The sequence below is a fragment of the Eucalyptus grandis genome, chromosome 10 (assembly GCF_016545825.1).
Source record: "Eucalyptus grandis isolate ANBG69807.140 chromosome 10, ASM1654582v1, whole genome shotgun sequence".
Taxonomy (NCBI): domain Eukaryota; kingdom Viridiplantae; phylum Streptophyta; class Magnoliopsida; order Myrtales; family Myrtaceae; genus Eucalyptus; species Eucalyptus grandis.
Window position 1 is genome coordinate 31,628,618 of NC_052621.1, and position 141,659 is coordinate 31,770,276.

General features: G+C 39.9%; 14 protein-coding genes and 1 pseudogene across 23 annotated transcripts in view; 9 read left to right on the forward strand and 6 right to left on the reverse strand.

Annotated features, from left to right (window-relative positions):
- The first annotated feature begins 616 nt into the window (after positions 1-616).
- Positions 617-2,350, forward strand: LOC104422816 (putative F-box protein At5g60060). The gene has a single exon (XM_018864345.2). It carries the CDS (start codon positions 681-683, stop codon positions 1,839-1,841), a length of 1,161 nt encoding a protein of 386 aa, XP_018719890.2. The 5' UTR covers positions 617-680; the 3' UTR covers positions 1,842-2,350.
- A 6,222-nt stretch (positions 2,351-8,572) lies between these two features.
- Positions 8,573-9,739, forward strand: LOC104423997 (putative F-box protein At5g60060). The gene has a single exon (XM_010036405.2). The coding sequence runs from the start codon at positions 8,573-8,575 to the stop codon at positions 9,737-9,739; it is 1,167 nt and encodes a 388-aa protein (XP_010034707.2).
- Positions 9,740-11,589: 1,850 nt separating this feature from the next.
- LOC104422817 (putative F-box protein At5g60060) lies at positions 11,590-13,856 on the forward strand. Of its 2 annotated transcripts, none has more exons than XM_010035248.3 (2): positions 11,590-12,736; positions 13,377-13,856. In XM_010035248.3, the coding sequence occupies exon 1, from the start codon at positions 11,614-11,616 to the stop codon at positions 12,727-12,729; it is 1,116 nt and encodes a 371-aa protein (XP_010033550.2). In that variant the 5' UTR covers positions 11,590-11,613; the 3' UTR covers positions 12,730-12,736; positions 13,377-13,856. The 2 variants fall into 2 exon arrangements, with proteins under 2 accessions (XP_010033550.2, XP_010033549.2); XM_010035247.3 differs by having other exon boundaries at positions 13,452-13,856.
- Positions 13,857-16,009: 2,153 nt separating this feature from the next.
- LOC120288826 (putative F-box protein At5g60060) lies at positions 16,010-17,191 on the forward strand. Its single transcript, XM_039302993.1, has one exon. It carries the CDS (start codon positions 16,010-16,012, stop codon positions 17,189-17,191), a length of 1,182 nt encoding a protein of 393 aa, XP_039158927.1.
- A 2,881-nt stretch (positions 17,192-20,072) lies between these two features.
- On the forward strand, positions 20,073-23,216 carry LOC104422818 (UPF0548 protein At2g17695). 2 transcript variants are annotated; one of them, XM_010035249.3, is made up of 5 exons: positions 20,073-20,429; positions 20,889-20,957; positions 21,104-21,280; positions 21,358-21,568; positions 22,827-23,216. In XM_010035249.3, exons 2-5 carry the CDS (start codon positions 20,899-20,901, stop codon positions 23,007-23,009), a joined length of 630 nt encoding a protein of 209 aa, XP_010033551.1. In that variant the 5' UTR covers positions 20,073-20,429; positions 20,889-20,898; the 3' UTR covers positions 23,010-23,216. The 2 variants fall into 2 exon arrangements, with proteins under 2 accessions (XP_010033551.1, XP_010033553.1); XM_010035251.3 differs by having other exon boundaries at positions 20,073-20,405.
- Positions 23,217-25,138: 1,922 nt separating this feature from the next.
- Positions 25,139-29,136, forward strand: LOC104422819 (putative F-box protein At5g60060). The gene is made up of 2 exons (XM_010035254.3): positions 25,139-27,312; positions 28,742-29,136. The coding sequence occupies exons 1-2, from the start codon at positions 26,233-26,235 to the stop codon at positions 28,985-28,987; spliced, it is 1,326 nt and encodes a 441-aa protein (XP_010033556.2). The 5' UTR covers positions 25,139-26,232; the 3' UTR covers positions 28,988-29,136.
- Positions 29,137-33,461: 4,325 nt separating this feature from the next.
- On the forward strand, positions 33,462-35,498 carry LOC104422820 (putative F-box/kelch-repeat protein At5g24040). Of its 5 annotated transcripts, none has more exons than XM_010035255.3 (2): positions 33,462-34,705; positions 34,774-35,498. In XM_010035255.3, the coding sequence occupies exon 1, from the start codon at positions 33,546-33,548 to the stop codon at positions 34,680-34,682; it is 1,137 nt and encodes a 378-aa protein (XP_010033557.2). In that variant the 5' UTR covers positions 33,462-33,545; the 3' UTR covers positions 34,683-34,705; positions 34,774-35,498. The 5 variants fall into 5 exon arrangements, with proteins under 5 accessions (XP_010033557.2, XP_039159883.1, XP_010033558.2 ...); XM_039303949.1 differs by having other exon boundaries at positions 34,798-35,498; XM_010035256.3 differs by having other exon boundaries at positions 33,462-34,693.
- A 12,802-nt stretch (positions 35,499-48,300) lies between these two features.
- Positions 48,301-50,661, forward strand: LOC104422821 (putative pentatricopeptide repeat-containing protein At5g52630). The gene has a single exon (XM_010035258.3). The coding sequence runs from the start codon at positions 48,466-48,468 to the stop codon at positions 50,320-50,322; it is 1,857 nt and encodes a 618-aa protein (XP_010033560.2). The 5' UTR covers positions 48,301-48,465; the 3' UTR covers positions 50,323-50,661.
- A 729-nt stretch (positions 50,662-51,390) lies between these two features.
- LOC104422824 (protein S-acyltransferase 10) lies at positions 51,391-57,968 on the forward strand. Of its 2 annotated transcripts, XM_010035260.3 has the most exons (11): positions 51,394-51,754; positions 52,052-52,166; positions 52,683-52,757; positions 52,873-52,936; positions 53,034-53,176; positions 53,778-53,811; positions 54,783-54,892; positions 55,552-55,638; positions 55,860-55,943; positions 56,932-56,997; positions 57,517-57,968. In XM_010035260.3, exons 1-11 carry the CDS (start codon positions 51,679-51,681, stop codon positions 57,692-57,694), a joined length of 1,032 nt encoding a protein of 343 aa, XP_010033562.1. In that variant the 5' UTR covers positions 51,394-51,678; the 3' UTR covers positions 57,695-57,968. The 2 variants fall into 2 exon arrangements, with proteins under 2 accessions (XP_018719782.1, XP_010033562.1); XM_018864237.2 differs by lacking the exons at positions 56,932-56,997; positions 57,517-57,968 and adding an exon at positions 56,245-56,925 and having other exon boundaries at positions 51,391-51,754.
- Positions 57,969-58,988: 1,020 nt separating this feature from the next.
- On the reverse strand, positions 58,989-60,259 carry LOC104422823 (basic endochitinase). The gene is given in 4 exon segments (XM_039303288.1): positions 58,989-59,474; positions 59,625-59,778; positions 59,926-60,072; positions 60,075-60,259. Coding segments are annotated over 4 exon segments (798 nt in total). The 5' UTR covers positions 60,202-60,259; the 3' UTR covers positions 58,989-59,104.
- Positions 60,260-66,226: 5,967 nt separating this feature from the next.
- Positions 66,227-76,772, reverse strand: LOC104429014 (basic endochitinase). 3 transcript variants are annotated; one of them, XM_039303287.1, is made up of 3 exons: positions 76,433-76,772; positions 66,912-67,065; positions 66,227-66,761 (listed from the first exon to the last, which is right to left on the reverse strand). In XM_039303287.1, exons 1-3 carry the CDS (start codon positions 76,707-76,709, stop codon positions 66,392-66,394), a joined length of 801 nt encoding a protein of 266 aa, XP_039159221.1. In that variant the 5' UTR covers positions 76,710-76,772; the 3' UTR covers positions 66,227-66,391. The 3 variants fall into 3 exon arrangements, with proteins under 3 accessions (XP_039159221.1, XP_039159219.1, XP_039159220.1); XM_039303285.1 differs by lacking the exon at positions 76,433-76,772 and adding an exon at positions 67,213-67,557; XM_039303286.1 differs by lacking the exons at positions 66,227-66,761; positions 66,912-67,065 and adding exons at positions 75,496-75,981; positions 76,132-76,285 and having other exon boundaries at positions 76,433-76,766.
- Positions 76,773-90,697: 13,925 nt separating this feature from the next.
- On the reverse strand, positions 90,698-99,352 carry LOC104423705 (transcription factor MYB114-like). The gene is made up of 4 exons (XM_039302994.1): positions 99,229-99,352; positions 98,600-98,729; positions 95,697-95,869; positions 90,698-90,753 (listed from the first exon to the last, which is right to left on the reverse strand). The coding sequence occupies exons 1-4, from the start codon at positions 99,350-99,352 to the stop codon at positions 90,698-90,700; spliced, it is 483 nt and encodes a 160-aa protein (XP_039158928.1).
- A 4,058-nt stretch (positions 99,353-103,410) lies between these two features.
- On the reverse strand, positions 103,411-104,631 carry LOC104429012 (annotated as a pseudogene).
- A 14,863-nt stretch (positions 104,632-119,494) lies between these two features.
- On the reverse strand, positions 119,495-120,895 carry LOC104429010 (endochitinase). Its single transcript, XM_039303435.1, has 3 exons — positions 120,575-120,895; positions 120,299-120,452; positions 119,495-120,096 (listed from the first exon to the last, which is right to left on the reverse strand). Exons 1-3 carry the CDS (start codon positions 120,852-120,854, stop codon positions 119,727-119,729), a joined length of 804 nt encoding a protein of 267 aa, XP_039159369.1. The 5' UTR covers positions 120,855-120,895; the 3' UTR covers positions 119,495-119,726.
- Positions 120,896-140,357: 19,462 nt separating this feature from the next.
- Positions 140,358-141,659, reverse strand: part of LOC104429009 (basic endochitinase) — a 1,435-nt gene continuing 133 nt past the window's right edge. The window contains exons 1-3 of the mRNA XM_010041913.3: positions 141,461-141,659; positions 141,161-141,314; positions 140,358-140,893 (exon numbers count right to left, since the gene is read on the reverse strand). The exon at positions 141,461-141,659 is cut by the window's right edge and continues 133 nt beyond it. Of these exons, the coding sequence (XP_010040215.1) occupies positions 140,524-140,893; positions 141,161-141,314; positions 141,461-141,659 (723 nt within the window). The 3' untranslated portion in view covers positions 140,358-140,523. The remainder of the gene's footprint in view (positions 140,894-141,160; positions 141,315-141,460) is intronic.

The following is a 141,659-nucleotide window of genomic DNA, read 5'->3' on the forward strand; positions in this document are numbered from 1 at the left end:
CAGAGAAAAATGATATACTTTAGTGCCAAAAGTCCGAAAAGGTATACTTGGGTACCACAATCGAAGAAGAATGAAACACTTAAGTGGTAACAATGAGAAATTTTTGCCAAAGTGCCAATATGGCATTTTTCGTTGAGATTTTTTTGCCGATGTGGCGATGCTTTTAAAAAAATTATCTACGTAAATATCAAGAATATGCTAAACAACATTGGTTTTTTTTGCAGTTAAGTGATCATTTTTAACCACGAACAACATTTAAGTGATTACTTATATCATAACTTGATACTTAAATGATCATTTTTTAATCAGGACTAGCACTAAAGTAAACATGGAAGACAACATTGTTTTAGACAATAAATGTTGAGCAAACTACGTAATCCATTTATATTATTAAAAATATGTCCTATCGTATTTCTAGTTATTCTCAAGTGTTCCAATTTTCAAATAAAATGGTAGTTAAGTATATATTTTATAATTTTTGTATTAAAATGTCCATCTTGACAAGTTTTGACACTTTATTGTACCTTTACCATTGGTGTGCAATCCCACTCCAGGCCACGGCCGGCCAGCGCTACTGTGGAATAATTTTAGATGAAAATCACCCTGAATTTTCACCACTCGACTAGTATCTCATTTAATCTTCTTCGTCTTCTTGCGAGCAGGACCGACCGGGGACTCGCATGGATCCGACCGAAAGACGTCCATCGTCCGACCTCCCACCGGATATTCTCTCCATGATCGGCGGGAGGCTCGACAACCCCATGGACATCCTCCGATTCCGCAGCGTCTGCTCTCCATTCCGCTCCTCGATCCCTCCGCTCCGCCGCAACACCTCGCGAGTCGCTTTCCAGGTCCCTTGCCCGACGAGCGAAGCCGTCTTCCCCCGCCCGAGCGCCGCCGTCTTCCTCTGCTGGAGCACGGTCTACGCCCTCGAGACGCCGGAGGGAGCCGCCTCCGGTCCCGCGCGGTGGCTGCTGAAGCTTGAGGAGCTGGAACTCGGGCGCGTGCGGATCCTCAGCCTCTTCTCGCAGGGGCGGATGGCGTTCTTGCCCCGCGAGTTCCCGAAGGTACTCGATTTTCTCCAATTCCGAATGGTCGAAATCTGTAGAGAATACACGCTCGATTATGATAGTCGAACCAGAGGCCTCGTTCATGTTGAAGGTATACGGAAAGTATTGATGCATCCGGATTGTGTGGGGTCTGATTTAGATCGGTGTTCAGTTTATTTCATTGATGAATATGGGCAGTTAGCTTATTGGAGGTACGGAGATGAGAATTGGAGTCATTTAGATCATCCAGAGGACTTTGTATTCGATGACATCGCAGTCTATAATGGCAAAGTCTGCGCCGTCGATTATTTCGGGTTGGTTTGGGAGATCAATGAATCGTTCGGGCTTCAACCTTTTCCGACGTCAATCTATGGCAGCAACAGCAACCACCACCCCGATGACGACGGGAAGTATTTGGTGGTGTCAAGTGGCGATCTTTATGTAGTGGACACATACTATAGGGATGGTGCAAATGAGAGTCACCCATTTTATACTGTGAATACGAGCATGGATTATTTTAGAGTCTTTAGATGGGATCGACAACGGAGGAGATGGGAGGAGGTGAGAAGCTTGGGCAATTCAGCTTTTTTTCTTTGCAAGCGCCGCTCGTTCGCCCTCCCACCGTGCGAGCTTGGTGGGTGCCACGGGAATTGCATCTACTACGCGGAGGAAGCCGATTCCATTTTCTCAATGATAGACGTGAAGGTGTTCAGTTTGGCAGATCGTAGCATCAAGTGCCTGGACTTCTCTGACTCCATACTGGGCATGATGAACACCTCCCGACTCAAGTAAACCGAAGTCGATAACGCCTTGCAGACCCAAATTGTACATCCGCAAGTAGGTTAGATCGTGAACTTCTGTGATGTCTTTCTGTGGATCAGGATCTGATTTTGCATCTACTACATGGAGAACACCGATTCCCCTTACTTGAGAGACGAAGTTAATGTGTTTAGCTTGGATGACTGTAGCATCAAGTGGCTGGTCTTTTCTGACTTCTTAATGAGCACACGGGGCACCTCTGATTTGACTTGACCGAAACCAACACCTTCCAGGTCTGAAGAGTACATCGATTAGACCAGGTTAGTCCTGAATATAAGATCTGAAATAGGTGAAGGTGTAATTTATCTGTACTTGAGCATGTCTCTGCCCGGGCATATCGGGGTTTAGATTTTCCTTTCCCTAGTTATGCAATGGCACACTTGCGTGCTTGAATGTATCTAATCTCCTTCATACTTGTATTCTAGAATGGAATATCAATACAAAATAATGTGTGGTGCCTTTAGGAATGATATTCTGATTTAGCTCCCGACCTTCATTTTTCTTGATGATGGTGGTGAAATTCAGGCATTCTCATATGGAGTCGTCGCGCGACTCTCCGTTTGGATTTTGGTGTCAACTTGCTTAGATTTGAAGAAGCAAGGAATAACACTTTGAGGAAGCAAATTCCATTAGTATGTACATCCGAGCACATGTCACGTCTTAATCGATTCGCTATGTGAAGAACTGCCAATGGCTAGCTGTGCTGAGCGATAGCAAAGAGTGAGTTTGTGGTCCTGAGAAACGGGTTGGCATTAAGGCGCACGCTGTCAAATAGTACTAGGACTTTGGGAAAAAAGGGGAAATAAGAAAGATTGGAGATGTTGGGGGAATGTGCAGGGGGACATTTGCCTGCTTTGCTTGTTGAGCTTGCACTTTATTACAAGCATGCTGTCGTGAGATGTTCTAATATATGGCTGCTTGGCTTACTTCATCGGCTGTGGAATACATATGCACGGTCAAATCACTGGCTTTCTCGCAGCAGCGAATCACCGACTTGCCCTGCGATTTCCTCAAGGTAGTCGACTCTCTTGAATTCAGGATTGTTGAAATCTGTAGAGAAGGTAGGCTTGAGTACAGTACATTGGGCATCGTTCCTGGTATAAAGAAAGAAGTGGCGTCCCCAGATAGTGCATGGACTGGTCTAGATGAACTTGAGGTGTGTTCCATTGTAAAGGAAGGGCGATAGGGTTACTGGAAGTATGGGGATGAGAACTGGACCCACTTGGATGATCGACATGGTTGTTGTTATGATGATATTGAAGTATATGAAGGCAAAGTCTGTGTACTTGGTTGGTTCGGGACAGTTCCACGGATTATTCGTCATTTAGGACTAAAAAGTTCTCATCGTCAATCTGCAGTGATGATCCGTGTGTAGTGGATAGATACTTTAGACAGATCCCCTTTCCTTGAGAGACGAAGTTAATGTGTTTAGCTTGGAGGATCGTAGCATTGAGTGGGTAAGTCTTCTTTCGCTTCCTAATGAGCACAGGGGGCACCTCCGACTTGACTAGACCGAAATCGGGGCCTTCCAGCTCCAAAGAGCACGTCGAAAGATCCGAAATAGGTGTAGGTGCGCAAGCATTTCTCTGCTCCGGCTAAGACGAGTCATTTCGAAGTGTTTCGATTGGATCATCGTCGTGCGAGATGGGAGGAGGTGAGGAGCTTGGGCGATTTGGCTTTCTTTCTCTGCAATCGCTGCTCGTTTGCGGTTCCGGCGCGCGAGCTCGACGGGCATGGCGGGGGGAAATTGCATCTACCGCGCGGAGATTTATTGCGCCAACTTGGAGGTGTTCAACTTGGCGGATCGTAGCCTCAAGTGGCCGGACTATTCCGACTTCCTTGTTGGTTTATTAGGATGTTGCAAGTATGGGGATGAGACTGACAGCTTGTCATGCCCCTTTTAAATGCACTTATATCGGTAGTCTTCGGTTCTCATTCTAGATATAAAGATGATTAAATTTTTATTTCCAGAAAAAAAGAAGAGTGTTATTAAGATTACTCTGCAATGAAGTCGAAAAGTGCAATTTATATATAGGGAAATGATATCAAACAGTCCTTGAATTTTGTCCTAAATGCGATGTCATATTTAAAAGTTTAATTTGTTTAAGATGGTCGTCGAACTATTTCTTAATGTTTAGTGTAGTCAATTTATTGATCAAACAAATGAAAATGTTACCATAAGTTCTCAAGTTATTACGAAATGTACAATCTAATTTATAATTTCTCAACTTTTAGTAACAAGGTCAAATGAGTTGGTGTTATTCTCAAGTTTTTAAAATCATATTATTCACCAAAATTTAGCTTGTGATCTCCATTTCTCCTGATATAGAAAACTTAAAGTGAGATGATAAAAAAAAGGTAACATCAATTTTCTTTTGTTGACTTGGGATATAGATTGAAAACAGAAAAAAATTTGGTTAGATCTCGTTCATGATGTTTTACACTGATAAATTTTTCAAGCTTTGGCATTTCGTATTTTCTTCATTAAATTAAGTTAAGTTTATGTGTTTTATTTAATATCATATTTTTGGATGATTAACCATAGAGCTTCAAAGCACACTGATTTAACAAAATTAAATGAGAAAACACCAAAGATTGATTTTTTAAATATATTTAAAAATTTATGAACAATATTTACATTAAACTAAGTATGAATATCAATAGATATATTAGTATTTTTTCCATGTATCTTAATGAAGACGGTTAGAATTAATGTGAGAGGTGAGTAATTTTAGGGGAACCTACTACTTGTTGGGATTGTTTATCAATTGTTTGAATTTGGAACCTATCTATAAACCCTAATACCGATTTTGTGAGAGTGTTGCTCGAGACGTCGATTATTTGAATTAAGGTCAGTTCAGTCCAATTTCAAAATATACCCTGCAGTGGTCGCTCTTACTTAAAATAGTAGGAATATCAAGACGATATAACTTTAAATAAAGTTCTACTTTTATTATTGCTCTCCCTAGAATTTCACACCAGTGGTGTCAGAACATATCACTAGTCAGAACATATCACTACCTAGAAAGTATTAGGTAGCATGGCTCCATAAAGTCAGTAATTCTTGACACAACACGATATGAATTGAACTAGGCTTGAGTTCGAAAGAAATAAGAAGATTCGTTTGTCTCTTATGAATTACCTACTTAATTTGCTAAGACACCATTTGACATGTTTAAGTAATCGAATTAGCATGTCATTTTTTTTAACACAATATGATTAAATTACCATTGTGACCTAAATTTCGGATGCATCACCTAAAATCAGGCTAATGAACTGCTAAGTTTTAAACTTAACCCGTGCCCTCCCAAGCGCATACTAATTCGCGACTTAGTTTCTGTTTTTTAATATGCAAATGAATTTTATTTAAGAATTGTCTCTAATCAGTTTATGGTAGGTCGATTAGACACCTAAATAAAATGATATGAGAATTATTTAACTCCTACAAACCAGAGACTTTGGGTACGGGGATTTGGTTATACTAGATTTCTCTAATACCCTTTCGATATCATTTTTTTTTTCAAAAATGTTTTGCAAAAAGGCGGTTTGGATTAAATTTAACCTAAATTACTATCATGCAATATGTGATCACGGATGCTTAATCATATCAAACAAATTGCATCAAAAGAATTAAATGCACATGCAAACATTTTTTTGGGTTTTCTTTTATCTCGAAATTAAAACATGCATTTTAACTACATGACCTAATTTTACTAACAAACTATTTCTAATTAAATGAACCTAATATGCAAACTAATTGACATGCACCTAATATTTTTTTATTTTTTTATTGGGATTTGGAATTAATAGAAACCCTAGTTAAACCATTTAGAATGAATAATTTTCTAACTTATTTTAGAGATTAACTTTACTTAAACCCTATCCTATTTTAGAAATCTATTATTTTTAGAAAAGGATGAGATTGCTAAAATGTGCAAACATTATTTAAGAGTCTATCTATAAAAAAAAAATAAATTAATCCTAATCTATTCCAAAAATTATCTAAAAGTGAAATAAAAAAAAAAAATGCCATCTTAATTTACTAAACCACTACATTCTGATGCAAATTTTGATTTTTTTTATATTATTTTTCAAGATAAGCAATTATCAAATAAATATTAAATCTAAACTAATTAAAATATTCATCAAATAAATGATTAAAATAATAAAAAAATAATCAGTGGTCTCACGGATTAAATTAACGATTATTTTAATCCTAAAGATTGCAACATATAAAAAATTTCTAAATAATTAAAAATTTGATATGAAATCTTATGGATCAAATTAATAATTATAATTATTTAACAATTAAAATTCTATCAAAATGCCCGAAAATCAATATAATTTAAAAAATGATTTGACGTTTTACCGATCAAATTAACAATTAAATTAAAAATTACAATAATTTTAGGCAAAACCCATACGGTTAATGTCTACAAAATTCATGAAAAAAGTTATTGACATACAATGTTTTAATTTAAATAACTAAACTTAAAAAATAAATAAACTAAAATAGCATAAAATAAATGAAAAATAAAAATAACAAAAACCACCTAAAGGGGGACTTGGAAAGGGCAGCGGCGGCAGTGGGTGGCGCCAGGCAGAAAGTGACCGGCGTCGGAGCTCCGGCGAGGGCTGGCGGGCGGCGACGGTGAGGGGCGTCACAGGCGGTGGTGCCGCAGCAGCGAGCACAGAGCTGTTGTGGAATCGTCGCACGGAGGAGGGATCGTCGGACACCAGGCGGTCGCGAACGTCGAGCAGGTCTCGAGTTGCAGGACGGCGGGCTGCCGGCCGTCGGGGGTGAAGTATGGCGACGGCAGTGACACTCAGGCGGAGGGGGCAGCGATGCTCGTGGGTTGCAGCAGCGTCGCGCGCTGGGTCGCGGGTCGCTGAGGCGCAGCGGCGTCGGCTGAGTGGAGATGAGCAGGCTGAGGCACCGGCGTCGGGACGTCTGGCGGATTTGCAGTGGGCTACTGGTGCTCGGGCGGTCAGAGGCAGGCAGGGGCGGCGTTCGAACGGCGCTGCAAGTGGAGGCGAGCAGGTCGCTGCTCACGGCGTCGAGCGGAGCGGAGGTGGCGCGGGTCGTCGAGCGCTGCCGGTGGAGGCGGAGCAGGGGCGTCGGCGTCGGGGCTTCTGGCGTCCGGCGCTGCTGGTGCGGGCACGGAGACGCGGAGGTCGCTGGGTGCGCAAGCGGAGGCTGTCTGGGTGGTGGCGAGTGGCGACGGCGTCAGCTTGCTGCGGAGGTGCAGCGGCGTCAGACGCTGGGTCGCGGGCTGCTGGGAGGCGACGGCGTTGGGCGGAGGGAAAGCAGCAGTCGGCGGTGACGGGGGCTGCTGTGGTGCGGCGACGGAGGAGGACGGGCGGTTGCAGAGGTGTCTCGCGGTGCTCGCGGACGAGCGGCAGGGGTGGTGTCGGCGAGCGAGATCGGCGCGGCGAGCTTCGCGGGGGAGACGCGACGGGTGCGGGAGGAAGAAGATGCACAGTGATTCTATTTTGTTTTTTCTTTTCTTTTCTTTTTCTCCTCACCTGTCTCTCACGTCTCTTCTCTCTCACTGTTTCTTTCTTTTTTATTTTCTTGTTAGAGAAAGAAAAGAGAAATGACTTTCTCTTTTGACCAAGTGGACGAAAGCTTCTGAATTTTTTCGAGCTCACCCTCTCTTTTGTGACGAAAATTATGGCTTTCTTTTATAGTGATTCCAGACAGCCATTTTCTATGTAATTTTTGAATTTCTATCTTCTGTTGCATTAATTCATGGTTGCAAATCGGAGTGTGATTTCGCAATCTGTTCGATTTTGCTTTGATTCATTCCATTTTATAAAAAAATTTCTTTTCACTCACCTCGATCTCCTAATTGCTTCCACATTTATTAAAATCTGAATATTCATTAGAATTTCTAATTTATTTGCATAATCAATCGATTGATTTTCCTTATATTTTCTTCTTCTTGTTCTAATGCGATTTTTATTTTATTTATTTAAAGTCGCCAAAATTTAGGTGTCAACAATTACAATAATTCCAACGAAAGAAGTTTATTCACTCGAGAGTGAAATATATGATGGCGTCATGCCAATCCTGTGGCTTAAAGCACTATAAATGTTTTCGATTAGAACCGTACATACACCAGTTAGTCCATCACCCAAATTGACGGATTGGTGTGGCAAAGTGGCTGATTTTATGATTAACATACCTATTTATAATTGAAAACGGACAGTGTTTAAAACATGTTGATGGTAATATTTTTTTTTCTCCAATATTCATGGAATAAACATGGATGGAAAGATATTTAAAATAAAGTAATGGAGGATGACAAATTGTCGTTTTGATCACTTTAAAAAATTGAATTCAAATTATTGTCGGATAAGATAATTTGATATAAATTGAATATGGAAAACACTTTAGATATTTATGATATGTGATAACTCGCTCGGCATGAAAGACGAATAAATTAGATTTTCCAAGATTCACAATCAAAATAGAACGGAAAATTCTCAAAGAAATTCGAATGAAATTGCATTATCAAAATTGAAAAAAAAATAAAATTCTCCTTTGATCTGTTTTTTCTTTTGGGTCGAAGAAGATAACTGAACTCCATTGCATGAGGTAGCTATTTGCCCTGACCAGGTTCAACTCTTATTAGGGTTTGATCTCTGCAGACATACGCTGCGCTCCCTTCTAAAACCTGCCTTCCTCGGCAGCAGTGACGATGTCTTCTCCTTCTCCTCCTCCTTCCCGCAACATCTGCCATTGCTTGTGCAGAAAACGCGGGAGAGCTCCCATGGAGGAGGGAACCAGGAAACGCCCATGGTCCGATCTCCCGCCGGAGATCCTCTCCATGATCGGCAATCGGCTCTGCACCCGCATGGACGTCCTCCGGTTCCGCAGCATCTGCTCCTCGTTCCGCTCCTCGATCCCCGCGCCTCGCCCGTGGTTCCCCTTCCGAATCCCTCGCGTGCAGAGGTCCACCCTCTTCCTCAAAAAGACCACTGTCTACGCCCTCGAGACGCCGGGCGGAGCCGCCACGGGCCCCGGTCGCGCGCGGTGGGTCCTGAAGCTCGAGGAGACGGAGCTCGGGCACATGCGGATGCTCAGCGTCTTCTCGCGGTGGCGCATCCGGCCCTCGCCCCGCAAGTTCCCAATGACGTTCGATTTTCTCCAGTACCGAATCGTGGAACTCTGTAGAGGATACTTCCTCGATCGTGGAATTGGAGGCCTCGGTCAACGGTATTGGGGATGGTGGTCTGATCAAAATATATTTGGGCTGAATGCAGTGATGCATCCGGATTGCTGTGTATGGTCTGATCTAGATCAGTGCTCGGTTTATTTCATTGATGAAGAAGGGCGATTAGCTTATTGGAAGTACGGGGATGAGAACGGGAGCCTTGTAGATGATCCAAAGGGCGGCTTTTATGAAGACATTGCAGTCTATGAAGGCGAAGTCTGCGTTGTGGATAAGTTGGGGTCGGTTTCGCAGCTCGATTCATCCTTCAGACTTCGAAGTATCTCGGCCGGCCCTTGTGGCTTCAGCGGCGGCGACTATTGGAAGCACTTGGTGGTGTCGAGTGGTGATCTTTATGTGGTGGACAGACACGAGAGAAGCTTCAGGACGCCGGAATTCAGAGCCTATAGATTGGATCGACAATGTGGGAGATGGGAGGAGGTGAGCAGCTTGGGCAATTCGGCTTTCTTCATCTGCGACGACTGCTCGTTCGCGGTTGCGGCGCCGGAGTTCGCCGGGTGCAAGGGGGACTGCATCTACTACAAGGATAGGCGCTCGTGTTGGACCCCTTCCCCGATTGAAAACTTCCTTGTGTTCGGCTTGGCGGAACGTACCACTCAAGTCGGCGGGCGACTTCCTGGGGGTCGCTTCTGAGTTTTGTAGTTCCTACTACCTAGGGCGATATTGGAATTGTTTTTCTTAATGGTTGGAACTTGGAAGTATGGGGATGAAACTACTTGGGACAGCTTGCCATGATTAAAACTTTTATTTTTAGGGAAAGAAAGGAGAAAGGATGTTATTAAGATTATACCCTCAAATGACTCCGAGAAATGCGCTTTTGTATCTAGTGAAATTTTTGTCTTACATGCAATATCATATTTGGAAGTTTAATTCATTTAACGTTGTCATCGAACTATTTCTTAATGTTTGGCGTGATCATTTTATTTGATCAAACAAGTAAAAAAGTCGCCACAAGTTCTCAAACTATTGCGAAATGTGCGATCTGGTTCTTAATGCCTCAACTTTCAATAATAAAGTCAAATAACTCATTCGGTATTATTCACAAATTCTCATCGTCACATTATTGCCTAAAGTTTAGCTTATCATGTCCATTTCTCCTAGCATAGAAATCATAAAATAAAATATGATTATATGGAACCATAATAACATATGAAGAGATGATAAAAAGATAGCACCTTTATTTATTTATTTGGGAAATAGATTGAAAACAGATTAGATTTGGTAAAATCTTGTTTATAATTTTTTACACTCATAAAATTTTCAAGCTTTGGTGGTTTGTATTTTCTTCATTAAATTTAGTTAAGTCCGTGCTTTAGTTTTGTAAAAACATCATACCTTTGGATCATTAACTATAGAGCTTCAAAACATACAGGTTTAACTAAATTAAATGAGAAAACACCAAACACCGAAGCTTAAATTTTAAAAAATAAGTAAGATTATCTATAGATATATTAATATTGTCTTTAAGTATTTTTATAAAATACTTAGACTTAAAATTAGAAGTGGAACCTACCCTATTGGGACTGAATCTTGATTTCTTGAACTTGGAATCTGCTCTCTAAAACCAACCATTTTGGTCTGGTTCGATTCTAGAGTCTATCTAGAACCAATCAATTTCTTTTTTATTTTTGATTTCATTTGGTATTCCTTGAGAATGCTGCTCGCGATTCTAATTCTTCGAATTATACGACGTAAATGCCTCCAAAAAACCTCTTGTATATGCTAGAATTGGAAAAATGTAGCTCGAGCATCCTCGATCCTTTTTGTAAGGCCGAGCAACCGATCTACAAGAGGCTTGTGAGGTTCGAATGGTTGATTTGTGTCAAGGAAATGCGAAGAAGTGGACGAAACAAAACAAAGAGTGTGAGAGAGAAACTAGAGGTGGTAGCGATAATAACAAAACTACAAAAAACAATGTAAAACTAAGAGGAGAGAGTGAGGGTCTTTCGGTCCAATTCTACACCCGAAATCAACTCAAATATTTACAATGGAAAACGAAAAGTGTTTGAAACATGTTGATGGTAATGTCTTTTTTTCTCCAATATTAATATTTACTTTAAGATATGAACTGAAATTATTGTTGGATAATATAATTTAGTATAAATTAAATTTAGAAAACATCTCACTTCGGCATGAACAAGAAAAGATTAAATTTTTCAATATTCATGAAAAAAAAAACGAATGGAAAAATTTGAAAGATATTCGAATGAAATTTCGTTATTAAAATTGAAAAAAAAAAAATCCCCCTTCATTTTTTTTTTTTTTTTTGGGCTCGGTTACTTGAAGTAGTTTCTTCGTTAAACACGGCCCTCGGAAATAATCCTTGATAACTCAGCCCGCAACTTGATTTGCTCCTCTCAAATAATGGGCCAGACCCAGATATTCGAAATGGGCCAACTCTAATTTGCGGGCCCGCGAAGCACAAACCCTCCTTCGCAAGTCTTCCACAGTACGATTTCTTCTTCTTCTCCGCGATCGCCGGTGCAGAAAACGCCAAGAGAGCTCCCATGGGTCCAACCGAAAGGCGCCCATGCGCCGACCTTCCTACGGAGATTCTCTCCATGATCGGCGATCGTCTCGACACCCGCATGGACGTCCTCCGGTTCCGCAGCGTCTGCTCTTCCTTCCGCTCCTCGATCCCCGCGCCGGGCCGCCCCGAGGACTCGCGATTCCCTCTCCGAATCCAGCCCGACCTCTTCCTCCGCGCGTGCACGGTCTACGCCCTCGAGACCCCGGACGGTGCCGGCGGCTCCGGCCGCGCGCGGTGGCTGCTGATGCTCGAGGAGTTGGAGCTCGGGCGCATGCGGATCCTCAGCCTCTACTCGCAGCGGAGGATCGCGCACATGCTCCACAAGTTCCCGAAGGTACTCGATTCTCGCCAATCTCGAATGGTTGAAATCTGTAGACAATACGCGCTCGATTATCGCGGTACAACCAGAGGCCGCCTCTTTCAAGGTGTACAGAAAGTAGTGATGCATCCGGATGGCGTAGGTCCTGATTCGGATCAATGTTCGGTTTATTTCATCGACGAACGCGGGCGATTAGGTTTTTGGAAACACGGGGATGAGAGTTGGAGCTATTTAGTTGTTGATGGCCGACGGCGCTGTCGTTATAGCGACGTCGTAGTGTATGATGGCAAAGTCTGGGTCGTCGATTCCGTCGGGCAGATTTTGCAGCTTCATAAATCTTTCAGACTTCGAAGTTTCTCACTGCCGATCTACGACATTGGCGGTCGCCGTCGCCGCCGTCGCCGCTTCCAGTGCTTTTCGAGGCATTTGGTGGTATCAGGCGGTGATCTTTACATAGTGTGCAGATACACTAGCGATGGTCCATGTAGCCGTGGCTCGCCGGAAAAGACAAGTCATTATGAAGTCTTTAGATTGGATCAGCGACGTGCGAGATGGGAGGAGGCGAGGAGCTTGGGCGATTCCGCTTTCTTTCTCTGCAACCGCCGCTGCTCGTTCGCCGTCTCGGCAAGCGAGCTCGACGGGCATGGCGACGGGAATTGCATCTACCGCGCGGAAAAAAATTGCAACAGCTTTGAGGTGTTCGACTTGGCGAACCGTAGCCTCAAGTGGCCGGACTATTCTGACTTCCGTGTTGGTTTATTGCTTGGCGATTAGGATCTTGGTAAGTATGGCGAGAGACGGACAGATGTAAATATGATTTAAATTTTTATTTCCAGAAAAAAATAATGTTATTGAGATTACTCTAGAATGAAGGCGAAAAAATACAATTTATATCTAGGGGAATGATACTCATAGCCCCTAAATTTGGTCTTGTATGGGATGTGAGATTTAAAAGGTCTAATTCGTTTAATGTGGTCATTGAACTATTTCTTAATGTTCAGCGTAGTAATTTTATTAATCAAACAAAGGAAAAAGTCACAGTAAGTTCATGAGTTATTGCGAAATGTGCAATCTAGTTTCTAATCTCTCAATTTTAGTCATAAAGTCCAATAAATTAGTATTATTCGCAAGTTTTAAAGTCATATTATTGCCCAAAATTTGGCTCATCATCTCCATTTCTCCTGTAGAAAACATAAAGTGAAATATACTTATATGGAAAAAAAATGGTAAAAAGGTAGCACCATATTTTTTTGTTGTTGATTTGGGATATGGATTGAAAACAGATAAAATTTGGTTATGATGTTTTACACCGATAAATTTTTCAAGCTTTGGCGTTTTGTATTTTCTTCATTAAATTTAGTTAAGTATGTGTTTTATTTAAGACTTAGAAGTTTCTCACTTCCGATCTACGATATTGGCGGTTGCTGCCGCCACCACTTCCGTGGCGTTTCGAGGCATTTGGTGGTATTGGGCGATGATCTTTACATAGTGTGCAGACACATTAGCCACGATCGATGTAGGAGTGGCTCGCCGGCGAAGACGAGTCATTTTGAAGTCTTTAGATTGGATCAGCGGCGTGCGAGATGGAAGGAGGTGAGGAGCTTGGGTGATTCAGCTTTCTTTCTCTGCAACTGCTGCTCATTCGCAGTCCCGGCGCGCGAGCTCGACGGGCATGGCGAGGGGAATTGCATCTACCGCGCGGAGATTTATTGCGCCAACTTTGAGGTGTTCAACTTGGCGGATCGTAGCCTCAAGTGGCCGGACTATTCCGACTTCCTTGTTGGTTTATTACGTTGATGAAGAAGCGCGATTAGGATATTGGAAGGGCTATTAGGATATTGCAAGTATGGAAATGAGACTGACAGCCTGTCATTCCCCTTTTAAATGCACTTATGTTGGTAGTCTTCGGTTCTCATTCTAGATATAAACATGATTAGATTTTTATTTCCGGAAAAAGAAGAACAAGAAGAATGTTATTAAGATTACTCTAGAAAGAAATCGAAAAATGCAATTTATATCAAGGAGAATGGGGATAATTCCAAAAATAAAGCACTAACTTTAGGTTTAGAGACAAATCTGATCAAAATTGTTTTTTGTCTAGTAAAAAAGCACCCACATTAGGCCGACTGGCAATTATGTTCCCAATTTTTTTTGTCTTGTGAAAAATCATAAACTTTCACCCTTATCTCAAATCTCACCATGAACTCTCTATTTCAAGTTAACCTTGTTTCAAGAAAAGAGGTTCTAGCTGGGAGCTTGGCAAATTTCGTCCATTATGTCTCTTGATGGACGATGGTCCACAGCTTCATGTTACTACAAACAATAGAATCTAGCCAAAGAAATTCAATTTGGAGATTTTTTGACTTGCTATTGAAATGTAGGTGATGATGAATAGTTTCACCGTTATTCTCCAAGTTATGGCTCAAACAAGAAGACAATGAATAGTATTTTAAATCCAACCAGCAAAATGCACATGAATTTATTACTAAGGACAATCAATGGATCTAAATTAAGAGGGCAGATTTCGGATTTAAATGAAAGTTGTTGATCTTTTCCAAGACAAAAAAAAGTTGGGGTTAGAATTATACTTGACCTAGAGTTTTTTTTTTGGTAACTAAGGACTCCACCACAAGCCTCCCGGGGGGAGACTAGCAAAGGACCCAAGTCATCCCACCACCATGTCCCCTCACTTAAGACGCTAGTACTTAGAGATTCGAACTTGTGACCTCACATTAGTGATAAGGAGCAAGTTCTGAACCATCACAGTATCTTATCGGTGGGTTACTTGACCTAGAGTTGGTGTTTTTTTACAAGATAAAAATAAAATAAAATTTGGTCATGTTTGTTGCTCGACCTAAAGTTGGTGTTTTTTTAAGAGACAACAAATAGTTTGGGCTAGATTTAAGTTGATGCTTTATTTTTGGAATTAGCCCTAGGAGAATGATACTCATAGTTTGTCCTATACGCAATGTCATATTTAAAAGTTCAGTTCATTTAATGTGATCATTAAATTATTTCTTGATGTTTTTTTTTTTAATCGAAATTATTTCTTGATGTTCAGTGTAGTCATTTTATTGATCAAATAAACGAAAAAGTCACCACAAGTTCTCAAGTTACTGTGAAATGTGTAATCTAGGTTCTGATCTCTCAACTTTCAGTAAAAAAGTCAAATAAGTTAGTTGGTATTATTCTTGAGTTTTTAAAATCATATTAGCTTGTGATCTCCATTTCTCCTTATGTAGAAAACATAAAGTGAAACATACTTACATCATTACATGGAACTATAACAATATGTAGAAAGATGATAAAAAGGTAGCATAGGATATAGATTGAAAACAGATAAAATTTGGTTAGATCTTGTCGATGATGTTTTACATTGATAAAATTTTCAAGCTTTGCTGTTTTGTATTTTCTTCATTAAATTTAGTTAAGTCTATGTGTTTTATTTTTATAAAAAGTTCTATGATGCTAAATACATAGGGGCAACGGCGAAGGCCGTGTCGATCCTCAAGGAGGATTGTAAACTCTACAAGGATGGGTTCTTACTCAACCATGCTAAAAACCTATTGTATATGCTGGAATTAGAAAAATGTAGCTCGAGCATCCTTGATTCTTTTTGTAAGGCCGAACGACCAATCTAGAAAAGGCTCGTGAGATTTGAATGGTTGATTCATGTTGAGGAAATGCAAAGAAGTGGACGAAGCAAAACAAAGAGTGAGAGAGAGAAATTAGAAGGTAAAACTGAAAGAAGAGAATGCAGATCTTCCGATCCGATTCTGCAACCGAAATCGAATCAAATATTTACAATGGAAAATGGAAGGTGTTTAAAACATGTTGATAATAGTGTTTTTTTTTCTCCAATATTAACATAACAAATATGGATGAAAAATAAAATAAAATAAAGTAGTGGAGGATGATAAATTGTTGTTTTGATTGCTTAAAGATATGAACTGAAATTATTGTTGGATAGGTTAACTTGATGTAAATTGAATTTTGAAAAACATCCCAGATATTTATGGCATGTGACAAAGACTTACTTCGGCAAAACATCCCGATGATTTCTTCTTCTGCTTCTTCTTCTTCTTATGGCGACATCCGCGATCATCCGTGCAGAAAACGCAAGAGAGCTCCCATGGATCCAACCGAAAGGCGCTCATGCCCCGACCTTCCTACGGATATTCTCTACGAGATCGGCAATCGCCTCGACACCCGCATGAACGTCCTCCGCTTCCGTAGCGTCTGCTCTTCCTTCCGCTCCGCCATCCCCGCGCCCCCCCGCCGCGAGGCCTCGCGATTCCCTCTCCGAATCCAGCCCGACCTCTTCCTCCGCGCGAGCACGGTCTACGCCCTCGAGACGCCGGACGGGGCCGCCGGCTCCGGCCGCCCGCAGTGGCTGCTGATGCTCGAGGAGTCGGCGGAGCCCGGTTGTATGATGATCCTCAGCCTCTACTCACAGCGGAGGATTGCGCACATGCTCCACAAGTTCCCGAAGGTACTCGATTCTCGCCAATCCCGAATGGTTGAAATCTGTAGACAATACACGCTCCATTATAGCTATAGAACCGAAGGCCGCCTCTTTCAAGGTGTACAGAAAGCAGTGATGCATCCGGATGCCGTAGGTTCTGATTCAGATCAATGTTCGGTTTATTTCATTGATGAAGGTGGGGAATTAGGTTGTTGGAAATACGGGGATGAGAATTGGAGCTATTTAGAGGTTGATGGCAGCGACATCGACCAGTATGATGACATCGTAGCGTATGATGGCAAAGTCTGGGTCGTTGATTCCGTCGGACAGATTTTGCAGCTTCAGACATCTTTCAGACTTCGAAGTTTCTCACTGCCGATCTACGACATTGGCGGTTGCCGCCGTCGCCTCTTCGACTGCTTTTCGAGGCGTTTGGTGGTATCGGGCGGTGATCTTTACATAGTGTGCAGATACACTAGCGATGGTCCATGTAGCCGTGGCTCGCCGGAAAAGACAAGTCATTATGAAGTCTTTAGATTGGATCAGCGACGTGCGAGATGGGAGGAGGTGAGGAGCTTGGGCGATTCGGCTTTCTTTCTCTGCAACTGCTGCTCGTTCGCAGTCCCGGCGCGCGAGCTCGACGGGCATGGCGAGGGGAATTGCATCTACCGCGCGGAGATTCGTTGCATCAACTTTGAGGTGTTCAACTTGGCGAATCGTAGCCTCAAGTGGGCGGACTATTCTGACTTCCGGATTGGTTTATTGCGTTGATGAAGAAGGGCGATTAGGATATTGGTAGTATGGAGATAGACGGGCAGCTTGTCATGCCCCTTTTAAATGCTTACTTACGTTTGTAGTCTTTGGAATGCGGTTCTTTTTTTTTTGGTCTATGCTTACTCTACACTCACTTTCAGACTTTTGCCCTGCAAGACAGGCCGTAGAAGTCGAAACCGTCCCACATTTGAATCCTCACCTCCCCCTTCCATGTTGGAAGGGTGGCCTCCTAGTGGTTGGAATGCGGTTCTCGTTCCATAATCTAGATATAAGTATGATTAAGTTTTTATTTCCAGATTTTTTTTTTTTTTTTTAAAGATTACTCTAGAATGAACGCGAAAAATACAATTTATATCTAGGGAAATGATACTCAGAGTCCCTAAATTTTGTCTTGTATGCAATGTCAGATTTAAAAGGTCTAATTCGTTTAATGTGATCGTTGAATTATTTCTGTAGTAATTTTATTAATCAAACAAATGAAAAGGTCACCATAAGTTCTCGAATTATTGCGAAATGTGCAATCTAGTTTCTAATCTCTCAACTTTCGGTAATAAAGTCCAATAAATTAGTATTATTCGCAAGTTTGAAAATCATATTATTGCCCAAAATTTGGCTCATCATCTCCATTTCTCCTGGTGTAGAAAACATAAAGTGAAATATACTTACATGGAAAAAAAGATGATAAAAAGGTAGCACCATATTTTGTTGTTGTTGATTTGGGATATAGATTGAAAACAAATAAAATTTGTTAGATCTTATCCATGATGTTTTACACCGATAAATTTTTTAAGCTTTGGCGTTTCGTATTTTCTTCATTAAATTTAGTTAAGTTTATTTTTTTTATTTAATATCATATTTTTGGATGATTAACCGTAGAGTTTCAAAGCACACAAATTTAACAAAATTAACTGAGAAAACACCAAAGATTATTTTTTTTTTATATTTAAAAATTTAGGAACAATATTTTGGATTAAATTAAGTATGAATATCAATAGATATATTAATATTGTTACCATGTATGTGAATGAAAACGGTTAGACTTAAAATTAGGGGCGAGTGATTTTAGGGAAACCTACTTTGTTAGGATCATTGATTAGTTTTTTGAACTTGAAACTTATCTATAAACTCTAATAATGATTTTGGAACTGACCCCGTCAGTCTAGTCTAGTTTCAAAGTCTATACGAAAAATGACCAATTTCTTTTTTATATTCCATTTCATCTGGTATTCCTTGATAGTGTTGCTCGAGACATCGATTCTTCGAATTAAGTTTAGTCCAGTCCAATTCCAAGATATACCTTGGATCAGTGCTTGATCTTACTTAAAATAGCATGAATATCAATACAATATAACCTTAAATAAAGTTCTACTTTTATTATCGTTTTTCCTGGAATTACACATCAGTGGTGTCAAAACATATCACTCCCTAGAAATTATTAGGTAGGATGGCTCCATAATGTCAGTAACTCTTGACATAACATGATACGAAAGTGAACAGGGCTTCAGTTCGAAAGAAAGAAGAAGATTCGATTCTCTTATAGGTTACCTACTTAAACTGTTGATAGACCATTTGACATGTTTAAATAATCGAATTAGCATGTATTTTTTTTTAACATGATATGACTAAACTACGATAGTTCCAACAAAAGACGTTTATTCTCTCGAGAGTGAATTATATGACGACATTATGCTATTCCTGTGGCTTAAAACTTCATGGATGATTTTGGTAAGAATTGTATATACACCCGTCAGTCCATCACCCAAATTGGTGAATTGTGGCATGGCAAATTGGCTGACTTTTTCCTTCTTTAATTTGTTCAATTAGTAATTTTTTTAATACTAACCGCCCCAAAAAATCGATTTTTTAAACTTAACTCCTCACCATAAGACTAACACACGAAACCTCTGAATTGCAGTGACAAAATTGGGCCGTTGGGCTTTTTCCTGTATTGGGTCTGAACCTGAGCTGATTTCAGTGATGCCAATAAGAAGATTCTGCTCCTCTTCAGTTTTCCCAGTTTCAATTCGTTCGGTTGCTCCTAGAGGTGTTAGAATGGATATACAATCCATTTATGAACTCATATTTATTTAAATGGATCATTAATCATTAAGTTTTATTTTTTAAAGCATTCATAATAAATTTTAAAAATAAAGAGATTGAGATATATAAATCTTAAATGGAGGATGCGTTTGGGAACCACTTCCAAAGCCCCCTGGGGTCCAAAGTCCATTGGGCAAAAAAACGGGTGTTTGGCAAAACACTTTGGAAGGGACTTAATAGCAAAGCAAGTATTAAGGCTGAAAGCCCAGGGCGGTGAGAACCGCCCGCTTTCAGCCTTTTCGCATGCCCACGCGGCACTTTTTTTTTTTTTTTTCCAAAATTATCCTCAAGAATTTTTTGTTTTTCCGGTGCGTGCCCTTGGATGAAACACTATTCATCTTCTCCGGGCCAACGACTGCTACAGGGACGCCGCGACCTAGGCGATCTTTGTCGGAGAGTCGGGCAACCTCCGCGAGTCGCGGTGTTGTCGGCGACCGTCGCCTGTTGCACCGACCTCTGCACGAAGCTCACCGGGGCCGCGCGACCCATCTCGTCGCACGACGCACGCGACCTCGCCGCCCTAGATCTGGGGTCGCTGAAGGTCGCGACGGCGTCGCGCGATCTCGTTGCCCAAGAACCGGGTCGCCGGAGGTCGCCGGAGGTCGCCAGCGGTCGTCGGACCGCAGCCCTTGCCAGTCATTTTTTTTTTTTAATTTTTCTTTTGATAATTTTTTTTATCACAAAAAATTTTCAAAACACTTTATTCTTTGCATTTTCCTAAAACTTTTAACAAAATGGTTCCCAATAGCACCCTAAAAATGAACCCAGCCGAGAGGGACACAGACGCGATTACCCTCTCTCTTCGTTTCCACACCTTCGACCTCTAGAGAGAGAAACTAGAGAGAGAGCGCTTCATCAGCTGGTTCCATCTCACTGATCGGGAGACCCCTCCCGGTTTCTCTTCGTTTTCTCGCTTAACCTCCATCTTCTTCTCCTTCTTCTCCTTCCGCCGTCAGCCGCCGCCGCCGTCTTCGCCGTCCGCGGAAAGTAGAGGGAGTGGCGGGGTAGAGAGAGAATTTTCCGGAAAGGGGGGCGATCGAATTCGCTCGTGGAAAGCGATTGCGCTTTGATTCAGCGTTCAGACGCCAATCTTCTGAACTTTGCTCCAAACGTGAGTGCAATCACCCATTAGAAGGTAGTGGTTTCTCGTACTGTCCTTTTGCTTTTATTGAGCTGAAAATTCATTTTTTTCTTTTTTTAACGTCCTCCAATTTGGTGAATCGAGTGTTGTTTCAATGCTTGTTTAAATGAACGAACCGATGGACATGCGGGACATGACTTTACGATACTATTGAACTTTCGGCAATGGAGATTAGTGGCTTATGTATGGAGATTCAACCCATGGCGTGATTAGCAATCCTCGGTATTTTGTTAGCCGAAGTTGTGGAAATTTATGGTTTGTGAGAGACATGTCACATGTCCTTAAATTGAGATTTTTCTGGCATCCCTTTTAGTTTTTCGAATTGAATTGGCCGACGCACCTGATGGGGTAAGGCTTGGCTGCCTGTTCGTTTCATTGTCAGTTCGAACTGAGTCAGCATGATTCTGATAGGTGTTTGAAAGGAATTGTTCCTGTACTCTAAAACGTGTGTAGGTATTTGGGAATGGTTTTCTTGTTCTGGTCTCGACCTTCTGCAGAACAACAGAAGCAATGCATTAACAAGTAAGATTAACTCTGGTTCTGGTTTTTTTCTGTCTATCGTGCTTTTAAAAGATCTCGCACCTATGTTTTTTTCGCAGAAGTGGAAACTAAATTTACTTGTGTCGATTCACTCAGTTATGATAATGTGTTATGTATGGATCACCCAGGTCCGGTCCCTTCAACTATGATGCTAAATACAGAGGGGCGACGGCGAAGGCTGTGTCAATCCTCAAGGAGGATTGTGAACTCCACAAGGATGGGTTCTTACTCAACCATGCCCGTGTTTTAGTTGGATCCGGTCGTGATACCTATGAAAAAGGCAAGAATGCTCTTCAGAGTTGGAGGTCTGTTCATGTGTTCAGTGTAGGCAAAGTCTTGTGCAGGTTTACATTCCTGTCCTTAGACTTGATTGCATTTGTAGGCATTTCGGGTTGAACTGGACATTTGTTGATTCCAAGACTCGAGTTCAGAATGGGGTGAAATTTTGTGTTTGTGTGAAGGAGTTTCTGCCTTGGCTCGTGATGCCTCTTGAAGTGGTCTTTGTAAATGAAAGCCAGAAGTCTAAGAAGGGTGGGGCTTTGGGTGGGGCTTCCTTTCGTTTCGGCGGTGGTACACTTAAAGGTCACCTGCTGGTTGGTAACTTCCTTTGACCTCAAGTGCAACATGGGTACTTATATGAATAAGTGTGGCTCAAATGTTAATAAACGATATCTTGTGGCTTCCTGGTTATAATGATTTTTTGTAATGATACTTATGATGAATACTAGCTTTTACACTTCTCATACCTTCTTCTTTCATGGCCTATGAGAATTTTCTGAACTCTTGCATATGCTTAGATGCATATGTCAATTTTAGCTTGAAATAGCGTCGAATGTCTTTTGGGCGACCTACACTATGTTATTCGTCAAGCTATTTTGCATCTTATGGATAACCCTTGAGTTGATTTTGTATGATTTGCGGAATTCCATATGACTATCCTTGGTCACTCTTCCTATCATCTACAAGCATGTCTTGAGTTTTCATTTTGGTATTTTGTTCTTCTGTGCAGTATGTTTTGCTGCTGTTACCTTAATTTGCAAGTTGTAGTGGGGATTCAGTACCATGAGCTTTTCTTCTCTGAAGTTTTCGATATACTATTTGCTTGGGGAGACATGACAGTGGACTATATCCCTAGTATGTATCCTAATTAAGCAGTTAACTTCTCTGCTGCCTTCTTATCCTTACAAGCTGAAAGCTTGTTATCTAATTGTCAAAATGAATCATAAGGAATCTAATTAGTTGCTCTACTGTTGAATATGCGAATCGGGTGCATGCATAGTGTCCTCCCTCACCCCCTTCTAAGCGAACTGTTTGAGTATATTTAATTTTTCCAATATTGTCTCATACAGATGCTGTCATTTCTTCAGTCTGGTTGGCAGCTACTTTCTGGCCACAGATTTTAGTTCTTACCATCTGAAAGTTGTAGCAAATACAGTAATGCTAGCATTTATTAGACCTCTACGAATACAAAGTTGCGTGGATATTAAGCTCATCTCTTCACAGCTCTTAGGCTGATGACAACAATGGGCTTATCAATTGGGTCATTGTGATTTCATAATGCTGCGCCCTTTGATTATTGATGAGCCATCTTGGCCGTCTGACAAGACTAGAGATCGACAACCTTCAAATCTTCCATTTGTCACGTTTATTTATTTATTACCTTTAAATCTTGATAAGAACCTTCTGTCACATATTACTAGGCAGTGTTTGCAAAGTCTGTTTCAATTATCTGACATGGCAAACCAACTTAGTTTCTCCTGTCTAAAATGTATTTTTGGACATATGACCAAGTTTTATTCGTAGAACATCAAGTCTTCTTAAATAATAATGTGGCATTCCATTTTGCTCTAGGCTGGGGAAGAGAGCTTTTCGATTGAGCTGGACGAGAACAATCAAGTGTGGTATGAAATACTCTCTTTCTCAAAGCCTGCTCACTTTCTGTCTTTCATTGGTTACCCATATGTACAGCTCAGGCAGAAGTATTTTGCTCATCAATCTAGTAATGCTGTCCGGAAACATTTAGGAGCTCCTTAGCTACCTGTACTAAATGCTGCAAGCTGTGTACAAGTGTAACATGATTATGTCCTCATGACAACTTCTTGCTAAATCTGCAATATGTTATGATGATATCGATTTTTGATACCAGTGTACGTCTTCTTCTGTCCAAACACAGTATGTAAGCTGATTGAATGACATGAGCTGGAATGCCAACTATTTGATGGCTTAAATTCGCTTTTACCACTGCAAGTTTCTATACATGAGATTCAGATATTGTGTAACATCTATCACACTTGAAGAGGGACACCAATCTAGACTCTAAAGTAATTGTAGCTTCCAGAAGTCTGCACTTTTATGCACAAGCTAAGTTTATTATGTTGAAATATAGCATACTGTGTTAACATTGTCATCAACTTAATTTTGAATTAAGAATAGTTGGGATATAAGTTAAATTTTGAATCAAGAATAGTTGGGATATAAGTTATGATGAGCAAAATGATATGCATTAAAGGCGCTTTAGTTGGTCAACTTATCACTCAGTTTGAATTTGACCACTCAACTCTAATGCTGGACAGCATTCTAGACAATTGACTATTGCCAGTAGCGTTGCATTGAGTAGTTTTGTTTTGTTTTTTTTTTTTTTTTGGGGTGGTTACACAGGCTCTTATTAATGCTTGCTTGCTGTCTATTTCATTTCAAAAACAATCCACGGTCAATCTGTAGGCTGATTTTTCTACTCATCATGGTCCACTAGCCGAAAGTTCGCAAAAACCCTCATCAATCTCAACCCTATCGTTGGATCGACAGTCAATTCTTATCGTGCTTTAGGGTGAGCATGGTTACAGAGTAAAACCAGGAACTTGAGAATTGGATTGATAAAAACTTGTAGGTTCTAAATTCTAAGATATGTAGGGTAGGTTTTAGGTTTCAAAAAATGAGAAACCTATTTTGACGGGTAGGTTTCAGGTTCTTAGTTAAAGAAACGTGGAACTTGTAACCTAGAATATTGAATAAGTTTAATGTTTTTCTTGATCCATATCTTCATACAATCCTCCGATATGCCATATCGTTCGATGATAAGTGTACAATTTGGAAGTACTAATCCGAGTTTCTATTTTATGATTAAGATTTTTACTTTATCAATGTTCATATCTTTCGTGTGTACAAATATAAGTTATAGTTAGTAAATTGTAATCGCTCAAATAATAATATAAGTAGAACTTGGATAGACCCGAAACTGATGTAAGAACTTATGACATGGTAGATTTCAGGTTCTAGCGTATGCATAATAAATTTCAAGTTCTAAAAAATAAAGAATCTATTTCAACAGATAAGTTCTAGATTTTAAGTGGAACATGTATGAAATTTGAAATTGCTCACCCCTACCTTGCTTTCACTTTATTGCTCGACTTCCTTACCCTTTTGCTTCCCTATCAACGACAATGCTTCATCTTCGGTGTCTTTTAAATTGGTATGTCAGGAGTAACTTGATCGAAAACTTTGCCTTGATGATAATGAAACTGCTAGAATTTGGAAGAATCTGATTTTGGATTGACTGTTCCCAAAGGCAGCGCTTGAGAAAGTTTGAGAGATCATTCAAGCAACTTTTTCTTCCAAATGAGAGTACACAGACTTAAGACCTATCCTTGCTTATCCAAGCTTCTCAACTAGATTTCATTTATCATGCCTCGACTTATCCACAGTCCATGCAAGGTGCTACTGAACATGGATGTGATAGGCCACGAAGCAATCTAGCTTAACTATATAGACAGCTTATGTCGCCCAGAAAAAGTATCGTTGCAATCAAACTAAGCTGGTGTTGGATGGTGCTGTGGCTAGATGCTTAGACCTCTCGCCTCATCAGGTGCTTGATCTCGCCAAACTTTTGGAGTCAGCCCCATAAATCATTTAGTTACTTTATGTGTTAGGGATTGAAAGATGGTGGAGAATTGGTTGGCACTAAGCATTTCGACGAAGGTCCGAAGTGGGAGGTTGCATTTTTCGATAATGCCAGGTATGCCATACTCCGATCCATTAGTTAATTCTCACGTGTCTAAGTGGGGTTCACTTTTGACATTTTTCAAATGCTTTTATTATCACGATTGAGCCAACGTGGGAACAGTGAGTGATTGACCAATGTTATTATTAAGATGATGATGTGATTCTAAAGATTATGGCTGATGATGGAGGATCCAATCCTTGGAGCGTTGGTGAAGAAGGGAGAAAACTGCTAAATGGTAACAATCCTCTCCAGTGTATATATTAATTAGGGAAGCGATATGGTTGAACCGCCGGGAGCCCGTCGATCCCTCCTCTGCTCCCTCCGCCGTGGTCAAGCCCGCGGCTTTTACTCCCGCTGCCTCCTTATGGAGCCCAAGGTCCTTTGCCTCCTTTCCCCTCTCCCAAAATTCCTCTGCATTCCCAATGCTTGCGATGACTCCTCCCACCTCCACATTGTCCTCGACCTTTGCGACTCCCCCAACCTCCACCATGCCCTCGCTTTCGCTGGCCCCATTCGGGAGCTCAACGTCGCCTGCTCTTCCTATTCGATTCTAGATTCTATTCGGGACCAGCCTATTTCCTTTTTTTATTTTTGATTTCATTTGGTATTCATTGAGAATGTTGCTTGCGAATCCGATTCTTTGAATTACACAATGTAAATGCCTCAAAAAAAGGAAAAAAGAAAAAAAAAAACGTCTTGTATATGCTGGAATCGGAAAAATGTAGCTCGAGCATCCTTAATCCTTTTCATAAGGCCGAGCGACCAATCTACAAGAGACTTGTGAGATTCGAATTGTTGATTCGTGTTGAGGAAATTCGAAAGAGTGGATGAAGCAAGGTAATAGCAAAAATACAAAATGCAAGGTAAAACTAAAACGAGATAATGAAGATTTTTCAGTCCGATTCTATACTCGAAATTGAATCAAATATTTACAATGAAAAATGGAAGGTGTTTAAAATATGGTGATGATAGTGTCTTTTCTTCACCAATATTAACATAACAAATATGGATGAAAAAAAATATAAAATAAAGTAATAGAGAATGATAAATTGTCGTTTTGATTACTTTAAGATGTGAACTGAAATTATTGTTGGACAAGTTATTTTTGATATAAATTAAATTTAGAAAAACATCCCAGATATTTATGGCATACGATAAAGACGTACTTCGGTAAAACAGCCCAATTTCTTCTTTTCTTCTTCTTCTTCTTCTGGCGACATCCGCGATCATCCGTGCAGAAAACGCAAGAGAGCTCCCATGGATCCAACCGAAAGGGGCTCATGCCCCGACCTTCCTACGGATGTTCTCTACGAGATCGGCAATCGTCTCGACACCCGCATGGACGTCCTCCGCTTCCGTAGCGTCTGCTCTTCCTTCCGCTCCGCCATCCCCGCGCCCCCCCGCCGCGAGGCCTCGCGATTCCCTCTCCGAATCCAGCCCGACCTCTTCCTCCGCGCGAGCACGGTCTACGCCCTCGAGACCCCGGACGGGGCCGCCGGCTCCGGCCGCCCGCGGTGGCTGCTGATGCTCGAGGAGTCGGCGAAGCCCGGGCGTATGCGGATCCGCAGCCTCTACTCGCAGCGGAAGATCGCGCACATGCTCCACAAGTTCCCGAAGGTACTCGATTCTCGCCAATCCCGAATGGTTGAAATCTGCAGACAATTCACGCTCGAGGGTACAACCGGAGGCCTCTTTCAAGGCGTACAGAAAGCAGTGATGCATCCGGATGGCGCAGGTTCTGATTCAGATCAATGTTCGGTTTATTTCATTGATAGAGGTGGGCAATTAGGTTGTTGGAAATACGGGGGCGAGAATTGGAGCTATTTAGTTGTTGATGGCCGACGGCGCCGTCGTTTTGTTGATGGCCGACGACGCCGTCGTTATGTTGATGGCCGACGGCGCCGTCGTTATAGCGACATCGTGGTTTATGATGGCAAAGTCTGGGTCGTCGATTCTGACGGGCAGATTTTGCGGCTTCATACGTCTTTCAGACTTCGAAGTTTCTCACTGCCGATCTACGACGTTGGTGGTCGCCGCTTCGACTGCTTTTCCTGCTTCTCGAGGCATTTGGTGGTGTCAGGCGGGGATCTTTACATAGTGTGCAGATACATTAGCGATGGTCCGTGTAGCGGTGGCTCGCCGGAAAAGACAAGTCATTATGAAGTCTTTAGATTGGATCAGCGACGTGCGAGATGGAAGGAGGTGAGGAGCTTGGGCGATTCGGCTTTCTTTCTCTGCAACCGCCGCTGCTCGTTCGCCGTCTCGGCGCAGGAGCTCGACGGGCATGGCGAGGGGAATTGCATCTACCGCGCGGAGATTAATTGCGTCAACTTTGAGGTGTTCAACTTGGCGAATCGTAGCCTCAAGTGGGCGGACTATTCTGACTTCCGGATTGGTTTATTGCGTTGATGAAGAAGGGCGATTAGGATATTGGTAGTATGGGGATGGACAGCTTGTCATGCCCCTTTTAAATGCACTTACGTTTGTAGTCTTTGGAATGCGGTTCTCATTCCAGAATCTAGATATAAATATGATTAAATTTTTATTTCCAGAAAAAAAAATGTTATTAAGATTACTCAAAAAATACAATTTATATATAAGGGAATGATATCACAGTCCCTAAATTTTGTCTTGTATGCAATGTCGGATTTAAAAAGTCTAATTCATTTAATGTGGTCGTTGAACTATTCCTTGATGTTCAGTATAGTAATTTGGGCAACCGACACTATGTTATTCATCAAGCTATTTTGCATCTCATGGATAACTCTTGAGTTAATTTTGCATGATTTGTGGAATTCCATATGACTATCCTTGGTCATTGTTCCTGTCATCTATAAGCATGTCTTGAGTTTTCATTTTGGTTCTTTGTTCTTCTGTGCAGTATGTTTAGCTGCTGTTACCTTAGTTTGCAAGTTGTAGTGGGGATTCAGTACCACGAGCTTTTCTTCTCTGAAGTTTTCGATATACATTTTGCTTAGGGAGACATGACAGTGGACTATATCTCTAGTATGTATCCTAATTAAGCAGTTAACTTCTCTGCTGCCTTCTTATCCTTACAAGCTGAAAGATCGTTATCTAATTGTCAAAGATAAAGCATAAGGAATCATAAGCCATGGCAGCAGACTAATTATTATCCATATCTTTTCTAATCAGTTGCTCTACTATTGAATATGTGCATTGGGTGCATGCATAGTCTCCTCCCTCACCTCCTTCTAAGCAAACTGTTTTAAGTATATTTAATTTTTCCAATATTGTCTCGTACAGAAGTTGTCATTGCTTCAGTCTAGTTGGCAGCTCCTCTCTGGCTACAGATTTGAGTTCTTATCGTCTAAAAGTTGTGGCAAATACAATAATGCTAGCATTTATTAGACCTCTACGAACACAAAGTTGCGTGGATATTAAGCTCATCTCGTCACAGCTCTTAGGCTGATGACAACAATGGGCTTATCAATCGGGTCTTTGTGATTTCATAATGCTGCGCCCTTTGATTATTGATGAGCCATCTTGGCCTTTTGACAAGCCTAGAGATTGACAACCTTCAAATCTTCCATTTGTCATGTTTTTTCATTACCTTTAAATCTTGATAAGAACCTTTTGTCATATATTACTCGGCAGTGTTTGCAGAGTCTGTTTGAATTATTTGACACGGCAAACTAGGTGTACCTCTCAGTTTCTCCTATCAAAAAAGTATTTTCGGGCATATGACCAAGTTTTATTCGTAGAACATCAAGACTTCTTAAATACGTGACATTCCATTTTGTTGTAGGTTGGGGAAGAGAGCTTTTCGATTGAGCTGGATGAGAACAATCAAGTGTGGTATGAAATACTCTCTTTCTCAAAGCCTGCCCACTTTCTGTCTTTCATTTCATTGGTTACCCATATGTACAACTCAAGCAAAAGTACTTTGCTCATCAATTTAGTAATGCTGTCTGGAAACATTAAGGAGCTTCTTAGCTACTTGTACTTAATGCTGCAAACTGTATACAAGTGTAGCATGATTATGTCCTCATGACAACTTTTTGCTAAATCTGCAATATGTTATGATGATATTGATTTTTGATACTAGTGTACGTCTTCTTCTGTGCAAACATAGTATGTAAGATGATTAAATGACGTGAGTTGGAATGCCAACTATTTGATGGCTTAAATTTGCCTTTACAACTACAAGTTTCTATACATGAGGTTCAGATATTGTGTAACATCTATCATACTTGAAGAGGGACACCAATCTAGACTCTAAAGTAATTGTAGCTTCACTTTTATGCATAAACTAAGTCTATTATGTTGAAATACAACATACTGTGTTAACATTGTCATCAAATAAATTTTGAATCAAGTATAGTTGGGATATAAGTTATGATGAGCAAAATGGTATGCATTAAAGGCATTTTAGTTCAACTTATCACTCCGTTTGACTTTGACCACTCAACTCTAATGCTGACTTTTGTTTCCACTACATCTGAACTCTAATGTTGGATGGCATTCCGAGACGATCGACTATTGTCAGTAGCGCTGCATCGAGTAGTTTTGTTTTGTTTTTTTTTTTTTTGGGGGCGAGGGGTTGGTTCCATAGGCTCTTATTAATGCTTGCTTGTTGTCTATTTCATTTCAAAAACAATCCACCGTCAACCCGCAGGTTAATTTTTCTATTCATCATGGTCCACTAGCCGAAAGTTCACAAACAATCTCATCAATCTCAGCCCTATCATTGGATTTGCAGTTGATTCTTCTCATCGTGCTTTAGGGTGAGCATGGTTCTAGAATAAAACCAAGAACTTGATAATTGGATTGGTAAAAACTTGTAGGTTCCAAGTTCTAAGATATGTGGGGTAGGTTTCAGGTTTCAAAAAATTAAAAACCTGTTGATGGGTAGGTTTCATGTTCTTAGTTGGAGAAACGTGGAACATGTCACCTGTAACTTGAAATATGGAATAAGTTTTAATGTTTTTCTTGATCCATGTCTTCGTACAATCCTTTGATATGCCATGTCGTTCGATGATAAGTGTACAATTTGGAAGCACTAATTCAACTTTTTATTTCATGACTAAGATTTTTCTTTTATTAATATTCATATTTTTTGTGTGTATAAATATAAGTTATAGTTAGTGAATTGTAATCGCTCAAATAATAATATAAGTGGAATTGTGATAGGCCTTGGAACTGATTCTACAACTTATGGCAGGGTAGATTTTAGATTCTAGGGTATGTAGAGAGATTTCGAGTTCTGAGAAAGGATTTGAATTGATGTCCTTTCATTGATTTCTCCTAAATTGCATTGATTTCTCCTAAAATTTCATTTCAATTGGAATTTGGTTATTTTCAACGAGGATCCTCGCTAAGCATCCATGGTTGAATGGTTAAAGCGCCCAACTCATAATTGGCGAATTCGTAGGTTCAATTCCTACTGGATGCACGCCAATGGGACCCTACAATAAGTCTATTGGAATTGGCTCTCGACCATATTTCGATTGTTAATACGATATAGAAGGACCGCTACTACAAATAGTACTACACCCTTGATCATGAAATATCGATTGCTTGTTGAACCCTGTGAATTGCGTGAAAGTAGGATACTCCAAATTCGGGGGTCCAAGAGTTTTATAAAACGTTCTTGGTGGAAAAAAATGTGAATGAAAGATTCCACGGAAACCTATTTCAACGCGTAGGTTTCAGGTTTTAGGTGGAACTTGTACGGAATCTGAAATTGCTCACCCCTACCTTGCTTTCACTTTATTGCTAAACTTCCTTACCCTTTTGCTTCCCTATCAACAACAATGCTTCACCTTTGGTGCCTTTTAAATTGGTATACCAAGAATAATTTGACTGAAAACTCTGCCTTGATGACAATCAAACTGCTAGAAATTGGAAGAATCTGATTTTGGATTGACAGTTCTCAGAGGCAATGCTAGAAAAAGTTTGAGAGATCATTCTAGCAACTTTTTCTTCCAAATGAGAGTACACAGACTTAAGACCTATCCTTGCTTATCCAAGCTTCTTAACAAGATTTCATTTATCATGCCTCGATTCATCCACAATCCACATAAGGTGCTACTGAACATGGATGTGCTGAGCCGTGAAGCAATCTAGCTTAACTATGTAGACAACTTATGCCGCTCGGAAAAAGTATCGTTGCGATCGAACTAAACTGGTGTTGGATGGTGTTGTGGCTAGATGCTTAGACCCCTTGCCTCATCAAGGTGCCCGATCTTGCCTAACTTTTGGAGTCAGCCCCTATGAATCATTTAGTTACTTTATGTGTTTGGGATTGAAAGTGGTGGACAATTGGCTAGCACTGGGCCCAAACTTTTGGAGTCAGCCCCACCATGAATCATTCAGTTACTTTATGTGTTTGGGATTGAAAGATAGTGAACAATTGGTTGGCACTGGGCATTTCGACGAAGGTTCGAAGTGGGAGGTTGCATTTTCCAATAATATAAGATATGCCATACTACAATCCATTAGTTAATTCTCACGTGTCCAAGTGGGGTTCACTTTTCACATTTTTCAAATGCTTTTATTATCATGATTGAGCCAACATGGGAACAACGATATCGGAGCAAGTGATTGACTAATGTTATTATTAAGATCATAATGTGATTCTAAAGATTATCGATGATGATGAGGATCCAATCCTTGGTTTGTTGGTTGAACCGCTGGGAGCCCCTTGATCCATCCTCTGCTCCCTCCACCGTGGTCAAGTCCACAGCTTTGACTCCCGCGGCCTCCTTATGGAGCCCAAGGTCCCTTGCTTCCTTCACCCCTCTCCCAAAATTCCTCCGCATTCCCGATGCCTATGATGACTCCTCCCACCTCCAAATTATCCTCGACCTTTGCGACTCCCCCAACCTCCACCGCACCCTCGTGTTTGCTAGCCCCCTCGGAGATCTCAACATCGCCCACTCTTCCTATTTGATTATAGAGTTTGGGCTCGTTTGGTTCGGTTACCCTCGTGTTTGGCCCCTTTTGGGCCCACTCTTCCTATTCGATTATAGAGCTCGTTTGGCCATCGGAGATCTCAACATCGCCCAATTCGATTCTAGAGTTTGGGCTCGTTTGGTTCGATTCTGGGGAAATGCCATTGAGAGAATACAAATAGGTGAAGGGTTTTTCGAAATGCTAGACTGTTTGGTAAACTATAACTGAAAAGTGTTTTAGGGAAATGCAAGACTCGTTGGTAAATATATATTTGAAAAGCCCTTTAGTGTGACTAAATTAAGTTTTATAGTATGAGTATTTTTAAAATTGCAAAAAAAAAAAACAATGACTATATAACATTTTTACATTATCATGTTGAAAGTAATGTAAAAGATATATATTAGTAAATTTATTTAAAAATTATATTAAAAGAATTTGATTATAGATTATATGCAAAGTTTAACTTTTGGCCTAGGTTTTTTAGATTTGTTTTTAACTTTGAATAATTTTTTTATTTATTGTAATATTAATCATATTTGTTAATTAATGATCAACATTGATAAAAAGTTGGGCTATTGATTGTCAAAAAATAAAAATGACAAAAAAAGGTGAACCCAACATTTGCAAATGGATTTTATTATTTTTAAAAAATAAAAATAAAATCCGATGAAACTCCGTCGCCGATCAACGGTGGTTGGGGTGTGGGGAAGATGATCGCTTTAAAAAAAAAGAAAAATAAGTCAACGGAGGAATAGTAGAGGTAGACTTGCATTTTCGAAATGCTGAAAGCTCCACTTGCTTTGGGCTTTTAGCATTTTAAAGTCTAGTATTTGGCTAATGACACCTCCAAATGCTGAATCAAACACCTAAATTTTTTCTAAGGGGCTTTCGGGCTAAAAGCCCTTTTGGGAATAGCCCTTTTGGGAATGCTGAACCAAATGGGGTGTCTATCTTGGACTAGCCAATTTCCTTTTTTATTTTCGATTTTATTTGGTATTTCTTGAGAATGTTGCTTGTGACATCAATTCTTCGAATTACACAACGTAAATGCCTCAAAAAAAAATCTTGTATATGCTAGAATTGGAAAAATGTAGCTTGAGCATCCTTGATCCTTTTTGTAAGGCCAAGCGACCAATCTACAAGAGGCTTGTGAGATTTGAATGGTTGATTCGTGTTGAGGAAATGTGAAGAAGTGGACGAAGCAAAACAAAGAGTGAGAGAGAGAAATTAGAGGTGGTGGCTGTAGCGGTAACAACAAAAATACAAAATGCAAGGTAAAATTGAAAGGAGAGAATGAAGATCTTTCGGTCTGATTTTGCATCCGAAATCGAATCAAATATTTATAATGAAAAATGGAAGGTGTTTAAAACATGTTGATGATAGTGTCTTTTTTTCTTCAATATTAACATAATAAATATGGATGAAAAAAATATATAAAATAAAGTAATGGAGGATTGTAAATTGTCGTTTTGATTACTTTGAGATATGGACTGAAATTATTGTTGAATAAGTTATTTTGATATAAATTAAATTTAGAAAAACATCCCAGATATTTATGGCATATGATAAAGACGTACTTCGGCAAAACATCCCGATTTCTCCTTCTCTTCTTATTCCGGCGACGTCGGCGATCACCCGTGCAGAAAACGCAACCCATGGATCCAACCGAAAGGCGCTCATACTCCGACCTTCCTCCGGATGTGCTCTCCGTGATCGGCAATCGTCTCGACACCCGCATGGAAGTCCTCGGGTTCCGTAGCGTCTGCTCTTCCTTCCGCTCCGCGATCCCCGCGCCCCCCCGCCGCGAGGCCTCGCGATTCCCTCTCCAAATCGAGCCCGGCCTCTTCCTCCGGGAGAGCACGGTCTACGCCCTCGAGACGCCAAACGGAGCCGCCGGCTCCGGCCGCACGCGGTGGCTACTGATGCTCGAGGAGTCGTCGGAGCCCGGGCGTATGCGGATCCGCAGCCTCTACTCGCAGCGGAGGATTATGCACATGCTCCCCAACTTCCCGAAGGTACTCGATTCTCGCCAATCCCGAATGGTTGAAATCTGTAGACAATACACGCTCGATGGTACAACCAGAGACCCCTCTGAAGGTGTACAGAAAGCAGTGATGCATCCGGATGGCGTAGGTTCCGATTTAGATCAATGTTCGGTTTATTTCATTGAAGGTGGGGAATTAGGTTGTTGGAAATACAGGGATGAGAATTGGAGCAATTTAGAGGTTGATGGTAGCGACATCGACGAGTATGATGACATCGTAGTGTATGATGGCAAAGTCTGGGTCGTTGATTCCGTCGGGCAAATCGGGCAGATTTTGCAGCTTCATACATCTTTCAGACTTCAAAGTTTCTCACTGCCGATCTACGACATTGGTCGCCGCTTCGACTGCTTTTACTGCTTTTCCTGCTTTTCGAGGCATTTGGTGGTATCAGGCGGTGATCTTTACATAGTGTGCAGATACACTAGCGATGGTACATGTAGCCGTGGCTCGCCGGAAAAGACAAGTCATTATGAAGTCTTTAGATTGGATCAGCGACATGCGAGATGGGACGAGGTGAGGAGCTTGGGCGATTCCGCTTTCTTTCTCTGCAACTGCCGCTGCTCGTTTGCCGTCCCGGCAAGTGAGCTCGATGGGCATGGAGAGGGGAATTGCATCTACCGCGCAGAAAGAAATTGCAACAACTTTGAGGTGTTCAACTTGGTGAATCGTAGCCTCGAGTGGCCGGCCTATTCTGACTTCCGTGTTGGTTTATTGCTACGTGCTACGGGGATGAGATTTGGCATGTAAAAGGCCGCAAGGCTAGTATTGAGGTTGAAAACTGATGAGCAATGCACCTGGACTTTTAGCAGAAGTTTCTAACATTATTTATATGATGCAGATGCTTTCTCCTCTCTTCCAACAGTTAGGTTGTACCTGCGGCAGGACTGCAGGAGCAACAACGAAGCCCACCTTGTAAGGACCGGCAGATCGGAAGAGAGGAATAAGGGCAGGACTTACCCGAACAGCAGTGACGCCGATGGTGGACCCGACGCATTTCCCAGCCCAGATCTGGCACAGAGACTCGATTTAACCGGAGGGAAGAATAGAAGATTCTTCGGTGCTTTGCAACACTGTTGTTGCCTGCGTCTAACAGAGATTCATTTGGCAGGATAAGGGATGGGTTTGCTAAAAACATTGAGGTGAGTTCAGCGGAAAACATTGAGTTGAGTTCAACAAAACAGGCGGAGGCTGTAACTTTGGTTGAAACTCTAGACTTCATCTCTTCTAAGCTTTCCCTGAGTAGTATGAAAAAAGAATTCCTACTTCAGTCTGATTATTGTACGCTGGTGGAGAGTGTTCTCTCCTTAGCTTCTTTAAGTTGGGCAGTGCAACCTCTAGTGGACAAGGTTAAGCATAAAATGGCGAATATTTCGGGATTACTTTAGCCCACTGTAATCGCGCCACCAACAAAGTGGCCGATTAGTTAGCCAAAGCCCATCGTATGGGTTGTTTCCCTAGGAACTAGATTGTTAATCCCCTCTTTGCTCTTTTGGATTTACTTTGTACTGATGTTCATGTTGTATTCGTTCGGAATCTCAGTTAGTAATGAAATGCAGCTTATTAGTCCCCCAAAAAAAAAAGCAGCCAAGATAAGAACCCCATTGACGTGTTAGAGCATCATACTTGTGCTAACTTAAACCACAGGACAATTGATTATCCTTGTTTTTATCGTCCTGTTCTATATATATACTAACTACTAAGGCTTCTAGTGCGCTCAATTTAGTATTTATTTACACTATGGAACACGGATTGAAACAACTCATGTTACAAAAAAAACAAAAAATACCCTTCATAACCCATAAACCCCTTAATGCCATGAACTCCTTAATGCATTGACCTAAAAGAGAAATTATTATATGGTCTATAGACGATATAGATGAACATTACAAGATCAATTGTCCTGATGAACTTGGTCTACATGGTTTATATGTCATGCAATGTTTTTTTCTCAGATTTAAGAATGTGTTAATTTCCATTGCCATTACCAACCAGAACCTCTTAAACAGAAACGACCATCTTGATATCCTTTGCTTTTCGGGTGAAAGTTACCAAGAAAACAACACAAGAAGAAAAACTGAAGCTCTAAAAACATACTGCTGCAGTGATTCTGGACACGGACATAAACAACAAATGAAGTTTTATTTGCAAAAAAAGGTACCTAGATCATATACCGGTGATCTCTGTAGATGTCAAAACCAGTAACTACAAGCATTCAATTAAGAAATTCTACATACCGAGAAAAATTGAAGGTACTATTAGCCAAAAGGAACTCAAATGCTTAGAACTCACTCCCTAGAGAAGGTCATTTACAAGTGACGTGCTGAAAATTGGCTTGTCTTTGCTAGCTTCATACATTGCGGCACCATTGCTACTGCTCTTCCTCCGAGGCTTCGCCTCTCTGAGCATGGTTATGACATCCCTCATGGAGGGCCTATATCTCAGTAGCTTTGCTGTATAGAGGAGCACTATTATGAGCACCAAAAAGCATTTCTTCCTAAACATGCTTGCAACATTGGGGGTCTAGAGCTTCTTCCAGAGCTCCGTTGTCCCTAATTTTCCTCCGTATCCACTTGACAATGTCGACAGATTCTCCGAACTTGGGGTATAGAGGCCTTTTGCTTGCGATGAGCTCCAATAGTACGACACCAAAGCTGTATATGTCTATCTTTTTGTCGACCTTCATGGTGTATCCGTACTCTGTCGACGAACATAAAAAAAAAAATTGCAGCATTCTTAGCTAAGGAAAGGTGATGAGCATATGTGGTACTTTCGTCACTTTTTAGCATTGACTAGTAGCTATTTTGCAAGGGTAATAAGGTTATTAACTGGGACACTAGAAAGATCTGATAGTTGATCAATTTGATGAAAGATTATGAGAGTATTAATCAACTTACCAGGCACAATGGGCCCGTTTGGTTCAGCTTTCTGAAATGCCATTGGGAGAATGCAAATATCTTTGAGATAAATGGGTTTTCCGAAATGCTAGATTGTTTGGTAAACTAACATTGAAAAGTGTTTTAGGGAAATGCAAAACTATTTGGTAAACTTGTATTTGAAAAGCTATTTAATGTGACCAAATTAAATGTTTTAGTTTTAGTATTTTTAAAATTGCAAAAAAGAAATAATGAGTATATAATATTTTACATTTTCATGTTGAAAGTAATATAAAAGATACATATTAGTAAATTTATTCAAAAATTATATTAAAAGAATTTGATTATAAATTAAATGCAAAACTTAACTTTTAGCTTAAGGTTCTTTTAGGTTTGTTTTTAACTTTGAATATTTTTTTTAATTATTGCAGTATTAATCATCTTCGTTAATTAATGATTATTCTAGTATATTGATAAAAAGTTGAGCTATTGATTGTCAAAAGATAAAAATGATATAAAAAAGGAAAGTAAACTTATTCGGTGGATGGTAAAGCGACCGATTGTAGATGCTAATTTTTTGGAGTAAGCACTGCATATAAAAAAGGAGGTCCTAATTAAGAGAAATAAAACCAAGTCTCTCTCATACAAATTTGACTAGAAAGAGCCATTTCATGATAGTAAACATGGTCATATATGTCCGGAAAAAAGAAATACGTTATACTTAGTATTACAAATCTCAACGACTTTGTAAACTTATCGCTATTTCATCACGTAAAAAAGCCATGTCCGGAGATGCATACGAATTTGAAGTACCCACCCCTTCATTTGCATCATCATGGTCAACTGAATATCCATAATCATGATCCAATTATGCTTGTTCAAAATCCGTATCAGTTACGTTATTTCTCCGTATATAATTGTGCAAAGTCATTGCCACTACCACAATTTGCACTTGCTTCTCATACGGATAACTTGGCATATGAGTTAAAATCCTCAACTTCTGTTTTAATACACCAAAGGCTCGCTCAATTGTCGAGCGTAGTGAGGAATGGGCACGGTTGAACACTTCTTGATATCCCGTAGGTGAAGGACCTTCTTGAAACTCTGGCAAATGATATCTAACTTCTTTATATGGCCCAAAATAACCAGTAGGATTTGGATATCCAGCATCTACTAAGTAATATTTACCTACATATATATATTGTAAATTTAATCAACATATGCCAATTAGATATATGGATGTATCTAAACCATTGACTAACATACCTGGAGGAGGATGGGGAAAATTTGCGTCACGTTTTCCAATAGCTTCATAAAAGATACGGGTATCATGAGCTTATCCCTCCCAACCGGCCCAAACATAGACAAATTCCATATTAAAATTACATATGGCTAACACGTTTTGAGTTGTTGTTCATTTTCGACTAATAAAACGAATTTGATCATACTTAGGTACAACCGCTGAAATATGTGTGCCGTCAATAGCTCCAATGCAATCATTAAAATATGGATAAAATCGTCGATTTTTCTCGATCTTCTCTGGAACTTTTCTATATTGTGGATCAGTTGGTTGGATCAAATCTTTTCCCATATCGCATACTTTATCTAAAACTAAGTTAAAGTGCCTACTTATGGTTTCTCCGGAGTGTTGAAAACGCTATTGTGCTAATCTATTACCTATACCATGTCTTAGAATATGAAGAAACATACCAACCATTTCTCTAACATCAGTATTCTTAGATCCTTGAAGGCCATAACGTGTTACTAAATCATGCGTTAAATTGTCAAATACAATCTTATGCATTCTAAACATATTGTAGCACCTTATCGGATTAGCATCTTCGCCAATCAACTCTTTTAACCATACATAACATGTATATGTTGAGGTCATGCAATGTTGTTTGCAAAGATTGGTCACTTGATAAAGAATTGCAGCTTGAGTGACTGAGATAAGATCCCATAATTCATTTTCCTCTTGCTCATGATTTTCCCTTGAATGTGAATCATCCATAACTGCTTCAAGTAACCAAATATAAAAAGAAACAATGTATTAACCATCGCATAAATCCTCCATAATTGTTTTAAGTAACAAAATATAAAGAGAAACAACATATTAACCATCACATATATGCAAACTATCACATTAAGAGATTACCAAATGAAAACAATTCTAACATCAAACGTAAATTGAAATTAGGTTCACAAAGGCTGCAAATAAAGATCCATAGATGGAAATAAAGTGGAATGACTAAGCTTTAAACATGAAAATAATAAGATGCTAACATCCTCCTATCTACGAAGACTTGATTCTTTTCTCATCTCATATTTGAGATACTTTACTTTCTTTGTATCATTTTTAAGCTTATGAAAACTTGCCTATTGTCTATCTTTTCCTTTAAATGAGAAATTGAAAAAAAGTACAAGTCTTCGTCTTCCACAATCTCAGGTATGGAATCCAATATCTCTATAAGGTCCTCATAAGGACCGACTAAACTGGTTGCGTTGGATGCAGCACTGGTAGTGCTCCTACTCTCAACAACTGTAAGCAGCCTGTTAATTTGTGTTCCTAGCTCCTCTCTTGTGCTCAATTTTTTTTTATCTTTCTTCCCTCGAGCTTGCATCTTTGAAGTCTGTGTGGCTCTCTTACGAGTTTGAGTTCCAGTTGGTTCATCCACACGATCCTTCAAGTTTTCATCAGTAGACCCTACAACATCATCGATACCAGGTTGTGTGGTCTCCACATCATTATCAATAGATAAACCTTGTCCATGATTCCATGTGATTCCTCCAGTAGCAATTGTATCTCTGAACATCATATCTAACTTTACTTCAAGATCATGATATATGCCTTTCATCCTAAAAGCCTTAAACTTTGGATTAGCCTGTTATAATGAAGTATTTACATAAGTTGTAGACTTTAGAGGTGAGCTTAATATGAAAGAAAAAAAAGAAGAAGTGAGGAAAACCTGAATTTTACGCTCCCACCATTCGTCACTCACATCAATGGTTTTCTTCCTTAAATCCCATCCTAATCCAGTTTCCTTATAAAGCAATGACCTCCATCTTTTCCATTATTCCTTGAAGTTATCCTATTTACTCTTCATTTTTTGTTTATCATATTTTTTGCCCGTTAGCTCCTCAAACTTACTAATTATGACTGTCCATCCATCTCTTTTGTTGTTTGCAGGACGATTGCCTTTTTCAATTTGTTCGATGCACAAATTACAAAAAATTTCTACATCTTCCGAGCTCCAAAATGCCTTTTCCTTTGATGAACTCATCTTCTAGTAAAGTGACATGAACAAATTTAAGAGACACAAACAAACAAGATCAACCACTTAGGCCCTCTCTTATTAAAAAACTAAAAGATATTCACTTAAAGAAAAGAAAACTAACATTGAGAAAAATAAGGACACGCAAAAACATTATACTTGCATAAAAAATCCTTAATGGTTCGTCGGTTAAACTCTTTTACATACTCACATTAAAGTACTAGATTACAACAACACTTTGTTAAGCACTCCCAAAGTTTCCATTTCAAGAGGTTCTCTTATTTCTCACCTAAGTAAGTCCTTTGCTAAACCCTAAACTTCTTTCACCAAGTACAGCATGACCTATTGAACACCGCAAATAACCAGCACATACTGAAAATGGATTCCAGGCGTAAGCCAATTAAACTATAGCTAATACATTATGAATAGGACATTATCCTTGATATAGACCAGCAAAAGCATTGCATAACGTGTTGCAAATCATAAAGAATGCACGTGAATAACATGTTGCATATCAGATTGACAGAAAGAGAGATGGACAAAGTCAACAGACGCAATATATTAGTTGTATCATATATTTATGACAGCAAAAACAATAGGCAATCCAAACTCTCTTAACTTTACATCATCAACATGATATATGTACACCTCAGACCAATAAAGAATGCACACTCACATTAAAGTACTAGATTATAACATCATTTTGTTAAGCACTCCCAAAGTTTCCATTTCAAGAGGTTCTCTTATTTCTCACCTAAGAAAGTCCTTCGCTAAACCCTAAACTTCTTTCACCAAGTACGGCATGACCTATTGAACACCACACAGTAGCAGATCTCAAAGCTCTCGGTCACACTAGACCGTAGCAACAAGTGGTTAGTACTTTCACCTTCTTGCTTGCCCATAAAACGCCAATTAATATACACCTTACCCCCTTCTAAGATTTTCACCAGTTCAAACTGCTCCTAAGAAGCTTCACATGCAAAAATGGCAACCTAGGGGCGTTAGAGTTTAGCTTCCAAATAGGCATGGAAATGAATTATCGCAACTATGCAGAATGATGACCAGGAAAAAGAACAGTGAAAACTTGCAATTTTGGGACCAAGTGAAAGCTTTGCCTACGGTAAAAATTGGTACCCATGCGATAACAATGCATCAATCAAAGCAAGCAAGATCGTAGACTAACTTGTTGCGGGGTGTGTCGGGGGTCGGAATGTGAACGAGATCGGAGCACAGGGAAGCCAAGTGATCGCACCACGTCCGAGCTTCGACCCACCCGGACTCGGCGCCACACAGCAACTCGTCCTCGCCTTCTTCGGTCAGGCGTTCCTGAGAGAAACGAGTTCACACATAACAGAACGAAAGAGCCCGGAATTCAGCTAGCAAACTCCACCAAGCACACACCCATTGCACACTGAATCCTGTGTGAAATTCAAGAACCGAAAAACCGCAACACTCCTAGATCAATAGAATTCCAAACGAACTGACAACGCCGGTCCGACCCCAATCACGCGGTTCCGGCACAAACCCAAGAAAAACATAATCATACCCACGAATCGAAATTGAACAAACACCCGAACAGACGAACAAGAACAGGGGGAGAAAAAGAGAGGGATCGGGTGTGCGAGAGAGAGAGAGAGAGAGAGAGAGAGAGAGAGAGAGAGGGAACAAACTGAGAAGACCGATAATAGCGTTTACCATCCAACGACAAAAAGGAATAAAGAGGGAGGAAGAGAGAGAGAGAGGGGCATACCAGGTAGAAGATAGAGGAGAGAAAAAGAATCGGCGAGAGCGGATGCGATGCTGCAAGAATTGGCGAGAACGGATGCTGCGAGAATCGACGAAAAGAAAAGAGCTTCGCGTGATGGACTGTAGAACAGAGGAGAGGAAAGAGCGTTGAGTCGAGAAGGTAGGGTTTTGTTTTGGGGTAGGGTAAAATTGGAGTTTTAACAAAATTTTGAGGGTAAAATGAACAATAAGCAAAAATTTATTAAGCCTCCCATCAGCATGCCGAGAATGCTGAAATGCCCAAGTAGCCTTTGAAAGCCGAACCAAACACCCTTAAATTTTTCCCAAGGGGCTTTGGGGGCTCAAAGCCCCTTGGGAAAGCTGAACCAAACACCCCCAATGTGTCCATAGGACCCTGCCACTATCGATACTGTTTCGTTCTTCCAGAGCATCATTCTTGCCAAGCCAAAATCAGCAATTCTGGCTTCTAGGTTCGCATCGAGCAAAATGTTGGTTGACTCGACATCTCGATAAAATGATCGGGGGATGGCAATCATGGTGGAGATAAGCAAGCCCTTGGACGACACCAAGCGGTATAAACAATCCTAATACCAGCTTCTCAATCTCTTGCTTCAGACAAGGAGTGACCAATTTAGGCTCAGAAGCCTCTAATCTCTTAGGAGGACTATATGGAAACAATCTCAAAAGATATCGCCATTTCACTTTCTTCTTATCTTCACTAACTATCTTAATAACACAGCAAGTCAGCAACAAGTAATATCTAATACAAATGTATCTATGAATTAAACATTAACTTGGCATCGATTCTACTAAGTAGAATAAAATAAAATAAAAACAAACCTTTGGATGTACGGGAGTTGCCAATGGGATGCCTATCGGTGGGGCTTGGGAAGGCGACGGTCGAAGGCTACGGCCTTGGCGGCGTTCAGGAGCAGGGGGCGCTTCGCGGAAGAAAGAGAGAGAGCGGGCAGAGCGACCTTCGCTCGCAGAGAGGGAGGCCAAAACACGAGCAAGGGTTCGTTGGTGTCGGGGTTGGCCAGTAAGGGCGCTTCGTAGAGGAAAGAGGGAGAGAGTGGAGTGGAGGTCATGAGAGGGAGGCGAAGGGGCGTCGGTGTCGACGTTGGCGTCGAGCGCGTAGGCGGAGGCGGAGGCATCAGCATCGGAGTCGGGGGCGATGGACTCCGACGCCAACGGAGGCAACCGGCGGAGGGGTGTTGGTGTTGGGTTTGTTGGAAGAGAGACGTGACTTCGAGGACGAAGAGAGAGAGAGAGAGAGAGAGAGAGAGAGAGAGAGAGAGAGAGAGAGGACTAGAGTCGCGAGAGGGAGGAGGAGGGGCGTCGGTGTCAGAGTCGGGTTTAGGGGAGGAGGCGGCGTCGGCGTCGGAGTTGAGGGTGACGGAGGCACCCGGCGGAGATGGAGGTGGAGGGCTGTCGGCGTCGCGTTTCACTGGAAGAGAGGCACGACTTCGCGGAGGGGGGAGAGAGAGAGAGCAAAGCGGACATTGCGAGAGGGAGGCGGAGGAGCGTTGGTGGCGTCGGCATCAGGTGGGGGGCAATTGAAGCAACCAGCGGAGCCGGAGGGGCTCAATCTTTATGTTTTCCTCTTAACCCTCCAAAATTTTTCTCCCCGCAACGGAGAACGGTGAGAGAGACAGAGAGGAGAGAGAGGAGAGAGACGATTTGCATAGGAGATCCGAGGAGAGAGCATTAGAGCAGAGCGTGTGTAGAGAGGTGGCCCTGAGGTGGGCCAGGGCCAAGTCCTCCTGCGTGTTGGTTTGAAGAGGAAGTGGAGAAGTGGGCCGACGTGAACCTGACACGGACATGTGTTACGATCTAAATAGTTCATAGTAAAAATTATGTGGCACTTTTAGGGTATGTAATATTTTCTCTCTTTTAAATGCACTTACATTTGTAGTCTTTGGAATGCAGTTCTCATTCCATAATCTAGATATAAATATGATTAAATTATTTCCAAAGAAAAAAATGTTACTATACTCTAGAATGAATGTGAAAAATACAATTTATATCTAGGGAAATGATAGTCATAGTCCCTAAATTTGTCTTGTATGCAATGTCAAATTTAAAAAGTCTAATTCATTTAATGTGGTTGTTGAACTATTCCTTGATGTTTAGTATAGTAATTTGGGCAACCGACACTATGTTATTCATCAAGCTATTTTGCATCTCATGAATAACTCTTGAGTTGATTTTGTATGATTTGTGGAATTCCATATGACTATCCTTGGTCACTCTTCCTGTCATTTACAAGCATATCTTGAGTTTTCATTTTGGTTCTTTGTTCTTTTGTGTAGTATGTTTTGCTGCTGTTACCTTAATTTGCAAGTTATGGTGGGGATTCAATACCATGAACTTTCTTCTTTAAAGTTTTCGATATACCATTTGCTTAGGGAGACATGACAGTGGACTATATCTCTAGTATGTATCCTAATTAAGCAGTTAACTTCTCTGCTGCCTTCTTATCGTTACAAGCTGAAAGCTCGTTATCTAATTGTCAAAGATAAAGCATAAGGAATCATAAGCCATGGCAACAGACTAATTATTATCCATATATTTTCTAATCAGTTGTTGTACTATTGAATATGTGAATCCGGTGCATGCATAGTCTCCTCCCTCACCCCTTTCTAATCCAACTGTTTAAGTATATTTAATTTTTCCAATATTGTCTCGTACAGAAGTTGTCATTGCTTCAGTCTATGGCAGCTCCTCTCCGGCCACGGATTTTAGTTCTTATTGTCTGAAAGTTGGGGCAAATACAATAATGCTAGCATTTATTAGACCTCTACGAACACAAAGTTGCGTGGATGTTAAGCTCATCTCGTCAGAGCTCTTAGGCTGATGACAACAATGGGCTTATCAATTGGGTCTTCGTGATTTCATAATGCTGCGCCCTTTGATTATTGATGAACCGTCTTGGCCTTTTGACAAGACTAGAGATTGACAACCTTCGAATCTTCCATTTGTCATGTTTTTTCATTACCTTTAAATCTTGATAAGAACCTTCTGTCACATATTACTCGACAGTGTTTGCAAAGTCTGTTTCAATCATCTGACATGGCAAACTAGGTGTATCTCTTAGTTTCTCCTACTCGAAAATGTGTTTTTGGGCATATGACCAAGTTTTATTCATAGAACATCACGGCTTCTTAAATAATAATGTGGCATTCCATTTTGCTGCAGGTTGGGAAAGAGAGCTTTTCGATTGAGTTTGACGAGAGCAATTAGGTATGGTATGAAATACTTTCTCTCAAAGCCTGCCCACTTTTTGTCTTTCATTAGTTACCCATATGTACAACTCAGGCAGAAATGCTTTGCTCATCAGTCTAGTAATGTTGTCTGGAAACATTCAGGAGCTTCTTAGCTACCTGTACTTAATGCTGCAAGTTATGTACAAGTATAACATGCTTATGTCCTCATGACAACTTTTTGTCAAATCTGCAATACGTTCTTATGATATCGATTTTTGATACCAGTGTACATCGTCTTCTGTGCAAACACAATATGTAAGCTGATTGAACAACATGAGCTGAAATGCCAACTATATGAATTTGATGGCTTAAATTTGCCTCTACAACTGCAAGTTTATATACATGAGATTCCACTTGAAGATGGACACCAATCTAGACTTTGAAGTAATTATAGCTTCTAAAAATCTGCACTTTTATACATAAGCTAAGTCTATTATGTTGAAATACAGCATACCATGTTAACATTGTTATCAACTAAATTTTGAATCAAGTATAGTTGGGATATAAGTTATGATGAGCAAAATGGTATGCATTAAAAGATACTTTAGTTAGTTAACTTATCACTCAGTTTGACTTTGACCACTCAACTCTAATGCTGACTTTTGTTTCCACTACATAGGAACTCTAATGCTCGATAGCATTTTAGAGAAGATCGACTATTGCAAGTAGCGGTCCATTGAGTTTTTTTTTAGGGGGTGGCTATGTTCCACAGGCTCTTATTTATGCTTGCTTGCTGTCTATTTCATTTCGAAAACAATCCACCATCAACCAGGCTGATTTTTCTACTCATCATGGTCCACTGGCCAAAAGTTCGCAAACAACCTCATCAATCTCAACCCTATCATTGGATTTGCAGTCGATTCTTATCTTGCTTTAGGGGTGAGCATGGTTTTGGGGTAGATAATTGGACCGGTTGAAACTTGTAAGTTCTAGGTTTCAAGATATGTAGGGTGGATTCTAAATTCCAAAAAATGAGAAATCGACGGGTAGGTTCCAAGTTCTTAGTTAAAGAAATCTAGAACCTGAGAACTGGACCGGTGGAAACCAATAAATTCTAGGTTCCAAAATATATAAGATAAGTTTCGGATTTCAAAAAATGAGAAACTTGTTTCAACGGGTAGGTTTTATGTTCTTAGTTGGAAAATCTAAAACTTGGAACCTGTAACCTAAAACCTAAAACAAGTTTTAATGTTTTTATTGATCCATGTCTTCGTGCAATCCTCCAATACTCCATGCCATTCGATGATGACTGTATAATTTGGAAACACTAGTTCGAGTTTCTATTTTATGATTAAAATTTTTACTTTATTAATGTTCATATTTTTTTCGTGGTGTAAATATAAATTGTGATTATAAATTGTAATGTTCAAATAATAATAAAAGTGAAATCTGGATAAACCCTGAAATCGATCTTAGAACCTATGATAGTGTAAGTTTAACGTATAAAATATACATGATAGGTTCCAAGTTCTAAAAAATAAGGAACATATTTTAACAGGTATGTTTCAAGTTTCAGATGGAAACTATAGATTGGAATCTATAGAGAACTGGAATCGCTTACTTCTACCTTGCTTTTACTTTATTGCTCGACTTCTTTACTTTGCTTCCCAATGACAATGCTTCACCTTTGGTGCCTTTTAAATTTGTATACCGGGAGTAACTTGACTGAAAACTCTGCCCTAATGACAATCAAAGTGCTAGAAACCAGAAGAATCTGATTTTGGATTGGGGGTTTCCAGAGGCAATGCCGGAGAAAGTCTGAAAGATCATTCCAACAACTTTTTCTTCCAAATGAGACTACATAGACTTAAGACCTATCCTTGCTTATTCGAGCTTCTCAACTAGATTTCATTTATCATGCCTCGATTCATCCATGGTCCACGCAAGGTGCTGCTGAACATGGATGTGATAAGCCACGAAAACTGGTGTTGGATTGGTGCTGTGGCTAGATGCCTAGATCACTCGCCTCATTAGGGTGCCTGCTCTCGCCAATTTTTGGAATTAGCCCCATATGCTGAAAACACCAGATAGGGCATCCTTCAGCCCATTAACCAATTGTCACATGTCCAGGTGGGACCTAATTTTCCGATCACGACGATTCCGGAGCTAATGATTGTAATAATGCTATTTATTATGGCGATGATATGATTCTGAAGATTATCAATGTTGACGGAGGATCATATCCTTTCGAGTGTTGGTGAAGAAGGGAGGAAACTGCTAAACGGTGCATGTAAACTAAACGGGGAAGCGAGACGGTTGAGCCACTGGGAGCCCCTCCGCCGTCCCGCCCATCTACAAGTCTACCGTCTCCAACGACTTCGACTCCCGTTGCCTCCTCATGGAGCCCAAGGTGCTCTAGCTCCTCACCCCCTCACCTGAATTTCCTCTACATTCACAATGCCTACATGACTCCTCCCACGTCCACATGTCCTCGACCTTTGCAACTCTCCTACCTCCACCGCGCCCTTCCGGTCACCGCCCTCTCCTGGCAGCTCAATGCGCCCCCCTGAGAGCTCAATGTCGCCTGCTCTTCCGAACAGTGTGAGTGGCCCCGCAGAGAACCTACTTGGGAGATTATACACAACAACAGATTTCAAGAAGGAAAGAAAAGAAAGTGAAAACATGGCATTTGAAAGTCGCGAAAAATAACAATTTTTAGAAGATCACAAAAAAAAAAAAGAGCGAAAATTGAGCTTCACTTGAACACGTGGCGATTAACTAATGAACTAGAATATTAGCTAAGAGGCACTACTAGAGCATGCAAATTTAAATGCTCGCCTTTTTATTATTCGTAGCTAAATACTCTGATAGGTTTAAGTTAATGAACTAGCTTGTCATTTTTTTTCAACATGATACGGATTGAACATTTTTTAACATATTTAATATTTTTTTTGATGGCTCAAAAATCCTATACAGCTAGCAGTCAACGAGTAAACCTGGGGATAAGCGGGATGACCAATCACCCCTGACGTCCCACTTAAGACTCAAAGCGATCGAGATTCGAACTCCTCCCCTTCGTGAGGGGTAGAGAGCCCAAATCACCGGGATTCGAACTCCTCTCTTCGTAAGGGGGAGAGAGCTTAAATCATCGTGATCATCAAGGCGATGATTATTTAATATTAAGCTTCAAATGACCTTTTCATTTCTAAAAGCTTTAGGGTATAAATATCCCCCGAGTTAACTCTTCAACACTTAACAACCCCTCAACTCCACTAGCAGCCTCTCGTGGTCTCCAAGGTCCAATTCCCAATTCACGGTCTCCCTGATTCAACTCCTTCCCACGAGACTATAAGCATCAATGGCATGACCGTCACAGCGAACGGACTGGTTGTCTCCATCCTCTGAACGTCGCCCATCCGTTGCTCGAAACTTAATGCTTCGCCCACTCCCCATAACTCCTCTCCAAGATCCCACCGAGCAATACCCGCATCCGAGCCCTTCGCTGCCCCCTGTACCGAAGCACTCACCCAATCTCTTCAACCATCACTCCAGCTTCGAGCTCAACTACAGAAACGTCTGCAACCTCCTCCTCTCCATAACCCGCTCGAGATCGCTCCCGAAAGGCCTCCAACTCCACGCCCATATCGTCAAATCGGGCATCCAGACCATCCCTCTCGTGTCGCACCACCTCATCAACTTCTACTCCAAGTCTCAGCTACCCTTCTGTTCCCGCCAAGTTTTCGATGAGGCTCCGAGGAAATCGGCCACGACTTGGAGCTCGATCATTTCGGCGTTTGCCCAGAACGAGTTTCCGTGGCAGGCCGTCGAGTACTTTCGTGGAATGGTTAGTGGGTGCGTTTTGCCTGACGATCACATATTCCCGAGTGCCACCAAGGCTTGTGCGATTCTGGGTCGGTGTGACGTCGGGAGGTCCGTCCATTCTTTGGCGGTCAAGACCGGGTTTGATGTCGACGTGTTTGTGGGGAGCTCCCTGGTCGATATGTACGCGAAGTGTGGTGAAGTGAGGGATGCGCGGCAGATGTTTGATGAAATGCCTGAGCGGAATGTGGTGTCTTGGAGCGGGATGATTTATGGGTATGCTCAGATGGGAGAGGATGAAGAAGCGTTGGTTTTGTTTAAGCAAGCTCTGCTGGGGGATTTGGACGTTAATGATTTTACTTTCTCGAGTGTTCTTCGTGTTTGCAGTAATTCTACTCTGCTTGAATTGGGGAAGCAGATTCATGGCCTATGTTTCAAGACCAACTATGATTTGTCGAGCTTCGTTGGCAGTTCTCTAATCTCATTATATTCTAAATGTGGGGTCATCAAAGAAGCTTATCAAGTTTTTGGCGAGATACCTGTGAAGAACCTTGGCATGTGGAATGCGATGACGATTGCCTGCGCTCAGCATTCGCACACGCAGAAGGCATTCCAGCTGTTTAAACAGATGGAGAGTTGTGGGATGAAGCCAAATTTCATTTCTTTTCTGAGCATCCTCTATGCTTGCAGTCACGCGGGGCTTGTTAGAGAAGGTGAATACTATTTTGAGCTAATGAAGAAGTATGGCATTGAACCGGGGCATCAACATTATAGTTCAATGGTGGATTTGCTTGGCCGAGCTGGAAAACTGGACGATGCTCTATCTCTAGTCAACAAGATGCCCATTCCGCCTACGCAATCTGTGTGGGGTGCTTTCTTGACCGGTTGCCGTATTCATAATAAAACCGAACTTGCAGCCTTGGCGGCTGATAGGGTCTTGGAACTTGGCTCCGTGAGCTCAGGCCTGCAAGTGTTGTTGTCCAATGCTTATGCAGCTGCTGGAAGATATGAAGAAGCAGCCAAAGCTAGAAAAATGCTCAGAGACCAAGGGGTGAAGAAGGAAACGGGTTTAAGTTGGGTTGAAGAAGGCAACAGAGTCCACACATTCACTTCTGGGGACCAATCTCATGCAAAAGCCAAAGAGATCTATCAGAAACTGGACGAGTTGGGGGAGGAAATGGAGAGGGCCGGTTATGTTGCGGACACGAGCTTCGTGTTGCAAGAGGTGGACCGAGAAGAGAAGAATCGGACTATCCGGTACCACAGCGAGAGGCTCGCCATCACCTTCTGTCTGATCACATTCCCACCGGAGAGGCCGATAAGGGTCATGAAAAACTTGAGAGTGTGCGGGGATTGCCACTCGGCGATCAAGCTCATGTCGAAGTGCACCGGAAGAGCGATCATAGTGAGGGACAATAACCGGTTCCATCGTTTCGAGGACGGCAAATGCTCGTGTGGGGACTACTGGTGATTTAGACAGCAACGAATTAAGTTATAAAAGAAAAGAAAGTAAAGAGCATACTTTTTATTTTTTATTTATTTTTGGGGTAGCGATCATCTCTGGATACAAATTTTCCATTGGATTCAACTGTTTTCTTCCAGTTTTGTTTTGATTTTTCGGGCGACATTGGCCGGTGGGATGGTGGGTTTGGTTGGGATTGGTTAGTTGAGCGGGTTGACTTTCGATTCGGACCAGGTGGGAAGCTTCGGTAAAGGGTTAGATGCTGTCGGACCGGTCGGTATGATAGCGGGGTTTGTTGTCACTTGTCCATCTCCCACTGTCCAGTCATTGGCTCATTGCGGTTTCGTCCTTCTTTGTGTTTCCTCTCGAATGCTTTGCGAGCACTCATTTTTCTGGTCCGTGCGAAGGAACGAAAGATCTTTGGGCCCATTCAATTCGAGTAAACTAAATGCATGCTGCTTTCAACAGAAGAAAAGTCAGACTAGCACAAGAAACTCTACTTTTTGTGCGTGGCTAAATCAGAACCATGAAGCTGTTCAAAAAATCAGAACCATGAAGTCAAAGCCTAAAAATGATAAGAAGAATAAGAAGAATCTGAACTATGAATGCTTTCAAATTACTAATGAATATCATATCGCACACCGTACTTTGACATTCTTAATATTCTTTTAAAGAATTAAATAGAATTCTAATAAGTCAGATAGATATGTAGAGTCACTTTAATAAGATCATATTCGTTAAACCTTTCTTTTTCCTTTTTTAATATCTTTTTATGCAACGTATTAATACGACGGACGATGAAGCTCGAGGTTCTATTATGGTGAAACTTGGAATTCGAAAGCTTGTCCAAAAGGAAAATGACGGAAAATACTTCAAAGCTTTTCTTTTTTAAATTTCTGGGGCAACTTATTAAAATCAATTACTAGGTTCTATATAGTGGCCGGAAAGTGTAACCTCCTGGTGAATCTCAGTAAATAGTAGATACCTCGTGCTCAATATGTGCCATCTAATCATTCGTTTTCAGTTAAAACGACTAAACGAGTGTATATAAATATATCCAAAAAGAGAGAAAAAGCCAAAAAAAGGAGTCTCTCCTTTCCCTGGGAAGATCGCGCCCCGTCTTCTTCAATCCGCCCTACCAACTTGTCCGAACCTCTCTCTCTCTCTCTCTCTCTCTCTCTAGCGTTCTCGAGTCCGGCGTCATTCGGTCGGAACTCCGTCCGTTCGCCGCCTCTGTGCGGCGATCTCCTCCTGGCGGTTCCGGCGAGAAGCCTGCTTGCGTGGGGAATCCGGTCGGCGAGCTCGATCGCGTCGCGCGGGGCCCCCCGGCTTCTGGATGAAATCCGAGGACCCCCGCCGATCCCGATGGTGGATTTGTGCTGCCCCCTCCGAGGCGCGTGCGAGCGGTGCTATATCTGGTTCCCCTGCCTCGCCGATCCCGGTATCCGCTCTCTCTCTCTCTCTCTCTCTCTCTCTTTCGTGACGAAGGAAATCTGGTCGTGTGTTCACACGAGGTTCTTGCAATGCGTGCATTTGCTTTGGCGAGCTTGAACGCATCGTGAGCTTTCGTTTTTTCACAGTTTTTTTTGGGTTGTATGCGGAAGTTGTTGTTTTTAATTTTCTCGCGAAACCGCGGGGATGCGAATGCGTTTATGCTCGGTGGTGCTGCGCCTTCTCGTTTCAATCTTAGTATCCCTCTTTGCTGAAACTGACTCTGGCAAGATGGAAATCGTTTCAGCTCGGAGGTCGTCGTTGCTGTTGAAGGTGGCGCTGGTGGTGCTGCATCTTGTCTACGCGGGCGTCGTCTTTCTGTTTGATAGGGATTTGATAGAGAAAGCACGGAAGGAGCCCTGGTACGTCGATGTCGCTCTTGGGTTAGCTCGAAACTAGCTTTTGTTCGTACAGTGTCGTGGTGGAAGTAGTAGAACGTGCTGGGTTAATTTGGTCGCCGTTAAAGATCATGGAGGTTTTATCCCCCGCATCAGCTGGGTTCTTTTGGATTTTCAAGTGATGACTTTTTTTGCCATTGTCTGTATACTGCCCTCTTCGGATACAACTTACGAATAAACCCTTTCGAGTGTGGTCTCAGGCGAGATTGCATCTTTAGCTTCAATGAGATAACTGAGAGAGGAGACTGAAGCTTATCACTAGCGTTTAGCACCAATGCCAAATATTTGGTGAAAAATGAAATTAAAAGGACAGTCTTCATTTCTTGAGAGTCAATATGTTCTTCACCATGATGGGCTATGTAGAGCATGTATTTCAGTTAACTTATCATCTCTGATAGTGGGGTTAGTTGATTTCATATGGTTTGTGTAGTACTTTTTTGACCTTTTCCTTTGACCTTATCTGACTCTCTTGTTATCCAGGTATATTGCTTTATATCTACTTCTCTTTGTGGCAACTTTGATTCAGTACTTCGTGACAGCTTGCTCTTCTCCTGGGTAATCAATAAATGCACTCAGTAGTGACTTAAATTGGCCATTTTGAACAAATAGTGACTGTCCACTTTTCTTCTGATAGATATGCCTGATTCTTTCAATATTTTTATGCTTCTAGATATGTTCTTGATGTGATGAGAGCTGTCAATGAAGCAAATGCCATGTTCACAAGTCGCTTCAAGGTGAGTAGTAATCCATTGTTCCATTCCTCGATGATCACCATTGTGGCTTCATTGTTTAATTTTTTTTAATCTTTGTATTTCCATGCAAATGTTTAAGCAAAGACAAACTGCTTCTAGCAAAAATGGGGGCTTTGTAGTTTCATCGGATGGTGATCAGTTGGGGAGAAATTTGTTAGGAAGTAATTCCACATCTTGGTCAAAGATGGTGATGGACTTGTATCCCCTCGGGATGTCTACAAGGTAGTGTATCATCAATTGCAGCTTCTTTGATTCTTCCAATAAAAGTGTAATCATCCACAAGATACTTGTTTCTGTGTTTCAAATTGGTATCCTTTCTGTTACCTATTGGTTATTTCAGTCATTGTATGCATGTGGTAGTCTCTTAGTTTTTAATTTTTGTCTCTGGGATTGAGTTCAATCCACTTTTATACTTTATGTATTAGCATTGGTAGCTGTGGCATTAAAGATCAAGAGAAGAAATAATTGAGTTGTAGGTGGTGCTTATTATGCCTATTCCCTCCAAGTTATAACAAGTTGTATCTTTGTCTAACTTGATTTCAGATATAAGTGGACTCTATCCTTTCATTGGTTGTTTGACTTACAACAGTTGCATGCAAAGTAATTGATGTTTCCTGTTTGTCCAGTCATGAGATAGTGGACAAAAGTTTCTTTAGAAGATAACAAGGGAAAATATTCCTGCCACATTAGTGGAGAGAGTTATCAAATGATGTATTCAGTATTGTGTTGCGTTTCATGGGTGTATGTGCAGAGAAAACATAAGCTTCGATGCTGGTATTTTTTGGCAAGAACTAGCTTAACTCAATGTTTCTTTGTCTTGCAGAACTTTAACTTGTTCCTACTGTAATGTTGAGCAGGTAAGTGATTTGTCAAAAGCTTATCTTTTCAGATGCATGAGATTTAAAGTATGTCTGAGTATGTTAATGAAATATGGGGCTTTTCTGTACTCTGGATGGTTTTTGTCAGCATACACCTTCTGGAGAGGATATAGATATTTTACTGATGTTGAGTTCATTGGACTTCCAATATCTATGAGCATCATATGCATGCAAGGTCTGCTTTAAAGTAATAGCACATATGAACAGCTGTACTTGTATGTTGTCATGCTGCATGCTAGTCATCCTAATAATGCCATAATTTGTTAGATGGGATATTTATGCAGATGAACTGTAAATCTTTGCTAATTCACCTTTTTTGCAAGGCTGATCCCCTGAATTTTCTAATTGGATGTATATGTTGAAACCTAAGATACTAGGTGGAATAAGAATAACAATGCTTTTGCCTAACAAACTTTGAGAAAGCTTTCTTTTCAACTTTTCCTTTCCATATACTTCTTTGAGATGAGAACCACCTTATGGGAAAATCCCGACCATACTTACCTCAAAGTTTCACTGAATATGTTCCTTTAGAATCTCAAATACTTCATTTAGGGCGTGTTGGTGTGGCTACTATTATTTTGGTTTAACCGTGGCTTATGACTTTCGGTCGTGCACTTCTTACATTTTGTACTTGATGTAATTAAGTTGTTGTTCTATATGATTTCTGGTTGAAAGCCAAGACCTCTTCTATATGATTTCTGGTTGAAAGCCAAGACCTCTACCTAAAACCTTTTAGTTTTGGTTTCCTTTTTCTTTTTCTTTTTTTCTTTTTTGGGGGTGGAGAGAGGAGGAGAGAAAAGGGAGGGGGGTTTGTTTTGCTGATGCAGAAATTTTGATGGGAGGAAACTAAGTGGTGGAGCTGAAATGATTGTTGTCTCCTTTTGTGGCCATTATGGGTTGATGAAGTAATACTAGTTCCAATTTGTTGTTGTCAATTAATGTTTTTGCAGCCACCACGAGCAAAGCATTGTCATGATTGTGATAGGTGTGTTCTTCAGTTTGATCACCATTGTGTCTGGCTAGGAACCTGCATTGGGCAGGGAAATCATTGTCGATTTTGGTACGTTGAAATTCCATCTACCTTACATGTGACCTGCACTGTATGTGTTCCTGATTTATAAGATATGTACTTTAACGTAGCATACCCATATAAAGTTGGATGGTCATTAGGAAAATAATGGATTCTCCGCTTTCAATGCAAAGATCACATGTTAATGTTTGATCCTAAATTAATTAATTGTTTGCCATTATGTTTATATGACTGGTAGTCTCTTCTAGCTATTTGCTCAAGTATTCTGTGTGTTTTATCATGAAGAAAATGCATTTTCAAAACTTCCGTTTCCAGTTCTATGTCTGAATGTTTTTTCCCGTGGCCCTGAATTAGTCTCTTTACAAATCACCGAAGTATGAACTAAGAAAAGAGCAGATACTGGGTTGGAGGACATGTCTCCAGCTAGCTTTAACGTCTCAAAAGATATTTTATTTAGGAATAAATGGTTTCCAAAATCTTTATTAGGGAATGAAAATGACTATTCTAGTCACTTTTTTTTTATATTGCCACTTTTTGTCTGATTTGTCCCTTGTACTTATGCTATCAAGGGAGCCAATCTATTAGGTTGACCATGCGTCCCCCTACAATCGCATGTAGCAGTATTTCTTGATATAATTGCCCGTTAATTAATGGCCCTTCTACTATACTGTTAAATTTTTTTATATCAGGTGGTATATTTGCGAAGAGACTGCATTATGCATTTGGACTGTGATCTTGTACATTACATACTTGACAGCTGACATATCAAGGGCTTGGTAAGTTATATCAGATCCTTCATTCTTTCAAGGAAGTTGCAGTAGATATTAGCTAGGTGAAAATATATTTTGATCCCATCAAATAATGCTTGGCTCAAAAAGAAGAGATGGTTAGTTTGTTTAAATAATTCCAAAGGCTTCTTATAACGCAAGTTTTGATTGCAATTTCATCCTTTTCTATTTGGAACTTAGCTAGTTTCAAACTTTGATCTTATTGTCAGGTGGAAGGATGCAGTCATGATCTTGCTGTTGATTTTTCTGTCAATTTCCTTGATTTTCTTGTTCCTCCTGTTGCTCTTCCATAGGTATGACATGTCATATATCTCTACGTTGTCAGAATTTTTTTCAAATGTGCATTTCCCTGAATGAGCTGTCTACTTTTTCATGCATTCAATCATATGAGGTCATACGCGCTACATTCCTATTGTCACTGCTCTACCAAGTTGTTTGGGTCATCGGGTGCCTTCGTGTGTGCTTATTGGGGCTCAACTTTGACCATATTCAATAATTCAGTTAACCTTCTTTGAGTGTGTGTCCAGCTTTTGGAGCATCATTTGACACTTATCAGTCTGTTTGGCTATTTCTCTGTTTGAATTGGAATTTTAGATCTGTCTCTCTGGTGTCAAGTGCTACATCTAAGTTCCAATGTGAAAGGTCAGTAGGGCTGCCTTCTTCCTGCTGTCTTGACTAGCAGGCCACTTAACTCCCATATGAGATTGCTCTTCCCAATGGCTGTGGGATTGAACACCTGGTCTTTTGAACTCTACTTACTCTACGAAAGAACATGAATATACAGTGACGAAAACTTCCTAGAGGTGGACATCCTAGAGGTAGGGATTTTCAGTTTTTATCTTACTTAGTGAGCCTGGGTAGATCAAGGCTCCAGTAGACTGCAGTTTGGTTGGCTTTGTTCTGGGCTGAAGTGCTAATCTTCAGTATGGAGAAATAAGGGAGGGAGGGAGAATTGTCAAGGGAGGGAGAAAGGGACCCTCGGCTAATTTTAGAAATTAGTCGATATAGTTGAACTGTAATAAAAATTGTCACAAAGCGATTGCTTTAAATTTCTTTCGATATGACTTGCTGGGGGGAGAGAGGGTCCCTCGGCTAATTTGAGAAATTAGCGAATATAGCTGGACTGTAAGGAAAATTGTCACAAAGTGATTGCTTTAAAATTCTTTCAATATGATTTGCTGGGTTATGTGTTTTTGAAAGGTTTTGGTCTTAATGTTTATGCTCTTTTGTTTGTTTAAGCATTGATTAGAGATTGCCACTCTTATTTCATTTTCACTGCAGCTACCTTGTTCTGACGAATCAGACCACCTATGAGCTTGTAAGGCGCAGACGTATACCATATCTTAGGTTGGTACACTAAAATGTGTTGCTGTTGTATCTGTCATCTGCAATGTACATAGATTTACATTTTAAAAAAGAATCAGAAGCACTAAAGCAACTATTTGCACACAAGTGAGGATTTTCTGCCTTTTTTTTTGGGGGGGGGGTAACATCTACTGAATGCTGCTGCAGCTTTGTTCTTTAACACATAGTCATTCTGAAGATACTTTGTATCATAGGCATGATGCACCTTCACCAAGAGTGTTCAATTGGACATTTTTTATAGGCCTACAGCAATACCAACTTCTGTTTGAAAAGACGCAAAACGTACTTGGAATCATATAATATAAGCATGATCCTTTCTTTTGACTAACTATCCATGAGAATGGGCTTGGTTAAACATGCAAGTGCAAAATACTGAATGCTACATTTGACCCTAGCTTAGCTAGATAGGTAGAGGAGGTTTTCTTCATGTCAATGTTCTAGCTATTTCTTCTTGGCCATCAATATACCAGCTTCTTTATGCAATTCTCATGCAATCTGCAGGGGTATTCCCGAAAGAGTTTATCCTTTCAGTAAAGGCGCTTGCCGAAATTTGTACCACTTTTGTTGTGCCAGAGGCAGTATATATGATCTAGAACGGCTGCCCACAGCACAGGAACTGGAAGAGAAGTCAAAGCCATTTACCTGTTTGGATGCTCTTACCTGTCGCTGCTGCTGCTGAGATTAGAGATCTTGTGACTGTTTTCTCAAATTTTTGCCCTTAAGGTATATAAAGAGTTTGGCTTGGAGGTATATTGGTGTTAATTTTATTTATCATGAGATGCGACGGCATAGGAACGGCAGTTTTATTTGTTTCTTGAGTTTTTCTTGTCAAGATCCAACTCTGTCAGATTGTATGCCTTGTTATTCTGGTGGAAGTGTTAAGAATTATTCATCAATCTTGCACTAATTTTGAAGCTTACTTCCAAACTTATATTCATGATTGTTTGTGATTTTGGTTGACTGTTGTAATTCTCATCCAAACCAAATGTTAGAATGAGCAATTTTTTGGCTTGCCCTAATTTCCTTTGGTATACTGCTTGGATGAATGTTGAAACCAGAATCCTTTACCATGTATGTGATCGCCTTATTCCAATTAATGAAATTTATGTATAGTAGGAGTTTCTTGTACCAATATATGAGCTGAAACTTCGTAGCAAGTGCTAGATAAACAGAGCATGGAAGGCAGACCTTTGTCTCTCCTCTTATTGTTATTGTTGAGAAGGCAGGAGGGATATCAGTTTGTTGTTTGTCGAAGAACTGGTGTAAAAAATTTCCTGATCAATTTTGTTGAGCTTCTCAAGAATGTGATTGCCACGGAATCACTGCTGACTGGTTCAGGTGGAGATTCTGTGTCGCTGCTAAATTACCGTTTGTGCTGTACTTGAAATTGTACGAAAGTGTTTGTACTTTGCCCTCGTCTTTTGGTCTGTCATAGGATTCGCTCCAGGGTCCCGCCTACATCGTTATGGACAGACCCGTTTAGCTTGCTACTTGCTTTGCATGGACTTCCCTTGGTGTTGACCAAAAAGTCATTCTTCAGATCTTTATCAATTAATTCTTTTCAATTTAAATCTAGTACTCACCCAGAAAAACGAGCAGGAGAATGCTCGTGACAGAAGTAGCCTTTACGGGACACTCCCCTCCCACATGATCTAAAGTTTGTGTTCCTAGGATTTCATGCGATGTTTGTGAATGCTCGTAGGGGTGGATTGTCGCTCCCTAAATCGCCTCCGAGAGAGCTACTACATTTATTAGCCGGCAAGCATGCTTGCCGATGCACTAGCGTTTGCTGTTTATTAGACGTTTCGGCTGAAATAATTCACCAACATCGCATTTTCCAATTCCTATCCTTACCAGGTGTGAAATTTGACTTTAACGCCCTATATGTCTCTAGTTTCCTGATGAGTTCAGGGTGCACACAGATTGTAAATCTAGCTGCACATGTTGTACAGCTTCTGCAAGCTTCATCGAGATAATAGAATGGTCAATATCCTTTATTTAGTCTTTTCTTGTGTGGATAAAAACCTAGCAGTACATCTCAGCTTATTGATCACCAGTACGTGAGCAATGATTTGATTTAGTAATAGAACTAGGCAAATGGCTGTTGGGTGTAGCAGTCCAGATTGTTGCCATATCCCACTGTCAGCAAGTCACAGTACCTCTTGTAGAACCCAATCCGGTCCTCCACCTGCGCGTTCGAGCCCTTCCCACACTCGATCCCGCCGTTGATAATGTTGGTGATGACCCCATACCCAGGGACCCGGCCAGCTGCGGTGTCTGCAGCGGACGGCTGCCACTGGCCGGTGACGACATCGTGGCACGAGGGCTTTGGTGACTGCGGCGTCATCCAGAACCAGAGGGCTGTCTTGAATGAGATGACGGGGTCAGTCGCAACCGCGTCCGGGTTGTTCAGGAGGTCAGAGTTGATGGCTTGCCCCGCCGGCCCGTAGTTGTAGTTGCTGGGAAAATCGCAAACAACCAATACATCAAAATTTGAGAAAACCAATCTGTCTTAAACCCGAAGCTACACCGACCATATTAGTGCCGTGACAATGAATTTAGAGACTACCATACATAATTAAATGAAAGGTTGATTTTATGTAACTTACTAAGAGATTTGGATGGGCCCACGTCCATAGTATTTCTTGCCAGGAGCACAAGGCCATTGCTGGTTGGCAACGCAGTAGTCTCCAGGATTGCCTTGCTCTTGCAAGAAGCAATATCCCCATGCATATGGACCGTCCGGCGCACTTGCCCATCCGCCTACAAAATAATTTGGTCGATCATTGCGAATCCATGCATTGTTCAATGGAAAACCATCTGTTTTTGCCAATGAACTAGGCTTCGATAACGCACGGCAAACTACCTAGTAATGACTAGAAACTGAAGTGATCAGTTGAGGACAAAAACCTGTAGTTTCGTGTGATGTCTGAGCCAAGAACGCTGCGATCTCTCGCTTCCTCGTGTCAGTGTCGCCTGTCGTCCCAAACCCGCCGAACGACTGCGCAGCCGTGATGAAGGCGTCATAGGTGTAGAACCCATTGCCGGGGCAACTCCGTCGTTGCGATGCTTCAGCATCTCGTTAAACAGGTCCTGACTGATCAAGCTGCCAATGTCCCCACTCTGAGCGGCGGCTCCGAGCACCGAGGCCAGGAGGAGCAACGGTATTAAGGACCCGAACCTCATTTTCTGCGAAATTGTGTGTTTGTGCTAAGGTAGTTCGTTTGTGGTTGGAGTTGGAGGTCCGTGTTGGTGGCTATTTATAGGAACTGAGAAGAGAGAGAGGGAGTTTAGGATTTGACAATTCAACTGACTGAAGCTAGTGACGGTCTTCCTCATACATCCAATGTTGACATTTTGTGCACAGACGCGGAGGCTTGTCCATGCCGTGCGCCATCGACCTTCTTTTACACCGCCTGTCACGGCAACGCGAAGACTCATTCAATCTTCTTCGAGAATGTCACGTAGTGATATTTCTTATTTATGTATATAAGCGATATTTTAGAAGAATTAAACGGTTTACTTACAATTTCCAAATGACTTATCGGAGCAAACCAACAGTGCTAGAGCGGACTCGAATTTAAAGGATTTTAGATAGATTTATTTGTGAAGAATCTATATTTCTACTGTAACTTTAGCATATACTCCATCGATCCATTTCACATGCAAAATAATGGTGAAAATGAATAAAAATTCAGATTTATGTAGTTCAATAGAGGGCAAGTGGGTCTAATATTTTGGTTAAGTTGAGTCATTTCATTGCTTTGGTTTTGGTAAGACTTTTTTTTGGGGGGGAAGGGGGGATAAGGTTCGAATTGGGAGGTCAATCCTTCCAGTGAACTGACCATACCCCAAATCGACACGGCTGAACAAGTACAGCATACCAAAGCGCGTGAGATTTCAATAATTTATTTGCGGATTGGACATCAATCGTAAACATCCGAGGCGAATGGATCCATTTACTGTTTCAAAACAAAATGATGCAGATCAAGTCGTATGCCTAATGGAATTTAACCTTACGATGACTCGACGACATGAATTCGTTCAGTCAAAGAAAACCGTCTTCGTTCAATTCAATTCAATTCAAGACCTCGCAGAAATACCAATCGCGTGGGACACTTCTCAGTCTTTATAGCCTTGATTGGAGGAGGAAACTGTCGATCGAGTAATTGAGCACTTCTGAATTTTAACCCTAGGCCATGATTTCATAGTAGATACCCTATGGATCGGCGGTCTTATTCGTGTAATTCTTTTGAACCGACCCGAATTGTTTAGTCTAGTTTAATCACAGCCGAGTCTCTTGAGCATTATTCTGTCGTCGGCTGTCAAAAGCTTCTACAAAACGAATTCATTAAAGGGTGTTGAAGCTCCCATCAAACTAATTCATCCTGTTTTCAATGCCCAAATCTCAGATGTATCGCCTCGTCTTTTCATGTACAATCTTAGTCAATGATCCGAAAATGTTATATACCGAGGCTACCATATGTCGATGCCACTAATTAAAATGAGCTGATTATTGGTTCTTAAAAGAGATCATCACCTTATCTTAAAAGTGGAAAATTCAAGATTACGTCGTGCTATAGACCGTAGGTCCGTATGAGGAAAGTAATCCATGGTATGGTTCGGATTAGGTTGGATTTACTAATTTTTTTGGTCAAATATGTACTGAAAATTGAATTTTTGTTGTCGGCCAAATATAACGGTCATAGATGATGCTATTTCGGCCTACTAAATTAAGCTTGACGAATGTAATAGGCCTGCACCAAGCAACCGATGAACCTATCTTTGGGCCCGTGCCAGAATTCAAATCACTTTTTGTAATAACCTCATCTTTTGTCCCACATCGCCTAGGGAGGGAGATATTGGTTAGTTTATAAGGCTTTGGTTCCTCTAACCTGTCTAACGCGTTTTAAAGCCGTGAGGGAAAAGACCGTGATTGATGGCGCACAGTGGGGCCCGGGATGTTACAAGTGGTATCAGAGCCGATTCCCGACCGCGTGTGGGACCACAGCTTTACGCCTGTGGGGCCATAGCGGCCCCCGCGTGTGGGACCACAGCTTTACGCCTGTGGGGCCATAGCGGCCCGGGATGTTACAAGTGGTATAAGAGCCGACTCCCGGCCGCGTGTGGGACCACAGCTTGAATGCTATTCTGACCCCTGTGGGGCCATAGCGGCCTAGAGAGGGAGATCTTGGTCAGCTTATAAGGCTTGTGGCCTAGAGAATGCTGTTCTGACCCCTGTGGGGCCATAGCGGCCTAGAGAGGGAGATCTTGGTCAGCTTATAAGGCTTGGGTCCGGGATGTTACACTTTTCATTTTCTAAGTGCAATATCACGTGGCTGGATGATGCTATTTCGGCCTAATAAATTAAGCTTATCTGGATGGTAGTCTCTTCTAGCTATTTGCTCAAGTACTCTGTGTGTTTTATCATGGAGAAAATGCATTTTCAAAACTTTTGTTTCCAGTTCTATGTCTGGATGTTCTTTCCTGTGGCCCCGAATTTGTCTCTTTATAAATCACGCAAGTATGAACTAGGAAAAGAGCAGATACTGGGTTAGAAGACATGTCTCCAGCAAACTTTAACGTCTCAAAAGATATTTTATTTAGGAATAAATGGTTTCCAAAATGTTTATTAGGAAATGAAAATGACTATTCTAGTCACTTTTTTTATATATTGCTACTTTTTGTCTGATTTGTCCCTCAATACTTATGCTATCAAGAGATACAATCTATTAGGTTGACCATCCATTCCCCTACAATCGCTTGTAGCAGTATTTCTTAATATAATTGCCTATTAATTAATGGCACTTCTACTATGCTGTTAAAATTTCTTATATCAGGTGGTATATCTGTGAAGAGACTGCATTATGCATTTGGACTGGGATCTTGTACATTACATACTTGACAGCTGACGTATCAAGGGCTTGGTGAGTAATATCAGATCCTTCATTCATTCAAGGAAGTTGCAGTAGTTTTAGCTAGGTGAAGATATTTTTGATTCCATCAAATAATGCTTTTCTCAATAAGAAGAGATGGTTAGTTTGTTTAAAGAAATCAAAAGGCTTCTTGTAACGCAATTTTGATTGCAATTTCATCCTTTCTCCATTTGGAACTCAGCTAATTTCTAACTTTGATGTTATTGTCAGGTGGCCAGTCATGAGATTGCTGTTGATTTTTCTGTCATTTTCATTGATTTTCTTGTTCCTCCTGTTGCTCTTCCATAGGTATGACAGGTCATTTATCTCAACCCAGAAGTTTTTCCAATGCGCATATCCCAGAATGGATGTCTACTTTTCCATGCATTCAATCAGATAAGGTCATACATGCTACATTCCTTATGTCACTGCTCTACTTGGTTGTTTGGGTCATCATGTGCCATCTTGTGTGCTTACTGGGTTTTAAGGTGGCTGCCTTCCGTGTGTGCTTATTGGGTCTTAACTTCGACCATATTCCATAATTCAGTTAACCTTCGTTGAGTGTGTGTCCAACTTTTGGAATGTCATTAGACACTCATCGATCTGTTTGGCCATCTCTCCGTTTGAATTGGAATTTTAGAGCTGTCTCTCTGGTGTCGAGTGCTACATCTGAGTTCCAGTGTGAAAGGCAAAAAGGGCTGGCTTATTCCTGCTGTCTTGACTAGCAGGCCAGTTATCTCCCATATCTTCCCAACAGCAGTGGGACTGAACACCTGCTCTTCTGAACTCTTTTTACTCTACAAACGAACACGAATATATAGTGATAAAAAATTCCTAGAAGTGGACATTCGAGAGGTAGGGATTTTCAGTTTTTATCTCGTAGCTTACTCAGTGAGCCTTGGTAGACGCAGGCTCCAGTAGACCACAGTTTGGTTGGCTTTGTTCTGGGCTGAAGTGCTAGTCTTCAGTATGGGGAATTAAGAGAGGAAGCGAGGAAGAAAATAGCCGGACTGTAAGCAAAATTGTCAAGGGAGGGAGGGAGGGACCCTCGGCTAATTTGAGAAATTAGTGAATATAGCTGGACTGAAAGGAAAATTATCACAAAGTGATTATTTTAAATTTCTTTCAATATGACTTGCTGGAGGGAGGGAGGGAACCTTGGCTAATTTGAGAAATTAATCAATATAGTTGGACTCTAGGTAAAATTGTCACATAGTGATTGCTTTAAATTTTTTTTTCGATATGACTTGCTGGGTTATGTAATTTTAAAAGGTTTTGATCTTAATTTTTATGCTCTTTTATTTGTTAAAGCATTGATTAGAGATTGCCACTCTTATTTCAATTTCTCTGCAGCTACCTTGTTCTGACGAATCAGACCATCTATGAGCTTGTAAGGCGCAGACGTACACCATATCTTAGTTTGGTGCACTAATATGTATTGCTATTGTATCTGTCATCTGCAATGTACATAGATTTACCTTTTAAGAAAGAATCAGAAGCACTAGAACAACTATTCGGACACAAGTGAGGATTTTCTGTGGTTTGTTTTGGAGAGCCCCGGGGGCGGGGGAGGAGAGGTAACATCTACTGTATGCTTTGCTCTTTAATGCTTAGTCATTCTGAAGATAATCTGTATCATGGGCATGACGCACCTTCACCAAGAATGTTCAATCGGAGATTTTTTATAGGCCTACAACAATACCAAGTTTTGTTTGAAAAGATGCAAAACACACGCGGAATCATACAATATAGCATGATCCTTTCTTTTGACTCACTATCATGAGAATGGGCTTGGTTAAACATGCAAGTGCAAAATACTGAATGCTACATTTTATCCAAGCTTAGCTAGATAGGTAGAGGAGATTTTCTTCATGTCAATGTTCTAGCCATTCCTTCTTTGGCCATCAATATACCAGCTTCTTTATGCAATTCTCATGCAATCTGCAGGGGTATTTCCGAAAGAGTTTATCCTTTCAGTATTGCCGAAATTTGTACCACTTTTGTTGTGCCAGAGGCAGTATATATGATCTTGAACGGCTGCCCACAGCACAGGAACTGGAAGAGAAGTCAAAGCCATTTGCCTGTTCGGATGCTTTACCTGCCGCTGCTGCTGAGATTAGAGATCTCATCACTGTTTTCTCAAATTTTTGCCCGTAAGGTATATAAAGAGTTTGGCTTGGAGATATATTGGCGTTAATTTTATTTATCATGAGACGCAACGGCAGTTTTATTTGTTTCTTGAGTTTTTCTTGTCAAGATCGAACTCTGTCAGATTGTATGACTTAAATTCTGATGGAAGTATCAAGAATTATTCATCAATCTTGCACTGATTTTGACGTTTACTTCCAAACTTATACTCACGATTGATTGATTTTGGTTGACTGTCATAATCTCATCCAAACCAAATGTCAGAATGAGCAATTTTTTGGCTTGCCTAATTTCCTTTGGTATACTCCTTGGATGAATGTTGAAACCAGAATCCTTTACCATATATGTGATCGCCTTATATCAATTAATGAAATTTATGCACAGTAGGAGTTTCTTGTGCCGATATATGAGCAGAAGAAGACTGAACTTTGGAGCAAGTGCTAGATAAACAGAGCATGGAAGGCAGGCCTTTATATTTGCTCTTACTGTCATTGTTGAGAAGGCAGGAGGGATATCAGTTCGTTGTTTGCCGAAGAATGGGCGTAAAGAATTTCCTGATCAATTTTGTTGAGCTTCTCAAGAATGTGATCGCCATGGAATCGCTGTTTACTGGTTCAGGTCGAGATTCTGTGTGGCTGCTAAATTGCCGTTTGCGCTCTACTTGAAATCCTACGAAAGCGTTTGTGCTTTGCCCTCGTCTTTTGGTCCGCCACACGATTGGCTTCAAGGTCCCGCCAAAATCGTTATGGACTTCCCTCAGTGTTGACCAAAAAGTCGTTCTGGAGATCTTTATCAATTATTTGCCTCCATTTAAATCGAGTACTCACCCACAAAAACGAGGAGGGGAGTCCTCGTGATAGAAGTAGCCTTTACGTGAACTAAAGTTTGTATTCCTACAACTTCATGCGATGTTCGTGAATGCTCATGGAGGTGGATTGTCGCTCTGCTAAAGCGCCATCCGGGAGAGCTACTACATTCATTAGCCGGCAAGCATGCTTGCCGATGCAATATCATTTGCTGTTTATTAGATGATATGGCCAAAATAATTCGCCAACATCGCATTTTCCATTGCCATCCTCACTGGGTGAAATTCGACTTTAAAGCCTTATATATCTCTACTTTCCTGATAAGTTCAGGGTGCACACAGATTGTAAATCTAGCTGCACATGTTGCACAGCTTCTGCAAACTTCATTGAGATAATAGGATGGTCAATATCCTTTATTTAGTCCTTTCTTGTGTGGATAAAAATCCAGCAGTACATCTCAGCTTATTGATCACCAGTACGTGACAATGATTTGATTTAGTAATAGAACTAGGCAAATGGCTTTTGGCTGTAGCAGTCCAGATTGTTGCCATATCCCACTTTCAACAAGTCACAGTACCTCTTGTAGAACCCGATCCGGTCCTCCACCTTCGGGTTCGAGCCATTCCCGCACTCCTTCCCGCCGTTGATGATGTTGGTGATGACCCCATACCCAGGGACCCGGCCAGCTGCGGTGTCTGCAGCGGACGGCTGCCACTGGCCAGTGACGACATTGTGGCATGAGGGCTTTGGGGACTGCGGCGTCATCCAGAACCAGAGGGCGGTCTTGAACGAGATGACGGGGTTGGTCGCAACCGCATCCGGGTTGTTCAGGAGGTCGTAGTTGATGGCTTGCCCCGCCGGCCCATAGTTGTAGTTGCTGGGAAAATCGCAAACAACCAATACATCAAAATTTGAGAAGACCAATCTGTCTTAAATCCGAAGCTACGCCGGCCATAGTAGTGCCGTGACAATGAATTTAGAGACTACCATACATAATGAAATGAAAGGTTGATTTTATGTAACTTACTGAGAGATTTGGATGGGCCCACGTCCATAGTATTTCTTGCCAGGAGCACAAGGCCATTGCTGGTTGGCAACGCAGTAGTCTCCAGGATTGCCTTGCTCTTGCAAGAAGCAATATCCCCATGCATATGGACCGTCCGGTGCACTTGCCCATCCGCCTACAAAATAATTTGGTCGATCATTGCTAATCCATGCATTGTTCAGTGGAAAACCATCTGTTTTTGCCGATGAACTAGGCTTCGATAACGCACGGCAAACTACAAAGTAATGACTAGAAACTGAAGTGATCAGTTGAGGACAAAAACCTGTGGTTTCGTGTGATGTCTGAGCCAAGAACACTGCGATCTCTCGCTTCCTCGTGTCAGTGTCGCCCGTCGTCCCAAACCCGCCAAACGACTTCGCGGCCGTGATAAAGGCGTCGTAGGTGTAGAACCCATTGCCAGGGCAATTTCCGTGGTTGCGATGCTTCAGCATCTCGTTGAACAGGTCCCGACTGATCAAGCTGCCAATGTCGCCACTCTGCTGAGCGGCGGCTCCGAGCACCGAGGCCAGGAGGAGCAGCGGTATTAACGACGCGAACCTCATTTTCTGCGGAATTGCGTGTTTGTGTTAAGGTAGTTCGTTCGTGGTCGGAGTTAAAGGCTCGTTTTGATGGGTATTTATAGGAATTGAGAGAGAGAGAGAGAGAGAGAGAGAGAGAGAGAGTTCAGGATTTGACAATTCAACTGACTGAAGCTAATGACGGTCCTCCTCAAAACATCCAATGTTGACATTTTGGCCACAACGCGGAGGCTTCCATCGACCTTATTATTTTTTTTTTTGGTAAAAATTCCATCAACCTTATTTTTACATCGCTTGCTAAGTAATACCGACACGCGATATGGACACGTAACACGACACGCTAACACGTTATTTTTCAAAAATAGATAAATCCAATATGTTAGGACACGTTATTTATTTTTAGTTAATTTAATTAGCATTCACAAATAAATAAATAATAATAAAAGAGCTTATAATGAATTTACAGCAATAATATTAATAAATCTATTTATAGGAAATTTGAAAGATATATCTAGAGTTAATGTGTACCTATATTTAAAAACATGTTTCTAACTTTAATAAAAATTATTAATAAAACTAACGACTAACAAAGATTATAATCAATTTATTCATATAAATCTATTATATTTTATAACGATTAATTTTTTTATTTATTTAATATTCAGTATTTTAATTTTTTAAAATCACTTTTTTTCTAACAAACCCCCCCCACCAAAAAAAAAAAAAAAAAAAACCGCCGCCCAAACCCCTCTAAAACCTCCCATTCAAAACTCCCTCCCCCAGACACAAAAACCGCCATCCCTCCAAAACCCCTCACAGAAACCACCATCCCTCCAAAACCCCTCCCCCAGACACAAAAACTACCATCCCCCAAAACCCCTCACAGAAACCGCCATCCCTCCAAAACCCCTTTCCCAAACACAAAAACCCTTCACAGAGACCACCATCCCCCAACCCCCTTCCGCCCTTGGTTTCTCCTTCGTTTCTTTCCCCCATCACCCATCCAGTCTGTCATTTCCCTAAAAATTAAAATCATCCTCTCAGCCATCCCTCTGCACCAGAATCTCCATTTAATTTTTTTTTTTGAAAGGTAATAGTTATATTTAGAAAAATCAAAAAAGATCACAGTATCAACCCACACTCCAAACAACATATCATAATAAGTGGAAAGATGCCGAGATATAGAAGCCACAGTCGTGGCAACCCAAAAGCATGGCATGAACAACCAGCAAACAGATACAAAATGCCCTAAAGTAGAGAGAAGAACATCCTCAGCAAGTAGCAGAATCCGCTGCACCGAAGGCCTTAAACAAGACGCACTAATTGAAAGGAAGGTAGCTAACGATCCCCAAAAAAGATGATGACCGGGTCAAAGCCCCAACTTCGCTACAACCTTCTATTCCTGAAGTTATCTTCAACATTCCTAAAAGTAATTGTTTTATGTCTGACTACTTTAAGGAGATGGTTCTTCATAACCAGGACAGAAAGAGACTATTCTTTGAAGAGAATGTTATTCTCCAAAGGAGAATCGAGCTATGCACTTATAAAATTCATTTCCCATAAGCATGGTGGTGGCCCATCGGAGATTACCCTCCCACGACTTGTTACGCCAAGGCAAATTGTATCTGGCTGCCCAAAAGAAGGCAACCGTGGCTGTGGGCAAAAAACAAATGCTCAATAGAATCTGGCACACCATTGCAAAAGGCACAAAAACAAATGGTCCATTTTAATTTTTGCTTTCATCTGTTCTTCTTGTTAAAAGTTAAAACTCTCATCCGCGGCCTCCTCTTCCTCCTCCTTGTCCGATTCTCTTCATCTTGATCTTTGCTCTCTCTCGGTTACCTTGTCGCAATCGCTTGCCGCTGCGCCTGCGACCCTCCCTCCTTTATAGCCGCAGCCGTAGCCTTCGGTCCTCCATCGCGCATCGCAGTTGCGGCCCTCCTCCTTGCATTCGTGGCCACGCTGTCGCCTCCGCAACCTTGCCTCTGCTCCCTCGCTCTTGCATCCACCTTCCATCGCCTTCTTTAACAATTTTCTCTACCTTCGCACTTGCAAACCTGCCCTTGAAACCACCGTGCTTCTCACAATTTCCGGACACGTGAGTCGAAGCGTGTCGGAAAGAGTTGAGCGCATGTCGAATTTTTCGACACGCATTGATCGCGTGTCGGACGCGTGTCGGACACGTGTCGGGTATCTGACATGACGCGGAAGCTCCTAGAATGTGTCCGTGCATCATAGACCGCTTGTGACGGCAAAAATTCATTCCATCTTCTTTGAGAATGTCACGTGGCAATACTCCTTATATATATATAAGCGATATTTTAGAAGAATTTAACAGTTTACTTTCCTTATATATATAAGCGATATTTTAGAAGAATTTAACAGTTTACTTACAATTTCCAAATGACTTATTAGAGCAAACCATCGATGCTAGAGCCGACTTAAATTTAAAGGATTTTAAAGAGATTTATCTATGAAGAATCTATATCTATACCGTAACTTCGGCATATACTCCATCAGTCCGTTCCACGTACGAAATAATGTTGGAAATGAATTAAAATTCAGGTTTATGTAATTCAATAGAAAGGGCAAGCAGATCTAACATTTTAGTTCAGTCGAGTTATTTCATTGCTTTGGCTTTGGTAAGCCCCTATTTCTTTTTGGGTAAGGTTCGAATTTGGGAGGTCGATCCTCCCAATGAATTGACCGTACCCCAAATCGAAATGGGTGAAAGAGCAAAGCATACTAGATCGCTTAAGATTTCAATAATTTAATTATGGATTGAACATCAATCGTAAACATTCGAGGCAAATGGATCCATTTACTATTCTAAAACAAGATGATGAAGATCAAGTCGTATGCCTCATGGAATTTAACCCCACAACGACTCGACGGCATGAATTCTTTCTGTCAAAGAAAAGCCGCCCCTGTTCAATTCAATCAAAGATATTAAATTAATGGAGTTTGGGACACCTGGAGTGTCATAACTTGGCACGGGAGACACTTAAGTGCCATAACTTCGAAAATGTATACTTAAGTGTCAGTTTCGAAGTTAAATGGAACATTTAGGTGCCATTTCGATAAAAATCCGGCCAAATAGTTGACATGGCAATTTTCCAGCAAGTTTGGTCCAAAACGGTGTCGTTTTACATGCTAACGTGGCGAGAAAATGCAAAAACGACACCGTTTTCAGAAATCGATGTGTAAATAATAATATAAAAATTAATTAAATTAAATTTAAACTTAATTTTATTTAAAATATTCTAAAAATTAAAAAAAAAAAAAAAAAGGGGGAGGCCGAAGGGGGCGGGCCGAGGGCGAGCCCTTGTCGCCGCCATCGTTGCTGGGAAGGGTCGAGAACGAAGGGGGAGGGTCGATCGAGGTCACCGACCCCCGGCCGACCGGTGATGAGGGTTGCGAGCCCTCGCCCAAATCTGGGGTGAGGGTCGCGGCTCTTGCCCAGATCCGGGTGAGGGTCGCGGCTCTCGCCCATATCCGACGAGGGCTGTGGGCCCTTGCCGCCTCCCCACCGCCGCCGAGAAGAGCCAGAACGGAGGGGGAGGGTCGGCACCCTCCGTCGTTGGCCCTTCCTAGAGACGGCGGGAGGCGACGGAGGTGAGGGCTCGCCCCTCGCCCGCCCCCTTCGGCCTCCCTTTTCTTTTTTTAAATTTTTAGTTTTCTAATTTTTAGAACATTTTAAATAAAATTAAGTTTAAATTTAATTTAATTAATTTTTATATTATTATTTGCACATCAGACACCAAACGGCGTTGCTTTGCATTTTCTTGCCACGTCAGCATGCAGAACGACGCTGTTTTGGACCAAACTCGCCGGAAAATTGCCACAGTAGCCAACTGGTTGGATTTTCGTCGGAGTGGCACCTAAGTATTCCATTTAACTTCGAAACTGACACTTAAGTATACCTCTTTGAAGTTATGGCACCTAAGTGTCCTTCTGTGCCAAGTTATGGCACTTTGGTTGTTTTTCTGCCTAAATTAATATTTCGAGTTTGAATTTAGATAGCGATTTGTTAAATCAAATTTTTTGATAAAATTTTCCCAAGTAGATTTCAACAATTAGATGATGAAGCCCTTCTTTTCTTGAACTTTTTATAGCTGCATAAAGGAGGAAATAAAATAGAATAAAAGTTTCCTCTTTTATTTGGGGGAGCCGAATTCCTCTGCAAGTTATCGTGGTGGGGCCCAAAGTCATATAGTTGACTTTGGGCACATAATATTCATCCCCATGGGGTTTTCTTTGGCTGATAGAAATAAAGTAGGAAGTTCTCAGCACGTAGAGCCAAAAAGGCTGGTGGGCCCAAGGTCAAACTTTTGACCTTGGGCACATATAAATAAAAAGCAGAATCTCTCCACGAGGTGTGCTACGTGCTATTGAAACCCTACGAGGAGCCATTGAAGCCCCACGAGAAAATAAGAGCCACATAACGTCAAGCCGAAGAGGAGCCACCCACGCATTCAAGAAAATGAGTTCTTGTTTTCGGCGTTTTGTTTTGAGCTTGAACGCGTGGTGATTTTTGTGCGGTAAGTTTACGTCCAAGTGAATTGTTTATTTATAAATACTTTGGATTTTGGGTTAAATCTAGATGTGGGAAACACTCGAGCATATGAGCAATTGTAAACTCTGATTTTCCGATTATAGTAGATTATTTGTTGCTGGCTCTCCCCATTGATGTAGGTGCTGATACTCGAACTGAACCACGTAAATTTCTAGTGTATTTATTATTTATCATTTATTTCTCTGGTGATTTCGCGTTAACGTAAATTGCAAGATCCTGTCGTTTTCGCATATTATATTCTAACAAATCGTATCAGAGCTTAGGATCAGATTTCTTGATTGTGATTTGGAGTTTTTGCTTGTCTGATTATTATTTGGAAATTATTTTATTGCAATTATGTCTGAGAGAAAATCTGAAATTGAGAAGTTCAACGGGAGTAACAACTTTGTGTTATGGAGCATCAAGATGCATGCATTATTGACAACCAAGGTTTGGCCAATGCACTAGATAGTGAAGATGAGTTGCCAATTATAATGAAAGCCTCAAGGAGGGTAGAGCTAATGAAAAGAGCAAAGAGTAAAATCCTGTTAAATTTGTCAGATGAGGTTTTAATAAAGGTTGTTGAGGAGAAGGATGCCGCGCATTATGGACAAAACTTCAAATACTCTATATGAAGAAAGTTTTGAACAATCGTTTGTACATGTTGAAGAGGATGTTTCAATTTAGATATACTGAAGGTACGTCTATCAGAACCCACCTAGATGAATTTAATAAACTCATGACAAATCTGAAGAACGTCGGTAAAATACTTGATGATGAAAAACAAGGCATGATGTTGTTAGCCTCTATGCCAGAGTAATAGGAGCATTTTACTGATTCACAGTTGCAGGGGCGTACTACAATTACTTCAAAAGATGTGAAGTTCGTCTTATTCTCTAAGGAGTGGCGGAGAAAGTTGTGAGATGATGGTCTGGCATAAGGAGTAGTGCAAGCACTAACGATTCGGGGTAGAGAACAACATCAAGGGCCTAGTAGCAGCAGATGTAAAAGCAGATCGAAATCACACAATAGATAATCCAAGGGACACGTGAAATGCTTTGAGTGTCATGATGAGGAGCACATCGAGAGAGATTGTCCAAAGCGGAGGAATAAAGTTGATAGACAAAATGCCACAAGAAGTGTGGCAAACGTTGCTGAAGGGAGCAATAGTGATACAGAAACTGTTTTATGTGTGACTACTACTTCATCAGGAGACGAATGAGTACTATATTCGAGGTGTTCTTATCATATGACGCCTCATAAGAACTGGTTTACTACTTACCAGACTACAGATGGTGGCAGGGTTCTTTTGGAGAATAACGCAGTCTATAAGGTTGTAAGGATAGGGATAATTCGAATTCGGATGCACGATAGGGTGGTGCGGATATTAATAGATGTGAGGCATGTACCAAATGGCTCAAGAAGAATCTTATTTCTCTAGGGACACTTGACGACATCGGGTGTAGGTACACCGCTGAAGGTGGAGTACTGAAAATTTCTCGAGGTGTTATGATAGTGGTGAAGGGAAAGAAAGTGAATACTCTCTATCATCTACTGTGAGAGACCGTGATCGGAACCGTTGTAGTTTTATCAGGTGAGTCAGACTTTAACTTGACTCAATTATGACATATGCGTTTGAGGCAACATGAGTGAGGCATGTATGACAATGCTGAGTGAAATGGGATTGTTGAAGGATCAATAGGTAGGGAAGCTAGACTTATGTGAGCACTGCATCTTTGGAAAGTAGCATTGGGGTAAGTTTACAACAGTTGTTCATTCGACCAAACGACTAGTTGAATATATTCATTTAGACGTTTGGGACTCGTCTTCAGTTTCTTCAAAATGAGGTGCCCGATGTATGCTTACATTTATTGACGATTATTCGAGGAAGGTATGGGTATATTTTCTGAAGCACAAATATGATGTGTTTGATCAGTTCAATAAATTTAAGTCATTGATTGAGAAGCAGTCAGATAAACAAATCAAATGCCTGAGAACCGATAATAAAATGGAGTTCTGTGGTAAATATTTTATCGAGTTTTGCGAGAAAAAAGGTATTGTGAGACACTACATAGTACCTGGGACATTACAGTAGAATGGCGTGGCAGAACGGAAGAACGAAACTTTGCTTGAGTGAGCTCGATGCATGCTTTCGCATGCAGGACTTGGCAATGAATTTTGGGCTGAAGTAGTGAACATGGCATGTTACCTAGTTAATCGGTCTCCATCATGTGGAAGACTCCTAAGGAAGTATGATCGGGGAAACCTGTTGATTACTCCAGATTACGTATATTCGGATGTTCTGTATATGCTTAGCGAGTGATGATAAACTTGAGCTGAGGGTGAAGAAGTGCATATTTCTAGATTATGTATATGGGGTGAAAGGCTACCGGCTATGGTGTACCGATCCCAAATCACCCGGTTTTCTAATTAACAGAGACATAATCTTCGATGAGACTGCAATATTTCAACAGAAGAGTTCTGAGACAACCAATAAGATGATAGATCATTGTGTCATTAGTGAGGTGAAGCTTCAAGTGAAGACTCCGAAGACCTCGAAGATAACAGAAATTGAGACTACATATGAATCCGCAATTTCTGAAGTTGGTGATAGTGAACAATCAGGAAAACCGCAACACACTATAGGCGCAGATAGATAAAGAAGTATTTTAATTTTTTGAAATCACTTTTTTTCTAATTGAAATCCGCAGCACTCCGGATATCAATTTGTTGTTTGTCGAAGAACCAGTGTAAAAAATTTCCCGATCAATTTTGTTGAGCTTCTCAAGAATGTGATTGCCACGGAACGCTGCTGACTGGTTCAGGTGGAGATTCTGTGTAGCTGCTAAATTACCGTTTGCGCTGTACTTGAAATTGTTTGAAATTGTACGAAAGTGTTTTTACTTTGCCCTCGTCTTTTGGTCTGTCACAGGATTCGCTCCAGGGTCCCGCCTACATCGTTATGGACAGACCCGTTTAGCTTGCGTACTTGCTTTGCATGGACTTCCCTCGGTGTTGACCAAAAAGTCATTCTTCAGATCTTTATCAATTAATTCTTTTCAATTTAAATCTAGTACTCACCCAGAAAAACGAGCAGGAGAATGCTCGTGACAGAAGTAGCCTTTACGGGACACTCCCCTCCCACATGATCTAAAGTTTGTGTTCCTAGGATTTCATGCGATGTTTGTGAATGCTCGTAGGGGTGGATTGTCGCTCCCCTAAATCGCCTCCGAGAGAGCTACTACATTTATTAGCCGGCAAGCATGCTTGCCGATGCACTAGCGTTTGCTGTTTATTAGACGTTTCGGCTGAAATAATTCACCAACATCGCATTTTCCAATTCCTATCCTTTCCAGGTGTGAAATTTGACTTTAACGCCCTATATGTCTCTAGTTTCCTGATGAGTTCAGGGTGCACACAGATTGTAAATCTAGCTGCACATGTTGTACAGCTTCTGCAAGCTTCATCGAGATAATAGAATGGTCAATATCCTTTATTTAGTCTTTTCTTGTGTGGATAAAAACCTAGCAGTACATCTCAGCTTATTGATCACCAGTACGTGAGCAATGATTTGATTTAGTAATAGAACTAGGCAAATGGCTGTTGGGTGTAGCAGTCCAGATTGTTGCCATATCCCACTGTCAGCAAGTCACAGTACCTCTTGTAGAACCCAATCCGGTCCTCCACCTGCGCGTTCGAGCCCTTCCCACACTCGATCCCGCCGTTGATAATGTTGGTGATGACCCCATACCCAGGGACCCGGCCAGCTGCGGTGTCTGCAGCGGACGGCTGCCACTGGCCGGTGACGACATCGTGGCACGAGGGCTTTGGTGACTGCGGCGTCATCCAGAACCAGAGGGCTGTCTTGAATGAGATGACGGGGTCAGTCGCAACCGCGTCCGGGTTGTTCAGGAGGTCAGAGTTGATGGCTTGCCCCGCCGGCCCGTAGTTGTAGTTGCTGGGAAAATCGCAAACAACCAATACATCAAAATTTGAGAAAACCAATCTGTCTTAAACCCGAAGCTACACCGACCATATTAGTGCCGTGACAATGAATTTAGAGACTACCATACATAATTAAATGAAAGGTTGATTTTATGTAACTTACTAAGAGATTTGGATGGGCCCACGTCCATAGTATTTCTTGCCAGGAGCACAAGGCCATTGCTGGTTGGCAACGCAGTAGTCTCCAGGATTGCCTTGCTCTTGCAAGAAGCAATATCCCCATGCATATGGACCGTCCGGCGCACTTGCCCATCCGCCTACAAAATAATTTGGTCGATCATTGCGAATCCATGCATTGTTCAATGGAAAACCATCTGTTTTTGCCAATGAACTAGGCTTCGATAACGCACGGCAAACTACCTAGTAATGACTAGAAACTGAAGTGATCAGTTGAGGACAAAAACCTGTAGTTTCGTGTGATGTCTGAGCCAAGAACGCTGCGATCTCTCGCTTCCTCGTGTCAGTGTCGCCTGTCGTCCCAAACCCGCCGAACGACTGCGCAGCCGTGATGAAGGCGTCATAGGTGTAGAACCCATTGCCGGGGCAACTCCCGTCGTTGCGATGCTTCAGCATCTCGTTAAACAGGTCCTGACTGATCAAGCTGCCAATGTCCCCACTCTGAGCGGCGGCTCCGAGCACCGAGGCCAGGAGGAGCAACGGTATTAAGGACCCGAACCTCATTTTCTGCGAAATTGTGTGTTTGTGCTAAGGTAGTTCGTTTGTGGTTGGAGTTGGAGGTCCGTGTTGGTGGCTATTTATAGGAACTGAGAAGAGAGAGAGGGAGTTTAGGATTTGACAATTCAACTGACTGAAGCTAGTGACGGTCTTCCTCAAACATCCAATGTTGACATTTTGTGCACAGACGCGGAGGCTTGTCCATGCCGTGCGCCATCGACCTTCTTTTTACACCGCCTGTCACGGCAACGCGAAGACTCATTCAATCTTCTTCGAGAATGTCACGTAGTGATATTTCTTATTTATGTATATAAGCGATATTTTAGAAGAATTAAACGGTTTACTTACAATTTCCAAATGACTTATCGGAGCAAACCAACAATGCTAGAGCGGACTCGAATTTAAAGGATTTTAGATAGATTTATTTGTGAAGAATCTATATTTCTACTGTAACTTTAGCATATACTCCATCGGTCCATTTCACATGCAAAATAATGGTGAAAATGAATAAAAATTCAGATTTATGTAGTTCAATAGAGGGCAAGTGGGTCTAATATTTTGGTTAAGTCGAGTCAATTCATTGCTTTGGTTTTGGTAAGCTTTTTTTTTTTTTTTTTGGGGGGGATAAGGTTCGAATTGGGAGGTCAATCCTTCCAGTGAACTGACCATACCCCAAATCGACACGGCTGAACAAGTACAGCATACCAAAGCGCGTGAGATTTCAATAATTTATTTGCGGATTGGACATCAATCGTAAACATCCGAGGCGAATGGATCCATTTACTGTTTCAAAACAAAATGATGCAGATCAAGTCGTATGCCTAATGGAATTTAACCTTACGATGACTCGACGACATGAATTCGTTCAGTCAAAGAAAAACCGTCTTCGTTCAATTCAATTCAATTCAAGACCTCGCAGAAATACCAATCGCGTGGGACACTTCTCAGTCTTTATAGCCTTGATTGGAGGAGGAAACTGTCGATCGAGTAATTGAGTACTTCTGAATTTTAGCTAGATAGGTAGAGGAGATTTTCTTCATGTCAATGTTCTAGCCATTCCTTCTTTGGCCATCAATATACCAGCTTCTTTATGCAATTCTCATGCAATCTGCAGGGGTATTTCCGAAAGAGTTTATCCTTTCAGTAAAGGTGCTTGCCGAAATTTGTACCACTTTTGTTGTGCCAGAGGCAGTATATATGATCTAGAACGGCTGCCCACGACACAGGAACTGGAAGAGAAGTCAAAGCCATTTACCTGTTGGGAAACTTTTACCTGTCGCTGCTGCAGAGATTAGAGATCTCATCACTGTTTTCTCAAATTTTAGCCCCTAAGGTATATAAAGAGTTTGGCTTGGAGATATAATGGCGTTAATTTTATTTATCATGAGACGCAACGGCATAGGAATGGCAGTTTTATTTGTTTCTTGAATTTTTCTTGTCAAGATCGAACTCGGTCAGATTGTATGACTTGTTATTCTGGTGGAAGTATCAAGAATTATTCATCAATCTTGCACTGATTTTGACGCTTACTTCCAAACTTATACTCATAATTGATTGTGATTTTGGTTGACTGTCATAATTCTCAACCAAAATCACAATGAGCAATTTTTTGGCTTGCCCTAATTTCCTTTGGTATACTGCTTGGATGAATGTTGAAACCAGAATCCTTTACCGTATACGTGATCGCCTTATATCAATTAATGAAATTGATGCACAGTAGGAGTTTCTTGTGCCAATATATGAGCTGAAGAAGACTGAACTTTGGAGCAAGTGCTAGATAAACAGAGCATGGAAGGCAGGCCTTTATCTTTGCTCTTACTGTCAATGTTGAGAAGGCAGGAGGGATATCAGTTCGTTGTTTGCCGAAGAATGGGCGTAAAGAATTTCCTGATCAATTTTGTTGAGCTTCTCGAGAATGTGATCGCCAAGGAATCGCTGTTTACTGGTTCAGGTGGAGATTTTGTGTGGCTAAATTGCCGTTTGCGCTCTACTTGAAATCCTACGAAAGCGTTTGTACTTTGCCCTCGTCTTTTGGTCCGCCACACGATTGGCTTCAAGGTCCCGCCTACATCGTTATGGACTTCCCTCAGTGTTGACCAAAAAGTCGTTCTGGAGATCTTTATCAATTATTTGCCTCCATTTAAATCTACTACTCACCCACAAAAACGAGGAGGGGAATCCTCGTGATAGAAGTAGCTTTACGTGAACTAAAGTTTGTATTCCTACAATTTCATGCGATGTTCGTGGATGCTCATGGAGGTGGATTGTCACTCCGCTAAAGCGCATCCAGGAGAGCTACTACATTCATTAGCCGGCAAGCATGCTTGCCGATGCAATAGCATTTGCTGTTTATTGGACGGTCTGGCCAAAATAATTCGCCAACATCGCATTTTCCATTGCCATCCTCACTAGGTGAAATTCGACTTTAAAGCCTTATATATCTCTAGTTTCATGATAAGTTCGGGGTGCACACAGACTGTAAATCTAGCTCATGTTGCACAGCTTCTGCAAACTTCATTGAGATAATAGGATGTCAATATCCTTTATTTAGTCCTTATATATTTCTTATTTATGTATATTTTAGAAGAATTACACGGTTTACTTACAATTTCCAAATGACTTATCGGAACAAACCAACGATGCTAGAGCGGACTCGAATTTAAAGTATTTTAGATAGATTTATTTGTGAAGAATCTATATTTCTATTGTAACTTTAGCATACACTCCATCGGTCCTTCCACGTGCAAAATAATGGTGGAAATGAATAAAAATTCAGATTTATGTAGTTCAATAGAGGGCAAGTGGGTCTAACATGTTGTGTTAATGTTATACAATTTGTTACGTGTCAGCTGTTAATTTTCAAATCATGCTTGTGTTTAGGTAGACACGCATGCGAGTTGACCTTTAGTAATATAGCCTTATGTTGGGAAAATTACGAAAACGTTTTAAAACTATTGCAATTGTACAAATTCAGTTGTAAATTTATTTTTGTAGCCTCAATAAGTCTTAAATCTCTTGCATTTATACCAATTTAATTTATCGAGCTAATTTTGGCCAATTATCCTATGTATTTTTAAATAATATTTTAATTTTTTTGAATTTTTTATTTTATTTCTCTGTCTCTGTCTCTGTCTCTCTCTCCCTCCCTTCTACCTCCAGTTGCTTGCCAACTTGGCGATTAGTTAGAGGCAGGGCTAGGTCCCTTACCAGCCTTCAATTAGCCTTGTTAGTGGCTAGACAAGGTTCGACCCTCGCTAGCCCAACGAACAACTTGGGCAAGGCCACCCTCGCAGCCTCTAGAAAGGGGTAGAGCCTCACCAAAAGCGGGCGAGGCTCACCCGAGGGTGGCGAGGTCAACCTCATCAATGCTCACCTTTGGCTGGTTGTCGGACTAGCGACTGACTAGAGGAAGAAGGGAGAGAAAGAAAGAAAAAAGAAGGGAAAAAATGAATACAAAAATAAGTAAAAAATTCAAAAAATATTAAAATATTATTAAAAATTATCTACGTCAAGGTCGGTGATGTCATATAGGATGATTGGCATTCATGTCAACGTTGGTCAGTTAAAATTAGGTAGATAAATTGAATTGACACAAATACAAAAGATTTATGACTCATTTTGAAAGAAAAAATGTTTATGATTGAATTAACACAATTGTAATAGATTTATTATTGTTTTTTTGGTAATTTTCTAGCCTTTTGTCAACTGAACACCAACACAACTTGCGAATGCGAATTGTTGGTTACTAACAAAACCTTGACTCATTACCCACCGACATAATAGAACCACTTTGAGATTGCCCATCAAATGAAGCACTACAAAAAATTTTCAAGAGTTTCGAAGGAAACTTGGAGCTTGTATTGGTAATGAGTTGAGAATTATAATTAGAATAAATTTCTTCTTTTTTTTTTTTTTTTTTTTTCCAATTCTTGTAGGGGGCATTTGGATCTTTTTCTCAATATCACAATATTGTTCGCTTTGTAAAAAATGAATGATTTGGAATATATTTTTCTGAATATAATCATTTATATCATTTATATCAATGAAAATATAAAAATATATTATCACTGTTCATGAAAATATTTAGACATAAATCGTTATCGATAATGATAATATTTATTTCAACCGGGACAAGTGATTATTTTTAAGAAAATATTTTCCAAATGACTCATTCTTTGTGAAACAAATAAATGTGGACATGTAAATTTGAATGTAAATCTTGGTAATTTTTTTGAAAAAATTGATTTTTTGCGTGTTCTTTTTCTTTTTATGAAGATTTAACATTTTAAATCAAAGAAATTTTGCGGACCTACTCGCCTATTGTCAAGTTTGTTAAGTGGAGACAACTACAAGATCTTATTTTGCGTTTTCATCCTTTACATTCACTTTTCAATTATCCATCATGAGTCATCCATTAGAACCTTTAATTACTTGAGCTCTGCGACGTGCAAAGGGAGTTTTCCATAGTAACAAATCTCACATTTATCTGAGAAGCAGTTGCGTATGTATGTCATTGAAGAAAATTAAGCAGCGATGGTAAATGCTTCATCAAGGTACTTTATAATTGTGAGAAAATAGGTTTTCCTTGTTGGACAATGACATTATTGGCTTATAATTGTTAAAATACCACTTGTCTACAGTATTATATTATGTATATGTGATCTCCCTATACCTATCAATTTCAGTTTTTAGCTTAGGCATTCTAATATAGTATGAGAGTCACCGGCTCTTTATATATACATGATCTCTCTCTCCTTAATTTTCGAATTTCCAAGTCAAAATGCGCTGGCCTATTAATCACTTTGTCGTTGAGATGGACTCACGGTCTCTAAACGTTGATAGCTATCCTAATTCACTTAATCTTCATGCAAGTAACAACAAGTGTTAGGAAGCAACGACCTTCCACGGCGAAGTGAGATGGGAAATCTACCTACCAAAGCAATCAACCTCGACCACGATAAAACCGTTACAACAATAAGAGAGCATTTATTTGAGAACCTTTTCTACATAGAAAATTCACAGTACGACGAATCTATTAATCCACTTCAATCAAGAATTACAAGAGGTTCAACCACATCAAGAACATACAAAGACACGAGCTCCCCCTTCTACAAGCTAAAACGCCACCAATTCCAAACTAATCTCTCTAAGAGCAAACCCAGCTAGGAAGCTTGGGACAATCTTGAAGAACTACTAATGTAGACCCCTTACTTTTTACTAAGGGTGGGACCAAAGATGACCGAGAATGTTACTTCCTTAAAAGTTTAATTTTTGGTACAATTGAGTTATAGTTTTGCCAAAAAAAAGTAAAGAAAAAAAAAGAAAAAAAAATCCAATTTCCCCAAATTAGATTGTCATATGTTAAGATAATTACCTTTTTCAACCATCGACATCAGATCAATGGGTGTCTAGCATATATGATAGGATCCAATCAATAAATTCCACCTTAAAAATCAAGTCATAAACTTTCCAACGCCACAAGAATCATGTTGATTACACTTTATGACGAAGATAATATCATAACTTTTCATCACGGCCGTCCGTTCCACTTAATCCTCAAGAATATGAATTCTCAACATTTTTCGGTGATCAAGTTGCGTTTTTCGAAAATTTTGGTTCACAAGCTCTCCATGGGACACGAAAACTGAGTCAAAAGTTATGTCCAATCAAAGTTTTGTTAACATTTTGAAAAAAAAAAAAAAGAAACAAAGAAAAAAGAAGGAGAAATGGTCAATATTAAATTTTTAAAAAGAGAGAAAAAGGATCCGGTGCTATGCAGCAGTGGGCCCGCACTGGACAACGGGTGGGCTTATGCGATGCATTGAAGGCCCGGCCCAGTGCCCCCTTCTTCCTTGCCTGGGGGCGCCTCTCGCTTGGCCCAGGGCCGTTTCGCAATTGAACAGGCTTTTTTGGCCATTGTGCAACTTAAGTTTAGATCATGTACGAAGTTCTCCTTCATTGCGTTATAAGCTCTCTAATTCTAGTTGCTACCTCTTTCGATCTTTTTCTTGGGGAGAGAAAATTCTGGAGAAATACAAGGTGAAATTCCGGCCTATCCCAGACGTGTAGATATTTGAGAAAAATCGGACAAACATCACGTGAGGATTTTCTAAATTTTCACTGTGCTAAAATTAGTCTTTGAAAAGTATATAAAGAAATTCTTTATTACCATCGTTCTGCTAAAATAAATCTACAAAATTATATATATTTCTAGATCATTGTCGTGCTTGTTTAAATACAGGCACTAGATAGCAACCGTTGGATCACACTACTAGACCATTGTCTAGGTGGGCCTAAGGCTGGAGAGCCGAGGGGCCCATGATAATAAACCGAGGCCCCGCACGTCATAAATTTCCCAAAATAAATTATTTCTAAAATATTATTCTTATTTTCTCTAATAATATTTTCAACAGACAAAGATAGTTATGTCTAAGTTGGCCAAACATTAAGCGTTTATAATCAAATAGAATGCCGTTTAGTCAATTGCACTTTACATACACATCACAACGAATAATAATAATAGACTTACACATCATTTGAATCTTTTTAAAACACAAAGCATACACGATACATGGAGTCATAAACATGTCTTGGGGAAAAAAATAATTATAAAGACTTTACATCCAATATTTTAGGAGATAACTTCGACGGTTGCATTTAAAGATATAATTGAAAAATATGGGGATTGTGGGGGACGCTAATCCCTCTCCAGATCCATGTTTCTCTAGTTATATTCCTAGGCAAGACTAAGATTTGCCAGGATTCGTGAATCAACTAAGACTTCGTGTCTTTTGGACTAATATAAATGAAATTTCCCTTTGTGTCCTACTTTTTCGGTAATTAAACGGGCTTAAAGCCAATCAAAGCTACATATCTAAACTCATCCATGGAGTTAAAGCACTAATTCGGTCACCTAAGATCAAAGGAAGAAAATCATGAGGAGGACAGGCTTTGATATGATAATTTGATACGCTTCTAAAAGAGAAATACCCAAATTAAAGGAAAGTTTTTTTTTTCTTTCCTCACTCTAGGGAATGCCCTGTTTTTTTAAGTCCCAAAGTTCAGACGTAATAGTTTAAGTACATATTAAGGTCCAGAAAAGCAAATCAATATGATCATTTGAGACTAGCTAGTCCACACATGCATTAGCTTCCTTGTATGGACCATGGATAATGATTTCCCCACACAGATGAACCGTCTTGAAGATCTGCACAAGCAAACTCTCTTGAATTTCTCAACTTGCTGCTACCATAAAAGATTTTGAGAAATTACAGACTGCAAATCAACTTCTAAAATCAACTGGTTTACACCAAGGGAGTGCGCTAGCTCAAGAGCTAGATAGACTACCCGTAGTTCAGCTTGGAATGAATTGCGATAACTGATTGAGCAAGCAAAACCACCTGACCATCTCCTTGTGTTTTATCCAATGAAGCGAATCATCACCTAGCAGGTTTTCTGTTTCTTGCTAAAATTTGGATAAATAGTTAGCTTAGCAATGTTACGGATGCGTGTGTAAATTAAACTGCTACACAGTACATATTTGACTTCTCACATAAAGAATTGCATAGTCTCTTTGTATGGGATTACTCGTCAAGATTCGTCTTGTCTCTAAGCTCTAGTCCACGAGGTTAACATGTTTTTTTGTGTGGCTAGAGTCATATCCAATCCAATGAAATCATCATTCGAAGGATCAGAGAACCTACAATTTTCAAAGTGTAACAACAATTGGGATCACTAAGCTATCGGATGGGCTTCTACTCCCAAATCCATAATGGATGGCCTTCAGTTATAACTGGGGTATTGATTAGACGTACCGATTCTAGACATTGTGCGAATAACAGGTTTAATTAGTATAAAGCAAGCTTTTGACAGGAGCTTCTAACTGTAGTTCGGTAATCCGTTGCCTAGCCTAGATACATTCTTTATTTTAATATACTAGTGCCCTCACGCCCTGTCTCTCCAATTGGAGAGAGTTCTTTTTTTTTTCCTCATCCCTAAGGATACCCTTGAATTTTACATCCCAAAGTTCAAACGAAATAGTTTTTTTTTTTTTTTTTTTTTTTGTTTTTTTTTATGCTGGAGGAATCGCTTTGGCCGACAGCCGCCATGTAAACCCCCAGGTGACGCTAGCCTAGGACCCACCACCAGGGCGCTACGCTTAAATCGCCTAATGATCCGCCAGCCTCCCTGCAACTTGCGTTGTAGGAGCTTCGAACTCTAAACCTCCTGTTTGGAGGTTTGGAGCCTATCCAGTGGAGCCACCACAGCCGATGGTGTTCAAACGAAATAGTTTTACAATAATACGTGGCTACTTTGAGCTGTCAAATAAGACAGGCCGCGGTGCCGATGATAAACACTGGACCATAGCTTCCCTTCTTACAACCATCGAATCGTTTAAGGAATCATAATGTGGGTGGGCTTGATTTGCTGAATCCGACGGGAAGCTTAGAAAAGAAGTGACAAGATCTAGGGTTTGCTTAAAACAAAGGCAGGATGGTAATTTTACTCGGAGAGGCTATCTCCTCACCTAAAGGCATGTCAGACGTTACAATCTCTTTCATTATTGCAGTGCTTTTCTTATATTTGGGCAAAGGACAAACATCCTTTCCCTACATTTAGGACCCACAAACTTCTGTTTTTGGCAAAACAAATCTCTTTCATTATTGCAGTGCTTTTCTTATATTTGGGCAAAGGAACAACATCCTTTCCCTGAGTTTGGGACACCTGGAGTGTCATAACTTGGCACGGGAGGACACGTAAGTGCTATAACTTAGAAAACGGTACACTTAAGTGCTAATTTTGGAGTAAAGTGGAATACTTAAGTGCCACTTCAGCCAAATGGGTGACGTGGCAATTTTCCGGCGAGTTGGACACAAAACGACGCCGTTTTGCATGTAGACATGGCGAGAAAATGCAAAACGACGTCGTTTTATATCCGATGTGTAAATAATTAATATAAAAATTAATTAAATTAAATTAAAACTTAATTTTATTTAAAATATTCTAAAATTTAAAAAAACTTAAAATTTTAAAAATTAAAATTAAAAAAACTTAAAAATTAAAAAAACTTACAATTAAAAAAAACTTAAAATTTTAAAAACTTAAAATTTAAAAAAATTAAAATTAAAAAAACTTCAAATTAAAAAACTTAAATTTTAAAAAGCTTCAAATTTTAAAAACTTAAAATTTAAAAAACTTAAATTTAAAAAACTTCAAATTAAAAAAATTCAAAATTTTAAAAATTAATATTTAAAAAATTAATATTAAAAAATTAAAATTTTAAAAACCTAAAATTAAAAAAATTAAAATTAAAAAACTTAAAATTTAAAAACCTTAAAATTAAAAAATATTAAAATTGCCACCTCAGCGGGCCTTTGGCCCCCTTTTTTAAATTTTTAAATTTTTATTTAAATTTTAAGTTTTTTTTTTAAATTTAAATTTTTAAATTTTAAGTTATTTAAAGTTAATTTTTTTAAATTTTAAGTTTTTTAAATTTTAAGTTTTTTAAATTTTAAGTTTTTAAATTTTAAGTTTTGTAAATTTTAAATATTAAGTTTTTAAAATTTTAATTTTTTAAAATGTTAAGTTTTTTTTTTAATTTTAATTTTTTAAAATTTTAAGTTTTTTAAGTTTTTTTTTTTTTAATTTAAGTTTTTAAAATTTAAAATTTAAATTTTTAAGTTATTTAAATTTAATTTATTTAAAATTTTAAAATTTTAAATTTTTAAGTTTTTAAATTTTAAATTTTAAGTTTTTAAGATTTTGAGTTTTCGAAATTTTAAGTTTTTTATTTTTAGAATATTTTAAATAAAATTAATTTTTAATTTAATTTAATTAATTTTTATATTAATTATTTACATATCGACACAAAACAACGTCATTTTTGCGTTTTTTTTTCGCCACATCAAGCATACAAAAAACGGCGTCGTTTTGTGTCGAAGTTGTCGGAAAATTGCCACGTCACCCATTTGGCTAAATTTTCGTCGAGTGGCATCTAAGTGTTCCATTTAACTTCGAAACTGACACTTAAGTGTACCGTTTTGAAGTTATGGCACTTAAGTGTCCTCCCGTGCCAAGTTATGGCACTTGGGCTGTTCTTCTGCCTCATTTCCCCAAATTTAGGACCCATTGACTTCTTTTTTTGACAAAACAAAGGGTGTGCAAAAATGGAAGTAATTATCTTGTCTATTCTTAAAGAAAAAAGCTCGTGGTCCAATGACGTCTCACAATCAATCCTAGGACCAGCTTGACCTTTTCCAAGATTTGACAATATTTGTCGGTGATCAAATTTAATGATCAATTTATTGCTTTTGGCATTTTACTGCGTACCACATCATATGAACTTGACACGTGGATAAGATTGCAGTGACGAGCTCAAATATCATAGATGAATTGAGGAGTTATGATTCAAATAAGATATTTATTAAAGTGATATTGCCCCCACTAGAAGAGATTCCATGCACATCTCTATTTATTTTTGTTGAGAATATAACTTGAGTTTGAGCTCCTGAAGAAGCCTGATTCAAGTAAAAAAGCCCAATTCAAGTAGGTTTTCTATTTGTTTTTGGTGAAGAGTATCCAATAATAGTTTCTAATTAGGACAATCAATTGTATGGCTTGCTCATAAATTACATCTCAAGTGTTCAAAGTCATGAAAGTCTTATGTTAATATTTAGTGAATTCATTTGTACGATTGAAAAATTATTTGTGAGGAATTGTGAGGGCTAAACACTGTATAAGTCGTTTGGGGTAATTAAGGACCGAGAAACACTAGAAGTATTTTAAAAATTCAAGTGTGCTTGTAATCTCCATTGTATCACTTCATCTATAAGGGAATTCTATGCTACTCTTCCCATAAAGTAGGTGTCACACCCCAAAACCCTACAAGGATGGGGGGTACACGGCCGTCCTTCCACCTAAAGAATGCAGCCTCAAACCATACCAAAAGTCTACCTCCAAAGGTCCCCATCGATAGCACTCTTTGACCTACTAGCTGCTAACCAAAGGACCTGAAAAGGTTTGGAAATAGAGGGGTGAGCAACCACAAGCTCAATGAGTAGCACGTACCATAAAAGCATATCAAACTTCCACATCCATATTTAAAACTCAAGACATTACTCATTATTGCCAAACAAAAATATGATAAACAAAATGCGTTATAAGTTACCTCAACCTAGCTATATCAAATACCAAAATTTCTCATTCGTCCATAATAACAAAATCAGCATCACCAATTTTGTTCAATAATTGGGCTCATCCTATCTCATATCAATGGTTCATTTCCCGGTCAATATCCAAACTCAAGGCCCTAGAGGTGACTCCCACGAAATTGCGTTATCGTGTAGCACTTAGCCCTTGACCACATATAGCGATAGTACAAGGCCCTAGAGGTGGCTCCCACGAAGTTACGTTATCGTGTAGCACTTAGTCCTTTACTATGCATGTCGGTAGTGCAAGGCCCTAGAGGTGGCTCCCATGTGACTTAAGTCACCATGTAGCACTTAGCCCTTGACTACAAAGCCCTAGAGGTGACTCACACGAAATTTCGTTGTCGTGTAGCACTTAGTCCTTTACTTGTTCACAACACATTTGATTTCTTTAACACAACACATACCATGTTTCAATAATCATCACATAACCACATAAATCAGTTGTACCAAAACAACATGCATAACCCTTCAAGAGAGGTTTGTCGAATCATCCCACAATAACTCAAAAATTACTGAGCACCATATCCATCATTATACAACAAATAGGTCGATTAATCTTACCTTAGTACATGAGTTTCATAAAACCAAAGAAGACACTAGTACTACTCACCTGGGGATGCCCCAAAATCAAATAACTCACGTTATTTGATCCTTCGATTTCGCAGTCCTATCAAATAAGCGAGAAACAACATTAATTTTGGGTAACACACTACGTCAACCATGAAACAGCTTTAATATGTCTAAATGTTAACAAAACGATTCCTATGCGCTAATAAATCGCATAACCAAAGCGATTATTCAAGCCATTTGCAACACGAAGTTTAAGCGCAAAACTTGATTGCGCCTTAACTTTCTCCTCCAAACCCCAATCCGAGCATACTTATAATTAATAGAAAGCCCTTCAAACATACTACAAGAATCCCAACTTGGCCGTCCCAAAATCAAGCCGAAAAATGACAAAATACGGGCCCAAAGCTGCTGTTCGTGTACTGGTCACTGCGCACGGGAAACTTCGAAATTTTGTTTCGGACAAACCATAAGCTCAAATCACGATCCGTAAAATCCCACGGCTCTACAATACCCTAAAATATCATTCTTGCAAAAATACACTGCTCAACGACTCCAAAATCAGACTTCACCGCTCTATTTTCCCAAATTCCGAATTTCAAACCCTAATTCCGAAGCTACTCCAACTGGAAGAACAAAAGGTGCGATCACTTACTGGGCATTGTAAAATAAGCTTGGTGAGTTGCCTACGGCGTGAACGCACAAAGCCCCCTCTCTTCTTTCTTCTCTTTCTTCTTTCTTTCTTCTTCTTCTTCTTCTTTCTTTCTTTCTTCTTCTTTCCTCTTTTCTTCTGCTGCCCGAACGTGGGCTTTCCTTTTCTTTTTATCTCCTCCTTTTTGTTTTCTTTTTATTTCTTTATTTAAAGTGGGTCCCACCACCTTTTCTTTAACCAAATAAAAAATCCCAAATATTACAGTGGGTCTCATCAAACCAATTACGTAAAATCTAGTGTTTGAGTTATATCCTTGTTTTGTTTATTATATTGTTGGATCACTTATTTTTTTGCAACAATTAATATTAGAGTTAGGCTTGACTGAGTTGAAGCCAATCAATGACGGTAGAAGAAGGAAAAGTGAAAATTGACGTATTTGATGCAAACATTTTTGTTTATGGAAAATGCAAATTTAGGATTATCTATAGCTAAGAAATTTGCACTTACCCTTGTCTAGGCAGAAACCATATTCAATGGAGCCAATTGATTGGAAGTAGTTTGATAGATAGGCATCAAGTGTTATTTGGCTGATATTGTCTCATAACATTTCATTTAAAATTATGAAAAGGAAGATCACTGTGAATTCAATGAATGCCCTATCCAACATGAACGAGAAACCCTCCATCTGCGATTATTAAGATCTACTTGATGCAACGTCTACTTAAAGATGAACATAGGTGGTTAGTTGTTGATCATACCAATGAATTCAATGTAACCATTAGTCAACTGAGTTCAGTTCTTATCCACATTGATGATGAGGTATGTTTTTCGCTTTTATTATCTTCATTGTCTAATAATGGGAATAATATTGTTAACTATATTAGTAATTTCCTTGGTCAATAAGTTTGATATCTAATGAGGCTCTTGACTTGATTCTGAGTGAAGATATCCGTAGAAGGGAATCTAATGAACCTATATTTATTGGTTTAGTATATAAAGTTAAAGGAAGAACTAGTGTTGTGTTAGCAAGAGTAGTGCAAACTTGAATAAACTTTGACAGTCTAAGGTTTGTGGTATTGTCTGTTCGAATTGTGGCTAGAAAGGCATTTTCGAAGGGATTGCCTCAAACTGAAGAGTGAGAAGGGTAAGGGAATTATAATTGAGTCTAGTGATGATATTGGTGCAATTGCTGATCATGTCTTGCCTATCAATAAGGATTCATCATTTAATAGATGGATTATGAATTTTGGTAGTTTGTTTCACGATATATGAAACATAAACTAGATTAATACTTATCAATGCACAAATAATGGTAAAGTGCAGTTGAGAATTAACGTCGATCGTAATATTGTGAATGTTGGCAATGTTAGAATCATAATGCAAGATGGTAGCGTGAGGACCTTAATTGAAGAGAGGTGCACTCTAGAGTTAAAGAAAAACTTAATTTTCTTGAGTGTCCTAGATTTAGTTGGGTGTCGGTATACTTAAGAATGTGGATTTCTAAAGGTTGCTCGATGTGTCTTGGTGGTAATGATAAAAATCAAGCATAGTTGCTTGTATGAGCTTCATAGAGAGAGATAATGACGAATCTCACCATAGAGACATTGGATGCATGTGTTCGATAGTCTCAATTGTAGCATAGAAGTTTGGGGCACACTAGTGAGAGAAACTTGAAGATTCCGAGTGAAAGGAATTGTTATATGGTTACATGGATGATAAACCAAATTTATGCAGGTGATGTGACTTACACAAAAAGCGAAAGTGCAATCAATATAATTTTTAGAGAAACCATGAATATTGCAAAGTTGATTCACTTATATGTTCACAGATTGTCACGATTTCCTTCAATAAAAAGTGATAAATTTATGCCAATAATTGTGGATGACTACTCGAGGAGGACCCTATTGTTTGTGTTTGGTCAAAAGTTTGATGATGTTGTCAAGATCATGCAGTTGAGAACTTTCATTGAAAGAGAAACTAGTAAGAAGATCAAGCATGTGTGGACTAACGATAGTATGGAGTTTTGGTCACAACTGTGAAACAAATTCTACATGAAGGAAGACATATTGAGGTATATTGAGGTATATTGAGGTATCGCACTAATATTGGTGAATGACAATAGGTTGCGAGTGAATCAATCAAACATTAGTGGAGATGACTCATTTTCTAGTGCTTGGATAACTAGGAAATTTGTAGTAGATGTGCTTAGTACGATGAGTTACCTAGTGAATAGGTTTTCATTAACCATGATAAGATGTTTGACTCTTAATGAAGTGTAGTCAGCTAACATTATTGATTATTCTATTGTTAGAGCATTTGGTCTATCGTGTTATGTTCAAGTAAATGATTGTAACCTCGATAGAAGGGCAAGAAAATGCTAATTCCTAGTTTATGCAGAAAGTGAGTGGGATTATTACTTATGGTGTCCAAAATTAAATTCATATGTTATTGGCGGAGAAGTTACATTTAATGAGTCTATAATGTTGCTAGGTAAAAGTGTTTATGGTAATGTTTATAAAGGACCCGGATGGTGTTTAATTTCAAGGTAAAGTTACAACCAGAAACTCCTGAGGTAGTAGGTACTAGCGGAGTAATCAACATGGATGGTGCTTATAGCGAGTTGGACCTAATAGAGCCTAGAGTTGCTATTACTATTGAGTTTAATAAGGTTCGTGCTCGATCTCCTAATATATATAGAAACAAAGATGATTTTCCTTTTTTAATCTATTTGTGTTAGAAAATCTTTGTAGAGCGGTTAATGGTGTAGGTTAAGTAAATGTTAAGATGAGGTCAATGGTTCTAGCGAAGTTCAACTTGGCCTTGATTTAGAAGTTATCTATATTGGTTGAGTCCACAAGGAGTGTGAGAGAGTAGAAACAAAGTTCAAATTTCAATATAATTATTGTGACTTGACTTAAATGTCGAGTTAAAGTAGACATTGTTAAGAACATGTCTCAAGTTTGAAGCCAAGAAGGAAGCTTGATCCAATTAGATTTCCCAACTTGAGTAGACCTTCTATGTATAAGAAGCAAATTTTCTTCAAGAATAGTATCATAGACGAGCATTTGGCTATGACAATCAATTGGACAGCATGCTCGTGAATTACATCCCGAGTGTTTGAGGCAATGAAAATTTCATGCTAAGATTTTGTGAATTCATTTATGAAATTGAGAGATTATTTCGTGAGGAATTGTGATTGTTAAATACTGTACAAGTTAGGTTAATTAGAGATTGGGATAAATTGAAATTGTTTTCATGATTCGAATGTGGTTGTAATCTATGTTATATCACTTGATTTATAATGAAATCTATTGCTCAATCGGTGGAGAAGGTCCCACTAATTGACCTATGTAAATCTTGTGTTTAATATATTTTTTTGCATTGTTTATTATATTATTCATTTATCTATTTTTTGCAATGCTTTTAATTTTAGAAAAGAATAACTTTGTAGTTGAGAAATACAAGTAAATAAATCTCAACCATTTGTTGAAAAAATCTTTAGCATTTCTATTTGAAACCTCTTAAAAAAATCAATCTAAAAATAGATCACAAATGTTGCTATTAATGTCCTTTAATGATCTTAGCTTTTAGGGTAGACATAGTTTCCAAATAGAAAATAGAATCCGAAGTTAATGCAGGTGCGAGGTTTCTATTCATAAAGAGCTGCTCCCACTTTAATAGAATCGAAGGGGTCACATTGAGCTAAGGGTGCATTTAGTTTGACTTTTGGGACGTCTTTGAGAAGATATTAAGGCATTTAAGTTTAAGGGGATTTTCGAAATGCAAGTGGATTTTAGAAGTTGCAATTTGAAAATGCATGGAGAAACAACTTTGATTTAAATGGTGTTTGAAAAAAATTACACTTTATAAAGCACTTTACTATTTTTGTTAATAAAATTCAAAACTAGTGAAGGATTAGCGACCGGTAGCCTCGTAGAGGTGAGGCGACCTTAGGCAAGCCGCAACCTAGGCGATTGCCACCTTGAGTCGAGCAATTGTCGATGATTGTCAGCCGGGCTCATGTAACTCACTACAGAGCTTCACTACATAGAGAAGATGAATAGTCCTTTGAGGGAAAAATTGAAAATGAATAAAATAGTGAGGGTTTGGAAGTATTTTTTTTTTACTTACCTTAAAGTGAGCTTTTCAAAAATGTTGATAGCCCACCTACTATGAGCTTTTAGCTTACACAAAGGCAACATTTGGCTAAAGTGTTGGGCAAAAAATTTGCCAAACACCCCTAATTTTTCTCCTCCAAAGCCATTTAGGAAAATGGTCCCAAAGGGAGCCTAAGTATAGTTTCTTGCTGAGTGGCATCATGTCACTAAACATGCGGTGGAAAATGATGCCTTAGGGCCAGAACTTGACAGGTTGCATAGATGCATTGGTTGGTGAGTGTGCGTCCAAAACTATGTGTGAGGTATATTCTAATGAAACTGTTCCCTATAAAATGGGGACAAAGCCCCTTCCAAAATGTGAATCGATATACAAATCGACAAAATGTGTGAAGGGTCTTTTGTTAATTCTTAGATAGGAAACGCGAGCCGACGAGAAAACTAAAGATACAAAGATTAGAGATAATCATGACTAGCTATGTAAAAGAGTATTGAAATGCAAAGATAACAAGAATATAAAATTGACCGAATGGTGTTCATTGATTGATCGGTGGTCCCTTCCTCAAATTACAATTCCAATATTTACAGCCACTAGTAACGATTAATGACAGTTTAAAAAAAAAAAAAAAGCAAATAATATTCTACGCGACTCTTAGAATTTATCAAGATGTATTTACAAATGGGTACCAAAAGACCTCTGGTCAACGATCAAAGCCTTATCACTCACCCCGTGTCGACAATTTCTTTTGTAACTTACAACTCCACTTCCTTACGGTAATAACAATCCGTGTTTCTCTGCCACTATAATCGGTGTCTTTGAATTTACGACACCGCGATTTGACAATCTTGATGGCTTCATGATTGAATGGGTCATCATCATTGTAGCCGAAATTGTTTGTTTTATCACTTGAACATTTATCTTGTTAATCCATTGATCTTCATTTCAGTTGGTCCTTTTGTCAACTGAGCCAAGTCTCATTTACCGACATTGGTGGCTCAACACCTAGTACGATCATATCTCGCTCGGTCTCTCAGGGACTTAGGGCAATTTTTTGTGTCAACAGAAGGAATCCCACCAATATTCATAAACAACAAGACTGCCATCAACAATGACGTAAAGTAACTGGAGAGAGAGGGAGAGAGAGACAGAGAGACATTATTGTTGTGCGAGGTTTAGATTTTCTTCTCACTGTAATCCGACTATGCTAACTCATAACAAAAACGTGGTTTCAATGTCAGTATATTTTATTGTCCAGTAAGGGCAAGAACATGATAATTAAAGCAAATCCAACTTTTCTCGAAAGAGCACTACATGTGAAATTTAGAAAGTTCAATGGCAGCACTTGCATCCACTAATTATAATTGAAGTGGCATCCCTGATTGTAGTTGCGGAAATGTACAGATGATGAAGAAGACAAAATCGTTTGGCAAGATTTACTACTGTTTTCTCCCATTGATCTGTTCTCTTTCCCCCCTTCGGCCCCTTTAAATCCTACATTGTTTCTCCCACTTTCTGCATGAAATGTTTTGTTTATCAGCATTCGTTCTAACTAGGATCCCACATAACCATAGAACTGATTCATCAGAACGACAAACTCAACTAAGAGCAAAACGGATCATCTTATGTTTTTCTCAAGCTATGAAATCAGTTCAACGGGCTTATTTTGTTTGTTTGTTTGCATGTTAAGTACTGGCCCTCAGATCATTTATATCCTTGAGCATCATCATGAAAATTCAAAACCAGATTCTTTACTAACATTCTCTTCTGTAACGGTAGGATTCTGCCCTAATTCTTCTTCTTTGTTCGGCCAAATTTCACGTCATGTTCCTCGAGAGATTGTGTCCTTCACCGCATTCGAGACAGACCAGAAACTTTTGATGCAGATGAAGGGTTTTAACTATTGAAAAAGGTTCTACTTTCGGTACGGTGGAACATAAAACGAGTATTTCCTCGAACTTTAAAAATCGCAGTTGATTTTCTGAAAATCTTGTCATGTATGCATGTGGGACGTTTTATTCGAAGCGTATCCAAATATATAGCAAATCTCGGAAGAATTCATAGTCACCGTTGATGTTCTAGAGTCATTATTCTCCCTTGTACGCAGTCATACGGACCACAAGCATACGAAGGGATCACGTGCAGAAAAGCAGTACACACACCACTTGGTTCTCCCATGTCCGTATTCATACAAACCCCAGTCATATGAAGGCAACAGTGCATAAGCAATATCCAAGGGCCCGGCAAGATCCTATCACACCGGCCAGTCCCAGATGCTTTCTGCATCGAAGGAGAGTCCGCTCCAACAATCCAACCATGCCTCCGTCGTCTCCGAACGCAGCTCAAAGTCATCATTGATCCAGGGGCTTCTGTATGGAGGCACGTCGTGGACGCGCGGCTCTCGGGACTCGTTCAGCTCCCTATAGGCTTCGACCCCCAAGGAAGAGAAGTTCTTGGAGATTGTCCGAGGGCGAGGCCTTATGACTTCAACTTTTACCAAATCTTGGGGTTTCTCGTTCTCCGGCTTTCCTTGGCAAGTCATCAATTTCCGTAGATGGGTGTTCCAATAGTTCTTCACGTCATTCGCAGTTCGACCCGGGAGTCTCCCAGCAATTAGGGACCACCTGCATCAATAATTCCAACTAAACGAAATGTTAAATTATGAGGAAAGATATCAAAAATAATTTTCATACGGTGCTCACTTAAATGTTATAACTTTTTTTTCGACCACAAAATTGCTGTAACTTCTCAAAAACGTTTATTTGAGTATTGAAACTTTCAACTGATTGTTTGCATGCCATAACTTCTTAAAAACATTCACCCAAATACCCAAAATCTAATATGGCAGGACACTTGTGATGAATATTTTTAGAAAATTATCACACTCAAGTGATTCATAAATAAATGAATCAATCCAAAGTAGTGATTTCTTTTTGTTTCCGTAAGTGTTTAATGCTGCCCAAATTAGGGTTTCCATCGTGGGAATGGCCAATTGATGTTGACAGTCAAGGAATGGGAATTTTCATAAGCTCTCTCCAATCTGCGAAGTGTTATAAATGAGTTGCGAACAATTAGTTTCTTTCTCTTCTAATATATTTGAAGTATGCACCGTTAACACCTTTATGTTAAATTCTATAAATTTCCGTCGATTCACCTATTATTACTTTTAAATGTGGAAAAATGGCCCTTTAGAGCCATAACTAATCAATAAGTTGGTGCCTGATTTTAATCCATATCAAATGCAACTTGCCAGTGAAGTTGATTAAATGACTAAGATTTAGGGTCTGTTGGGTAAACTAAAAATTTTAAGTGCCAAAGTTTAAGTGTTAATAATCTTTAATAATGGAAATGGAATTAATATCTTTTTGATGATAATTAAAAATTGACAGCTGAATATCATTAAGCTCTTACCAACATAGAAAAAAGAGGACTGTTGTTAGGTTAAATCAGTATATTTAGCAAGATTCGGATTTTCATAAATTGATTTTCTATTGATTGAATTTAAGTAATCAGCTACTGAGCATGCGGCCCATTATGCTTTGCCGCCCTATCCGAAGATATAGTTATTTTAATTGCTAGATGATAGTTTAATTCCTGCTCTCTCGTTCTTTTTTTGGCCCAAAGAATGAAATGCGTGTTTGTGATCGAATTCAAGCTTCTGTTGTTCAGTCTACCTTTCTTTGGACTACATAAACAGAATCGACATCAGATGAATAATCTCTCTGAGTTTCTTAATCCTGTAACCATCATCGGGAGTGACTAGATCTAAGAACAATACATGAACAACCATGCAGTTAGTAAGGAATCCCTCCCGAAGTCGACGACGGCTAATGAAAACCATGACTGGTACTCAGTTAATGTTGTCCGAAGAAATAGGTAGGGAGAGCTAGAAAGAGACTATCTTTACATGTGAGCAGGTGTCGAAAAATATGCGATATGTACTAGGGGTCATAGTCATGTATATTACTAGAACGACATGAGCTGTAGTCGGCAACTTTCGTCTCTCTCATGCGTGTGGCACATATCTACAGTAGGTTATTCATTGAACAATTCCAAAATAGTGACTATTCATTGAACAATTCCGAAATAGTGACTCTTGTATGGACTTTATCGGGTTGTATCAGCCTGTCCCATCAAGCGGTTGTCATCGGAGACAAGGTGCGCTACAAATGGCTATGCCTATGCATTGTCCAAACTTATACCAAAGTTTACACCTGTCCCTTTCCAAGTAGGGTAATCGTACAAAAAATCAAAGAGAAATTTACTAAAAAATTGTTAAATTTATTGCACTAATACTAATTCAATTCTAAACCTTTCAATTGGACTAATTTAATTAGACTTTCAATTTTGCCAATTTTGCCTTAAAACTTTTGATGAATTGCCAAACCTTTTGATGATTTATCAATTTAGCCTAATTGACAAAATTTACTTGGAAATATTGATGTGACAGTCTAGTCAGTGTCGATTGTCTTATATGATACAACCAACGTTGATGTAGATAACTTTTTATTTTTCTTGAGTTGTTTATTACTTTCTTCTTTTCTTTTTGCCCGACCCAAGGTTGGTGAGGGCTAACAACCATCACCTAATCTTGGCGAGGGAATTGCAGCCCTCACCAGTCACAGGTGAAGGCCGCAATGCCCTCGCCAAAATCAAGGTGAGGGCCATGACCCTGGCCCATTGGCTTGCAATGGAGTCGCAGCCCTTGCTTGGATTTGGGCAAGGGTCGACGCCCTCACTTGTGGCCGACAAGGATACTAAGGCCATGGGGGAGGGCCACGATGCCTCGTCTCAACTAGGTGAGTATCGCCAACAAGGATCAACCGGCAACTAACCCAGTGTTTGGAAAATAAAGAAAAGAAGAAAAAATAATAAAATATTTTTAAAAATTGTTCGTATTAGTATTGGCTGTATTATGTAAGATAATCGGTTTTGACTAGATTGACATATCAACGATTTTCGATCAAAATTTGTTGCAATGATTAAATTGAGAAATTTTTGAAATTTTTATGATTAAATTTACAAAATTAAAAGATTTAGGATTGATTTGACAACATGTCAAAGGTTTAGCACTAGATTGGCCAAATTAAATGGTTCAAGACTGAATTGGTATAAGTATAATAGGTTTAAGATTTTTTTTTTAATTTTTCCTAAAATGAAATAACCTAATCCTTAACACAGTTTATACATGTAGTCATCATTTGTTTCGATCAATGCAACCCTTAATCAATTTTTGGAGAAGGAAGAGGGAGAGGCTGTTGTGAATAACGCAGGTAGGCTCAACACCATATAAGTAACTCTATTAAAACAGACAAATGCACTTCACATGTGACCTTTCCTTAGCATGTACTCGCCTGTTCCCAAGAAGTTTGTGAAGCCTGATGATCATATCGACCTCATCATCTTGGAATTTCCCTCTCTTAATGTTGGGCTTCAGATAGTTCAACCACCTCAATCTGCAGCTCTTCCTGCACCTATTCAAACCTACAAGCTCAAGAAATACAAACATTAACTTAGCGATCTCTCTCTCTCTCTCTCTCTCAGCACACATGTGTATACATAGTATAGGGATGCTCTTAGTGCAAATCAATCCGTTGACATGAGTAAAATATCAATACACGTCCCCTTTTTGTCTAATTTAAAAAATCCATGAAATATCATTGGAGAGCACGAGAAGTCTCACTTAAAGAAATCAAATCTAATCCAACTTGATACCACTATCTCAAACCTAACGAAAGATACATCCACCCATTTTAACAAGAAATTTTTTTCACTCAAGTAAAAGTATCTCACGATAACATAAATATTTGACAAAAATAAAATATGATGACACGAGAAGATTTGACACACGCAAATCCAAGCGGATTATACAGACGGGGATGCAACAAGAAAACAAGGATCCCCATCATTATACAAATTTACGCGCGCACAAGTATATGCAAATAAAAAACAAGAATAACCTTCACATACAATGATACAATACCTGCTCTCTGAGGAACTCGATACCACTCTCCTTCTCCGTACCTCAGGACACAGCTCCTCAAGAGAACATCTTCCTCTTCCGTCCACGAACCTTTCCTCAATCCGAATGACGATCCTTTCTGCATCTCTTTTCCCTCTCCCTCTCTCTCTCTCTCTCTCTCAGGCTTTTCGTGAACAGTTTGCAGACTACGTTTTGAAGCACACTCGAAGTCCTACGTTGTCATCGGTGCTTTTAGGAGCAACCCTTCATTTTCCACAAAAACGCAGACCTACATCGGTTGTCAAATATCGCGGAAGATTGCAACTATTCAAATTGGGGAAAAGTACCAAAATAGTCCTAAACATTTTACATTAGTACTAATTCAGTCCTAAACTTTTTAAATAGACAATTTTAGTTCTAAACCTTTTTTGCATTGGTACCAATTCAGTCATCCAACTAATTTAAGTCGAAAATTGCTGATGTGGCCACCGGCGGTCTTATGTGGGGCCACATTGACAAATTTTATAATTTTTATATTTTTCAGATTTTTTAAATTGTTTTTTTTTTTTTTTTTTTTTATATTTTCTGTTTTTTTTCTTTTTCTTTTCTCCTTACCCTTGGCCAACGAGGTCACTAGCCATAGGCTGGTCGGGGTGAGGGCCCGTGCCCTCGCCGGCCACTGGGTGAGGGCATTGACCTCCGCCTAGATCTAGGCGAGGGTCGAAACCGTCGCCCTTGCTCGTGGCGGGTGAGGGCGTGGTGGCCCTCCCCTAGATCCAGGCGAGGGCATGGCGGCCCTTGCCCATATCCGAGCGAGGGTATGTGCGCACTCAACGCTTCTCCTTGCAACATCTCTCTCTGTCACTTGACGCTCGAAGACTCTGCCCCCCCACGAGGGCCCTCGCCTGCCACAAGCGAGGGCCGCCGCGCCCGCCCGGGATCTCGGTGAGGGCCGCCGTGCCCTCGCCCAAGCGAGGGCTGCTGCGCCCTCGCCTAGATCTGGGTGAGGGCCTCCGCACCCTCGCTTGCCACGAGCGAGGGCACAGAGGCCCTCGCTGGCCAACGGACGAGGGTTTCGGCCCTCGCCTAGATCTGGGTGGGGCTAATGCCCTTGCTTGTGGCCGGCGATGGTCGACCGGCGACCTCGCTGGCCAAGGGTAAGGAGAAAAGAAAAAAAAAAAAAGAAAAGAGAAAAAAAGGAAAAGAATAAAAAATAATTTAAAATTTTTGAAAAAAATTATAAAAAATTATAAAATTTGTCCACGTGGTGCCACATAAGACCGCTAGTGGCCACATCAGCAATATCGGGCTTAAATTAGTCGAATGGACTGAATTTGTACTAATGTGAAAAGGTTTAGGACCAAATTAGTCCAATTGAAAAGTTTATGACTGAATTGGTATCAATATAAAAGGTTTATGACTATTTTGGTACTTTTCCCACTCGAATTGTTAATTATTCCTATACACAACAGTACAAATGGATCTCCCACGTTCAAAATTATTCCTTCCGCGTGGTTGCGACTTTTCAATCTGTAGGGTCGAATCTTGGAATGAGGATATTTTCAAAGAGCTAGAAAAAAACGAAAGGGACTTTGAACGATTTAGAAAAATCATATTGCTTTTGCAATGAAAAGAAAGATAGCGAGTATGGTACTTACTGGTCCAGCGTCTGGGCACTGTCGCCGACCACCATTTAGATTGGGCTAAAATTATAACTCTATGAATTAAAATGTGTCTATACTCAGAGAAACAATCCATTTCATCATGACTGAATCCATGGAAAATACCACCCCTATATGTGTCAATGCCCTTGTTATTTAGACTCTCCAATTTCATTATGTAAATCAAATTCCTCTAAGATTGATTATTTTTTATGAGGTTTTCTACCTGAATGAAGATGAGAAGATTACCACTTCTCAACTTTCTCTTGAAATCCTTATTCCCCTTTGACAAGAATACTTCCTTCTGTCCCATCAAATCCATAAAAAAAAAATGATCCACCACACTCCAAAGGAAGTCAAAAATTCAGCGAACCAATACCCTTTTTAAAAAAAAAAAAAAACGAATACCTAATTTCAACCTATTAAATTATGTCTCAAATTTAAGCCTGTCAATTAAACACAGCCCATAACATACAAATAAATGTGGTACAAGTTGGACTTTTATGAAATCTTAGAGTTGGCTATTTTTTTCCTGCCATCGTTAATTCTATCTGATTGTGTAGAAGAAAGAATCATTATAAGGGTTCTAACGTTAATTTCTTGAACTGTGACAAATTGCTCATGGGTTTCATTTAAGTTTGGGCATAGGATAGAGATTTGTCCTTCGGTCGCAAATCATGTGAGAGATATGTTTCTACTGAAAATAAATGAGATGGTACATTTTTCACGAGGTGACAGCGGAGACGACTTTAGACGCCGGAGACATTTAGACCATGACATTTATTGAAGAGGGTCCACTAGCAATAATGGAGGCACCTTGATTTGGCACTATGAAAGGAGTATAGCTCTCACAAAGAGGACAGCCATTGACGATTAAAGGAAAAGTACACATCATTATTTTATTGGAGTGGCCCCTTGGTCCTTTTGTCATTCTCTGCTTTCTTCTATTTATCCAACCAGAAGGGACTCCCCTCTTTGGCGGATCGGGAGATTTGTGCAGAAAACACCGTGGACATAAGGTGTAATTTTAAAAATAAAAAAGATACTCAAGTGTATGCAAGATTATTATCGTATAACTCTTTGATTAATTAGTAAATTATTTATAGTCGGCTCTTTCTAGGATTGAATCATATAAATCTCTTGTATCTTTTATTATTCTTTGATTAATTAGTGAATTAATCGAGAGATTTGTGTTGAAAACACCGTGGACATAAGGTGTAATTTTAAAATTAAAATACATACTTGAGCGTATGAGAGATTGTTATTGTGTAATTCTTTGATTAATTAGTAGATTATTTGCAGTTTGCTCTCTTTATAGACGTAGATATCGATACTCGGATCAAATCATATAAATTTTTTGTATATTTTTATTATTTCTCTTTTTATATCTCTCTTGATTTTTGTTGCTCATGATATTAAAATTCTGGTAGCTTCCACGTTAAAATATTTCAACAATTGGAATTCGAGCTAAGGTTTTGCAATTATGTTTGGAGGGAAAGTAGAAATTGAGAAATCTAACGAAAATGAATAACTTTGGGTTGTGGAGCACTAATATACGTGTACTATTAACAACCTAAGGTTTAGCCAAGGCATTGTATGGCAATGATAAGTTGCCGAAAGCAATAAAACATATCATTAAAAATGAGCAAATGGAGAGGGCGAAGAGTATAATCTTGTTAAACCTATAAGATGAGGTGTTAATAGAGGTGGCTAAAGAGAAGCATGCTACATATTTATGGGTAAAACTTCAAGCCATCTATGTAACAAAGGGTTTGAATTGTGACATCCTGATTTTCGGGTCCTGTTTTTGATTGAATAAGCTGGGCTTTTCATCGACGCGCCTATAGTTCTTTTCTCTAAGTTGGCCACTCATGAGATAACTAACTCATTAGGTGAAGCCGGTAAGGGATGTTAATGCAATAGACTTGAGAATTCGATCAGGAATTGACTGCTCGACCATGCTAATCTGCTAGGGTCATTACGGCATTGTCAAAATCGACCATAGATCAGGGATAGGTCAATTTGGCTGAGATACATGATCAAAGTGTGGGTAATTCCACCCGATTGCAAAATTTTTGTTAATCGACATTAGACCGATTTTTCTATCGTTTTGGGTACCTTGTGTCCGTGTTTGAAACCTGGAGATTTTCACGACGAGAGAGTCGCCAATGTGTCGAAGATGTACACTATAACTCGAAATAAATCGATCACGGGTCAATTGCACAAAAAAATTTCTAAAAGCTACCCGATTGGCTAGATCACGCTAAAATCGCGCCAGATTGAAATTAACCACGAATTTGAACTCGATTTCAAAAATTAAAAATTCTGTCATGTCATGATTTATTTTAGAGACATCGACTCATCTTTCGAGAAATTTTCGGTGAGTTTAAGATTTTTACGGAAAACCAATTCGGACGATTCAGAAAAAAATAGAAATTTAGAGGGGCCAAATTGAGTGAATTTTTGGTCTCCAAAGTGAGCTATTTAGTGAAAGGAAATTGTAGAAATCGTGTGGGCTTCTTCCTCAGCAAATTTAGACATCAAATTGGAGAAATTGATGAAGTACGTGAGCAATGATTTGATTTAGTAATAGAACTAGGCAAATGGCTTTTGGGTGTAGCAGTCCAGATTGTTGCCATATCCCACTTTCAGCAAGTCGCAGTACCTCTTGTAGAACCCGATCCGGTCCTGCACCTGCGGGTTCGAGCCCTTCCCGCACTCGAGCTCACCGTTGATGATGTTGGTGATGACCCCATACCCAGGGACCCGCCCAGCTGCGGTGTCCGCGGCAGACGGCTGCCACTGGCCAGCAGCAACGGCGTGGCACGAGGGCTACGGCGACTGCGGCGTCGTCCAGAACCAGAGGGCCGTCTTGAATGAGATGACGGGGTCGGTCGCAACTGTGTCCGGGTTGTTCAGTAGGTCAGAGTTGATGGCTTTCCCCGCTGGCCCGTAGTTGTAGTTGCTGGGAAAATCATAATCAACCAAACACATCAAAATCCGAGAAAACCAATCTTTCTTAAATCCAAACCTACGCCAACCATATTCGTGCCTATACAAAAACTAGTGATAATCATAAGCAGGCTCGGTCTAGGTAAATGTCGCGACGATGAAATTAGGGACTTACTAAACACAACGAAATGAAAGGTTGATTTTATGTAACTTACTAAGAGATTTGGATAGGACCACGTCCATAGTATTTCTTGCCAGGAGCACAAGGCCATTGCTGGTTGGCAACGCAGTAGTCTGGAGGATTGCCTTGCTCTCGCAACTGGCAATATCCCCATGCATATGGACCGTCCGGTGCACTTGCCCATCCGCCTACAAAATAATTTGGTCGATCATTGCGAAACCATGCATTGTTCATTGGAAAACCATCTGTTTTTGCCAATGAACTACCGAGTAATGACTAGAACTGAAGTGATCAGTTGAGGACAATAACCTGTGGTTTCATGCGATGTCTGAGCCAAGAACGCCGCGATCTCTCGCTTCCTCATGTCCGTGTCGCCCGTCGTCCCGAACCCGCCGAATGACTTCGCGGCCGTGATGAAGGCATCGTAGGTGTAGAACCCTTTGGCGGGGCAATTCCCGTCGTTGCGATGCTTCAGCATCTCGTTGAACAGGTCCCGACTGATCAAGCTGCCAATGTCCCCACTCTGCTGAGCGGCGGCTCCGAGCACCGAGGCCAGGAGGAGCAGCGGTACTAACGACGCGAAGCTCATTTTCTGCGAAATTGTGTGTTTGTGTTAAGGTAGTTCGTTCGTGGTTGGAGTTGGGAGGTTCGTGTTGGTGGCTATTTATAGGAATTGAGAAAGAGAGAGGGAGTTTAGGATTTGACAATTCAACTGACTGAAGCTAGTGACGGTCTTCCTCAAAACATCCAATGTTGACATTTTGTGAACATACGCGGAGGCTTGTCCATGCCGTGCGCCATCGACCTTCTTTTTACACCGCTTGTCACGGCGACGGCGAAACACGTTCAATCTTCTTCGAGAATGTCACGTGGCGAAATTTCTTATTTATGTATGTAAGCGATATTTTAGAAGAATTAAACGGTTTACTTATAATTTCCAAATGACTTATCGGAACAAACCAACGGTGCTAGAGCGGACTCGAATTTAAAGGATTTTAGATAGATTTATTTGTGAAGAATCTATATTTCTACCGTAACTTTAGCATATACTCCATCGGTCCATTTCACATGCAAAATAATGGTGGAAATGAATAAAAATTCAGATTTATGTAGTTCAATAGAGGGCAAGTGGGTCTAATATTTTAATTAAGTCGAGTCATTTCATTGCTTTGGCTTTGGTAAGCCTTTTTTTTTTTTTTTTGGGATAAGGTTCGAATTGGGAGGTCAATCCTTCGAATTGGGATAAGGTTCGACGACATGAATTCGTTCAGTCAAAGAAAAACCGTCTTCGTTCAATTCAATTCAATTCAAGACCTCGCAGAAATACCAATCGTGTGGGACACTTCTCAGTCTTTATAGCCTTGATTGGAGGAGGAAACTGTCGATCGAGTAATTGAGTACTTCTGAATTTTAACCCTAGGCCATGATTTCATAGTAGATACCCTATGGATCGGCGGTCTTATTCGTGTAATTCTTTTGAACCGACCCGAATTGTTTAGTCTAGTTTAATCGCAGCCGAGTCTCTTGAGCATTATTCTGTCGTCGGCTGTGAAATGCTTCTACAAAACGAAGTCATTAAAGGGTGTCGAAGCTATTATCAAACTAATTCATCCTATTTTCAATGTCCAAATCTCAGATGTATCGCCTCGCCTTTTCATGTACAATCTTAATCAACAATCCGAAAATATATTATACCGAGGCTACCATATGTCAATGCCACTAATTAAAATGACATGACTATTGGTTCTTAAAATAGATCATCACCTTATCTTAAAAGTGGAAAATTCAAGATTACGTCGTGCTATAGAGTCATAGACCGTAGGTCCGTATGAAGAAAGTAATCCGTGGTATGGTTCAAATTAGGTTAGATTTATTAAATTTTTTGGTCAAATATGTACTGAAAATTGAATTTTTGTTGTCGGCCAAAGATAACGGTCATAGATGATGCTATTTCGGCCTACTAAATTAAGCTCGACGAATGTCATAGGCCTGCACCAAGCAACCGACGAACCTATCTTTGGGCCCGCTCGACGAATGTAATAGGCCTGCACCAAGCAACCCACGAACCTATCTTTGGGCCCGCGCCAGAATTCAAATCACTTTTCTTTTTCTAAGTGCAATATCGCATGGCTGGATGATGCTATTTCGGCCTACTAAATTAAGCTTATCTGGATGGTAGTCTCTTCTAGCTATTTGCTCAAGTATTCTGTGTGTTTTATCATGGAGAAAATGCATTTTCAAAACTTTTGTTTCCAGTTCTATGTCTGGACGTTCTTTCCTGTGGCCACGAATTTGTCTCTTAATAAATCACGCAAGTATGAACTAGGAAAAGAGCAGATACTGAGTTAGAGGACATGTCTCCAGCAAACTTTAACGTCCCAAAATATATTTTATTTATGAATAAATGGTTTCCAAAATGTTTATTAGGAAATGAAAATGACTATTCTAGTCACTTTTTTTATATATTGCTACTTTTTGTCTGATCCGTCCCTCAATACTTATGCTATCAAGAGATACAATCTATTAGGTTGACCATCCATTCCCCTACAATCGCATGTAGCAGTATTTCTTAATATAATTGCCTATTAATTAATGGCACTTCTACTATGCTGTTAAAATTTCTTATATCAGGTGGTATATCTGCGAAGAGACTGCATTATGCATTTGGACAGGCATCTTGTACATTACATGCTTGACAGCTGACGTATCAAGGGCTTGGTGAGTAATATCGGATCCTTCATTCATTCAAGTTGCAGAGGTTTAGCTAGGTGAAGATATATTTTGATCCCATCAAATAATGCTTTTCTCAAAAAGAAGAGATGGTTAGTTTGTTTAAAGAAATCAAAAGGCTTCTTGTAACGCAATTTTGATTGCAATTTCATCCTTTCTCTATTTGGAACTCAGCTAAGTTCTAACTTTGATGTTATTTTTCAGTTGGAAGGATGCAGTCATGATATTGCTGTTGATTTTTCTGTCATTTTCATTGATTTTCTTGTTCCACCTGTTGCTCTTCCATTGGTATGACATGTCGTTTATCTCAAGCCAGAAGTTTTTCCAATGCACATTTCCCAGAATGGGATGTCTACTTTTCCATGCATTCAATCAGATGAGGTCATACATGCTACATTCCTTATGTCACTGCTCTACTTGGTTGTTTGGGTCATCGTGTGCCATCTTGTGTGCTTACTGGGTTTTAAGGCAGCTGCCTTCCGTGTGTGCTTATTGGGTCTTAACTTCGACCATATTCCATAATTCAGTTAACCTTCGTTAAGTGTGTGTCCAACTTTTGGAGTGTCATTAGACACTTATCGATCCGTTTGGCCATCTCTCCGTTTGAATTGGAATCTTAGAGCTGTCTCTCTGGTGTCGAGTGCTACATCTGAGTTCCAGTGTGAAAGGCAAAAAGGGCTGGCTTATTCCTGCTGTCTTGACTAGCAGGCCAGTTATCTCCCATATCTTCCCAACAGCAGTGGGACTGAACACCTGCTCTTTTGAACTCTTTTTACTCTACAAAAGAACACGAATACATATTGCTAAAAAATTCCTAGAAGTGGACATCCGAGAGGTAGGGATTTTCAGTTTTTATCTTGTAGCTTACTCAGTGAGCCTAGGTAGACGCAGGCTCCAGTAGACCACAGTTTGGTTGGCTTTGTTCTGGGCTGAAGTGCTAATCTTCAGTATGGGGAATTAAGAGAGGAAGCAAGGGAGAAAATAGCTGGACTGTAAGGAAAATTGTCAAGGGAGGAAGGGAGGGACCCTCGGCTAATTTGAGAAATTAGTGAATATAGCTGGACTGAAAGGAAAATTGTCACAAAGTGATTATTTGAAATTTCTTTCGATATGACTTGCTGGAGGGAGGGAGGGACCCTTGGCTAATTTGAGAAATTAATCAATATAGTTGGACTCTAAGTAAAATTGTCACAAAGTGATTGCTTTAAATTTCTTTCGATATGACTTGCTGGGTTATGTAATTTTAAAAGGTTTTGATCTTAAATTTTATGCTCTTTTATTTGTTAAAGCATGGATTAGAGATTGCCACTCTTATTTCATTTTCTCTGCAGAGGCGCAGACGTACACCATATCTTAGGTTGGTGCACTAATATGTATTGCTATTGTATCTGTCATCTGCAATGTACATAGATTTACTTTTAAGAAAGAATCAGAAGCACTAGAGCAACTACTCGGACACAAGTGAGGATTTTCTGTGGTTTGTTTTGTAGAGCCCGGGGGGAGAGGTAACATCTACTGTATGCTTTGTTCTTTAATGGATAGTCATTCTTGATATAGCTAAGCACCTAGAGGGGGGTGAATAGGTGTAAAAATAATTTCTCAAGATACGACAATGATACTAGGCAGACGATAGAAAGGAAATTCTCTTTTGATTAACAAAATGAATTACGATCAAAGTAAAGTAAAGAGTAGGGAAGAGAAAATTAAACACAAGGTTTATAGTGGTTCGGCTTATTCCAAGCCTACGTCCACTCTTTCGCACTGACAGCCCACCGGCTGGATTTCACTATGAACAAAAGAGATGTTACAGCACAGTTCTTCCTTGATTCCACAGTGTAGATATTCTACCACACTTCCTCAAGGTTTCTCACGAATATAAACACTATTTTGCGTACAAGATTTCGCTCAAATGAATTGACTAAAAACAAGGAGCTTTAGACTTTGGAATTCTTCTATCGTGCACACCCTCGAACAATTAGAACATCTTCATTATATACTCCTTTATGCCATCATACCCGTTGGCACTTACCAAAGGAATTCCTCCAATCTACCAATTGGACGGAATCAATTAGGAAGATCGTTCGAGCTATAAAAAGAACATGTCGATAGCCCATCAATCATGTTCGCCCATACAATCAGGATCTCGGTTTCCATAAGTAGAACCTTCCAAGAATATTTCGCCAATCATCGGATCCTTAATCTCGAATCAATCACGATCAAACAAAGGATTCCGCTATGTCATATCCAGCCAAGAGATCTTCTCCGGTCGATAAGGTCACATCCTTAATGAAACATCCAGTTCGGATAGCCTTTCTTCAATGGATTAGAAAGCATTAATGAGAATAGACTTTGAGTCTTGAGTCGGCTGTCCAGGAGGTCTTCGGACTTTAAATAGGAGAGTCGCAAACCTTCGGACTAGGCGATGGAAATGTTTTGTCGCTTCAAAACACTTCAAGAAGATTTCTCCAACAATCTCCCCTTTTTTATGGTGACAAAACTTTCTCGCAGATTTGGATAACTTTCACCTGCAAAACATTACTCAAACAAATATGCATATCTTATAAAGATAAATGGCTTAATGAATGATAACACTAGAATCTGCAACCACAGAAAATAGGTTAGACTTGTATGTGATAAAGCCATCCATAAGATATAAGTAGTCAAATCCAAATCCAAATTCAGTCCTCATCCAGACACAAAAGTAAAGTCAAACATCAAAACACTCCAAGTCAAACAATCCAAACGATTAAAAAGTTCAAAGTTTCAAATCTTGCATTTCTCCCCCTTTTTGTCAGCATAAAAAGGTTGAGATGAAAACGAAATAGAGTCAAGATTGCTTGGGAACACGAACAAGCTAGAAATCTCCCATTGACTGAACGATTCCTTCTAGCCTTTTCAAGTCTTCCTTCAGTTGTGCAACCTCCTCACCCTTAGCAGTAGCCTGAATCTGAAGAGAAAGGGCTTGGATCTAATCATGCAAGGAAATTGAAGAAACTTGACCTGCATTTTGCAAATTCTGAACTTCGCATCCCAGAGCATAAATCTAACCTCGCATTTCCAAGAGAATATCCAGAATTATGCGAAAATCTGCTGAATTATCGGTCTGCGTACTGGCTTCGACACGATCTGATGGAGTAAAGGCAAACGATGACAGATCAGCATAATCACGCATATTTAGCAATGAAACATCATGTTCTTCCTCAGGAAATTGAGAGGCATAAATGCCCTCTGGATCTGCTGGTGAGCGACTGACTCCCTCACTGGTAGCAGGATATGAGGACATTCCTCTTTTCTCTTGGTCTCCCCCTGTTTCCATGCCTTCAGGTGGAGAAGAGTGTTCCTCATGTTCTCCTTCCTCTTGATCTCTTTTCTCTTCTTCTTCTTTTTCAACTCTTTCCTTCTCAGCATCTCTTTCTTCGATTTCTCTCTCCTCTGTTTCTTTCTCCTCTGCTTCTTTTTCTTCTCTTTCTCGAGTCCTCTGTTCTGAGTCTTTCTCTGGAGCAGAACGGCTCAGTTTCTTTAATGCCATTGTAGAAATGGTGATGTCTTCATCATCATCTTCATCTTCAACGATGAGAGCTCTTCTTTTCTTGGATGGAGCAACCATGGGCTCCTTCCCTTTTCTTTTTGCTGCAGAAGAGATTTGATGAGTTTTGACAAGAGTCTTCTCCTTGAATTTCTCCAACGCTTTGCTTAGTTCCTTTAGACGTATTTTAGTCACCATTTTCAGTCCTACCACCATATGATCACACGATCGAACACAGAGAATTTGTGGAGGCTGAATATTCAGATGTCTGAATAACTTCGTCACAAGACCTTCATAAGAAAGTTGACCTCTGTCCTTCACCACTGCTCTATACATGTGGAACATAACAGTGTGAGGAAGAGAAAATTTTTCCGGTGATGATGGCATACATCAGCTTTACCTCTCGAACTTGAAACATCGGTCTTGGAAGTTGATTTGTCCGAGGCAATTGATCACAATCTTGTGAAGCGAATGTTAAACGCACTCATCCTCGAGTAGGAAATCTTTTCATCTGTTCTTCTATCCTTAACAAGTTCCAATGTAGCACGAGCAATAGAAACATTGATCGGTTGATATCTTCCTCTCTCAACCCCTATCACATCCGCCAGCATATCCATATCCACCACAAAGTCCTGATCTCGGACACTGAAAGAGATTCTATTCGCATCCAAGAAGCGAAGATTCGAATAGAAATATGCAGTTAATTCAGCATGGGCTTCTGTGGTGTCAGAACGGAACTTCTCAAGTTGAAGAAAACTAAACTTTTCCCTCAAATTGACATTTACAGCATCAAGGAAATCAAAATCCACACTTCTAGGGTTTATCACCCCACGCTTAAGCAATTTTGAGTATAAAACCTTATGTTCCTTTGATCTAAACAACTCTCCCATTTTTCCTCGAATTTTCGCTGCAACACCCATTCTTGGTTGAAATTGGCTGTACAATTTGTCATCATCATTCCCATCTATCAGATTAAATCCCCCAACATGCGGATCACTTGGGATATTTGCAAGGGCTTCTTCTGCCACCCCTTTAGGAGCAATTCCCAAACTTTCCATTTTTCGCAAAAAGATGTACTCATTCCCATATCCTTTGTCCTTAAGAAACTCATCGACGTAGTTCAATGGAGTACCGGTCTTCTTTAAAGCACGGTAAAGCTTATAAATAAAAGAGGGCCTTCGAATTCTTATAGGATTTGCGTCTTCAACGATTTCTTCCTTTTGTTGATGACCAGCACCCTGTGGACTAGTTGGTGGAGAATGACGCTGCTGAGAATGTTGTGGTCTCTGTTGCTGATTTGGAGACTCTTCTTCCTTGGTGAGATCGAAGTGCGTAGGTCCCTCACTCATTCGCCGTGGTCCCCTGCTTGCGATTCTCGAAAACTTTCTTGAAGACGACATCTTTCTCAGTCTTTAAAAGATTCCTTGCTTGACTTTCCCAAGAAAGATGACAACTTTTTCGAAGATTAAACAAGGGAAGAAAACAGGAATGGAAGATTGGTGCTTTCTTAGGGTTTTTGGAGAGTAAAGCGAAGAAGAAACAACAGTGCATAACCAGTTAAAAAGAGATATACATAACGTCATAAAGGAAATAAAAGGATGCCTTTTCAAAAAATAACTGCCTTTTTTCGAGAAAATAGTCATTTCAAAAATAACTTCTTTTTCGAAAAGGAAACGTTGCAATAATCACGTCAATTAAAGATAGCAATAATCAAACACGGTTGATAATCGTACCTTTTCAAGATGAGATTCGAGAGAGAGAATAACTTACAGTCAAAGTCTCGTTTGTCTGAGTCTGAGAGTCTCTAGACTTTAATTTCTTCAAACCTCAAAATGTTGAGTCTAGAACGGATAATTTCAAATTGATTTTTCTCCAAAGGCTTTGTGAATATATCCGCTAGTTGGTTCTTTGAGTCAACAAATTGAATCGAAACTTCTCTATTTTGAACACGATCTCTAATGAAGTGATGTCGAATCTCTATATGCTTTGCTCTTGAGTGAAGAATTGGATTTTTAGTAAGATTGATTGCACTGGTGTTGTCGCAGTTAATCTCTGTGCATGAATTTTCAATTCCAAAGTCTCTTAGCTGTTGTTTTATCCACATAATTTGTGAACAACAACTTCCGAGAGCTACATACTCTGCTTCTGCTGTAGAAAGAGCTACTGTAGTTTGCTTCCTTGAAAACCAAGACACTGTCCTACCTCCAAGTAGTTGACATGTACCCGAGGTGCTCTTTCTATCAACTCTGCATTCGGCTAGATCTGCGTCTGAGTATCCAAGAAGAGTAAATTCTCCCTTTTTAGGATACCAAAGGCCGATGCTTGAAGTTGAAGCAATGTATTTGATAATACGCTTTGCAGCACTTAAATGAGATTCTTTAGGGTTTGCTTGAAATCTGGCACAAATGCAAACACTAAACAAAATGTCAGGTCTGGAAGCAATAAGATAAAGAAGTGACCCAATGATACTCCTGTATAGCTTCTGGTCGACTTTCTTTCCTCCTTAATCTTTGTCTATCTTCAAGGAACTTGACATTGGTATATCAGCCTTTTTGCAATTGTTCAGTCCAAACTTTTTGACGAGATCATTAGCATATTTTTCTTGATGAATAAAAGTTCATTCCTTCAGTTGTTTCACTTGAAGCCCGAGAAAGAAGGTTAACTCACCCATCATGCTCATTTCAAATTCATCATGCATAGTCTTAGAGAATTTCTTGCACAGACTTTCATTAGAAGATCCGAATATTATATCATCGACATATATTTGAACTAGCACAAAACTTTTGCTTTCTCTTTTGATAAACAGAGTAGTGTCTACTTTACCTTTCACAAAACCGTTTTGAATTAAAAACTTACTCAGCCTGTCGTACCAAGCTCGAGGTGCTTGTATTAAACCATATAAGGCCTTTTTGAGTATGAATACTGAGTCTGGTTTCCTTGGGTCTTCAAACCGGTGGTTGTTCCACATAAACTTCCTCATGGATGAATCCATTTAGGAAAGCACTTTTGACGTCCATTTGGAATAATCTGAAATTTTTATGACAAGCAAATGCAAGTAATAAACGAATTGCTTCCAACCTTGCTACTGGTGCGTAAGTCTCGTCATAGTCTATCCCTTCTTCTTGCGTATATCCCTTGGCCACAAGTCTTGCTTTGTTTCTTATCACTTTTCATTTCTCGTCCATCTTGTTCCTGAAAACCCATTTAGTACCAATAATAGATTTACCTTTTGGTTTAGGAGTTAACTCCCAAACATCATTAATGTTGAATTGCCTGAGTTCTTCTTGCATAGCTTCAATCCAGCTTTCATCAGTCAAAGCTTCTTCTATGCTTTTGGGTTTTATTTCAGAGATAAGAGCCACAACACTAGACTCTTCGCGCCTTTTGGATCTTGTGCGAATTCCTTCATTGATGTCACCAATAATAAGATCTTTGGGATGACTTGACTTATGCTTCCAGTTGCTGGTTAATTTGTCAGATTGATGGTCACTTCCTTCTCTTGAATCTTCAACAGTCACTTGTTGCTGGTCCTTCAAAGTTTGAGCTGCTTCCTGAGATTTAGACTTTGTAGAGTCTGGAGCAAGTTCAGGTTCTTCAAGATGAGTCTGAATCGATTCATTTTGCATAGAATCTTGGAATTTGACATTCATTGATTCCTCCACAGATTGACTCTTCTTGTTATAGACTCTGTAGGCTTTGCTTGAGGTTGAATATCCAAGGAAGATGCATTCATCTGATTTTTGTCCAAACTTGCCAACTCGATCATTTGCATTTTTCAATATAAAATATTTGCATCCGAACACATGAAAATATGAAATAATAGGCTTCTTTTCTTTGAATAATTCATAGGGGGTTTTTTCTAGAATAGGCCTTAGAAAAACTCTATTGATAATATAACATGCTGTTGAAACTGCTTCAGCCCAAAATCGTGAAGATTTGTTACTTTCAATTAAAAGAGTTCTGGCCATTTCTTGAAGCGATCTATTCTTTCTTTCCACAACTCCATTTTGCTTTGGAGTATATGGAGAGGAGAACACATGCTGAAAACCAGATTCATCACAAAATTTTATAAAATCTTGATTTTCAAATTCACATCCATGGTCTGTTCTTATACTTGAAATAACATACCCTTTTTCATTTTGAACATTTTTAGCAAATTTCTCAAAATAAGAGAATGTTTCAGACTTACTTGCCAGGAAATATACCCAAGTAAATCGTGAGTAGTCATCCACAATTACTAGGCAATATTTCTTACCTCCAATGCTCGTGTTCTGGTTGGTCCAAAGAGATCCAAATGCGAAGGCCGCAGACACGGTTAGTGGAAACTTGATTTATTGGTTTAAAGGAATTTCTTACTTGTTTTCCCAATATGCATGGTGTACATAGATCAGACTTTTAGTATGATAAATTGGGTAGACCACGAACAAGCTTCTTTGCTGAGATTTTGGCTATCTGTTTCATATTAATGTGCCCAAGCTTTCTATGCCATAAGCTTGCTTTGTCTTGGATTGAGATTAGGCATTGCGATTCATCTGGTTTCACATCCAAGAGGTAGATATTTCCATGTCTTCGACCCATGAATGACTGAGTAAAGTCTTTTCGGTTCTGAACATATTCCCTCTTGAAAGTAGATTTTGAAACCGGTATCACACGGTACTGGACGACACCGAGCAGATTGTAGTTGAGTCCTTCAACTAAAGAAACATTGCTTATTGTGAGGTTTCGAATCTTTATAGTTCCAAATCCCACTATTCTTCCTTTGCTATTTCCTCCAAATGAGACTTTTCCACCATTCACTTGAACAAGCTTTATGAAGCAATTTGAGTCTCCTGTCATGTGTCTTGAGCATCCACTATCCAGATACCATTTTACCTTTTTCTTGAAAGTAACCTGCATTTAAACAAGAAACTCAAACTTTCTTTGGTACCCATATTTTCTTGGGTCCATTGGTGTTAGTATGATATGCGGTTTTTGACCATACCTTTTAAAGGTTTCCAAACCATAGGACATTCTTTTTCAAAATGATCCGCATTATTGCACTTTGAGCATCCGAGAGCATTGCGACCTCTTTGGTTTTACAAAGATCATTTTAAAATGATTTTTGTAAGCATCTCTTGTGGGTCTTTGTTTGATTCTTTCATTCACTTTAGGAAAATCAATTAAAGGAATGGTTTCAACAGTCATTCCCAAACCAGATTTGTTGAAATAAGGTCTTTGAACAGAAAGAATTTTTTCCAGTTTCTCAGATCCTATAGAAATTTTTTTAGAAATATTTGAGATATCATTTTTCAATAATGCATTTTCTTTTGAAAGATTATCTTCACTTTCTCTAAGAGAAGAAACATTCATGTCTAAACATTTCACCTTTTCTTTCAAAACATTTTCCAGTTGTTTTAGAGCAGAATTTTCTCTTTTGAGTTCGGAAATCTTTTTAAGAGAAGTTTTAAGACTAAAACACAACTCATCAATGTATTTAGAAACTTTAATAGGGATTTTAAAGTTACTCACCTCAAATTCACTGTCTGAATCTGATTCTGTCTTGGAGTTTGAATCTGAATCTGATTTTGCCATTAGACATATATTTGCATAATCATCATCACTTTCTTCACACTCTGTATCACTCGGGTTTTCGCTTTAAGAGCCTTTCGATACTTTTCAGCTTTTCCTTTCTTCTTCCTCAAAAGAGGACGGTTAGTCCGATGTGTCCATTTTTCTTACATTCAAAGCAGACTACATCTTTGTTTGATTCATCATCCTCAACAGACTTAGTCTGTTGCTTTTGAAAACTTTGTTTCTTTGGATTGAATCTTCTTCCTTTTCTGTTCAGCTTTCTGAATCTTCTTATCATGAGAGCAAGCTCCTCATCATCCATATCGTCTTCAGAATCGTAACATCGAATCATCATTGGATTTTAATGCAATGGATTTCTTACCTTTGGGGTCTTCGTCTTCATTGATTCGTTCCACTTCATAAGACTGAAGAGTCCCAACCAACTCATCAACAGATAGTGGCATGATTCTTTGGGTCTCTCGATTGAGGTCTTTATGTGATTCCAATCCTTGGAGAGTCCACGCAGTAGCTTGTTTACCTTCATGGGATCAAAAATTGGTTGACCTTGATTTTCAAGACCATTCACGATTTCTGTAAAACGACTAAACATGTCAGTTATAGATTCTCCCGATTTCATTTTGAAGGCTTCGTATTGACCAAGGAGAATGTTGATTCTAGTCTCTTTCACTCGATCGGTTCCTTCATAGGTAATATGTAATCTATCTCAGACTTCTTTAGCTGTAACACAAGAAGATATTCTGTTATATTCAGTAGGAGATAAAGTACAATATAAAGAATAAATTTCTTTTGCATCAAGAGCTTGTCTCTTGATTATCTATTCATGAGTCATTTCACTAGACTCCACAGTATCTTTTCCTCTTTCTGAGACAGGTGCAGCTTTAGGAATGATTCATTTTTCTACAACGTCCCATTCCAAAAGATCCTTTGATCTTAGGAACGCCTTCATCTTGTTTTTCCATATGTTGTAATCCTTTCCATCAAAGTAAGGTGGTCTGGTATTGCTTTGCCCTTCTACCAGCCACGGAGCCAACATACTAGCCATGGATCTTTAACTCAAGTAAAACACTTCAAACAAAGTGAGTACATGTGCTCGATACCAATTGTTATAGCTAGTATAAGCACCTAGAGGGGGTGAATAAGTGGAAAAACAATTTCTCAAGATACGACAACGATACTAGGCAGACGATAGAAAGGAAATTCTCTTTTGATTAACAAAATGAATTACGATCAAAGTAAAGTAAAGAGTAGGGAAGAGAAAATTAAACACAAGGTTTATAGTGGTTCGGCTTATTCCAAGCATACGTCCACTCTTCCGCACTGACAGCCCACCGGCTGGATTTCACTATGAACAAAAGAGATGTTACAGCACAGTTCTTCCTTGATTCCACAGTGTAGATATTCTACCACACTTCCTCAAGGTTTCTCACGAATATAAACACTCTTTTGCATACAAGATTTCGCTCAAATGAATTGACTAAAAACAAGGAGCTTCAGACTTTGGAATTCTTCTATTGTGCACACCCTCGAACAACTAGAACATCTTCCTTATATACTCCTTTATGCTATCATACCCGTTGGCACTTACCAAAGGAATTCCTCCAATCTACCAATTGGACGGAATCAATTAGGAAGATCATTTGAGCTATAAAAAGAACATGTCGATAGCCCATCAATCATGTTCGCCCATACAATCAGGATCTCGGTTTCCATAAGTAGAACCTTCCAAGAATATTTCGCCAATCATCGGATCCTTAATCTCCGAATCAATCACGATCAAACAAAGGATTCCGCTATGTCATATCTAGCCAATAGATCTTCTCCAGTCGATAAGGTCACATCCTTAATGAAACATCCAGTTCTGGATAGCCTTTCTTCAAAGGATTAGAAACTGTTAATGAGAATAGACTTTGAGTCTTGAGTCTGGCTGTCCGGAGATCTTCAGACTTTAAATAGCAGAGTCTGCAAACCTTCAGACTAGACTGATGGAAACGTTTTGTCAGCTTCAAAACACTTCAAGAAGATTTCTCCAACAATTCTGAAGATAATCTGTATCATGGGCATGACGCAACTTCACCAAGAATGTTCAATCGGACATTTTTTATAGGCCTACAGCAATACCAACTTTTGTTTGAAAATATGCAAAACACGCGGAGTCATATAATATAGCATGATCCTTTCTTTTGACTCACTATCCATGAGAATGGGCTTGGTTAAACATGCAAGTGCAAAATACTGAATGCTACATTTTATCCAAGCTTAGCTAGATAGGTAGAGGAGATTTTCTTCATGTCAATGTTCTAGCCATTCCTTCTTTGGCCATCAATATACCAGCTTCTTTATGCAATTCTCATGCAATCTGCAGGGGTTTTTCCGAAAGAGTTTATCCTTTCAGTAAAGGTGCTTGCCGAAATTTGTACCACTTTTGTTGTGCCAGAGGCAGTATATATGATCTAGAACGGCTGCCCACAGCACAGGAACTGGAAGAGAAGTCACAGCCATTTACCTGTTTGGATGCTTTTACCTGTCGCTGCTGCAGAGATTAGAGATCTCATCACTGTTTTCTCAAATTTTTGCCCGTAAGGTATATCAAGAGTTTGGCTTGGAGATATATTGGCGTTAATTTTATTTATCATGAGAAGCAAAGGCATAGGAATGGCAGTTTTATTTGTTTCTTGAGTTTTTCTTGTCAAGATCGAACTCTGTCAGATTGTATGACTTGTTATTCTGGTGGAAGTATCAAGAATTATTCATCAATCTTGCACTGATTTTGACGCTTACTTCCAAACTTATACTCATGATTGATTGTGATTTTGGTTGACTGTCATAATTCTCATCCAAACCAAATGTCAGAATGAGCAATTTTTTGGCTTGCCCTAATTTCCTTTGGTATACTGCTTGGATGAATGTTGAAACCAGAATCCTTTACCATATATGTGATCGCCTTATATCAATTAATGAAATTGATGCACAGTAGGAGTTTCTTGTGCCAATATATGAGCTGAAGAAGACTGAACTTTGGAGCAAGTGCTAGATAAACAGAGCATGGAAGGCAGGCCTTTATCTTTGCTCTTACTGTCATTGTTGAGAAGGTAGGAGGGATATCAGTTCGTTGTTTGCCGAAGAATGGGCGTAAAGAATTTCCTGATCAATTTTGTTGAGCTTCTCGAGAATGTGATCGCCAAGGAATCGCTGTTTACTGGTTCAGGTGGAGATTCTGTGTGGCTGCTAAATTGCCGTTTGCGCTCTACTTGAAATCCTACGAAAGCGTTTGTACTTTGCCCTCGTCTTTTGGTCCGCCACACGATTGGCTTCAAGGTCCCGCCTACATCGTTACGGACTTCCCTCAGTGTTGACCAAAAAGTCGTTCTGGAGATCTTTATCAATTATTTGCCTCCATTTAAATCGAGTACTCACCCACAAAAACGAGGAGGGGAATCCTCGTGATAGAAGTCGCCTTTACGTGAACTAAAGTTTGTATTCCTACAACTTCATGCGATGTTCGTGAATGCTCATGGAGGTGGATTGTCGCTCCGCTAAAGCGCATCCGGGAGAGCTACTACATTCATTAGCCGGCAAGAATGCTTGCCGATGCAATAGCATTTGCTGTTTATTAGACGGTATGGCTGAACTAATTCGCCAACATCGCATTTTCCATTGCCATCCTCACTAGGTGAAATTCGACTTTAAAGCCTCATATCTCTAGTTTCCTGATAAGTTCATGGTGCACACAGATTGTAAATCTAGCTGCACATGTTGCACAGCTTCTGCAAACTTCATTGAGATAATAGGATGGTCAATATCCTTTATTTAGTCCTTTCTTGTGTGGATAAAAATCCAGCTGTACATCTCAGCTTATTGATCACCAGTACATGAGCAATGATTTGATTTAGTAATAGAACTAGGCAAATGGCTTTTGGGTGTAGCAGTCCAGATTGTTGCCATATCCCACTTTCAGCAAGTCGCAGTACCTCTTGTAGAACCCGATCCGGTCCTGCACCTGCGGGTTCGAGCCCTTCCCGCACTCGAGCCCACCGTTGATGATGTTGGTGATGACCCCATACCCAGGGACCCGCCCAGCTGCGGTATCCGCGGCAGATGGCTGCCACTGGCCAGCAGCAACGGCGTGGCATGAGGGCTTCGGTGACTGCGGCGTTGTCCAGAACCAGAGAGCCGTCTTGAATGAGATGACGGGGTCGGTCGCAACCGTGTCTGGGTTGTTCAGTAGGTCAGAGTTGATGGCTTTCCCCGCTGGCCCGTAGTTGTAGTTGCTGGGAAAATCATAATCAACCAAACACATCAAAATCCGAGAAAACCAATCTTTCTTAAATCCAAACCTACACCGACCATATTCGTGCCTATACAAAAACTAGTGATAATCATAAGCAGGCTCAGTCTAGGTAAATGTCGCGACGATGAAATTAGGGACTTACTAAACACAATGAAATGAAAGGTTGATTTTATGTAACTTACTAAGAGATTTGGATAGGACCACGTCCATAGTATTTCTTGCCAGGAGCACAAGGCCATTGCTGGTTGGCAACGCAGTAGTCTGGAGGATTGCCTTGCTCTCGCAACTGGCAATATCCCCATGCATATGGACCGTCCGGTGCACTTGCCCATCCGCCTACAAAATAATTTGGTCGATCATTGCGAAACCATGCATTGTTCATTGGAAAACCATCTGTTTTTGCCAATGAACTACCTGAGTAATGACTAGAACTGAAGTGATCAGTTGAGGACAATAACCTGTGGTTTCATGCGATGTCTGAGCCAAGAACGCCGCGATCTCTCGCTTCCTCGTGTCCGTGTCGCCCGTCGTCCCGAACCCGCCGAATGACTTCGCGGCCGTGATGAAGGCATCGTAGGTGTAGAACCCTTTGGCGGGGCAATTCCCGTCGTTGCGATGCTTCAGCATCTCGTTGAACAGGTCCCGACTGATCAAGCTGCCAATGCCCCCACTCTGCTGAGCGGCGGCTCCGAGCACCGAGGCCAGGAGGAGCAGCGGTACTAACGACGCGAAGCTCATTTTCTGCGAAATTGTGTGTTTGTGTTAAGGTAGTTCGTTCGTGGTTGGAGTTGGGAGGTTCGTGTTGGTGGCTATTTATAGGAATTGAGAAGAGAGAGAGGGAGTTTAGGATTTGACAATTCAACTGACTGAAGCTAGTGACGGTCTTCCTCAAAACATCCAATGTTGACATTTTGTGAACATACGCGGAGGCTTGTCCATGCCGTGCGCCATCGACCTTCTTTTTACACCGCTTGTCACGGCGACGGCGAAACACGTTCAATCTTCTTCGAGAATGTCACGTGGCGAAATTTCTTATTTATGTATGTAAGCGATATTTTAGAAGAATTAAACGGTTTACTTATAATTTCCAAATGACTTATCGGAACAAACCAACGGTGCTAGAGCGGACTCGAATTTAAAGGATTTTAGATAGATTTATTTGTGAAGAATCTATATTTCTACCGTAACTTTAGCATATACTCCATCGGTCCATTGCACATGCGAAATAATGGTGGAAATGAATAAAAATTCAGATTTATGTAGTTCAATAGAGGGCAAGTGGGTCTAATATTTTAATTAAGTCGAGTCATTTCATTGCTTTGGCTTTTGATAAGCCCTTTTTTCCCTTTTTCTTTTTTGTTGGGATAAAGTTCGAATTGGGAGGTCAATCCTTCCAGTGAACTGACCATACCCCAAATCCCAAATCGACGCGGGTGAACAAGTACAGCATACCAAAGCGCTTGAGATTTCAATAATTTATTTGCGGATTGGACATCAATCGTAAACATTCGGGGCGAATGGATCCATTTACTGTTTCAAAACAAAATGATGCAGATCAAGTCGTATGCCAAATGGAATTTAACCTCACGATGACTCGACGACATGAATTCGTTCAGTCAAAGAAAAACCGTCTTCGTTCAATTCAATTCAATTCAAGACCTCGCAGAAATACCAATCGTGTGGGACACTTCTCAGTCTTTATAGCCTTGATTGGAGGAGGAAACTGTCGATCGAGTAATTGAGCACTTCTGAATTTTAACCCTAGGCCATGATTTCATAGAAGATACCCTATGGATCGGCGGTCTTATTCGTGTAATTCTTTTGAACCGACCCGAATTGTTTAGTCTAGCTTAATCACAGCCGAGTCTCTTGAGCATTATTCTGCTGTCGGCTGTCAAAAGCTTCTACAAAACGAATTCATTAAAGGGTGTTGAAGCTCCTATCAAACTAATTAATCCTGTTTTCAATGCCCAAATCTCAGATGTATCGCCTCGTCTTTTCATGTACAATCTTAGTCAATGATCCGAAAATGTTATACCGAGGCTACCATATGTCAATGCCACTAATTAAAATGAGCTGATTATTGATTCTTAAAAGAGATCATCACCTTATCTTAAAAGTGGAAAATTCAAGATTACGTCGTGCTATAGACCGTAGGTCCGTATGAGGAAAGTAATCCATGGTATGGTTCGGATTAGGTTAGATTTATTAATTTTTTTGGTCAAATATGTACTGAAAATTGAATTTTTGTTGTCGGCCAAATATAACAGTCATAGATGATGCTATTTTGGCCTACTAAATTAAGCTTGAGGAATGTAATAGGCATGCACCAAGCAACCGATGAACCTATCTTTGGGTCCGTGCCATAATTCAAATCACTTTTCATTTTCTAAGTGCAATTTCACATGGCTGGATGATGCTATTTCGGCCTACTAAATTAAGCTTATCTGGATGGTAGTCTCTTCTAGCTATTTGCTCAAGTATTCTGTGTGTTTTATCATGGAGAAAATGCATTTTCAAAACTTTCGTTTCCAGTTCTATGTCTGGATGTTCTTTCCTGTGGCCCTGAATTTGTCTCTTTATAAATCACGCAAGTATGAACTAGGAAAAGAGCAGATACTGGGTTAGAAGACATGTCTCCAGCAAACTTTAGCGTCTCAAAAGATATTTTATTTAGGAATAAATGGTTTCCAAAATGTTTATTAGGAAATGAAAATGACTATTCTAGTCACTTTTTTTATATATTGCTACTTTTTGTCTGATTTGTCCCTCAATACTTATGCTATCAAGAGATACAATCTATTAGGTTGACCATCCATTCCCCTACAATCGCATGTAGCAGTATTTCTTAATATAATTGCCTATTAATTAAAGGCATTTCTACTATGCTGTTAAAATTTCTTATATCAGGTGGTATATCTGTGAAGAGACTGCATTATGCATTTGGACTGGGATCTTGTACATTACATACTTGACAGCTGACGTATCAAGGGCTTGGTGAGTAATATTAGATCCTTCATTCTTTCAAGGAAGTTGCAGTAGTTTTAGCTAGGTGAAGATATTTTTGATTCCATCAAATGATGCTTTTCTCAAAAAGAAGAGATGGTTAGTTTGTTTAAAGAAATCAACAATTTTGATTGCAATTTCATCCTTTCTCTATTTGGAACTCAGCTAATTTCTAACTTTGATGTTATTGTCAGGTGGCCAGTCATGAGATTGCTGTTGATTTTTCTGTCATTTTCATTGATTTTCTTGTTCCTCCTGTTGCTCTTCCATAGGTATGACATGACATTTATCTCAAGCCAGAAGTTTTTCCAATGCGCATATCCCAGAATGGATGTCTACTTTTCCATGCATTCAATCAGATAAGGTCATACATGCTACATTCCTTATGTCACTGCTCTACTTGGTTGTTTGGGTCATCGTGTGCCATCTTGTGTGCTTACTGGGTTTTAAGGCGGCTGCCTTCCATGTGTGCTTATTGGGTCTTAACTTCGACCATATTCCATAATTCAGTTAACCTTCGTTGAGTGTGTGTCCAACTTTTGGAATGTCATTAGACACTCATCGATCTGTTTGTGTGATGACCCAAACCCGGGGCAGTACGGAGGGATAGACTGAGATCGCCTTGGCAGTACGCAGGTGAGGCCAATGACATGTCTCCCGTCCCACATCGCTTAGGGGGGAGTCCTGGGCTAGTTTATAAAGGTTTGTGTCCATTTAATCTGTGTAACACGTTTTAAAGCCATGATGACTTAGTGTCCAAAGCGGACAATATTATACAGTGGGGCCCGGGTCGTTACAAATCCCTTTCCTTCCTCTTCCCCTTTCTCTTCTTCCTCTTCTTTTCTTTCTTTTCTTTCTGGTCGAGGACCCCTTAGCTTCTATTTAACCAAACCCTCTCCCCTCTCCTTTTTGCTTTTGACTTTTCAGCTTCTTTTTCCGTTTCTTCTTTTGGGGCCCACTAACATAATATTACATTCTACCCTCCTTAAAAAATAATTTCGTCCTCGAAATTTACATGTACTTCAATCATGAAACAAGTGAGGGTATTTGTGTCTTGCCTCCTCCTCGAGTTCCCAAGTAGCCTCTCTCTCGGTGTGGTTTTGCCATTGTATTTTCACATAAGGAATGGTTCATCGCCGCAATACCTGATCCTTCTTATCGACAATGCAAATAGGCTGCTCCTCATATGTCAAGTTCTCCTGTAATCTCAATAGAGTAAAGTCTAGCACATGTTCAGGATTTGGCACATATTTCCGCAACAAAGAGACATGGAACACATTATGGACACTTGATAGTGCCGGTGGCAAAGCCAATTTATAAGCGACTTTACCAATTTTCTCTAAGATCAAGAATGGTCCCACGTACCTTGGACTTAACTTCCCACGTGTGTCAAATCTCATTACACCATTCGTAGGAGAAACTTTTAAGAACACGTGATCCCCCACATTAAATTCTAACTTGTGTCTTTTCATATCCGCATAACTTTTCTAACGATTTTGAGCCGTTCTGAGACGTTCCCAAACCAACCTAACTTTCTCTTCCGACTATTGAATGAACTCGGGGCTAGTTAGTCTTTTCTCACCAACGTCGTCCCAACAAATAGGACTTCTGCATTTTCGGCCATATAAAGCTTCAAAGGGTGCCATCTTAATGCTGGAGTGATAACTGTTATTATAAGAAAATTCTGCCAAATGTAGATGTTCATCCCGAGAACCGCCGAAGTCAATGATGCATGATCTCAACATATCCTCTAATGTCTGGATCGTTCTCTCTAACTGTCCATCTGTTTGTGGATGGAAAGCTGTACTCAAGTTGAGTTTAGTGCCCAATGCTCCTTGCAAACTCTTCCAATAGTTAGACACGAACCTAGGATCCCTATCAGAAACAATGTTTACTGGAACTCCATGAAACTTCACTATCTCATTAACATATCGCTTTGCCATATCTTCCATTGAAAGGCCAAATCGATATGACAAAAAGTGAGCTGACTTAGTCAATCTATCAACAATCACCCATATAGTATTCTTACCACTTGGCGTCCTCGGTAGACCGACTACAAAGTCCATGGCAATATGCTCCCACTTCCATTTAGGTATCTCTAGAGGTTGCAACTGTCCACCTGGTTTTTTATGCTCAATTTTCACTTGTTGGCAAACTAAACATTGATCGACAAATTTTATAATATCCTTTTTCATGTTGATCCACCAAAAGTTTTCTCTCAAGTCCCTATACATTTTAGTGCTTCCCGGATAAATTGAAAATCTAGTACTGTGAGCTTTTTGTAGGATCTCCTTTTTCAACTTGAGTCCTCAGGAACATATAGTCGACCATGAAACCTCAAGGATCCATCTACATGTAAACTAAAATCCACTTGTCTTCTAGCTTCCGCACCTTCTCTATTTTTTTGTAATTGTGGATCTTCATTATGTTTAGTCTTAATTCTGTCAATCAACATAAGTTGTACTTAAAGATTAGCTAATTGAGCACCAAGCTGCTGCACCAACACCTCCAAGTCTAACTTCCTCATATCTTCAAGAATGGATTTCTGAGAAGTGAGCAAAGCTACCATATTTCCAAAGGATTTATGACTCAAAACATTTGCTACCACATTAGCCTTACCCGGATGGTAATTAAAGGATAAGTCATAATCCTTCAAAAGTTCTAGCCATATTCTTTGCCTCATGTTCAGTTCTTTTTTAGTAAAGATATACTTCAGACTCTTGTGATCGGTGAAGACTTCACATTTTTCACCATACAAATAGTGTCGCCATATCTTTAAGGCAAACACAACCGCCGCTAACTCCAAATCATGAGTGAGGTAGTTATTCTCATGTAATTTCAATTGTCTAGAAGCATAGGCAACAATTTTGCTATCTTGCATAAGAACACAACCCAAACCTTCTTTGGATGAACACAACCCAAACCTTCTTTGGATGCGTTGCAGTAGATTTCGAACCCACCACTTCCAGAAGGTAGAGTTAGAATAGGAGCCGACACTAGCCGTCTCTTCAACTCTTGAAAACTGCGTTCACATTGGTCTGACCATTCAAATTTAACTTTCTTCTGAGTTAGACGGGTAAGTGGACCAGCAATCTTTGAAAACCCCTCTACAAATCACCTATAGTAGCCAGCTAGCCCAAGAAAACTTCTCACTTCGGTAACATTAGTTGAACGATTCCACTTAACAATTGCTTCAACCTTCTTTGGATCCACTAATATACCATCCTTTGAGATCACATGACCCAAGAATTCTTTATGATCAAGCCAGAAGTCACACTTACTAAATTTGGCATACAACTTCTTTTCATGCAAAGTTTGCAAGACAAACCTTAAGTGTTGTTCGTGTTCCTCTAAACTCTTCGAATATACTAGGATGTCATCAATGAACACCACAATAAATTTGTCTAGATATTCCCTGAACACCCTATTCATCAAGTCCATGAAGGCAGCATGCGCATTTGTTAATCCAAAAGGCATGACGAGAAATTCATAATGGCCATACCCTGTTCTGAAAGCGGTTTTAGGCACAACATCTATCTTTATCTTCAACTGATGATATCTAGAATGAAGGTCGATCTTGGAAAATACCTGAGCTCTCTGAAGTTGATCAAATAAATCCTCAATCCGGGGCAAAGGATATTTGTTTTTGACTGTTACCTTGTTAAGCTCTCGGTAATCTATGCAAAGCCGCATACTACCATCCTTCTTTTTCACAAATAGAACAGGAGCTCCCCAAGGTGAAACATTGGGTCTGATGAAACCCTTATCCAAAAGCTCTTGCAGCTGCATTTTTCAATTCTTTCAATTCAATGGGTGCCATCCGATATGGTGCCTTAGAGATTGGTACTGTATCGGGCATCAATTCAATACAAAACTCAATTTATCTATCAAGAGGCAAGCCTGGTAAATCCTCAAGAAACACACTTGGAAACTCTCTAACGACAGGAACAACTCCCAACTTTACTACAACCTTACTTGTGTCTTTTACACAAGCTAAATAACCACAGCAACTTTTTCTCAAAAGTTTCCTCGCTTGCAAAGCCGAGATCAACCTTGGAGAAGTGTTTTGACAACTTCCCGAAAAAGAGAATTCGGGTTGATTTGAAAGTCTAAATATCACTTTCTTTGAAAAACAGTCAATAATAGCACGATGGGTAGATAACCAATCAATCCCTGTAATAACATCGAAATCTCGAATATTTAACTCCACTAGATCCATAGGCATTTCAACATTATTAATCCGAATCACACATCTCTTGAACACATGATGACCAACTAAGAAATCGCTAGTAGAAGTATCAACACACAATTCACATTCGAGAGGGTCAGGCAACACATCAAGCTTCTTTGCAAATTCAGTTGAAATAAAGGAGTGCATAGCACCAGGATCAAATAACGCATAAGCACATTGTGAGGCAATAGAAATATTACTTGCAACAACTACGTTAGATGCTGCCGCATCCTCCTTGGTCATCACAAAAACCTTCCCACTTGTACTTTGTCTTTGTTGGTTCTCTTGGGACCTACCAATGAAAGGGGTATTCCTCCGCATGAAACACTGGTGTGCTAGGTGCCCTTGTCGCCCACATAGATTACATGATCTATTGCCAATAGGAGGATTTCTTCGTGCAGGACAATCTCGCAACATGGGTCCGGGTTTCCCACATAAGACGCATACCCCGGTTTTCCGATGACACTCACCGTGATGATAATTTCCACATGTACTACAGGGGCCCTGGTTACTTGGATTTCTGAACTGTCCTGGCCGACTGAAGCCTCTTCGCCTTCCACTTCCATCAGTATGGCTACCTTGCATATTTGTGGGCTTAAACCTTTTGGGTTGAGGCGCTCATTGTGTGTCGTGCTTTAGAATGCTTTGTTCCACCTTGATTGCTCGTTCTAGCACATCCTTATAAGTTGTTAATATGAAAGGTGCAAGTGCGGAATTAATTTTAGGTCGGAGCCCTCCTAGGAAATGGTCGGCCTTATCTTCCTCATTTGTTACCAAGTGCTCCGCAAACCTACTCAATTGATTAAAGTGGACCGAATACTCCAAAACCGTGGAGTCACCCTGAGATCTATGTACAAAGTCACCCTTCATCTTTGCCTGGAATGACTTTGGGAAGAATTGAGCATTGAACGCCTTTTTAAAGTCCTCCCAGTATATAATAACATCCCTACCTCCAAGACTTGGCTTCATTCCATCCCACCAAAACTCAGCTTCAAAGATCCCATCAATCTTTTTAATCCAACACTCAGCCATGAGAGAATTAGCTTTCCTATCAAAAGTGGGTGGTTTTGCCTTTCTAAAATGGGCAAAAGTGCCTGAGCCAATCGCTCCATCTCCAGTTAATTCTTTTGCTTGGCGATACCAATGGATCATTGCTTGTTCAAATTCAATTGAACGGGTTGGCTCTTGATCCTCTTCTCTGACTTCGCACAAGTCAAGACTCCTATCATAACGGTCCTCAAGTCTCCTTCTCAAAGACGCACCTTGAGAAGCTTGAGGCATGTCTCTAGCATCAGGGGTAGCGACTCGTTTACCTTTGCGACTCCTACGAAGCGAGGCAAGTGTCTCAAAGTCGATACTCATGATCACCTAAATCCAAGAATGAAACTACACCTTAGAATCTAGAAGACTAACGCAAAAATAAAATCTATCACACAACCTCACAACGTCCCACAACTACATCCAAAATGATCAAAACTTAGGCTCTGATACCAAAATATGTCACACCCAAAAACTACAAAGAATGGGGATGACACGGCCGTCATTCTTTACAAAGGACGTAGCATCAAACACAACCAACAAACTGATATTAATTTATATATATCAAATAAACCAACAAATTGGTTGCAACATTAGAGTTTCTATAATCCACCAAAAAGAGAAAAGAGATATACGTTTAAAACTCAGACAATCCAACCACTAGTAAGTATCATTTGCACCACTTCCTTAAACCATACCAAAAATAAAATAGAACTCTCCAAAATTTTCCCACCGATGGCGCACTCGCTCTATTCGCTACTAACTGGGGAACTTTAAAAAGATCAAAGGAGGAGTGGAATGAGCAACGACAGTTCAGTGAGTAGTACATATCTTCTAAGCAGATCGAACAACCACTACGCATGTATACAAAGCAATACCAAACTTCATAATGCCAACTCAATATATAAAATACATATCGAATCTTATAAGAGTTATTTCTTATCATCAAATTTTATACTAATATGGAAAACTCATTTAAATCGCCATCAAAAGTCAAGTATCAATGGTCGAATCCATTGAATAATCTCCATCAAAAACACATATCAATGGTCTATCCATTGATCAATCTTTGCTTAATAACTAACCATGGTCACGATACAACGCCTTGTGACAAGGCGACCAAGATTCTCCCCTTGGCAAGGTCTCCACCTACAAAGCCGGTAGCTAGCCCAGAAGGATATCCTAAACCTGTTATGCATACCCCAAAACCCCTCACTGGGTTCACAGTCATATTAAGCATAAATAACCATTCTCCAATAACAGAAATCCAATCCATAAATCAATATCTTAAACCAAATGAATAACATTTTACAGCATAGCCCATAATCTGTTTCATATCCATTTCTCAAATCATCATAAACCTTTCCATAAATCAATCGCAAAGCAATTTCATATATATTTCTCAACAAACCTTGTATAACATGCTTTTTAAAGATTCACAATCAATCAAAGGGTAGCAATTGCTCGATTTGGTTTTTATGCAGTGTGACGGCCTCTTGTCCCACATCGCCTAAGGAGGGAGTCCTGGGCTAGCTTATAATGCTTGGGTCTCTCTAACTGTACATACACGTTCTGAGCCTATGGGCGGAGAAAACAAAGTCTTGAGTGGGACCGCTATGCTATGCACTCTGATGTGGGCGTATGTACGCAAAGAGGACAATATATTGGCTTGGGAGAGGGATGGCGGTGTGTCCGCGCCTCTGCCCCTGTAATACGCGTCTTCTTGGGGTAGTATGGGCTGCCCCGAGAGGAACAAAACCGTGAAGACTTAGTGTCCAAAGTAAAACAATATGTGTACAGTGGAAACCCGGGGTGTTACAAGTGGTATCAGAGCCGACTCCCGACCGCGTGTGAGGCCACAGCAAGAATGTTGTTCTGACTCCCGACCCCGTGTTGGGTCAATGCGAGGACGTTGTTCTGTTAAGAGGTGGAGAGTGTGACGGCCTCTTGTCCCACATCGCCTAGGGAGGGAGTCCTGGGCTAGCTTATAAGGCTTGGGTCTCTTTAACTGTACATACGCATTCTGAGCCTGTGGGCAGAGGAAACAAAGCCTTGAGTGGGACCGTTGCACTGTGTACTTTGATGTGGGCGTATGTACGCAAAGAGGACGTGTCGAGTGCTACATCTGAGTTCCAGTGTGAAAGGCAAAAAGGGCTGCCTTATTCCTGCTGTCTTGACTAGCAGGCCAGTTATCTCCCATATCTTCCCAACAGCAATGGGACTGAACACCTGCTCTTCTGAACTCTTTTTACTTTACAAAAGAACACGAATATATAGTGATGAAAAATTCCTAGAAGTGGACATTCAAGAGGTAGGGATTTTCAGTTTTTATCTTGTAGCTTACTCAGTGAGCCTTGGTAGACGCAGGCTCCAGTAGACCATAGTTTGGTTGGCTTTGTTCTGGGCTGAAGTGCTAGTCTTTAGTATGGGGAATTAAGAGAGGAAGCGAGGGAGAAAATAGTTGGACTATAAGGAAAATTGTCAAGGGAGGGAGGGAGGGACCCTCGGCTAATTTGAGAAATTAGTGAATATAGCTAGACTGAAAGGAAAATTATCACAAAGTGATTATTTTAAATTTCTTTCAATATGACTTGCTGGAGGGAGGGAGGGAACCTTGACTAATTTGAGAAATTAATCAATATAATTGGACTCTCAATAAAATTGTCACATAGTGATTGCTTTAAATTTTTTTTCGATATGACTTGTGGGGTTATGTAATTTTAAAAGGTTTTGATCTTAATTTTTATGCTCTTTTATTTGTTAAAGCATTGATTAGAGATTGCCACTCTTATTTCAATTTCTTTGCAGCTACCTTGTTATGACTGTAGGGAATTAATGATTCCCTAAAACGGATTCGACACTAAATTGAACCCTAAAACAAATGCGGAAGACGAGCCCAAAAACAAACATATATCACCGATCAAAGAAACACCACGAAATCAAGCATACTTTATTGTTCACAGATTAAACACCAATGTTGAAGATCGAGGAAGGATTCTGATCTTGTTCTACCGAGGAGAGTCTTGTTGCTTCAAGGGAGAGAAACTTACGTTGGTTTGGAGAGGGAGAAAAGAAAAGAAAAACGTACGTACATCCAAAAGGTGCGTTCTTTTTTTCTTTTCTCCCCCTAAATACGTATTCTCCAAAAGACACATCCCCTCAACGTAAAACCTCTTCATATCTCAACCTTTCATCCATGGCCCTTATCTTGTGGGCCGGGCTTTTAGGCCCAACATGGGCGGACGGGCCTTAAGCCAATCATCATACAAATAAAACCATCATCTCTCATTCGCACATGGTGCGCCAAACATGATCCTCTTTACCTCTCTGCAACATTCATACCAGTGAATAATCCGTGCGACCAACATACTTTGAAAGCTTGTTGCCATACATCTATTAGAAATATATAGTAGCTTATAATGGGCATCACACTCTAAGTAGATTTAGTATGCAGTACCCTAGATCGATCGATCACATTTATATCTCTCTATTGATCTCTTTTTAATCATTGATATATTGTATTCACAATTATGATTATCCCAAAGACAGTCATAATTGGTCGACCAGTGAATATAAAACTAATATGTGATTCTCCAAATTCGATCTTCCTCTTTTCTTCAAACTCTCAATTTCAGTTCAGCTTGCTTTTTTATCAATGTCCCATTAGATCGAATCAATTCATGATGATTGGCAACATCATAAGATAGCAAACACTAAATATAAATCTTGAGGATAAGTAAGAGTCATGAGGGCACTAAATTGAGGAACTATTTTCCTCAAGAGTCTCACACGGCATAAAAGTTGAGATCAAACTTTTGCCACTTTTATTGGTCATCTCATGCATACGTAGTATGAAATACGTATTACGGTATTTAACTCATTTTCCATGGAGCGTATGTCTATATCTTTAATACTGTACATATGATAATTCAGACATACATAATGTCTAACTTGAGTTCACATATCTACTCATTCACAGAATTCATCAAAACTCACATCTGGCATTATAGACATATAAAGTAAAATTTATAGGTTATTTTACTTTCGTACATAGAAAATATTATGTCCTCATCTTAACATTTAGTTAATGCGACATATACATTTTAAGCTTGAGCTCTCGATTATCACCTAGATAATAAGCTTAAAAACCGTCTCATCTCTATTTATCATATAGTAAATAGAGGTGATTAGCCGTGTGAGTGGGCTAATCTTTTATCTATCCGACATACTTTCTCAACTTAATATAATGCACTGAGCATTAAGATGCATAAACGTCAAACAAAATTTCATAGGCATTAATGATGAAAACACAAATTCATCAAATGTGAACACTTAAGGGAAATTACAATATTCAGTACATCAGGCTCTAAGCAATCCTAGAGATTTCACATGGCCACAAAACACATCTCTAGGCATTAGCCTTGTCATTGAATCTGCTACCATTCTATGCGTAGATATGTACTGTAAGTTCACATCGTTTCGTGTAATCATATCTTTGACAAAATTATACTTGATATTTATATGTTTGGTCTTGACATGATATTTTGGATCTTTGGTGTACGCTATTACTACTTGGCTATCACAGTTAACCAACAATGAGTCTGCAACATTTTCAATAACACATAAATGACCCAAAAATCTCTTAAGTCAAACACCTTCTTGTATTGCTGTTGATAATGCCATGAACTCAACTTCCATCGTGGACAAGGCTATACATGTTTGTTTCTTACTGCCCCAACATATGGCGCCATTATTCAGTAAGAAAACAAATCCAGAGGTAGATTTTCTTTCATCTAAATCTCCTCCCCAATCAGCATCTGAATAGCTTTCGAGTCGCAGATCATTTCCTTGATAATTCAATGTATAATCAGCAATTCCTTTTAGATACCTCAGTATTCTCTTAATAGCTTTCCAATGTGCTTGACCTGGATTTGATTAGTATCTACTCACCATTCCAATTGCAAAACATATGTCAGGTCTTGTATACATCATAGCGTACATCAAACTCCCAACAGCACTAGCATAAGGAACATGTTGCATTTGTTCCTTCTCTTGTAGAGTCATTGGACACAATATGTGGATCAACCCTTCGCCTTTTGCAATAGGAGTATCTATGAGTTTACAATCTTGCATATGAAATTGTTCAAGAACCATATTTATGTATGTTTCTTACGAAAGAGACAATGATCTCTTCGAATGATTTCTTGAAATCTTAACTCCAAGAATGTATGCAGCCTCACTCATGTCTTTCATCTTAAAATTGGAAGATAGCCAATTTTTGACAATGTTAACAAACTCCATATTACTTTCGGCAATTAATATATCATCAACATATAATTATATTATCACAAATTGATCTTTGGATATTTTGATATATACACAATGATCCTCATCAATAATTGTAAAATCATATGCCATTATGGCATTATGAAAACGTATATACCATTGTCTCGATAACTGTTTAAGGCCATATATCGATCTCAAAAGTCGACATACCTTTTCTTCTTGGCCTTCCATAACAAAACCAGCAGGTTGTTCTATATATATTTCTTCCTCTAATTCTCCATTGAGGAAAGCAATTTTTACATCCATTTGATGTAACTCAAAATCCATACTAGTCACTATTGCTAGAATTATGCGAATCGAGGTAAATCTCATTATAGGAGAAAATGTTTTTTCATAATCAATTCATTCCTGTTGATTATATCCATTTGCCACAAGGCGAGCCTTATGCCTTTCTATCGAGCCATCAGCTTTACGCTTTGTTTTGAGAACCCACTTGTTCCCAATAGCTTTGCATCCTTTTGGAAGATCAACCAGTTTCCAAACTTGATTTAACTTCATTGACTACATCTCCTCTTCCATTACATGCATCCATTTTTCCTTATTAGGGTAACTTAGAACCTCATTTACATTCCTTGACTCATCTTCATCTTGCGGAGCAACCATAAAAGTTTCCCCTTCAATGTCAAAATGTCAACGGGGAATACTTTTGCGACTCGTTCGCCGTATGGGAGATTGTACACTTTGCACATCATTCCCCATCATGCTTCCACTCGGATTAGATAATGACGATATCATCTTATCATGGGGTTATAATTGATGGTAAGTTGAATCAAATTCATCACTTCTCATGTTACTCTCATTTGGACGAACTCCATTAAGTTCATTATCTTTATCCAAGGTTTCAAATATGAAGTAATCCTCACCTATTTTGCCATTCTTAGGAAATTCATTCTCTAAGAATGTGACATCCCGTGATTTGAATTCAGTTATACTTCCACTTTCATACTCACCTATGAACACATACCATTTCGAGTGTTTAGAGTATCTTATAAAAATACTATTCTTTCCTCTAGGACCTAATTTTCTAAACTTGTAAGAGGGCTCATGAGTATAGGCAACACAATCCCATGATTTAAGAAAACTTAAGTCCGGTTTTCTGCCTATCCATAACTCATATGTAGTAGAAGTAACTGATTTGGAAGGCACTCGGTTAAGTATATAGGCAGCAGTTAACAACGCATCACTCCAAAAGACGATATGTAATTTTGCATGTGCCATCATAGACCTAACTATTTCCAATATGGTTATGTTCCTTCTCTCCACAACACTATTTTGTTGAAGAGTATATGGAATAGACAACTGTCTTTCTATTCCTTTTTCATCACATAATTTTCTAAACTCATTAGACAAATATTCTCGATCCCAATCGGATCTCAATACTTTTATTTTCTTGTCTAATTGATTTTCTACCAAGTTCATAAACCTTTTGAAACAACTCAATACTTCATATTTATGAGAAATCAAATAGATATATCAGAATCGAGTATAATCATCTATAAATGTGATGAAATAAACAGCTCCATGCCTTCCTCTCACATTCATCGGACCACAGACGTCATAATGGATTAAATGCAAAGGAAATTAATCTCTTTTACCTTTTCCAAATGGTTTCCTTGTCATTTTCCCTATTAGGCAATGCTCATATATGGGCAAATCGATTTTTTCAATGTTGCCCAACAAGCCCTCTTTGGCTAGTCTATTCATACGTTGTTGGCCAATATGACCAAGTCTAGCATGCCACATATTCACATTATTATCATATGAATTAGGAGATGTGAAAAAGGAATAACAAACATTGGCATTACCATAGTCAATATTTAACACAATGAAACCATCTAGAAAATAACCACAACCATAGTAATTTGTATTCAAATACAAATCCACACAACTATTATGGAAGTTTATATTAAAACCAAGTTTAACCAACACTAAGACAGACACTAAATTCCGTCGAATCTCCGGAGTATACAATACATCATGTAGGAACAAAGTGCACCCACCACGCATGTTCAATTGGCAGGTGCCAATTCCTTTTACTTCTGCTTTGGAGTTATTTCCTACATGGATCCGCTTAGTTCCAGTTGGTACTCGTCGGAATTCCACGAACGATTCTCTATCATTCGCTACATGGTCTATTGTTCCTGAATCTACAATCCACAAAGGATTAGATTCAGCTAAGAATACAAAACTTGACACATTAGCAAAGTTCTTAAGAGTACAAGGGGTGAGTACCTTCTTTCACTTGCGATAATCGTGAGCATAGTGATCCTTCTGGTCACAGTTGTAACACTTCATCCTTGAAATACTCTTCACTCGAGGACGTTTTCCTCTCTTACGTTGGTTAGCTCTTGGTTTCTTACAAGAAGGACTTGATCCTTTGCATTTCTACATATTGAACGAATCAATGCGCTTGCGCTTAGAGCTCGAAGCTCCTTCTAAGCTGGAAGCAATATAGCAAATATGTGTTTCCTTCTCAAATACCTTGAGGCAGTCCTCTACTAACTCAAGGTGGCGCACAGTATCCTCAAGTTCTTCCATAACATGGTCAAGAGCTTCTAGTGCTTCTTGCTTTTCAAGCATATATTGAATTTTCATATTCAATATTTCACAATTCTTGCCGTTCATTTTTTCTTCTTTGTTCAAATCAGCAATTACGTTCTTAGTTGCTAAAACCATCAATTTGAACATATCAGACATATTTGCACGAATTATTAATGCCTATTGTTTATGCATCCATTTTGTACAAACCCATCATATTAGTGAATAATTTTAAGTAAGGTTTCGGAATCAAAATGTCACTACGTTTCCAATCATCATCCAAAAATTCTAACTTAAAACTATCATTAATATAATCTTCTATGCAAAACAAGTTCAGCAAAGTCACTAAAATTTTCTTGAACTTCCCACAACTAATTGTAAATTAACATACTATTTACAATAATAAACAACATTGAACTTTCAATTATTAAACATGTCCATTACACTAAGTAATATATCTAGAGGAAAATATCAACATAGAAAGAGATATCTTCACATAAAACATCTCAAACTAATCTAAGAAATAAATAGGGAAAGTCTTTTCTAATCTATCACTAAAATTCTCTAAGAAATCTGAAGGCACATTGGCCAACCAAGGAAAGACTTTTGGAGAGCTCTCATGCCACCTCAAGGTGCATTCACTCTGCGCCATGTGGCACTCATCCCAAGGGGTGAAGTTTTAGTTAACTATATCCTATAGTATTCTCTTACAAAAGCTACCGTAAGCCTCCTATAATTCGAGACCACATTGACCTCCCATAGGTGATCTAACACCGCTTGCCATTCAGGTGGAAGAGTGTTCATTAAAGCCGCACCTTCTCAAAATCCGGCATAGGATAACCATTTTAGATGATTTCTTGTATCATCTAATTGACCCTAACCACGTGTAATACTATATCACCATCATTCCATTGATAATTAGCTAATTCTATCATTAGCCCTTTAAGTCTTGCATTTTCTTCGTCCGTTCTTAGAAATGCAGGTATGCATACATAACGCATCATAGTTTCTGCAACAAATGCAGTACAAAAATGGATTATTTATAATCCACAATGAACAAAAAGGAAAATACAGAATTTTCCATGGTTCATGCAACAAATGCGGAAAAAATGGATTACTTATAATCCATAATAAACAAAAATTGGAAAATACAAAATTTTCCTCTTTTGTTTTTTTGGCCGGTCAACACTGGTCAACGGTGGTCAACTCCAGTCAACGGGTCAATGGGTCAGGTCAACGGGTCAAAGGTGGTCAACGGGTCAAGTCAACGGCCGTCAAGTCGGGTCGAATCGAGTCGGACCGATCGATCCGGGTTAGACCAGACGAGCCAGGTCGGACGAACCGACCGGCACGTGCCGCGCCTGTGCGCAGGCTGATGTCACGCAACGCACGCACTGACGACACTAGTTCCTTGCAGCTGCGCGTGGCGGCGCATTCGGCAGCCTCCAGTGATGATCCGCCACTCGTTTTTCTCGTATCAACGAGAGCTTCGACCCTACGCTATCAAAAATGAATTTCGACTTGCAGAAAATCACAAAACAGGGTGAACAGTACACGGGTGTCGGGTTTTTCCGTCCCCGATCGACCAGCAGTAGCTTTTCTCGAATTTCGACCACAAAAAATAATTCAATAACATTAAAAGGGGATCGGGAAACATGAACTACGGCTCTGATACCAATGTAGGGAATTATTGATTCCCTAAAACGGATTCGACACTAAATTGAACCCCTAAAACGAATGCGGAAGACGAAACCAAAAACAAACATGTATCACCGATCAAAGACACACCATGAAATCGAGCGTACTTTATTGTCCACAGATTAAACACCAATGTTGAAGATTGAGGAAGGATTCTGATCCTGTTCTACCGAGGAGCGTCTTGTTGCTTCAAGGGAGAGAAACTTATGTTGGTTTTGGGAGAGGGAGAAAAGAAAAGAAAAGAAAACGTACATACATCTAAAAGGTGCGTTATCTTTTTCTTTTCTCCCCTTAAATACGTCTTCTCCAAAAGACACATCCCCTCAACGTAACACATCTTCATATTTCAACCCTTCATCCATGGGCCCTTATCTTGCGGGCTAGGATTTTAGGCCCAACATGGGCGGACGGGCCTTAAGCCCATCATCATACAAATAAAACCATCACTGCCGAATTAGACCACCTATGAGCTTGTAAGGCGCAAACGTACACCATATCTTAGTTTGGTGCACTAATATGTATTTCTATTGTATCTGTCATCTGCAATGTACATAGATTTACCTTTTAAGAAAGAATCAGAAGCACTAGAGCAACTATTCGGGCACAAGTGAGGATTTTCTGTGGTTTGTTTTGTAGACCCTGGGGGTAACATCTACTGTATGCTTTGCTCTTTAATGCATAGTCATTCTGAAGATAATCTGTATCATGGGCATGACGCACCTTCACCAAGAATGTTCAATCGGACATTTTTTTAGGCCTACAACAATACCGATTTTTGTTTGAAAAGATGCAAAACACACGCGTAATCATATAATATAGCATGATCCTTTCTTTTGACTCACTATCATGAGAATGGGCTTGGTTAAACATGCAAATGCAAAATACTGAATGCTACATTTTATCCAAGCTTAGCTAGATAGGTAGAGGAGATTTTCTTCATGTCAATGTTCTAGCCATTTCTTCTTTGGCCATCAATATACCAGCTTCTTTATGCAATTCTCATGCAATCTGCAGGGGTATTTCCGAAAGAGTTTATCCTTTCAGTAAAGGTGCTTGCCGAAATTTGTACCACTTTTGTTGTGCCAGAGGCAGTATATATGATCTAGAACGGCTGCCCACAGCACAGGAACTGGAAGAGAAGTCACAGCCATTTACCTGTTTGGATGCTTTTACCTGTCGCTGCTGCAGAGATTAGAGATCTCATCACTGTTTTCTCAAATTTTTGCCCGTAAGGTATATCAAGAGTTTGGCTTGGAGATATATTGGCGTTAATTTTATTTATCATGAGAAGCAATGGCATAGGAATGGCAGTTTTATTTGTTTCTTGAGTTTTTCTTGTCAAGATCGAACTCTGTCAGATTGTATGACTTGTTATTCTGGTGGAAGTATCAAGAATTATTCATCAATCTTGCACTGATTTTGACGCTTACTTCCAAACTTATACTCATGATTGATTGTGATTTTGGTTGACTGTCATAATTCTCATCCAAACCAAATGTCAGAATGAGCAATTTTTTGGCTTGCCCTAATTTCCTTTGGTATACTGCTTGGATGAATATTGAAACCAGAATCCTTTACCATATATGTGATCGCCTTATATCAATTAATGAAATTGATGCACAGTAGGAGTTTCTTGTGCCAATATATGAGCTGAAGAAGACTGAACTTTGGAGCAAGTGCTAGATAAACAGAGCATGGAAGGCAGGCCTTTATCTTTGCTCTTACTGTCATTGTTGAGAAGGTAGGAGGGATATCAGTTCGTTGTTTGCCGAAGAATGGGCGTAAAGAATTTCCTGATCAATTTTGTTGAGCTTCTCGAGAATGTGATCGCCAAGGAATCGCTGTTTACTGGTTCAGGTGGAGATTCTTTGTGGCTGCTAAATTGCCGTTTGCGCTCTACTTGAAATCCTACGAAAGCGTTTGTAGTTTGCCCTCGTCTTTTGGTCCGCCACACGATTGGCTTCAAGGTCCCGCCTACATCGTTATGGACTTCCCTCAGTGTTGACCAAAAAGTCGTTCTGGAGATCTTTATCAATTATTTGCCTCCATTTAAATCGAGTACTCACCCACAAAAACGAGGAGGGGAATCCTCGTGATAGAAGTCGCCTTTACGTGAACTAAAGTTTGTATTCCTACAACTTCATGCGATGTTCGTGAATGCTCATGGAGGTGGATTGTCGCTCCGCTAAAGCGCATCCGGGAGAGCTACTACATTCATTAGCCGGCAAGAATGCTTGCCGATGCAATAGCATTTGCTGTTTATTAGACGGTATGGCTGAACTAATTCGCCAACATCGCATTTTCCTTTGCCATCCTCACTAGGTGAAATTCGACTTTAAAGCCTCATATCTCTAGTTTCCTGATAAGTTCATGGTGCACACAGATTGTAAATCTAGCTGCACATGTTGCACAGCTTCTGCAAACTTCATTGAGATAATAGGATGGTCAATATCCTTTATTTAGTCCTTTCTTGTGTGGATAAAAATCCAGCAGTACATCTCAGCTTATTGATCACCAGTACATGAGCAATGATTTGATTTAGTAATAGAACTAGGCAAATGGCTTTTGGGTGTAGCAGTCCAGATTGTTGCCATATCCCACTTTCAGCAAGTCGCAGTACCTCTTGTAGAACCCGATCCGGTCCTGCACCTGCGGGTTCGAGCCCTTCCCGCACTCGAGCCCACCGTTGATGATGTTGGTGATGACCCCATACCCAGGGACCCGCCCAGCTGCGGTGTCCGCGGCAGACGGCTGCCACTGGCCAGCAGCAACGGCGTGGCACGAGGGCTTCGGCGACTGCGGCGTCGTCCAGAACCAGAGGGCCGTCTTGAATGAGATGATGGGGTCGGTTGCAACCGTGTCCGGGTTGTTCAGTAGGTCGGAGTTGATGGCTTTCCCTGCCGGCCCGTAGTTGTAGTTGCTGGGAAAATCATAATCAACCAAACACATCAAAATCCAAGAAAACCAATCTTTCTTTAATCCAAACCGGGAAAATCACGATCAACCAATCACGTCAAAATCCGAGGAAACCAATCTTTCTTAAATCCAAACCTACACCGACCATATTCGTGCCAATACAAAAACTAGTGATAATCATAAGCAGGCTCGGTCTAGGTAAATGTCGCGACGATGAAATTAGGGACTTACTAAACACAATGAAATGAAAGGTTGATTTTTAGTAACTTACTAAGAGATTTGGATAGGACCACGCCCATAATATTTCTTGCCAGGAGCACAAGGCCATTGCTGGTTGGCAACGCAGTAGTCTGGAGGATTGCCTTGCTCTCGCAACTGGCAATATCCCCATGCATATGGACCGTCCGGTGCACTTGCCCATCCGCCTACAAAATAATTTGGTCGATCATTGCGAAACCATGCATCGTTCAATGGAAAACCATCTGTTTTTGCCAATGAACTAGACTTCGATAAAGCATGGCAAACTACAGAGTAATGACTAGAACTGAAGTGATCAGTTGAGGACAAAAACCTGTGGTTTCATGCGATGTCTGAGCCAAGAACGCCGCGATCTCTCGCTTCCTCGTGTCCGTGTCGCCTGTGGTCCCGAACCCGCCGAATGACTTCGCGGCCGTGATGAAGGCATCGTAGGTGTAGAACCCTTTGGCGGGGCAATTCCCGTCGTTGCGATGCTTCAGCATCTCGTTGAACAGGTCCCGACTGATCAAGCT

What these genes read in the sequence shown, in the direction of transcription:
- LOC104422816 (XM_018864345.2), top strand. Translation starts at nt 681, where the DNA reads ATGGATCCGACCGAAAGACGTCCATCGTCCGACCTCCCACCGGATATT.
- LOC104423997 (XM_010036405.2), top strand. Translation starts at nt 8,573, where the DNA reads ATGTCTTCTCCTTCTCCTCCTCCTTCCCGCAACATCTGCCATTGCTTG.
- LOC104422817 (XM_010035248.3), top strand. Translation starts at nt 11,614, where the DNA reads ATGGGTCCAACCGAAAGGCGCCCATGCGCCGACCTTCCTACGGAGATT.
- LOC120288826 (XM_039302993.1), top strand. Translation starts at nt 16,010, where the DNA reads ATGATTTCTTCTTCTGCTTCTTCTTCTTCTTATGGCGACATCCGCGAT.
- LOC104422818 (XM_010035249.3), top strand. Translation starts at nt 20,899, where the DNA reads ATGGTTTTCTTGTTCTGGTCTCGACCTTCTGCAGAACAACAGAAGCAA. An exon ending in CAGAAGCAATGCATTAACAA is followed by an intron (nt 20,958 to 21,103) that starts GTAAGATTAACT and finishes TGGATCACCCAG; the next exon opens with GTCCGGTCCCTTCAACTATG. An exon ending in AATGCTCTTCAGAGTTGGAG is followed by an intron (nt 21,281 to 21,357) that starts GTCTGTTCATGT and finishes TTGCATTTGTAG; the next exon opens with GCATTTCGGGTTGAACTGGA.
- LOC104422819 (XM_010035254.3), top strand. Translation starts at nt 26,233, where the DNA reads ATGGATCCAACCGAAAGGGGCTCATGCCCCGACCTTCCTACGGATGTT. An exon ending in TTAATTGCGTCAACTTTGAG is followed by an intron (nt 27,313 to 28,741) that starts GTGTTCAACTTG and finishes ATTTTGTTGTAG; the next exon opens with GTTGGGGAAGAGAGCTTTTC.
- LOC104422820 (XM_010035255.3), top strand. Translation starts at nt 33,546, where the DNA reads ATGGATCCAACCGAAAGGCGCTCATACTCCGACCTTCCTCCGGATGTG.
- LOC104422821 (XM_010035258.3), top strand. Translation starts at nt 48,466, where the DNA reads ATGCTTCGCCCACTCCCCATAACTCCTCTCCAAGATCCCACCGAGCAA.
- LOC104422824 (XM_010035260.3), top strand. Translation starts at nt 51,679, where the DNA reads ATGGTGGATTTGTGCTGCCCCCTCCGAGGCGCGTGCGAGCGGTGCTAT. An exon ending in TGTTCACAAGTCGCTTCAAG is followed by an intron (nt 52,937 to 53,033) that starts GTGAGTAGTAAT and finishes CAAATGTTTAAG; the next exon opens with CAAAGACAAACTGCTTCTAG. An exon ending in GGAAATCATTGTCGATTTTG is followed by an intron (nt 54,893 to 55,551) that starts GTACGTTGAAAT and finishes TTTTTATATCAG; the next exon opens with GTGGTATATTTGCGAAGAGA.
- LOC104429014 (XM_039303285.1), bottom strand. Translation starts at nt 67,492, where the DNA reads ATGAGGTTCGCGTCGTTAATACCGCTGCTCCTCCTGGCCTCGGTGCTC. An exon ending in GACATCACACGAAACCACAG is followed by an intron (nt 67,066 to 67,212) that starts GTTTTTGTCCTC and finishes ATTATTTTGTAG; the next exon opens with GCGGATGGGCAAGTGCACCG. An exon ending in GGGCCCATCCAAATCTCTCA is followed by an intron (nt 66,762 to 66,911) that starts GTAAGTTACATA and finishes CGATTTTCCCAG; the next exon opens with CAACTACAACTATGGGCCGG.
- LOC104423705 (XM_039302994.1), bottom strand. Translation starts at nt 99,352, where the DNA reads ATGCAGAAAGGATCGTCATTCGGATTGAGGAAAGGTTCGTGGACGGAA. An exon ending in TCGAGTTCCTCAGAGAGCAG is followed by an intron (nt 98,730 to 99,228) that starts GTATTGTATCAT and finishes TTGAGCTTGTAG; the next exon opens with GTTTGAATAGGTGCAGGAAG. An exon ending in CACAAACTTCTTGGGAACAG is followed by an intron (nt 95,870 to 98,599) that starts GCGAGTACATGC and finishes TTATTGATGCAG; the next exon opens with GTGGTCCCTAATTGCTGGGA.
- LOC104429010 (XM_039303435.1), bottom strand. Translation starts at nt 120,854, where the DNA reads ATGAGCTTCGCGTCGTTAGTACCGCTGCTCCTCCTGGCCTCGGTGCTC. An exon ending in GACATCGCATGAAACCACAG is followed by an intron (nt 120,453 to 120,574) that starts GTTATTGTCCTC and finishes ATTATTTTGTAG; the next exon opens with GCGGATGGGCAAGTGCACCG. An exon ending in GGTCCTATCCAAATCTCTTA is followed by an intron (nt 120,097 to 120,298) that starts GTAAGTTACATA and finishes TGATTTTCCCAG; the next exon opens with CAACTACAACTACGGGCCAG.